Genomic DNA, 144179 nt, shown 5'->3' on the forward strand with positions numbered 1-144179 from the left:
GCAGAGATTTCCATGATTAAGATGGAAGGGCCCTGGGTCCTCCAATTGCCAAGCTGAGGAATGCACCCTGCTTGCCAGAACATCCACACTGAATTGTTGGGAGAGCAAGAAACTCTCATGTGTTGTCAGTGAAATGTAAGGATTCAATTTTTATAGCACCTAATTGTTACTCCAACAAGGTGGTGTTGGAGGAGGTCATCAAGAAGACATGACCTCTTGACCGGCAAGCCCACCCCAGACAATCAGGGGTGCTTCACTCCCCTCACCTGTCCCTACAGTGTACAGGTGCCTCCCGTTCCCGTGCTAGCAGCTGTTTCAAGGTCGTGGCCGCAACTGTGAGAGAGTGAGGTGCTGTCGAGCTTGTTGGACTCAATATCTAACTGAACCCAGTTAAGGCTTCTACATAAACTTTTAAGATTCTGATGAGTCAATGCGAACATTCACTCATCTCACGGTCGCCTTAGACAAGCCTCAGATGTTGCCTTGCCTTTTATTAAACCAATCTGGAGTGGTCCGCCTCATTCTCCAGTCTCCTTGCCCTCCGTGTTCAGGTTTAGTTTCAGATCTCACCCAGGGAGCTCCCAAGGCTGCAAGCCAGCAAATGGACATGGTAACATCTGTCCCCACTTGCCTAGAAGACACAAAAGGGAAATGCTTCTCCAAGAACCACTTGAGGTCAAGCTGAGCAGGTCACATGCCCTCCCGCAGCACCACTGATGCACCCAGTGGTATGGGGCCATGTCCACATCCTTCACAAGCCCAGTCCTCACATAGTTGGGCCTGAGAGAAGGAAATGATGACTAATGCAGCTCCTCTATATCACTGGTGTTTGCCTCCTCCCAAAATAGCCACTTGCTGAACATCTTCAAGCCCAGGGGACTGTACTTATGAGGAAGAAATTGCTTTACACTTCTTATATGAAAGAAAGAAGAAAGTGAAGTTGCTCAGTCATGTCCAACTCTCTGTGACCCCGTGGACTGTAGTCTGCCAGGTTCTTCTGTCCATGGGGATTCTCCAGGCAAGAATACTGGAGTGGGTTGCCTTGCCCTCCTCCAGGGATCTTCCAAACTCAGGGATCAAACCCAGGTCTCCCACACTACAGGCGGATTCTTTACCATCTGAGCCACCAGGGAAGCCCTAGTACATGGGGGCTTTCGGAGCTTTAATCATGCGTGTCTGTAGCTTGTCAGGCACTCAGAGCATTTGTTACACAAGGAAAAGCATCCTCCACTTGTAAAACACTCTTCAACTGACAGAGAATTAGATATTGTTGCATTGAAAAAGGAAAAATATAAGGGTGTGAGGAAGAGAATCAACAATAGGCAGGGATTTCAGTGCCTTTTAATAGCTTTTTTTTTTTTTTTTTGTATTGTGAATTGCACTCATTTCACATGCTAGCAAAGTAATACTTGAAATTCTCCAACTTAGGTTTCAGCAGTACATGAACTAAGAACTTCCAGATGTTCAAGCTGGATTTAGAAAAGGCAGAGGAACCAGAGAGGAAATTGCCAACATCCACTGGATCATAGAAAAAGCAAGAGAGTTCCAGAAAAACATCTACTTCTGCTTTATTGATCATACCCAAAGCCTTTGACTGTGTAGATCACAACAAACTGTGGAAAATTCTTAAAGAGATGGGAATACCAGACCACTTTACCTGCCTCCTGCAAAACCTGTATGCAGGTCAAGAAGCAACAGTTAGAACTGGACATGGAACAACAGACTGGTTCCAAATTAGGAAAGGAGTACATCAAGGCTGTATATTGTCACCCTGCTTATTTAACTTATATGCAGAGTACATCATGAGAAATACTGGTCTGGATAAAGCACAAGCTGGAATCAAGATTGCTGGGAGAAATATCAATAATCTCAGATATGCAGATGACACCACTCTGATGGCAGAAAACTAAGAGAAACTAAAGAACCTCTTGATGAAGGTGAAAGAAGAGAGTGAAAAAGCTGGCTTAAAACTCAACATTCAGAAAACTAAGATCATGGCATCTGATCCCATCACTTCATGGCAAATAGATGGGGAAACAATGGAGGCAGTGAAGGACTTTACTTTCTTGGCCTCCAAAATCACTGCAGATGTTGACAGCTGCCAGGAAATTAAAAGATGCTTGCTCCTTGGAAGAAAAGCTATGACAAACCTAGACAGCATGTTAAAAAGCAGAGACATTACTTTGCCAACACAGGTCCGTCTAGTCAAAGCTATGGTTTTTCCAGTATTCATGTATGGATGGATGTGAGAGTTGGACCATAAAGAAGGCTGAGTGCCAAAGAACTGATGCTTTTGAACTGTGGTATTGGAGAAGGCTCTTAAGAGTCCTTGAACTGCAAGGAGATCAAACCAGTCAACCCTAAAGGAAATCAATCCTAAATACTTGTTGGAAGGACTGATGCTGAAGCCGGAGCTTCAATACTTTGACCACCTGATGCTAGGAAAGATTGAGGGCAGGAGGAGAAGGGGACAACAGAGGATGAGATGGTTGGATGGCATCACTGACTCAATGGACAGGAGTTTGAGCAAGCTCTAGGAGATGGTGAAGGAAGCTGCAGTCCATGGAATCACAAGGAGTTGGACACCACTGAGCGACTGAACAACAGCAGTAGTTGGTGTATATTATATTGTAAAGATCTTTAAAGATTATATTCCACTTCCTATAAAACATTGGCTATATGCCCCATGTTGTACACTATATCCTTATAGCTTATTTTAGACTTAATGTTTTGTACCTCTTAATCCCCTGCCCCTATATTGCCCCTCCCTGCTTCCCTCTCTCCCACTGGGAACCACTAGTTTGTTCTCGGTATCTTTGGGTCAGCTTCTTTTTTGTTATATTCACTACCATGTGACCCAGCAATCACATCCCTGGGTATATATCTGAAAGAAACAAAAACACTAATTTGAAATGCTACATGCACCCCAGTGTTCATAGCAACAGTATTTATAGTAGCCAAGATATGGAGACAACCTAAAGGTTAATAAACAGATGAAAGGAGGAAGAAGATGTTTTATATGTGTGTGTATGTGTGTCTTTTGGGTCTTTGCGTGTGTGCTTGGTCTTGTCTGACTCTTTGCCACCCCGTGGACGGTAGCCCTCTAGGCTCCTCTGTCCATGGGCTTTTCCTGGCAAAAACACTGGAGTGGGATGCCATTTCCTACTCCAGGGGATCTTCCCAACTCAGGGATGGAACCTAGGTCTCCTGTGCCTCCTGCATTGGCAGGCAGATCCTTTACCACTAGCGTCACCTGGGAGGTCCGTGTACATATATGTACACACACTATAGAGTACTATGCATCCATTAAAAAGAATGTAATTTTGCCAATTGCAGCAACATGGATGGGCTTGGAGGGTATTATGCTCAGTGAAATCAGCAGGACTAAGACAGATACTGTATGATGTCACTTATCTGTGGAGTCTAAAAAATACAGCAAGCTAGGGAATATAACAAAAAAGAAGCAGACTAGTGGTTACAGCTTTCATTTTATTCTTTTACTTCCAGATGATCACATAGCACTCTAAAGGATTTCTCCTGCTGGTACCTGACAGCAGTCTGATTTTCCCCCTTTTTATCCTTCTCCTCTGTCCTTCTTCCATATTCAGATACTTAGTAGTGACTTTATTAGGAGGAAGAAAAGTGAAAAAGATGATCATTGTTTGGAAGCCCATTATCGCACTTCTTAATTTTTTCCCCATTTCAATTTGAGGAAGGGAGAAAATGAAGCAGAAAAGGAACCAAAGAAGGAAGGAGAGGAGGGGAAATGAAGGCTCCAGGAAAGACTCTAGTCCTCTGGGGTCTTCAGTTCAGTTCAGAAATTAGAAGTCAGGGAGGAATTCCCAGCTCACTTTTCTGAGAAGCAGAATCCGAGAGGATGTCCAGGGGCAAGCTGTGGGGACAGTTTTCCGAGCAGGAAAGTAAGTGGTGGTGGGGGGAGGGGCGCAGGCCCCTGGGAACACTCAGGCGCCCGCACAGCTGTTGGGACTGGTAGGACCTCGTCAAGGAGGGAACCTGCCCAGAACAGTAGCTGGTGGGAGGGGCCCGGGCCAGATAAGACGATGTGAAAACTCAGAATTTAAACAAGAGGTGGAAGAGCAGCAATCTTTTTTCCCCAAGGACAAGTTAATGGTTGCTCAGAACTGGAAGGGTGTTTAAAAAGGCCCATGCAAAGTCCCCATCGCCAACTCCTGGACCTGCCCGCTTCTCTCTCCTTTCCTCCTCTGCCTTCTCTATCTTTGACTCCTAAATCTACCCTCTCCCTGTCCACCTTCCTTCCTTCCCATCTTTCTTCCCCCTTTCTTTCAGTCCTTACTTCCTAAATGAACTTATTACGGAGCAGAAGGGTATTTATTATATGTTATACTTTCAGAGGACTTCCCTGGTGGCTCAACAGTAAGGAATCTGCCTCCAGTGCAGAAGCCATGGGTTCGATCCCTGGGTCGGGAAGATCCCCTGGAGAAGGAAATGGCAACCCACTCCAGTATTCTTGCCTTGGAAGTTCCCTGGACAGAGGAGCCTGGAGTGTTGCAGTCCATGGGGTCGCAAAGAGTTGGACTCAACTTAGTGACTAAACAGCAACAATAATACTTTTAGAATAGAATTTCCTGTTCTTTGTTCTCTGTTTAAAACACTGAGATGGTTGTTTGTTTAAAAATAAAATAAAACCTCCGTTTTAACTTCACTGTGTTTAACTTCCGTGACCTTCAATAGATTTTTCTTTCCCATTCTCTGACCCTTGATAAGAAGAAAGTTTTCATGTCCCTATTTTGAACGGTAGTGGTTGGATTTAGTCCTTGGCTACAAAAGAGCATGTGTGTGTGCATGCGAAGCTGCTTCACTTGTGTCCGACTCTTTGTGACCCTCTGGACTAAAGCCCATCAGGCTCCTCTGTCCATGGGATTCTCCAGGCAAGAATACTGGAGCGGGTTGCCATGTCCTCCTCCAGGGGATCTTCCTGACCCAAGGATCAAACCTGCATCTCTTGCATCTCCTGCATTGGCAGCTGGGTTCCTTACCATTAGCACCACCAGAGAAACCCTATAAAATAGTATACTTATCGGTAAATTCTCCCTTGATGAGAGGGCCATTTTTTTGTAAGTCCAAGGTTTCCAATTGAAAATAAGCATGACCTGTCCAATCTGAACTAAATTAAAAATTTCTGCATATGACCTGGGGATTAAGGATTCCTTCCAATATGAAGTCAGTACAAAGAGGACATGTTAAACTGGTTTTAGTAATCTATATTGCAAATATTATGCTACATCACGACAAAGGACAATAAACGTTTTATTGGCAGCTGTTGGGGGGGCCGGCAGGTGGGTGAGGAAAGGATGATAAGCAACAACAGACTTTGCAAAAAAAAAAAAAAAAGGCCTAACTCTCAAAGCCTAAAATTAAACCTTTCACCTAATTCTGATACAATTTTAGATGCCTGAGTAGGCCCTCCAGCTGCTGCCTGCTGAGGTGTGATCTTGTCACTGCCATGCTCACGGAGGACTTGTCGCAGCTGCGCCTTGACGAAAAGAACTCTCAGAGGTACTTGACTGTCGCTGGATTGTGCTCCAACCGCCACAGCGAGGAGGCGTCTCACCCGTCCCCACACCAGGCAAGGCCAAAACATCCCCTCAAGTCAGCAGACATGCAGGCACACCCAGTGCCCCACCATGAAGACACTTAGATAGTTCACCGTGCTCAAGTTCACATTAATCAGTGAGGGTTTTGTAAACTCCCCAGGAAACAGACAGACAATATAAACCTGTCTTCATGTCCAAACAGAAGCGTGTAGAGGCGGCCAGCCCACCATCTGACAAGACCAGCCATCTATCCAGGTGGCTCCTTCCAAGGAACTGTTTTCAGAAAAATGCATTCTCACACGTTCATCTCAGAAGCTCAGAACAAGTGTGTAAGGCCTAAGGTTTTCTTTTGTAAATTCTCATAGCTGTAGGAAATTGAGTCTGTTCCCTATCAGCGAGGACCACCACTCTTATCTGGGCTTGGAGAGGAGACAAAGGAATAAGAAAACAGAAAGCAAAGAGGAAAGAGAGGGGGGGGGAATAAAACAGGAAGGGAAGCCAGAAGTTTGCTTTAGAATTTTGTGTGTGCGTAGTCATGTCTGACTCTTTGCAACTGCATGGACTATAGCCCACCAGACTCCTCTGTTCATGGGATTGTCCAGGCAAGAATATGGAATGGGCTGCCATTTCCTTCTCCAGGGGATCTTCCCGACGCAGGGACAAACCCTTGTCTCTTGAGTCTCCTGCACTGGCAGACAGATTCTTCACCACTGCACCACCTGGAACAGAATTAAAGTTACCCCAAACCCAGGAGCACTAGTTTCTAAGGAACTCAAATTTTGACCAAACCTAGAATAAATGCGCTGGAAAAAAATGTTGAGATGATCCTTCCAAACCCTTCAAATTCTAGTGAGGAAACTGATGGCTAGAGTCTCTGACAAGTTAGAGGAAGAGATGGGACTAGAAGCTGGCTTGCTGACCCCAGTCCAGACCTTGGCACACCACCCTGGCCTTGCATGAGGAGTGTTGTTTTACATTTTTAGTTATGTATATACGGTATATATGTTTGCAGCATTACAGGTTTGTTTTCTCTGTGTTTGATTATTCTATGCAATATATTTTCAAATTAAGTTAATATGTTTCCTACTAAATCACACTCTAACGTTGACTGGGTATTTAAATTTACATGACCAAATGGCTTAACCTCATTCAAAATGAAGTGTATTTAAATAAAGGAGACAAAGAAAGTGAATATTGCAATTTATTTACATTTCCCAAAAGCATGATTTAAGGATTACCTACTCTTGAGCACAGCATTATCATGCTTACAAGCTTTCTATATTCAACCTCATGAGATTGAATATGGAAATGAGATTCAATCTCATTTTCAAGACATATGGATAAAAGGTGTGGCATCTATAACAGTTTAGACTCCTCCCTGAGACTAGGATGAATTCTGGGCAATGGCAACACACTGGCAAAGATGACTGACACTCATCTCTCCAAGCAAACCTGACCTGAGTCCCCAGCCTTCCTCCCAGTCCACCAGCCCCTCTCCTTCAGGAGCAAAAGTATAAACATTTAAACAAAGGGACAATAGTAGAAACTTAATGTTTAGCACATGCAGGATGTTTCTTTATTAATGAGGACTATTCAGATCACTAAACTGTGTCAAACCAAAAAAAACCAGTGCTGAAAACAACTGTATGTTAATCAAGTAGACAAGGAAATATGATTTCTTAGGTTTTGTCCTCAGCTAGGGTTAAGTTACCTGGTTTCTCAAGGATGGCTCCTACATGACTTATTTTGCAACCTCTGTGGCATGTTTAAAGTGAAAGTGTAAGTCTTTCAGTCATGTCCAACTCTTTGCGACCCCACGGACTGCAGCCTGCCAGGCTCCTCTGTCCATGGAATTCTCCAGGCAAGAATACTGGAGTGGGTTGCCATTTCCTTCTCCAGAGGATCTTCCTCACCCAGGGATTGAACCTGGGTCTCCTGCATTGCAGGCGGATTCTTTACCATCTGAGCCACCACAGAAGCATGTTTAAACTAGTGTCTATTTATATTAAGACAATAAGACCCTCTGCATTTCTAGAATAGGTTTTCTTTCCCCATTCATGGCCCACATAGCTATGGGAAAGTAATTGGGAATTTCTGTAATGTTCTTCCCTCACTTCTGTTTATTTCTCTTTCTTCTCAACCAAACAACTACCAACCAACCAATAAATAATTAAGCAATCCTTTTATCTCCACAAAACAACCATAGCTAACTAACTCCCTCAAAACCAGTCCCCGGGACTTCCCTGGTGGTCCAGTCGTTGAGAATCCCCTTGCCAGTGCAAGAGATACAGATTCAATCCCTGGTCCTGGAAGATCCCCGATCCTTGGGGCAAATGAGCCCCATGGACCACAACTACTGAGCCCCGCTCTGGGACCCAAGGGCTGCAGTAACTGAGTCTGCGTGCCCTATAGACTGTCCTCGCAACAAGAGAAGCCACCTCAATGAGTAGCCTGCACACCAGAACTAGAGAAAGCCCATGTGCAGCAATAAAGATTCAGTGCAGCCAAAATCAAGTAATAAATAATTTTTTTAAAACCCACCCACCCCCATTCTTAAGAAATGACTATAATTCCATCATCCATTTTCTTCACTCTATTTTTTCAGGGGAGGTCTCTTTTTATTTCTTGGTGACTCAAATACCCTCACATTCTCTCAATCAAAATCTACTCTCAAGAAAAAAGTACACTACAGTAAAATTGAAATGACTACCAGCAGCTTCAAAAAGATACATCTCCCTGGAAAGGATTTGCCTTTTAGCAAAGTTCTGTGGAGATGTATGCCCGGTGCCTATTCAGTTCCCAGGACCTAACAGACTCTCTAACTTTGTATTTAACTGAATTGACAGTTCAGTGGGCAAAATTAAAGACTGCAAAATCAAACTGTTTTCACTCTTTGCAGAGTGACAACTGTTTCTACTGGTAAGTTATGGTTATCAGTATAACAATATATTGGTTCATATAGAAGAGTGCTAGCATTCAGGTACCATTTGGAAAAATCTTTGACTGATATATTGTTATTTTAGTCCAGGCAAACCAAATAACTCTTGTAACATAGTTTTCATGGATAGCTTGTCTCACCAACTAGTTAATAAACTTGAATTCAAAGAAGACATAGATATGGTATCTTATTTTACACGGCTCTTAACATATGCCTCACCTGTAATCAGAGCTCAGCAGTGTTGGCTGAATAAATGTGAGGACAAATGAATAAAAATGGGATAGAAAAATGGAAGCATGGAAGGGTGGATGATTGGATGGATAAAAGAAAAGAGAGTATCAGTGCGCTAAAAGGGAAGTCACGGGTTAAATGCCACAATTCACTTTCACTCAAGACAAAATTTTGAGTTTCAATTAGAAGGGAATCTATATACATTAGAGACAGTAAAAGGGAAGAAAAGGAAGAACAAAGGATCAGTGTAAGAAACAGCCTGGGCAGTAAGAAAGTGGTGATGATAAGAAAACCTTAACATACCAGAGTGTCAGAAAATTATCTAAAACTTGGAAAGAGGCAAAATAAGATAACTGGGAACGCTTTCACTGCAGTGCTGGGCTTGGCTTTTTATTGTCTGGGCCAGTTTACAACTCTACAGAACAGAGGTTAACTTAGAGATGTTTGTTTGGTGGAAGAGATAACCAGAGAGGTTACGGTTTATGACTCAGTTGGAATATTAACCAGTTTTTTATCTATCCCCTCACTCTTTTCTTAGTATTGCCTGTAAAGGCATAGGGGTGCCTCAAATGTTCTTTAAACCAGTTTTTTAACATCTTAGTGGTTTCCTCATTAAATTAATGATTTAAATAAAATATTTGATAAATGTTCATTTCACATTTGTGTGAAGGTCATGATTTTCCTTTTATAAAAATTATCAAAGATCTTCATGACACATCATTAGGGAAAGATTGGGTGATTTAGGAGCTAGAACATCTAGCCTGGTTCTCAGGCTCCACCACACAACCAGCCACTTGGCTGGTCCTTTGATGTCTGGTTTCGCATCTGTGAGAGTCTTATTTTCATCCAGTGATACCAAAGGAATGATAGTATAAATATAACTTCATAAACTTGGATGACAAAAGTAAATATTCATAAATTCATTCCACAATAATGTTCCTATATTACAGAGTCTCTGTACTAGGAAATATGGAGGAATGTCCTGGACTGATGCTGAAGCTGAAGCTCTAATACTTTGGCCACCTGATGTGAAGAACTAACTCATTAGAAAAGACCCTGATGCTGGGAAAGATTGAAGGCAGGAGAAGAAGGGGACAACAGAGGATGAGATGGCTGGATGGCATCACCAACTGATGGACATGAGTTTGAGCAAGCTCTAGGAGTTGGTGACAGGGAGAGGAGCCTGGCGTGCTGCAGTCCATGGGGTCACAAAGAGTCAGACACAACTGAGCAGGTGAACTGATTATTTTGAAATTATAGGGCCATGGAAAACCATTTTACAGTTTTTTACCAATTTTGAAAAAAGAAATTTAATGGTTCTCTTTCTGTTTGAAGGGAATTCTATACCCACACTAGAAATACAGATTCAAAGGCCAAATGCTTTACTTAGATAAAAGAGGTAAATAATTTCAATATCAAAGCTAATTACTAGTATTTGAAATTGTCAAGAAAACAGGGCAATGAAAATTTTGACAAATCTTAGACAAACTTATCTAGCTGTAGTAATTAGATTGAAGTCTACACAAAGCATGTATTCTCCCTCATCCATTTCATAGTGACAGTGAGCTGGGATAACCACTCTAGATGGTTGGTTTGGTTAGAATGCTGTGTTAAAGAGATCATGGTGGTAGGTCCACTTCCTAGGTGAGCTAGTTAGGTCCATTCAATTCTACAGCTGAAAACTGTCCCATATCTCCAGTTAGCCATAGGAACATGAAAGTGAGAGAAAGTATTAGTTGCTTGGTTGTGTCCAACACATTGCAACCCCATGGACTTGTAGCCCACCAGGCTCCTCTGTCGATGGAATTCTCTAGGCAAGAATACTGGAGTGGATAGCCATTCCCTCCTCCAGGGGATCTTCCCAACCTAGAGATCAAGCCCAGGTCTCCTGCATTGCAGACAGATTTTTTACCATCTGACCCACAACAGAAGCCCATGAGGTTGTGTGAATTAAAGAGGCTACTAGAAGTCAGAGGACTGAGTTTTAATCTAGATTCTACCACTAAAGGGCAAGATGACCTTAGGTGAGTCACAGTCCACCCTGATCCTCAGGATCATCCTCAAGATGAGGTCTCTTGGACTTCCCTGGTGTTCCAGTAGATGAATCCTCCCACCAATGCAGGGGACACAGGTTCAATCTCTGGTCCAGGAAGATTCTACATGCCATGGAGCCACCAAACCCATGAGCCACAAATCCTGATGCCCATGTGACTAGAACCTATGCTTTGCCACAAGAGAAGTCACCGTGATGAGAAGCCTGTGCACCGCAACTAGAGAGGAATCCCCACTGTCCGCAACTAGAGAAAGCGTGCACACAGCAACAAAGACCCAGTATAGCCAAAAAATAAATAAATAAAAACAAAAAATAAGATGAGATCTCTTATAAAGTCATATGCTGTCATTATGATTTACTTAAAGTTTGCTGATAAAATGAGAGATCAGAAAGTAACTGGCTAAAAAGTAGCAATAAGATAAATTGTTAAATGTTTTTAGAAGTGATGGCATAATACAATTTTGGGGTGACTGGTGGAGATGTCAAAAGCAACAGGGTCATCAAAATGAATGTATGTAACTTCAGCTCAGAAGAGTGAAAAGTGTGCCCTAAATAAAGATAACCAGGACTTATTTAAACAAAAATATTCTTAAGCTGGAAAAAACTCACACAGCAATTAACGTTAACCTAAATCAAATATCATTTTAGCAACACTCTATTTCCTGCTCTAATTCTGTGCTCACCAACACACTCTCAGCAAGAGCTGTCATACCATCCAAGAACATACTCATCCAACTGTCCTGGGCACGTGGGTGAACTGGGATTCCTATTTGTTAATAAAGCACCCCGTGGGACTTCCCTGGTGGTCCAGTGGTTAAGAATCTGCTTGCCAGTACAGGGGACAGGAGTTCGATCCCTAGTCAGAGAAAATTCTACCTGCCATGGGGCAGCTTAGCCTGTTGCCACAACTACTGAGCCCCCGTACCCTAGGGCCTGTTCTCCTCAACAAGAGAAGGACCACAGTGAGAGGCCCACTCACAAATAGAGAGTAGCCCCCACCGGCCAAAACTAGAGAAAAGCCCATGCAGCAATGAAGATACAACACAGCCAAAAATAAATAAATAGATGGTGGATAGATAAATAGACATTTTTTTAAATAAAGCATCTTATGAATTCAGCTTGATTTCATCAACCACAAGACACATTAAATAGCTTCCTGAAGTGACAGATTCAATGTCGTAACTTTTTAAAAATGAGGATCTCACCCTGAACTCAAGTAATATAACTCTAAAACTGCAACCCATGAGGTCCTACCTGAAAAGATCAGTAGCCATATTTTCATCTGCAAAAAGAGTGCATGAGTGGGACTTGAAGCAGCATTTAGCTATAAACAGGGAAACATTATTAGCAAACTCATTAATGAGGCTTCATTTTAATCATAACTTCATTGTGGCACAGCTCCCAACAACAGATAGATTTCAAGAAAAGGGAGGATTTTTCTACACAGCAAAAGGCATTGAACCAATGCCCCAGCCTTCATAAGTCACAGGACTTTGGGAGAGCAGCCTAGGGGTATAGATGTTTAAGACATTAGCAAGGGAACTTCACTACAGGAGTGAAAATAACTGTTACATTTCATTATAGAGAGCTGTTCAAGAGAGGCTGTAGAGCACTTGCATTTCACGTCAGTGAGTATTTTCAGAAGGCATATTGTACCCAAGATCTGTGCATTTCAGTCGCCACCCCTGTCAGTAGGTTCCAATCACTAACCAGCCAAATGGCAAAGGCTCCTTAAGGGAGTAACTGTTAAGCCCACTTGAATGTCTTAATATGACATACTCCTCCGTGTTTTAGATGAAAGAGACTTAAACTGAGACAGTGGATATTTTAGGGACTTGACAAGTCTCTGTGAAGTCACTTTTTTTCCCTTATACGCCTTCAGGACAGATTCTGGCTGTGATCTCTAGGTCATCTGCTTTGAAACCATAGAAGAGCTTATTAAGAATGCAGATTTGGGTCCACAGATTTACAAAACCACTGCTTCTGGAATGTAGCCTAGGACTATGCATTCTTACATTTGTTGTTGCTATTGTTCAGTTGCTAAGTCATATCTGACTCTGTGACCCCATGGACTATAGCCCAACAGGCTCCTCTGTCTTCCACAGTCTTCCCAGAGTCTGCTAAAATTCATGTCCATTGAGTTGGTGATCTATCTAACCATCTCATCCTCTGCCACTCCCTTGTTCTTTTGCCTTCAATCTTTCCTATCATCAGGGTCTTTTCCAGTGAGTCAGCTCTTTGTATCAGGTGGCCAAAGTATTGGAGAAATGGTATTTTTATATAATCCCCAGGAGATTTCCCATCATACTCAAGTTTGAAAGACAGTATCTTAAGAGATGTTGGATTAACAGGAATATAACGATCAAACCCAAATGGAAAACATATGGCTCACTACAGAGCCTTTCTGACCCAAATCTACTTAGCCTCTCTCCCTTTCTCTCTAGGTTAGTTTATATCACATGTAAATTCAAGGATGTTGTCATTCAGCTTTCTGTGATCATCTCCTCTCTCTATCCTCAACTTCACCCCACCCCCACAAGACCTTAAAACTACATAAAATGTTAGGTCCTAGCCTAGAATCACTCACACACACACACACACACACACACACACACGCACACACAAGCTTCCCTTGGTTTTTGTAGGGTTGCCTCCATTGTTGTTCAGTCACTCACTTGTGTCTGACTCTTTGTAACCCCATGGACTGCAGCATGCCAGGCTTTCCTGTCCTTCACTATCTCCCGGAGTTTGCTCAAACTCACGTGCACTGAATCAGTGATGGCATCCAACCATCTCATCCTGTTTCATCCCCTTCTCCTCCTGCCTTCAATCTTTCCCAGCATGAGGGTCCTTTCTAATGAGTCAGTTCTTCACAGCAGGTGGCCAAAGTGTTGGCGCTTCACCTTCGGCATCAGTCCTTCCAATGAATATCCAGGGTTGATTTCCTTTAGAATTGACTGATTTGATCGCCTTGCAGTCCAAGGGACTCTCAAGAGTCTTCTCCAACACCACAGTTCAAAAGCATCAATTCTTCAGCACTCAGCCTTCTTTTTGATTCTACCTTCACATCCATACATGAATACAGGAAAAAACATAGCTTTGACTAGACGGAACTTAGTCTCAAAGTAATGTCTCTGCTTTTTAATACACAGAGATATCACTTTTCCTTTAGAAAGAGGAGCTAAATGGTAAACAATAAATAAAATAAACAGGGTAGAAGTGCTAAATATAACAGAAAAAAACGGAAAAGTAAAGGCAGTGTAAGTGGGATCAGGATAGGATAGGTGGGCCCACAGGTCATGGCAGGCTTCTTTGACAAAGTGAGATTTGAGCTGATTTGATGGTAGGGGAGAAAGGAAGGGAGCTGGGGGAAGAATGTTCCAGGCAGGGAACAGCTGGTGCAAAGGCCCTAAGACGTTAACTTGTGAGCCTCTGTGAGGACTTCAGCTTCTCCTCTGGGTGAAATGGAGAGTGGCCACAGGGTTTTGGACAGAGGGTAACACAAGCATCATGACTCCTTACTTATCCTGAGTGATGATGCGCTTCAGTCATACATCCTAAGATATAAATCCAAAACATATTAACATATGAGTCCCTTTAGAAGAATAGATTGTGGGGATTTCCCTGGTGGTCCAATGGTTAAGAATCTGCCTTGCAATGCAGGTGACATGGGTTGAATCCCTGGTCAGGGAACGAAGATCCCACACACAGTGGAGCAACTAAGCCTGAGCGTCACAACTACTGGGCCTGAGTGCCGCAACTACTGACGTCCATGTGCTCTGGAGCCCATGCAACAACTACTGACCCTGCATGTCACAACTGGAGTCTGTGCGCCCCAGTGAAAGACCCCAAATGAAGCAACGAGGATCCTACGTGCGGCAGCTAAGACCCAACACAACCAAGTAAATAAATAAACAAACAAAAAGAGGAATAGATTCTACTTGGGCTTACAGTGACTCTTCTTTGCAACAGAGCTATAAAATAGAACTAAATTTACCAAACTTCTCTCCTGCATTTGCTTGATCAATTGTAGACATGATGTCTCTGGAGAGTAATGTGTGTGTGAGAGAGAGAGAGTTGTGTATGTATACAAGTGTGTGAATGGGTGCATATGCATTCCCTAAATGTCTCTGCCAAGTCTACCTGGATCTCAGGCCAAATCCTATCCTACTCTGGTATTGAGGTGCAAGCCTGCGTTCCTGGATATGGAGCAAGGTCTGGGGAGGAAGTGCTAGCTAGTCGTGGGCCATTACACTGGTGCAAGAGACCAAAGTTAAACCCTAAATACACACAGCTCAGGCCCCTTGACACCTAGTGAAAGGTTTTATGAATAATGCACTTGCTCAACTCTGCATAGTTAAATGAGAGATGGTGCAGTGTTACATCTGTGCTAGAAGGAAGTGGACAAGCATTTAGGAGGTACCACACCGCCTTCATAGGTGTGGAAACAGCTGGCAAGGACAAAAGGGTACACTTCCCCATTTTATTTTTCCCCAAAAGTGCTCTCATGGAGCGTCATGTAGTTCAAAGAAATTCTACTGCAAGAACTTTGGGGTACATTTTAGGGATCTCAGCAGCAGCAGTATGAACTTTATGTTTTACTTCACTCCTGATATCTTTATTGAAAGTTAATTTTTCTTTACAGGCCATTATACTTGTTAATAGCACCCGAATAAAGTGTAACGGCGCCATAAGGTAAAATGTGTCCCATGGAATGAATAAGCGCCAGACAGTTGAATGGGAACTTTGAGCTCTTCACTTTTTGCTTGCTATTCCATGACAACTGTATGATGAATTTCCTGGATGTTTTTCCTATTAAAACTTCATATCCAAGAGGGACAACACTGCACTGCATTAACATGTTTATCTAATAAGAGATGAGTTCAACCAATTATTACCCTGTGTTAATTTCCTTTCTTTGAGTCATCTGGAAAATCGAATTAAGCCAGGTCAAATCTTCTGACTGAACATACAAGCTAATAAACTTCCTTCTCAGTCTCCCTTCTAATCGTAATGTAATCTAAACCCTGTCACTCGCTATTGTCAAATTATTTTCTAAGGGTGTTTGCATCCATATTCAAATTGAATGGAAATCCTTTGAGATGGAAAACAAGGAAGTTTAAATGTATTCTTTTGCCAATACACTCATTAAGGGCAAGACTCTGGAGTCAACGTGCCTGGATCTGAAAACCAGCTCTGTACCCACTAGCTATATGATGAAGGGCAAATTATCTAACTTCTATGACTCAGTTTCATTGTCAGTTAAGTGGGACTAGCAACAAGGCTGTTAAGAGGATGAAATGAATTAATAAATGAAAGCATTTAGAGCAGTTCCTGACATATTATGATATGCTAAAAAAAAAAACAGAAAAATATTAAAAATCAAATTACTCTTTATGACCTACTCTAAAGGAAAGAAAGTTATGACCAACCTAGATAGCATATTAAAAAGCAGAGACAAAAAAAAAAGCAGAGACATTACTTTGCCAACAAAGATCCGTCTGGTCAAGGCTATGGCTTTTCCAGTGGTCATGTATGGATGTGAGAGTTGGACTGTGAAGAAAGCTGAGCGCAGAAAAATTGATGCTTTTGAACTGTGGTGTTGGAGAAGACCCTTGAGAGTCTCTTGGACTGCAAGGAGATCCAACCAGTCCATCCTAAAGGAGATCAGTCCTGGGTGTTCATTGGAAGGACTGATGCTGAAGCTGAAACTCCAGTACTTTGGCCACCTCATGCAAAGAGTTGACTCATTGGAAAAAAACCCTGATGCTGGGAGGGATTGGGGGTGGGAGGAGAAGGGGACGACAGAGGATGAGATGGCTGGATGGCATCACTGACTCGATGGGCATGAGTTTGAGTAAACTCCGGGAGCTGGTGATGGACAGGGAGGCCTGGTGTGCTGCGATTCAAGGGGTCACAAAGAGTCAGACACAACTGAGCGACTGAACTGAACTGAACTGAAAGGAAAGAAAATATTGTTAGGGGGACAATAAAATCACTACCTCAAGCATTATTTTATTAAAGATTTGGGAATACCAGACCACATTACCTGCCTCCTGAGAAATTTGTATGCAGGTCAAGAAGCAACAGTGAGAACTAGACATGGAACAACGGACTGATTCAAAATTGAGGAAAGAGCACGTCAAAACTGTATATTGTGCTCGTTTAACTTACATGCAGAGTATAGGATGGGAAATGTGAGGCTGGATAAATCACAAGCTGGAATCAAGATGGCCAGGAGAAATATCAACAACTTCAGATGTGCAAATGATACCACTCTAATGGCAGAAAATGAAGAGGAACTAAAGAGTCCCTTGATGAGGGTGAAAGAGGAGAGTGAAGAAAGCTGGCTTAAAACTCAACATTCAGAAAACTAAGATCATGGCATCTGGTCCCATCGCTTCATGGAAAATAGAAGGGGAAAACATGGAAGCAGTGACAGATTTCTTTTTTTGAGCTCCAAAATCACCATGGACTGTGACTACAGCCTTGAAATTAAAAGACTCTTGCTCCTTGGAAGAAAAGCTATGACAAACCTAGACAGCATATTAAAAAGCAGAGACATCACTTGGCTAACAGAGGTCCATTTAGTCAAAGCTATGGTTTTTCCAATAGCCTTGATGGGCTTCCCTGGTGGCTCAGATGGTAAAGAATCTTCCTGCAATGCAGGAGACCAAGGTTCTCGCCCTGAGTCAGGAAGATCCCCTGAGAGGTAAATGGCAACCCACTCCAGTATCCTTGCCTGGGGAATTCCAGGAGCAGAGTAACCTGACATGCTACAGTTCATGGGGTCACAAAGAGTCAGACATGACTGAGTGACTAACACTTTACTACTTTCATGAATGGATGTGAGAGTTGGACCATAAAGAAGGCTAAGCACCAAAGAATTGATGCTTTTGAACTGTAGTGCTGGAGAAGACTCTTGAGAGACCCTTGGACTGTAAGAAGATCAAACCAATCCATTCTAAAGGAAATCAACCCTGAATATTCATTGGAAGGACTGATACTGAAGCTAAAGCTCCAATACTTTGGCCACCTGATGTGAAGAGCCAGCTCATTAGAAAAGACCCTGATGCTGGGCAAGATTGAGGGCAGGGGGAGAAGGGTGCGACAGATGATGAGATGGTTGGATGGCATCACCAACTCGATGGACGTGAGTTTGAGTAAACTCCAGGAGTTGGTGATGGACAGGGAAGCCTAGTATGCTGCAGTCCATGGGGTCACAAAAAGTTGGACACGACTGAGCAACTGAACTGAACTGAACTGAACCATCCCCAGGCAAAGGCAGCATCTGTACAGGGAGTCTGGGCATGAGGCCAAAACTCTCATCTCTTCTTTTGCTTTTTGACATTCTCTTTGATTATGCGGGAAGAATACCTCAGGCTTGCCTCTGTGAGAGGAAACTTAATACAATCCTTCTGAGTGTTATCTGTGGTATGTATGGGAGTTACAGGGCTTCCCAGATGGCTCAGTGGTAAAGAATCTTCCTGCAGTGCAGGAGACGGGTTCAATCCCTGGGTTGGGAAGATCCCCTGGAGAAGAAAATGACAACCTGCTCCAGTGTTCTTGCCTGGGAAATCCCATGGACAGAGGAGCCTGGCAGGCAACAGTCCATGGGATCACAAAAAACTGGACATGACTGAGTAACTAAACAATAACACCAATGGGAGCTACAGGTAAACCCTCAGGGCATGCAAAATAGAATCCAGGCTCAAGAGGGAGGGGATATATATGTATACTTATGGTTGATTCATGTTGTTGTAAGGCAGAAACCAGTACAACATTGCAAAGCAATTATCTTCCAATTAAAAATAAATTTAAAAAATAGAATCCGAAAGTGGTTTCCCAGCTGCACAGCTTTCTGGCACCCTGGTGAAATGCTGATCTTCCCAGGGATGGGGGTCAGTGATGAAGTGAACCAAAGTTAGAGTGATGTACACTTGTACACACATGTGCCTGCAAACACACACACAGTGGCCACTCACCCCAAATGGCTTGTCCTTCCACCCTTTCCCCCCTGGAGGTGCTGCACATATTCCCTTTGCCTGACGCAGTCTGGTCCAATTCACAAGTTCCCTCCTCAGAAAGAGTTTTTGTGATCAAACTAATGCCCAGAACAGTGGCTGGCACATGATAGACACCTAAAACATACAAAGAGGAAAGAATGATCTGTTTCTTCACAAGCCAAAAAGACAGACTTGATCATCTTTTCTTGAGGGGAGGTAACATGTCTACATGGTTCAAAATTCAAGTAATACAAAAGGATTTACAGGGAAAATTTTTTGCATCCTTAACCCCCTTTTGTCCTATTCTCCTCCCAGAAGCAACCGTTGTTCTTAATTTCCTGTCTATTCTACAGATATATATTTGCATTTGCTGACCAGTATGTGTATATATATATAGTCTGTCCTCCCTGCCTCATTTGTGAACATTTTTAATATTTTCTTTTTATTTATTTGTTCATATTTGACCAAGCCACACAGGATGTGGGATCTTAGTTCCCCAACCAGGGATCAAACCCATGCCCCCTACACTGGAAGCACAGAGTCTTAACCACTGGACCACCAGGGAAGTCCCTCATTTGTGACCATTTTAAACAATCTTCTGTTGTCTTGCCCTGTTTTCTCAGAGCTCTTATAACTTTGCTTTGTGTTTTGCCTATTTTTAAAACCTAGTTTATAGATGTACCTAGTTGGACGGACAGAATTTCCACATCAAAGAATAATTGAGTTCTTTTAAATTGAAAGCTCCTCTGATGTTTCTTAAAAAAAATGTTTTTGCTTATAAGAATTTATTTAGCAACTCATTTTTCAGAAAAGTCTTTGTTGTACAAAGCAAATAAATGTAAAATGTACAGATAAGTTTATGAACACATAACCTTTCTAAGGTCTAGGATATTTTAAGGAAAGGCTCAGAAATACACCAATGCTGAGCGGAGGGGTATTTTCATATTTAACATCAACATGAAAGTGAATTTTAAGCACAGAGGGCTTCTTGTAACAATTACCCACTTTAAACCTTTGATTGTTTTCTGGAACTATTGATATGGGTTAAAAATCTCAGTGTCATAAGTAATTCAGATGTAATTATGCTGTTGTAATGCCAACAATCTTTTATTCTCTACCTACTCATTGACAGGAAGCCCTGACTTCTCCCTCTCCTCCTTCCCAGAACACTTTCTTTTACTTGTCCAATTCTCTGCCCAGCGGGATACCAATCTCTACCCTGTTTCTTTATCACCATTTTCAGATTTCCAGTTCTTATAACATTTCTTTGAGGCTCACCCATGCTTAAAAGTGATGAACCACAGAACAGGTTAAGACCAGCGCTGTGTCTTAGAAATAGAAATCACTTCTAAATTAATTGACTTAAAGTCAATACTTTCCCACCATGAACTCTATTATAGAAATGAATAAAACTAGAGAAACGAATTGAAAGATAATTTTGCATTTTACACCATTTGCCATATTTGACTCACAAATTTCACATTTAAGTTAAAGAAGTTGGGGTTGAAATAGAAAACCATTACACAAGGAAAAAAGAAGAGTACTTAATAGGAATTTGATTATCAAGGGCAGGTATATTTCTCTTGAAAGGAAAATAATTTAACTTTTGACAAGTGTTCAAACAAGTGACTTAAGACAATATTAGTTATGCATTAAAATATCAATGGGGTTTTTCTGCTCAATTAGTAAATTCCCTTGGAAAAATTGGGTTTTCCCCAACCTATGGCCAACGAACTGAATGGTTTCCTTTGTACTTTGTCTCTTACTACAAGGAGCCTGTGTTTTTGATAATCTGGATAGAAGAATCAGAAAGTATAACTGTATAATTTTAAAATTTTTATTCAATATTATATACAATTATAGAAACTGTATATATTATTCAAATATAAATATATGTGCATGTGTATATTTTTATAATAGAAACTACAGAAAGCCAACCAATGCTTGACAACATTTCCTTGGCTGGAAGAAATATGCAGAATAAACGGTGATTCTCAAATAGAGATTCACTCTTAGGGGGGTGTTCAAACTTCAGGAAAAAAAGGTGGGGGGAGAGGAAGATGTAAATTTAATCAACAGTAGACAAGAATTTTAAAGAGTTGCTTAACATTGATGTAAGGGGGATATACTGAAAGTAAGTAAGCATCAGACCTGTTTGGACTAAAGAAGGGACCTGTCTCCGGGCTCTCATCCTGAGCTCACGATTGTGACAGTAACATTTTGACCATCACTCTGTGCCAGGCCCTGGACTAAGCTTTGACACCACCTCATTTAACCCTCAATGTGCATACTACTAATACTTCATTTTACAGATGAAGGAATGGATGCTTCAAGGGCTCGAATAACTTACCCAAGATCATGCAGAGAGGAAACTCAAAGCCAAGATTTGAAAAAAAGATATCCATGCTCTTAATCATCATACTCTATGCTATTCTACTGGAAAGGGAATAGCCTCTCATTAAAACATTCCCATTAATATCATTTCTATATTTAACCAGAATTACCTTATATAGTCTCTTCTCTTGAACCATATCATTTCTTAGGAGCTATGTTCCAGGATTATTTGGATATTCAGCATAAACTGGTAGTCATGGATTATATTAATTGCTCAGTCATGTCTGACTCTTTGCAACCCCATGGACTGTAGTCCACCAGCCTCCTCTGTCAATGGGATTTTCCCAGCAAGAATACTAGAGTAGGTTGCCATTTCCTTTTCCAAGGGCTCTTCCTGACCCAGGGATCGAACCCAGGTCTCCTGCATTGCAAGCAGATTCTTTACCATCTGAGCCATCAGGGATGCTCTATGGGTTATATTAGGATCCACATTGTCAAATTACTGGCTCGCTACAAATCTGTTCTGTGGGAGGTGTATAATGAAAGCTCTTTCACCTAATATGAAAATAATACAAACTAATCGTTATGGAGTATGATGTGCTATATATTGTTCTAAGAACTTTAAGTTTATTAATTGAAATTGATTTAATCTTCATAACTACTCTATAAGGCAGTTGCTAATGTTATATCCAACTTATGGAGAAGAAAACTGAATATGTGCTCTTTGAAGACCTATGAAAATGCATCATCCCTTAAAATATATGAATAAAATTTTACAAAATAAAAACAAATGCTAAATAAAATGTCTAGAATATATAGCCTCATATGAAGAAACTGAAAGTGACAGTGAAGTCGCCCAGTTGTGTCCGACTCTTTGCGACCCCGTGGACTGCAGCCCACCAGGCTCCTCTGTCCATGGGATTCTCCAGGCAAGAACACTGGGGTGGGTTGCCGTTTCCTTCTCCAGGGGATCTTCCCAAACCAGGGATTGAACCCAGGTCTCCCACATTGCAGGCAGACGCTTTAACCTCTGAGCCACCAGGGAATCCCATATAGCCTTATATAAGTCCTATTAATTATTGAATCTAATATATTGGATTAGCCAAAAAGCTCACTGGGGATAACATGCAGAACCCAAAGGAATTTTTGGCCAGCCAATACTTAAAATCTTTGTTATATCTGAAAACAACTTGCAGGATAGATTTTTTCTCACTTGCAGGAATCCCTGAGTATATTCACTGTGCTTGCTAAGACACCACTGCCAGCTTTTAAATTACTGAGTTACTCATAGCCAAATAACTCAAAAACAAAATTATAAAAATCTCGCGAAATTCTCACAGAAAAAAAAAAAAGAAAAAGAAAAAATGAGAAAGATATTGGGGTATTTTCCAAAGAAAAGGAAAGGCCTATGAAGGGGCTAAAACTACCATAATTGGTGATGTGATGAATTAAGGAACCTGGAAGAGTTAAGGACTTCACATTCACCTTGTTCAAGTTCACTGTAAGTTTAAGATCCACCAAAGAACCATGAAATAAGATTTGAAAATTCATGAACCTGCTATGCTCCCTGCTGGCTGTGTAACCCGAAGCAAAGCCCTTGGCAACCCTGTCCTCATCAGACAGGGCTGATGTAAAATTTAAACAAGATGGGGTGTTGGAAAGTGGTTTGTCAACTATACTTTTCTGAAGATGTTCCAGTACAGCCATTAAGTCCAGCAATACCATTTTTCTTTTACTGAGGGAAAGACAGTAAAAATTCCAAGATACTTTTGGAAGAAATTTTGTTTTCTTATCATTTCATAAATGCAATAATCCAACAAAATGCTCTCAAGTATATATCTCCCCTTGAGAGTCTATCTATAAGTGGCAAAAATAATGAGCCTATTGACCTTCCATAAATGAGCATTTCCTTGATGCCAGAGCAGTTTATCTGTTTAAGTAATTTCAGTATACTCACTGAGGTATTATTTGCACCTGCCAGGTCTCATCAAGGTGTTTTGGACAGTGTGATATCCACCAGACATGGGGAAGGTGCTGTTGAAGACCTGAAGACAATTGTCTGCTCTGTTTTTCTCAAAAGCCCAGGGTCAGGAGCTGCCTGTTGGGTGGCCCTGGACTGTGTGAATCTTAGAGATGCTACACAGGACCCATCACTCAAGGCTTGGGCCTGAGCAGAAGAGACACAGATCTTCCTTCTGCAGGTCTAGTGAGGAGATGGCACCAGCCGGAGACTTTCCCTGATTTCCCTCAGCCTCGAAAACTTAAGGGGACCAGGCGACTTCCCTGATGGTCCAGTGGTTAAAAATCTACCCTGCACCATTCGTAGACGACCTGCTTCTGGGTCGGGGTTTCGCACGTAGCAGAGCAGCTCCCTCGCTGCGATCTATTGAAAGTCAGCCCTGGACACAAGGGTTTGTCGCTCCGGCCGGCCGGCCGCCCGCCGGCGGGCCGGGGGGCGTTGTGGTGGTCCGTGCCACCCTCGCTCTTTTCCCTCCGCGGGCTCTGCCTCTCCCCCGGGGCGGTCGAGGGGCCGCCGTCCTCCACGGAGCTGGGGGATGGGGGGTAGCGGGTCGAGGAGAGGGAGAAGAGGGGGGCGCCCCTGACGGCGCCTCCCGGCCTCGGGGTGCTGCGCCCTCCTCCGCTTCCCCGCCGTGGGCCCTGGCCCCGCGGGCTGGGACGGGGGACGGGGAGAGAGGCGTGGCGCGGACGAGAGTCTGGGGGCACCGCAGGGCGGCCCCGTCGTCCCCTTTCCCAGGGGGGGCGAGCGGGGCCGGGGGGCTGGTGGCGCGCGCCTGTGGCAGCTGTCACCTCCCTGCGCGCACGTGTCCCTTCCCTCTGGCCCTGGGGGGCAGGGAGAGGGAAGATGACGGCACGTGGGTACTCGCGGGGCCCTTGCGCTCTTTCCTTCCCACTGAAAAAAAAAAAAAAAATCTACCCTGCAATGCAGAGGACATGGGTTTGATCCCTGATCAGGAAACGAAGATCCCACATGCCATGGGCAACTAGGCCTGTGTGCCACAACTACAGAGCCTGCTCACCACCACTAGAGAGTCCGTGCACTGCAATGAAAGATCCTGCATGATACAATGAAGATTCCAAGTGCTGCAATTAAGATTCAATGCAGCCAAATAAATAATTTTTTAAATTTAATTTAAGGGTATCAAAGCAAGGGGTGCCTGCAGGCCCATTCTAACCCAGAGGTCACAAGAGATAAAATAAGGAGAAGCAGGGAGAAAGATGGAGAAGGGAATGGCAATCCACTCCAGTATTCTTGCTTGGAGAATCCTAAAGACAGAGAAGCCTGGAGGGCTACATTTCATGGGGTCGCAAAGAGTCGGACACGACTGAACACTAGAGAGAGAGGAGGATGGAATCCAAAGGTTCTCCATCTGTGTGCCTATTAATTTGGCCATATTCTAACCTGGCCGATTGGAGCCTCCAACACTGAGTGTAGCCAAACTTCAACTCTCCCTTCTCTGAGTTTAAACCATCTACCCACCCCAACACCTGTTTCTGCCATTCGTATGCATTAGGCTTAACATTTACATTTTCTACCTGGGAGAGACTGGAGATGCTGAGAGGTGAGGAGGATTAAGAAGAGAAAAGGAGCAAAGGGTAAAATATCTGTTCTGTCTCTGCCTCCTACTCTTCCTCCCAGTGCTAGAAGGGAGAAAAGGCCAGAACCTGGCAGAAGAGTTCTAGAGAGAGCTGGTGCTACTCCAGACCAGCAGAGCAACTACCTGGCTCAAGATACAGAGCTGTGGGGGCCATTCTCCCGATCCCTTTAAGACAGCAGAAACTCCTAAAGCCCAGAAGCAATGGAACGATATGAGAGATGGAATAGAAATGAGCCAAATGGAAGGTGTAGAGACCACCACCGTCCAGCTAGTCCGAAGACATGTCTAAAACCGCAGAAATAACACGTGACCTAGAGAGACCACCACAGTCAGGCAGGTGGGGGCTCCAGCTACCATAGCTATCCTTTAATGACGAACTTGGCCTGAGACATCTTGGTGACCTTGATGACATTCTACCTCTCACAAATCAATCTCTGTGCCCTACAGTCCTGACCCACATCACAGCTCCCTTCCTCTCATGGACCTGAGGGAGGAAGCCTCCAGCTCCCACTGGAGACTCATTTGTGGCTCCACAAAACCCTTCCTGTATGTGATACAGAACTCAGTGCAACTAGGTTCCTGGCTCTTCATCAGAAATTCAAAACAGACGAATGCATTAATAAAGGTTTTTATCTTTCCAATGAGAGAAAAAGAAGGTAGAAATTAGCACAAAAACTAACTCACCTCATCCAACTCCTGGCTTCGTAACAAGGACTCTGCATTGCCATCTAACACACCTTTGTATAGACAAGCATAGGTCGAGAGACTCACCGATGAACCTAATTAGCTACCCTAGCGATCTTCTCAAGCTTGAAACATCTCATTCCTTCTTTCCAGGGCTGAAATTGTTATGAATCACTATTTATATATTTAAATGTTTTGTTTTCTTATGATATGAAAACATAAACATTACTGCTTTTAGCTTCTCACAGATTTAGAAAAGCAAGGATAAATACCTAAAATTTGTGACTATATTACATAGTAATACAATATCCTTTCACAAAATCTTGGCTATCAAATTACTTGCAAAAAAATTCATTTTTCCAGTTTTATGGCAGAGAGAGGGAGGAAATAGCACTTGGTAAGAAAATGTCAACTTTTAACAGAACAAAAACTGGAAATGGAGAGACTATCACTCAAGTAAAAGAAGATAATATTGTCCACATGTTGCCTCAATGATTTTCACTGTTTCCTCTTTCTGGTCTTTTTTTTTTAATGAGAAGAAATGAAAAAAAAAAATTCAACTTAGGCCAAAGAAAAGACTCCTATCATACTCTGATTCCTATCTACCTCTGTCCAGGACCCAAACTATTCTAGGGGAAACTGTTCTACGTGATAACAGAAAGAGGTGAAAGGGGGGAAATGGAGAAGATGCATAAAACCATCCTCCAAGAATCTCAGAAGGAAAAGGATTCAGACCCTCAGATGAAGGGGCAGGATAGAATCCCATGTTTCTGACCCAACTCCGACTATTACGCTCAGTCGTATTAATATAAGATATTATTTAATGGGCCTTTGTTGGCCACTTGAAATCCTCCAGGCAGAGTTGCTCTCTCTGGTTTTACAAATTTCAAATAATGCTTTCACCTTTATTCCTCAAATGAGGCAACTTCAAAAGGAGTGGTATCTAAAACCTCAAAAATAATAGAACTGTTACTCTGATTAGTCGTTTAATCTAAATTCTACACTTGGTTCATTTGGTTCAGTTACAGAGTTGTAACCAATAGCAGCAACCTGATGGTTTAGTGTGTGTTAAGTGTAGGTTATTTCATAGAACAAAGAAGGTGACTGTTTCCAGCTATTTTACCTTAGAAGTGGCATCTAAGAACCACTCCAAGAGACCTTGCTTCCTTCTTGCATGTATTGGGGGAATCTAGAATGCTGTCTTGATTCATAGGACAACTCCCAGCTACATATGCAAAGGACTCAAGGGCTAGAATTCCACATCCTTGAGGTTGTTATCATCTGTCTTCTTTTTTGAACTGTAGAGCAGAGGATTGAGTTAATTGTACCCCGTAGTTGATAGCACAGTTTTCCTTGGCTTGAGGAAAGGTCTCTCTTTTATTTTACTTCTGAATTTAGTTCCTGTCCCCTATCCGTGTTTCTATCTTCCTCTCCCACCACTGGCTGTGTCTCTAATGCGTTTGATGTCTATTTCTCTCATTGGACCACTTCCAATCTGTACCCCTGCCTCCCCCCAGTCTTGGCACTCAGTCCGCAGGGTGTTCCCCCTATCCTCATGTTTGGTCACATCTTGAGGTCAGCGTTCGCCCCCCAGCTTACCTGCCGCTCTGCCTCCTCACTCACCCATTGCCTTGCCTTCACCCCTTACTGATTGATGTCGCCATGACTGACTGATAAGTAATTTACCTCCTAGGCTCAGGGCTGGAGTTCTCCTACAAGGACAACACAGGCAGGAATGGCCTGAACCTTCCAGGGAGGACTTTGGCCTCCCGGAGTATGCTGTCAGGGGATCTCCATAGAACATTAATCCAAAGAGTACCTCTTTTTAGAACTCCAATGATGTGTCAGACAGACACACTCCTACTTAGGGGATAAAAATACCTTCATCGATGATGTCGGGCTTTACTGGAGGAGAGCTTGGAAGTGCCACAGGAAGGAGACACCTGTTTGTGCCTACTCTTTATCCAAGGCGGTGTGAGCTTAGGGATGTACTAGGTAACCATAACATTCACGTATTGATTAGCTCCCCAGGATGCAGACAGTGCATACCCTCGACTCTTAAGAAAAACAGTGGAGAAAATATTACTGCATTTATAACCCCAAAAAGGGATTGAGAATGAGCCACTGTCTAACAAACTCAATGTTCAGATTTGAGCTGCCCTTGGGGGCCTGTTGCTGCTCTGGGACCACAGTCGTCACTACCGTCGACTGAAGGCGTCCTTACGTGTCTAGGGCACCTCTGCTCACCCACTGAACACACTTCTTTTGGTAGGGTCTTCCATGGCAGGTGTGTCATAGAGGTGGCTTGGCAAAATAGTAATAATTGTGTCCTTTCTGAAAAAGACTTCAAAGTATGCAATACCATGAAAATTCTTTGGAACTCATTTTAGATCTTCAATCTGGCAGTGTCAAGCAGACAAAATGTGGAGCAGCATATGTTTTTAAGCATCTCACAGCTGTCGTCTTAAGAGCTGTAGACGGCTTTCCTTCAGCCAACATACTCATTTCTTGCAAATAAAGGGTTGAGCAAACAAATACCCTTATCTCTACATTCAAAATGCATGTGCTTGAGTATTAGTCTTTACTTAAATATGCCTTTTTATTTGCCAAGGGCTTCAGTTTTTATTGGCATGGGGCTTGGCAAGCTCCCCGGCTACTCACTCCACATGGCAATCCCATGAATTACCTTTGCTAAATTGACAGAAAAGAGAACTAAAACACTGCTATCCTGTCACAGGCTGAGGGCTGGCACCTCCTGGATCCTGCAACTTCAGGCCTTAGGACAAGGAGACAGTGAAAAATGGGAGCTGTGGTCAGAGACCTGTGAATCACCACTTCGTGTCCTATGTGGATGTTCCCAGGGAGGCCTGTTAGATGGAGAAATCTCTCCTAGTTGAAAGTGGGAAAGTAACGCTGGCCTACATTTTATGATTCTTTTCTCGTAAGACACTTGATGCACTTTTCAGATAATAACTCACAAATTACCCTAACATCTCTCCGATATGTGTCTGTGGCAGAGATTATCCCCATTTTAGCAATGAGGAGGAAATTGAAGCATAGAATCACAGAACAACTTGAAGCCTCCCTTTGATCCCAGCAGGTTGATTTAGCAAAAGACCAGGCATGGACTAGTAAGTTCCACAAAGAGCATTTTGACAGAAAAGACTTCAAACACACTTCCTTACTAGCAACAAAACTAAGACATAAGCATGTGTTAAATCCAAAACCAAAGTATTTGCATTGATGAGTCTCAATAAATATCAAATGACCATAGAAGTGATAAGAATCTGATTGTTCTCTGCTTAGGAACCACTCTCAAACCCATTTGGTCACTTAAATTTCTTTTCAAGGCCAATTAGTTCTTATGGAGGTAGTTTGTTCACCTCTATTCAGAAAATAGAAGCCCCTTTCGATTCTCTGACAAAAACACAACCAAAAAAAAAACTTACAAAAGAAACAGAAAAAACATGGAGTATGTCTGGTTCCTGTGACGCATAATTAACCAAGTACCTCTTCGCTCCTGCGCACATTTATTCATTTGATGTTCCAGCTCTCTCAGGGATCCTAATGTAAAATAGAGCACTTGGGAACAACTCACAGAATTTACAAGGCCCTCTAGGGGACCCAAGTCTATCAACGAACACGTTAGCCTCATCCATAGATGGGGTACGAAGCACTTTTACTGCCACAATATAGACATAGTGTTTCTAATCCAGAAATAATTTGGTATCGCTAACCAATATAACACTGGCACTGAAACGTCCTTAATTTTCCTTAACTGCTTCCAACCCATGGAAAACTAAATTCAATTGAGTGTAAATGGCTTTTCAAGGAGCTGTGTCTGCACTGGAAACGTGCAGTGAGGGATGGAGAATCCAGCTCATCAACTCAGGCCCAAGATAGAGCACTTCCCATTTGAAAACATGACCAAAAGTCCATAAGGTGACTTCCTGTGTTGAATGTACATGATTTCAATAGAATGATGTACTGAATATGGTTTTACAAGCCAATAAGCAGGGGTGCAAAAAATACAGCCTTTATGTTTCCGGTGATTAAATTTAACTTCAGTCTCAAGCTCTCAATGTTCTCTGTAGCAGAAAAGTTCATCTCCTTAATTCAAATTAGTGATTCCTCAATCATTTCGTGGATAAAACCAGACAACTTCAGGGTTTCCCACTTTCCCTTCCATTCTCTTGAGATGGCAGTGAAGGTCTGTGGGTTTGCATGGGTCACGGCACTGGAGAGTAAGGCGGCTTCTCCACTGGAACCCAATGAGGGCCCCTCCACCTGCTGGTCTCTACCTCCACAGCATCCCTCGGCTTTTCCGTGCTGCTGGTGTTGACAGTAAACTCTCACCATATCTTCTCTCAGTTATGTCCACAGTCTTCTGAGGGACAATAAAAATTCATATGGGCTCTCTTCTGGGCTTCAGGAGACTCAAAGCTGTCAGATCCATTCTTGCCTAGGCTGGCCTAGCCGCCATATCTGCTTTGCTGCTGTTCCAGTGTATCCATGAGGTTTTCTGCACATTCAGGCTTCACCCTGGAAGCAAGGCACAGGTCTTCCCTGCTCTTAGAAACTTCCAAACCAAGCTGAGCTTTCTATCATCCTCACCCAGGCCTTGGCCACTGCTAAACAAGGACTCTAGATCCATCCTTGTGCTATGCTAAGTCGCTTCAGCCATGTCTGACTCTTTGCAACCCCATGGACTGTAGCCCACCAGGCTTCTCTGTCCATGGGATTCTCCAGGCAAGAATACTGGAGTGGGTCACCATGCCCTCCTTCAGGGGATCTTCAAAACCCAGGGATCAAACCCTTGTCTCCTGTGACTCCTGCATTGCAGGTGGATTCTCCACTGCTGAGCCACCAGTGAAGCCTTTAGATCCACACTGCATGTGTGCAAACATTGGCCGTCCTAATTACTAGCTGTGTGACTTTGGGCCCATCACTTGCCCCTCTGTGACTGTTTCCTCATCTGCAAAATGAGATCTGATAAGGTTGTTGAGAGGAGTCAATGAATCAAAGTATGTAATACACTCGGAATAATGCTGGGCACATAGGAAGTACTACATGTGTTGGGTAGTGTTATTGCTACTAGTCCATGATGGAGCCTGGGATGGGGCATCTCTTAACCCAGAATCATGTTAACATCTTCCACTCAGCCTTTAAGAAGAACTAGCTCTTCCTCTCACACTGTCTTTTTAAAACTATTGTCTAATGTATGAACTATGTGCTCTTAATCCTTCCATCTCTTAGCCTTCTGGAACTCAAAATACCTTTTCTCTTTCAAAAACTTGGATTTCTGCAGTTTACTTAAGTCATTGACTTTTCTATCAGCATTAAGAAATTATTGAACTATTGGAAGCAAAAAGTCAAGAATTTGTTTTCAGCACCTGTTTCTCCCCTAAGGTAAAAATCCTGAGCCCTCCTCCAGGGGATCCTCCCAACGCAGGGCTTGAACCCATGTCTCCTGTGGCTCCAGCATCGCAGGCGGATTCTTTACCGCTGAGCCACTGGGAAAGCCCTTAGATCCACACTGCATGTGTGGATTTACTTCCTGTGATCAGGTATATATAATGGAAAAATTGTGAGTTGAAAAGTTAGCATTCCTCTCAATTGACCTGCTAGTCTGAGGATTTTGTGAGGAGAAGAGTAACAAGGTGGCTTGGCTGGCCATACCTGTCCCATGCCTTGAATATTTCCAGGAGTCATGAGAGCAGTTAAATACTATCCAAGACAATAGCTTGCTAAACTAATTACTTGTGGCAAGTCATGGAAAAAATGCAGAAACACCTTAAAGAGGTGTGTCATAGTCATCTGCAACAACACAAAAACAGCTCATACCACCAGGACTTGACTGCTATCACTACTATTAGAACAAAGATGTTAATTCCTTTTCTGAAAAGTTAAAATGAGTAATAATTTGTTCCCACACGAGCATGTTCTGAGCACAAATGGCATCAACACCTGGGGAGGTGACAGCTGATTTGAGGAAGATACTCCAGAAATGTATTTAAATCATGAATTTCCCATTGGGATTTTTATTTTAAGCTCTAAATATGTTTTTGGTTACTGAACTAGATCCTCTGGCATTAAAGTACATCCCCTGTGCATACTCAGAGATATATTGCCTCTTTCAGGCCACTAGAGCAATATCTGATGAGTTATGACCCCGGTTATAGGAGGACATTATTCACACCGAGTCCCTGAAAGCATCAGTTGGCTCCACAAGACCTAAAGTTGGAGCTTAAAGTAAAGTCCTCAAAAGCCTTCTTAAGATACAGCTAAATGACACCACTAGGCATTTTAAATCAACCCACATCCATTTGAACTTCAAGTGGTCAAACTTCGTGTGAGAAAAGGTAATACTATTTTCTCAATGGTTCTACTCTACCTCGCTACAATATCCTTCCATCCTCTAAATATCTTCAGGCAAGTATTTTATGTGTCAACTTTTTAGGCACTAGCGAATCCACAGATTCAACACAGTGGGTACAGCTGAGTTCATTATGATTGATGAGGGGCAGGATCCTTGCAAATACCCCAGGTAGGAAGCTTTCAAAACCTCGGATTCATCTGTGTATGTAAATAGAGCCTGTTCCACATTTCTGTAAAAACACAAAACTATTGATCACTTTTATTGGCATCACTTCCATTCTAATTGTCTCAGGTTGATCTTAAATGTATAATTAAATGACTGCCCAGTTGTTTGGTCTCAGTAACAGCTCACACTTACTGAGGGTTCATTATGGCCCACTCATCATGCTAAGCTATTTATGAAGCTAAGTTGTTTCAGTCATGTCTGACTCTGAGATCCCATGGACTATAGCCCACTAGGCTCCTCTGTCCATGGGATTCTCTAGGCAAGAATACTGGAGAGAGTAGCCATTTCTTCCTCCAGGGCATCTTCCCAACCAAGGGATTGAACCAGAGTCTCTTGTCTCCTGCATTGGCAAGTGGGTTCTTTACCACTAGCTATTTATGAGTATTATCCAATTTGGTGCTACAAACATTGCCATTTCACATAAACTTGATGAAGGTTTGAAGTTTGTCTGAGGTCCCACAACCCAGGACTCAACTCAGGTCTGCTTGATCTCATAGCCTCAGTTCACCCCCTCCAGGCCACAACACCACATGCACTACAACTCAGAGGTCCCCAGCTTCAGGCCACAGGCCAGTACCTCCGCTCAGATCAGTGGCAACATTAGATAAAGGTGGGAGCGGGGTTCAGAATGGGGAATACATGTACAGTCGTGGTGGATTCAAGTCAATGTATGGCAAAACCAATACAATGTTGTAAAGTAAAATAAATTAATTAATTAATTAAAAAAAAAAAGAAATACAGCATATGATAAATGCAATGTTCCTGAATCATCCAGAAACCATCTCCCCAACCCCGCTCCATGGAAAATTTGTCTTCCATGAAATTTCTCCCTGGTGCCCAAAAGGTTGGAGATTATAGAATCTAATCAAAATGAGATTGCATTCTCTACTTTCAGACCTCAGTCATGTCCAACTCTTTGTGACCCCAAGGACTGAAGCACGCCAGGCTTCCCTGTTCTTCGCCATCTCCCGGAGTTTGCTCAAACTCATGTCCATTTAGTTGGTGATGCCATCCAACCATCTCATCCTCTGTAGCCCCCTTCTCTTCCTGCCCTCAATCCTTCCCAGCATCAGGGTCTTTCCCAACGGGTCAGCTCTTCACATCAGGTGGACCTGACAGAACCAAAAATGAATTTGACCCTGAATAGATGTTAAACTTACCTCCTTGAAATATTGTTCCTTCTTTTACTCCTTTCCCTCATAAAATATCTCTTTGTCTCTGTTCACCTTACAAAACCTCTGACTCCTTTAAATGCCAAGGGTCTCAAGCTCTCCCTTCACACAACACCTGTACAATAATATAACATATTCATTACAGTCTATAAGGCACTTGAAAAACTAAAGCAAGTATTTACAAAATATGAAAATTCTTATAGAGAAAGAATTTGTTACTGTGATCTTTTCCACAGTATCTTAAAAAAAAGTTAAGTGAGGCTTTAATAAATGAACAATGAAAAATTAAAAGCAATTAAATTGACCAAAACATTTTATCATAAAAACTTGTAAATTTGTACTGATATTTGCTTCTTAATAGGCCATGCTTGAAATAATCTAATTTAAAGTTCTCGAAAACTTAATTTGGACTGGGTGATTTTTCATTGTACATTGTACTTAGATTAATTGTTGACTCACTGTCACTTTCATCCATTTTTCACTCGTTCATAATATTATGCTTGAGTAGTTGTTCATTTTATGCCATTAAAATGTAGAAATACTCTAAATCAGTATAGAAGGTTGCATATAATATTGTTAAAACTTTCACAGCTTAAGTCTAGTGAGACACATAATAATTTCATCAGGAGGCAACTCTTAATATTCTTTAAATTACAGGAATACTTCTAAATGATAGGGTTGTATTGGGGATCTATTGTGAAAGCAGAGGATGGACAGTACATGATGTAAGTGCAAAATAAGGTTTTGGGGGAAACAGTGGTGGTACTGTGCTCAGTCGTGTCCGACTCTTTTGCAACCCCATGGACTGTAGCCTGCCAGCCTCCTCTGTCCAGAGAATTTTCCAGGCAGCAATACTTGAGTGGGTTGCTATTTCCTTCTCCAGGGGATCTTCCTGACCCAGGGGTTGAACCTCTGTCTCTTGTGTCTCCTGCATTGGCAGGTAGATTCTTTACCACTGTGCCACTTGGGAAGGCCTTTGGGGGAAAATTCACAGGCAAATAAGCAGCCGAGGTCATAAGCTCATTCTCTTGCTATCCTGCAAGGAGACCGTCGTGGGCCATTCAGAGCCAGACATACCATGGAAAGCGTACCAAATAATGACCCTGTGTCTCTGCCTTTACCTAGATGGAGAAGCATTGAGAGGGACCAAAAAAGTTCTAGACACCTATATAACCATGGAAACTGTTTGGCACATGAGACAGTCTTGTTAGAAAGGGTCCAGAGGTCAGTTTCTGGGGTGGCCTGCTCTCTGTGGAGCTGTCTTGGATCCAAGGAGCCTGCTGCTTTCTAAGCTATTAAAAAAGGACAGGAAAGAGCCTCCAGAAATCTCCAGATTTATATCTTTACAGGATCTGAGCAAATATTTTTAGCATGCTCTTTTTTTTCAAATAGGAACAACTTCAAATGTGTTAAAAGGACAGAGTAGCCAACTGGAAAGGGCTCCCAGTGGTCAGATCTGAGACAACTGGATCAAGAACAACAACAACAAAAAGATAGAAATGGATTATAACCATGGAGTAAAATAGAATCCAGGAGTTCATAGTGGCATAAACAAACTGAGTGAATGACTAAAGAGAAATCTCTTCATTACAGTAGATTTCCAACAAATAAATGTTGGATGAAGTCTATTTGGTAGATACCACAGTAATAATTGTTTCAGATAAGAATCATCGATAAATCTGTGGCTGAAAAATCTGATGAGATTGACTCCCCTGATGGTCCAGTGGTTAAGAATATACCTACAGGTTTGATCCCTGGCCCAGAAAGATTCCACATGCCACAGGGCAACTAAACCCCATGCACCACAACTACTAAGTCTGTGCCCTAGAGCCCAAGAGCCACAACTACTGAGCCTGTGCACTCTAGAGTCTGTGGTCCACAACAAGAGAAGCCACCATAATGAGAAGCCAGCGGAATGCAACGAACAGTAGTTGTTGCTGCAACCACCCTCCCCCACCACAGCTAGAGAAAGCCCATGCACAGCAACAAAGACCCAGCATAGCCAAAAATAAATAAATTAATTAATTATTAAAAATCTGATGAGAGACAGGATCATTACAATCAGCCCCCCATATCCTTGGGTTCTACACGTGTGGATTCAACCAACCACAGATGGAAAATATTTGAAAAAAAAATAAAATTCCAGAAAGCAAAACTTGGACTTGCTGCACACTGGCAACTATTTACATTGTAAATTGTAAATATGGAAGGATGTGCATTGATTATATGCAAATACTACACCATTCTTCATAAAGGACCTGAGTATCCTCGAAATTAGGTGTCTGCAGGAGTCCTGTAACCAATCAATACCCAGGGATGCCAAGGAATGTCTGAACAGAGTCCCAGAGTATCTCTCCATAAGATAACAAATAGTTTACTTGCTAATATGAAGGAAAGAACAGAAGACAGGTAAATACTCCATTTCAAATTAAACATGAAAAAAAAGTTAAAACGTGCCTTCCAAGTTCTCAGCTCAATACTGTATTCTTTTTTTTTTTTTTTATATATATATATTTTTTTTTTTATCAATACTGTATTCTAACTTTAAGAAAAGTTTAACCACACTCTCTAATTGTTATTTGGGTAGAGAATGGAGAGTGATAAGAAGATTGAAGATGTTTCTGTCCAGAACATTACAAATTCAGAGTCAATTGATTCCATAATTCTACTACCAAGCAGATGGACAGGAAGGGTAAGAACCATGGGTTCTTTCTGAGTTTTTATTTCCTGTTGTGGAGGCAGCTACAGAGGGAAGCCTCTGTGTTACGGGGCTTTGCTAGTCAAGCGTCAGAGGATGGAGTGGGGGAAAATGTGGAGAAACATGTGAGGGGACTTGGCCCTGCTTTAGGTCTTCACGCTTATAAAACCTAAGAGCAGACGTTCTTTCCTTCTGTTGCAAGAAAAAAGCATGAATAGTAATGTGCTAAAATTACTTCCCATCCATGTGTTCAAGACGGACTATAGCCATATGCTGTTATTTAAATTAAGCAACAGGCAATGCAAGTATTTCGCATTTTTTAATGAAATGGTTTATTATGGATACCCTATTGCTCTGTGGAACACTGTGTAGGGATTGGCCTTCTTGTCAGAAAATAAGACTTTCACTCCCTAACATATACTTTAAGAAGCATGTTAGTCACTCAGTGCACTAAACATGCAATTTTCAGTTTTAAAAATAGCTTTTAGGAGTTTCCCTGGTGGCTCAGTGGTAAAGTATTTGCCTCTCAATGCAGAAGACACAGGTTCTATCCCTGGTCTGAGAAGATCCCACATGCAGTAGAACAGCTAAGCCCATGGGCCACAACCACTGAGCCTGCACTCTTGAGTGCTGTGGTTAGGAATCCATGCTTCCACCTGGGGACCTGGGTTTGATCCCTGGTCAGGGAACTAAGATCCTGAAAGCTGCGTGATGTGGCCAAGAAAAAAAGATAGAAATGTCCTAACATTTTGCTTGCTCTCTTTACTAAAGTTTGCATTATATTGCTGGACAATATTCCAGACCATGATTGCCTCTTGAAAACAAAATAACTAACTGAATGAATGAAATGATGAATGAACAAATAAATTAAATTTACAGATCATGCATCAAAAAACTAACAATTTACCATTTGCTTTAACAAATATCTCTGGAGGCACTGCCCCCTACAACTGCCTATGTTAAAAGATATTAACAAGTTCATTTATATAGATAGCACATAAAAGTGATCAAAGGTTACTTACTTTTTGATAATATTAATATCAAATGATAATTAATTATCAATCTATTTTAAAAGATATTATCAAAGAAAATAATAAACAAGATATCATCAGAGTTTCTTTATGTGGATAGCATTTGTTCTCTGAGCAATCTAAGTGTGTATCCTTTATGATGTAATATTTCAGACCCAATCATTTGCTGGTGATAAAAATGGACAGGAATGAAAGGTTAGTAGAGGGGGATTAACAAATGCTTCCCTGAAGAAACAGTGAAAGTGACAAATAGATTCAAGGGATTAAATCTGATAGACAAAGTGCCTGAAGAACTATGGATGGAGGTTCGTGACATTGTACAAGAGGCAGTGATCAAGACCATCCCCAAGAAAAAGAAATGCAAAAAGGTAAAATGGTTATCTGAGGAGGCCTTACAAATAGCTGTGAAAAGAAGAGAAACAAAAGGCAAAAGAGAAAAGGAACGATAAACCCATTTGAATGCAGTGTTCCCAAGAATAGCAAGGAGAGATAAGAAAGCCTTTATCAATAATCAATGCAAAGAAATAGAGGAAACAATTGAATGGGAAAGACTAGAGATCTCTTCAAGAAAATTAGAGATACCAAGGGAAATTTTCAAGCAAAGATGGGCACAATAATGGACAGAAGTGGTATGGACCTAACAGAAGCAGAAGATATTAAGAAGAGGTGGCAAGAATACACAGAAGAACTGTACAAAAAAGATCTTCATGACCCAGATAACCATGATGATGTGATCACTCACCTAGAGCCAGACATCCTGGAGTGCAAAGTCAAGTGGGCCTTAGGAAGCATCACTACAAAGATAGTGGAGGTGATGAAATTCCAGTTGAGCTATTTCAAACCCTAAAACATGATGCTGTGAAAGTACTGCACTCAATAGGCCTGCAAATTTGCAAAACTCAGCAGTGGCCACGGGACTAGAAAAGATCAGTTTTCATTCCAATCCCAAAGAAAGGCAATGCCAAAGAATGTTCAAACTACCACACAATTGCACTCATCTCATACGCTAGCAAAGTAATGCTCAAAATTCTCCAAGCCAGGCTTCGACTCTGTATGAACTGAGAACTTTCAGATGTTCAAACTGGATTTAGAAAAGGCAGAGGAACCAGAGATCAAATTGTCAACATCCGTTGGATCATAGAAAAAGCATGAGAATTCCAGGGAAACATCTACTTCTGCTTTATTGATTACGCCAAAGCCTTAGACTATGTGGATCACAACAAACTCTGGAAAATTCTTCAAGAGATGGGAATACCAGACTACCTGACTTGCCTTCTGAAAAATCTGTTCGCAGGTCAAGAAGCAACAGTTAGAACTGGACATGGAACAACAGACTGGTTCCAAATAGGGAAAGGAGTATGTCAAGCCTGTATATTGTCATCCTGTTTATTTAACTTATATGCAGAGTGCATCATTCGAAATGTCAGGCTGGAATCAATTTGCCCGGAGAAATATTAATAACCTGAGATATGCAAATGACACCACCCTTATAGCATAAAGCGAAGAGGAACTAAAGAGCTTCTTGATAAAAGTGAAAGAGGAGAGTGAAAAAGCTGACTTAAAACTCAACATTCAAAAAACTAAGATCATGGCATCTGGTCCCACCACTTCATGGCAAATAGATGGGGAAACAATGAAAACAGTGGAAGACTTTATTTTCTTGGGCTCCAAAATCACTGCAGATGGTGACTGCAGCCACCAAAGATTCTTGCTCCTTGGAAGATAAGCCATGACCAACCTAGACAGCATATTAGAAAGCAGAAACATTGCTTTGCATGTTTCTGTCCATGTTAGGTGGACAAACATCCACCTAATCAAAGCTATAGTTTTTACAGTAGTCATGTATGGATGAGAGAGTTGGACTATAAAGAAAGCTGAGCTCCAAAGAATTGATGCTTTTGAACTGGAGTTGAAGAAGATTCTTGAAAGTCCGTTGTACTGCAGGCAGATCCAACCAGGCAATCCTAAAGGAAATCAATCCTGAATATTTGTTAAAAGGACTGATGCTGAAGCTGAAATTCCAATACTTTGGCCACCTGATGTGAAGAACTGACTCATTGGAAAAGACCCTAATGCTGGGAAAGATTGAAGGCAGGAGGAGAAGAGGACAACAGAGGATGAGATGGTTGGATGGCATCACCGATCAATGGACATGAGTTGAGTAAACTCCAGCAGTTGGTGATGGACAGGGAAGCCTGCATGCTGCAGTCGCGAAGAGTCATACACGACTGAGCGACTGAACTAAATGAAGTAACTAAAAATGTTAAAACGTACTGTTCTGTAACAGGTATTGTGTAATAGGTACTATTATATAATAAGTATTATTGAAGGAAGTCTAGCTATTAATATAGAAATATAAGTGGCCTAATTAAAAACCAAACCCAAAAAGACGTGTTACTAGATTTCTTGGGTGAAGTTTCTAGAAGATCCCTTAGACCTGTTTGGTGTGACAGTTTGCTGTAAATGGAGGCTAGATTAGTATTTAAAAGATAAGAGTTCTTGAGAAGGTCTAGGAGGATGAGCAGGCAATACCACTAATGTTGTTGTTGTTGTTTAGTCGCTCAGGTATGTCCAACTCTTTGGAAGCCCATGGACTGTAGACTGTCAGACTCCCCCATCCATGGGATTTCCCAGGCAAGAATACTAGAGTGGGTTGCCATTTCCTTCTCCAGGGGATCTTCCCCACCCAGGGATTGAACCTGGGTCTCCTGCATTGGTAGATGGATTCTTTACCTCTGAGCCACCTGGAAGCCCAATACCACTGACAGAAAGAACACAGCTAACCTGAATTTTGTGAACCAAGTAGAAATGGGGAAACTAATGTTTTTCCAAAATTGTTCGAAAAGTATCACTATGCACTGGAATCTGGAATGAGGTTGGCCCATTTGGGTCATTCAAGGCCACATAAATAGTGAAATGATCACAGGCTTTGGAAGCAGACAATCCTGGATTCAAACCCTACTTGCTGACTGTGTTCCCTTGGGCCAGTCGTGTAAGTTCCCAGAGCCTCATTTTCCTAACCTATAAAATGTAATAATAATATAGCCTTAAAAACTGTTGGGCATAATGACAGCTTAGTGAACATGATCTCTAAAGAAGACAATTAAGCTTCAGGACAAAGGACCAGTTTTGATCACTCAAGAGCTCTTGGGTAGCAGTTTTATTACAGTGAAAAGGGGACAGAGAAAGCTTCTGACATAGACATCAGAAGGGAATGGAGAGTGCCCCAATCACTAGTCTTAGCAAGTGAGCTATATACTTTTTCAATTGGTTATTATAGTAAATCAAAAGAGTGTCTCAAGGTTGTAAAGGTTTCACCAGACCCACTCCCACAGTTTACATTTTAAGATGACAGGATTAGAACTAACAATAGAAAGATCTTACCAGAATGTGTAGTCACTCAGTCGTGTCCAACTCTTTGTGACCCCATGGACTGTAGCCTATCAGGTTCCTCCATCCATGGGATTTTCCAGGCAAGAATACTGGAGTGGGTTGCCATTTCCTTCTCCAGGGGATCTTCCTCTCCTGAGCAGGGATTGAACCCGGGTCTCCCTCATTGTAGGCAGTCACTTTACTGTCTGAGCCACCAGGGAAGCTAGGAAGATCTTACCAGACCCACTCCTAAACTCTAAGATGAGAGGATTATTCAAAAGATTCTTAAGAAGTAGAAACATAATCCTTAGTACAGAGTTCTAGATGAGTTGTTTTGTTGTATAAACATCAGCTCTGGGCTTAAAGAAAAAAATCGTTTTATGTGACTAAGACTAAGGAATGTAGGGGGAAAAAAAAGAAAATTTGTCCTTTTCTCCTTCTTGAGAACTCCAGACCCATATCTCCTCCTTGGGAGCCCCAAACTTCTTATCAACCTACCTAAGAATTGACTTTCTCAATAACAAATGAAAAAACAAATATGAGCAGAGAAGCTCACACATACTAGGCCCTCGATGCATATGGTTCTCTTCCCTTGTCTCCTTTCCATGGAAATAGCTCCAGTTACCAGAATAATAAAATTAGGCCCACCTGAGGGCATCTCACCAGAAAGGGACTCCACTGACATGAACTCAGAGGACAGCAATATATGGAAGTTGTACTTGCGAAGATTCATTACACACTTGGCATTCTTAAATAAGACAGAAGAGATTAACCTTGACCTTCTTCTAACTATACCTTTTAAGTCTTATTATTGTTTGTATCCATAGATTATAGAAGTAAAAATTGTGAAAAAAAAATCATTAAATATTACAGGCTTCCCTTGTGGCTCAGCTGGTAAAGAATCCTCCTGCAATGTAGGAGATGTGGGTTGGATCCCTGGGTTGCGAAGATCCCCTGGAGAAAGGAAAGGCTACCCACTCCAGTATTCTGGGCTAGAGAATTCCATGGACTCTATAGTCCATGGGGTCACAAAGAGTCAGACACAACTGAGCAACTTTCACTTCACTTTCAAAATATTACAGATTTTCTGTTGTTTTGATTTTTTAAAAATCTTACCTTCCTAAAAAGGCTGTTAATTAATGGCCATGCAGCAATCCTTAGTGGCGGTATAGCAGGATTGTTGTAGTTCTCAGGGATTATTGGTAATAATGAAGCTCTCAGACTTCACTCGGAGAAGGCAATGGCACTCCACTCCAGTACTCTTGCCTGGAAAATCCCATGGACGGAGGAGCTCGGTAGGCTGCAGTCCATGGGGTTAGGAAGAGTTGGACACGTCTGAGCGACTTTACTTTCACTTTTCACTTTCATGCATTGGAGAAGGAAATGGCAGCCCACTCCAGTGTTCTTGCCTGGAGAATCCCAGGGATGGGGGAGCCTGGTGGGCTGCCGTCTATGGGGTCGCACAGAGTCGGACACAACTGAAGCGACTTAGCAGCAGCAGCAGATTTCACTTCCCTCCCAGGCTGGCACAGAGGTGGTAGGGCCAGAAAGTACAGCTCAGCTGTGCACACTGGTGGTTCCATAGGAACAAAGCAGAAAGAAAAGGTAAAGGAAGCCAGATCATGCTTTTCACAAACCTAGGTGGCAAGCTGATCAACATAGGAGCTGGGATGCTTTTGCAGAGGTCTTGTAGAAAGGTGATTATGGCTTGTCTTAACATAATCCAGGGAAAGAAACTTCTGGCAATGTGGTTTGTGAAAGGCAAGGAGGTCAAAGATCACAAGCAGCCTGCTGCCTGTTCTATCCTGTGTGCACATTTAAGGCGTCCCTCAGTGAGCGTCTGAGGCGGTAACAAGCTCCGTCTGTTTTCTGCTCACAGCGGCTCCTCCCTGTGTCCCTCACTGCTCATCCCCGTGCTGAGAAAGAGCCAGCATCTATGGCCTCGTCTGCCACGTGGGGCTGTTTTCCAGAAGCCCGTCGTCATGTGTCAAGGCCTGACGGGTGTAAACAGAACTTGAACTGATGGGGTCATTGTGGTGGTCCTCAATTCTTGGTCCAAACTTGCCCTGCTTTGAATGAACTCTGGTAAGACATAGCATGAAAGACCCCTCCTGCCGCCCTACCAGCCAATGGCACCTTGCCTTTATTACTGGTCAGTGTCCCGCTCCCAGCCTTGTTAGCTCAAGTGTGGAGAATGGATTCTTTCTGGCTTCTTTTTTATAAATTTATTTTATTGAAATATGCTTGATTTACAATGTTGTGTTAATTCCTGTTGTAAAGCAAAGTGATTTAGTTATACATAAGTATATACATATATATATACTTTATCATATTCTTTTCCATTATAGTTTATCACAGGATATTGAATAGTTTCCTGTGCTATACTGTAGGACCTTGCTGTTTATCTAAGAAAGAGTTCTTTAATCTATCTCCTCTGGGCCTCATCTTTTCATCACCAAGAATGTTTTCTCTTTATATCCATCATTAATTCCAGCATGAACAGTTTTCAATTCCAAATTAGAACCTTGAAAGCTCTGACTTTTCATTTTAAGAACCAGGTATTTGTGAGAGAAGATGTTTAGAGGGAAAGGGTTGATGGAGGTAGATTTCAAGACTTTACCTTGAATACTAAGAGCTCGGTTTTTAATAAGCTTTAAAACCTGAATGTCCATCAACATAAGAATGGATAAAGAAAATGTGGTACATACCATGGATGGACCTAGGGATTATCATACTACGTGAAGTAAGACAAAGACAAATATCACATGATACCACTTATATGTGTAATCTACAAAAGATGATACAAATGAACATATTTAAACAACAGAAATAGACTCACAGACAAACAGACTTATGGTTACCAAGGGAGAAGGGTCAGGGACAGAGCGAGGTGGGGATAAATTCGGAGTTTAGGATTAACATACATATACTGCTATATGAAAAATATATAATCAATAAGGACCTACTGTACAGTAGCACAGGGAACTCTACTCAATATTCTCTAGTAACCTACATGGAAAAAGAATCTGAAAATGAATGGATATATGTGCATGAAAACTGAAACACTTTGCTATACATCTGAAACTAACACAATGTGCATCAACTATACCCCAATAAAAAATAAAAATTAAATTAAAAAAAAACTCTCTGAAATTAGGGATTGTCTTACATTCCCTACTATCTGCATAATGGGCAGGAGATAAACAACAAATAAATGATTACTGACTTAACTGATGTACACAAAATGACCTGAGACTTAGAAATGAGCCCAAGGGAAAGAGTTGTCTTGCAGCCAGCTTGGTACCAGATGCATGGCTGCCTCTTGTGGCAGCTGAAGGAATCCTGCCCTTTTTTGGGATGCAATGTAAGGTTTTATATTAGGGTTTGTCACCCAAGTTATAACAAGTGTACATTTGTAGACTTCTACCTTCTGTGCCCATATTTCCCACAACTTCCTTGAAGAGATAGCAGATTGCTTCAAGACAAAGATTATAGATATCATGGACTTCTGATCAAATATTGGTATCTTATTTTCACTGGGGCTTCCCCAGTGGTACAATAGTAAAGAATCTGCCTGCCAATGCAGGAGGTGGAGGAGATGTGGGTTCGATCCCTGGGTCAGGAAAACCCCCTGGAGGAGGGCACGGCAACCCACTCTAGTATTCTTTGCTGGAGAATCCTATGGACAGAGGAGCCTGGCAGGCTATAGTCCATGGGGTCGCAGAGTCAGACACAACTGAGCACACACATGCTTGCACTATTTTCACTCATTATTCTAGGTCCCTATCTTTCTGGGAAAATTTTTACATTATAAATCTAATTCATCTTTTGGGTTGAAATTTGTACTCTCTAGCTTCTAAAAGTTATAGTTGCATGTTTCTAATTAGTATACAATATTGGATAACTAAAAGCAGTTCATGTCTTATGCTGGAATTATTTTTAATTGCATTTACCTAACTAGATTAATCCTGTCAATTTTTTTTTTAAGTAAAAGGCAAAGAGATCTGAAGAGCTGAGGGTGATGGGTACTTGCCTGTATTTCCGTGGATTGATCCCAGTGGCAACAGACATTTTTCAGAAACAGCCTGAGGTGATGGTTTAGCTTTCAATATCTAACTAACAATATCTCTGATAGTTCCATTGATCTGCACACACCATCCTAAGACTATTCTTTACTTCTTAATAATAGCTCTTTTTCTTCTTTCTTAGGAAGAATTGACTTTTTGGTTTAGCCGTTATGATTCAGAGAAGAAACAATATGAAGATTTGTGCCTTTAGAAGATGAAAGATTAGAAAGAGAATGTAGCATTAAAATGGATCCTTATTTTTCCTATGATATCCTTTCTGAAAATCAATATGATTAAGAAATAAAAGGGCACACCCCTAAAGTTACTGCAAATATATCTAGAAAATCTAAATCAGAGAGAAAATATTTAAGCTAACTTTAAGTTGAAGAGAAATAACAATAGAATTCTAAGAGAGAAAAAGAAATGTGAAGGCTTTGGAGGACTTTTACAGCTAAATATATCTGTGGTAGCTTCCAGCCCACGCTGGTGGTGGAAAAGGAGGAGGGGCAGGAGGGGAAGTAGTAACAGTATTTGCAATAGTTACTAACAGTAGTAGCTAACACTGGACTGCTTGCTATGAGCCAACGCCTGTGCAGGGTCTGTACATACTTAATTTAATTTAATCCTTAAGGAAGTCCCTAAGGGATAAGTAACTGTTGTTATTATTACTCCCATTTTGCAGATTAAAAAAACTAAAGTTGCCCCCAAATGTAAGCAACTTGCTGTGTTGTGTGTGCTCAGTCTCTCTCTGTGACCCCATGGGCTGTAGCCTGCCAGGCTCCTTTGTCCAGGGAATTTTCCAGGCAGGAATACTGGAGTAGGTTGCCATTTCCTACCCCAGGGTATCTTCCCCACCCAGGAATTGAACCCACATCTCTGGCATATCGTGCATGGGCAGGTAGATTCTTTTTTACTGAGCCACCTGGGAATCCCCAAGTAACTTGCCTAAGATCACACAATTAGTAAGTGGTAAGGCAGGATTTGAGCCCAGTCATTGATTGAAATGCTTGGACTGAGAATTTTAGAACTGAAGCAATCCCTGCACAGTGTCTAATCCAATCTCTCATTCTATATTATAGATTAAGGGGCTGAGTCATTAATTCAGAGTTGTATGGCCAGTGTTAGAGGGAGAAAAATCAGGGCGAGAAGTCAGGTCACCTCCTTTCCAGATCTGTGTTCTTTATACTATACAAAGCCAGTATAACAGCCCAGCCCATAACCCTTGTGAGATTAACCTCATATTCCAATTCCTAGAGTAAAAACAGAGATGCCACCATGGATAAAAGTATCAAGTACTCACATACATTCATTGAGAAGCAGCGCTAAACAGACTAAGCCAGCAGGGCATACCGGCTTCTCCCCTCCACCTGCCCTCGTAGGCAATATCTGTGGGCAGGGAAGGCAGAAGCACCCAGGAAGGGCAGCTCTGGGAGAAGTCAGCAGACTCAAGGAGACACAGATGAGATCGGCTGAGGATAGGAATATGAGCGATCCAAAGAGCTGCCCTCAGTTCCTGAGAAGCTAAACCATCCAGAGCATTCACATGCCCCACAGGGCACAGGAGTTACCAAAACTCAAACCTCAAAAGCAGAAAACTGGGAGCGGAATAGAACTTTATGGGAAGAAGGAAAACGGAAGAGTAGCAGGCCTAACTGGGGGCCAGATGCCCTGCTCTGCCAATTCCGGGAAAAGGATGTACAATAAACAGGAAGCATTTTCCTGTCATTTTATTACAAGACTTTCCAAACATACAGAAAAGGTAAAATGTACCTCAGTATACTCTCACCTAAATTTGACAATTAATGTTTTACTGCACTTTTATCATGACATAGATATTCATCTCTTCATCTTTCCATACCAGCCATCAATCTATCTTATTTCTGATGCATTTCAAAGTTGCAGACGTGAGCACACTTCACTCCTAAGCACATCAGCATGCATATTGTCACCTAGAGTTCAAACCTTATAATTCTTCTCTCTTTTGGACATAAAGTTAACATTCAGTGACATGCACACATTTTAATTCATTTATTGTATGTTGACAAATACACACACCTGTCTAACCCAAACACTTATCAAGGTGCAGGGCACTACCATCATCCCAGAAAGTTGTCTCAGGCTCTTCTCCAATCAAAACCCATTCCCTGCACTAGAGGCAACCACTGTTCTAATTTTTTTTTCACCATAGATCAGTTTTGCCTGTTCTAAAAACTTTTTAAAGATGGAATCATACTTTATGTGTTCTTCTACTCATTAGAGTGTCTTTGAGATTTGTGCATGCTTTTGTGAGTACCAGAAGTTCATTCCTTTATGTGTATCTTGTATGTTAGTTACTTCAGTTGTGTCCAACTCTTTGCAACCCCACGAACTGTAATCCACCAGGCTCCTCAGTCCATAGGACTTCCCAGGCAAGAATAATGGAGTGGGCAGCCATTTCCTTCTCCAGGGGATCTTCCAGACCTTCCAGAGATTGAACCTGGGTCTCCTGCTTTGCAGGCAGATTCTTTACCATCTGAGCCATGGTTGATTTAAGCAGCCACATTCCTTTATATTGCTGAGTAGTATTCTATTGTTTGTTATAGACCACAGTTTGACCACTCTCCTCTTAGAGAACACCTTAGATGTTTCCAGCATTCAGCTATTATGCATAAAGCTGTTATGAAGATTCTTGAGCAAGATACATGTCTTTGGATAGATATATTCATTCCCCTTAGGTAAATACCTAGAAATGACATTTCTGGGTCACTGGGTAGATGTATGTTTAATTTTATAAGAAACTGCTAGATTTTTTTCCAAAGTAACTGAACCACTTCACACTCCCAGCAACAATGAACTTAAGAGATTTCTTGTTGCTTGATATGCTCACTGACCTTTGGTATTGCAGGTTTTATGGTTTTAGCCATTCTGGTGATCAAACTTAATTTACATGGTTTTCCATCCACTTTCCTCTCCTATAAGGAAGGGAAACAGTAATTTCTCTGTCTTTAACATCACAATAGCACTATTCACTGGACATCTATTAGGTGCCAGATGCTGTGCTAAGCTCATGATCCCATAGTATAGGAATTACTTTATCATTATCATTTTATACATGAAACAACTGAGACAGACAGACATTCCATCAAGGCCACACACTGTCATTGGTACGCCCATACTTGCCTGACTCTGACACCTGGTTTGTTTTTTTTTTCACTTTTCTTTTTTTTTGTGTGTGTGTGCCCATGGTTTTAACTGCTCTGCTGTACCACGTCCCAAGGCTGGCTGTGGGATGGAAAAAGATTTCACATTAGGAGTTACTGCCTCTCCTTCTTCTGCTTAACTAAGTCTCCTCCCATGAGATGCACAAGTCCTCTTAGGTTAGCATGTGAAATAACTGGAGCAAATTCAAAGCTTAATAGGAATCCCCAGAGTCCCAGGGAACCCACCTGAGTGCCCGGTGAAAAGCGCATCCAATTCTGAAGGCCACTGCACCATTCATTCTTCCAGTCAGTCAACAGCCTCTCACTGGGTGCCTGATACTGTGTGAGACTCGGGATTCCAGAAAAATGAGTGCATTTCTCAGAACCTAAGGTGCCACTCTTATATGTATTACTAAGAAGGAAATGGTAACCCACTCCAATAATCTTTTCTGGGAAACCTCATGGACAGAGGAGCCTGGCGGGCTACTCTACAGCGTCACAAAGAGTTGGACATGACTTAGCAACTCAGCAACAAGAAATAAATAATGCTGCTTTCTTATCATTTGAATTTGTAATCTTACACTTACTAAAAGAATTATTTTTACACTTAGAGGCAGGTGTCAAGTAAGCTGTGGTCACTGGATCTTGATATTTTATAGCAGGTTTGCTTTGACAGTATAATTTTGAGATGGATCAAAGAACACCTGCATTTTATTAGCATTTCCACTTTGACTAAACTAGTAGTTTAATTATTCTCACTTGACAAAAATCACATGTTGCTGGAAGTTAAGGCGTTTCAGTTCAAAGATAGGAAGAAGTTTCTGATAAACACATGTTTGATGCCTTAATGATAGGACTGTACCAGGCATGACTGACCCCACCAGCTTCACTTGTTGCTTTCAAATTCTATCACTCATCTGAAACAATGTGACTCTTCTGCCTTCAGGGGTTTTGCTTGGCCTGCAGTACACAGTCCTTCAGCAGGTATCTGAGGAAGAAAGATACTATAGCTTCATCTGCTTAGTCCCCTCCTAAGGGACTTCCTCTCTTAGGTACCCTAGAGCACTAGATTTTGCTTTGCAAGAAGATACAGAATTGCAGTTATTCCTCCAACAATGAATACCTGATTGACTGATATCAAACATACGTCCTATTGCTCTGAGTCTGTGCCTTTCTCTGTACATAGTGACTTTTCAATGCTAAATCATAGAGTAACATTTTTTTTTTCTTGATCAAAAAATGTTTCGTCTTAACCAAAAAAATTTCATGGGGAATTGAGTGTGTACTGTTCCATTTGGTTCTATTCCTGAGTCCCAAGGAAGCTGAGCAACCTTATCTCGCTTCTAGACGAGACAGATTTTAGGACAATCCTACCTTTTCTTTCAAACTCTAAGTTTCTTTGTTACAGGCTGAATTCTCTGTGTAGTAACATGAGCTTTCCAAAATACCTCTTCCATCAAGTCTGGGAGTTTCATTTTTCTTTAACTATTGAAATAATTATTTCTTATAAGCATCCAACCCATACAATGTTGATCATGTGCCTCTACGAGGAATTTATTGCTTTCTGAATTGTAAGCAAGAAATCATTTGGTACCTGTGAGAGACAGAATATCCCCTCCCCCAATCCTCAGCTTCCTTGGAGCCCCAAAAACTATGTTCCCAAAGGAGTCTGGCAAGGTCCACATGTGAAGGGCACGTGAAGGCAGCAGGCTGACCATGGGTGCTCTCCTCTCCTCTCCACTTTCCAGTCCTCTCCACTCACCTGCGCTTCACTGGGCCTTCACAGAGCTTGTCCATGCCAATGAACTCTGCTCTAGTGTGACTTGAAAGCCAGCCTTCATGAGCACAGAAGTTTGTCAGCAGATATTGCACAGACTACTATATCCTCTCTGATTCAGATGTAAGCAGTCTGGCAGAGTAAGCCTCTGACAAAAACACCTATGGCATGCTGCATTTGGGTGAAGCATACTTGTGTTTATCCTGGACTCCCAAGGGCTCCAATCATGGAAATCATACTTTTCCCCTCCTCTTCTTTCTAAATTTCATGTTGTATCTCTTGACAACTGTCATAAGCCTAACCTTCTACCTTCATGGCTTGTTATAGACCTGATGGCTTTGCAATGCTATAGAGGACAAGGTTTTTGAAGATAATTTTAACCATTTTTTTTGTTTAAGTTAAACTCAACAAGTAGTACCAACAAAGCACATCGCATGATTGATGAGGGGAGTGTATGAAAAGCAGTGATCATGTGTGTGCTGCAAAGTCAAGGACACTACATCACTACAGCCACCAATGCCACGGTGTAACATGTAACATAAAAGCAGAACATGCATTTAGAAAGGAATGAACTACGGAAGAAACGGTGCTGATTTCAGGAAGTATCAGGGATCATCTCCACTGAGTCTACATACTCTCTGAAAAGAGCAGACTCAGCTGTCATATCAAGGGTCATTTTTACACATAAGTGAAAATTATCTTTAAAATGTTCTTTCCTGTTATACAACTAAAATGGGGATAAATTTAATGTAAGTTGAAGCTTAAAGACTAATTTACATTGATATTAATTAAATTTCTGGAATTACAGTGGGCCTTAATAGAGTTATATTTATTCTTCTAATGAGAAAGAGAATTCTTTTAAATTTAAGGAACAATTTAAAATGTGGTTTCTGGTGGCAGCCTAGAAAAGTATTAATGATGTGCATTTCTGCAATAAAAAAGATATAAAATACAAATCTACTGGTAGATATTTAGATATGTTAGCAAGCAATTTTAGAAAAAATATTACCTAAAACAAACGAAAGAGTAGTCTTGAAAATAGAAATATAAACCTGATTAATTCAAGGTTTCATTTTGTTTTTCCCAATTGTTAACATCAGCCTTCCTTCCATCTTCAACCATAATATATTTTGTAGTTGGACTTTCTATGTCTCATTATGTTAATGAGGGTTTCTCTTTTATTAACTTATACTTTCCAAGAACAATGAGTTAAATGAGTTCCATGGATTCCACTTTATTCACAACCAAGAAGTCAGAATTAACAGATAAAATTAGTGTCAGTAGCCAACAACTATTAGGCATCCAATCCATTTCCCCGTCTTTTGCTTATCCCATTAAACCACACTCTGTTTCCATTTGTACTTCAGTTCTTTTCATTCATTTATGTTAACTTATTCAGTCAAAATGAACTGACTTTCTTTGATGGAGGCCCTGGAACAGTGATGGCTCAAAAGCAAACCATTTCTCTTTTTTGAGTTCATTTATCATCTTTTCAACTTACATGAGAACCCAGAGGACTAAAAGAAAAAATTTTAAAGAAAGCATGACATTTTTTTTTTAAGTTTGACTATGCTAAACCATTCTTTTCTGCCATAAAATCAGTCCTTTCATCATGGATTTTCTCAGGTTACATATCTTTCATTCTTCATTCATCTTCTTTGATATTATGTATATGATATGGTGCTGGTGTGGGCAACTACTGGGAATAGTTACATTCAAGAGGATGATCACCCAATTACTTAAGAGATATTTCCAGGGCAATTAATCAAGAGAAATAATTTTTGGCATTCCATGGGATTTAATGTACCATCTTACATTTTAATTAGTCTGCAAATATCTATGTTATAAAGGATAAATAGGAACGTTTGAGGGCTGTGAACTTTAAGTCTTGCCTTCACTGTCCTTTCTTTCTGAACCTCAGTCTACCTTCATTAAATAACAGAGCTCCTACTGATGAAAAAAACAGAACCATATAATAACTGAAGTACTTTCAGAAGATTAGCATTAGGCCAAGGTGTTTGATTTATTATGCACAATGATAAACAATCACACACCACAGAATATGGAAAAGCCAAGTAAGTTAAACAATGGCAGGCTGCTCTCGTGTTGTTTTATCCTAAGAAACTTGGGTTTGCATATATCATTTTCAGATTTCTGCTAACACTATAAGCAAAAGCCTACAAAGGAGGATTAATGATACTATTTGCATGAAATCTAATTTCTACAAAGCACTTTAGAGTATTTGGATGAAAGAAAAGTGTCAGAGAAAATTATCAAAGCAATCAAATAAATTAAATTGCTAATTGCACAGCCCTTTTAGTTAGAAATAATTCACTCTGTTAAAGAATGGCATAGAAGTAACATTATGAAATTTAAGGTTTGTAATTTGGGGAATGTTTTTCATTCAGCTCAAAATGGATAAACTGATCATAAAGCACTACCATTCAAGTTGAGGCTTTAGTCCTTTTCTTCCCTCCACAAACAAGCAATAAAGATGCTTAAAAGGGAACGATGCCAAGCACTTAAGCACCATGCTGTTTTAAAAATGAAACTGAAATCTGACTTATGACAAGTCAAAGTAGAGGGACTTGAAAGAGAGCACCCAGTTATTATGTGTCTCTTCAGGTTTCAGGCCACAGTGAGCTGGTGCCTGACTTGCTTGCTTTAGTTTCTCGTAGTGTTATAACAAACCATCACAAACTTAGTGGCTTAAGACAGCACAACTTGGGACTTCCCTGGTGGTTCAGTGATTAAGGATGCGCCTTGCGATGCAGGGGAATGGGTTTGATCCCTGGTCAGACCTGTGCCGTAGCTACGATCCTGTAGACACCACTAGAGAGTCCAAGCACCACTAGGAAAGACACAGTGAAGATTCAGCGTGCCACCACTGAGACCCGATGCAGCCAAATAAATACTATTTAAAAACAAAATAAAAAGTAAATAAAATAGCACCAATTCATTGTCTTACCGTCCTGGAGGGATGTGGTCTCAACAGGCTAAAATCAAGTTGTCGGCAGGACTGTGTTCCTTCTGCAGATGCTAAAGGAGAACCAACTTCCTTGCCTGTTCCAGCTTCTAAAGGCTTCCCATGTTCTTTGGTGCATCACTCCAACCTCTGTCTGTCATCCCACCTACTTGGCACTCCTGTCTCCTCTTTTACTTATAAGGACCCCTCTGATGACATTGGGCCCACCTGGAGAATGTAAAATAATCTTCCCATGAGAAGATCCTTAATTTAATCATCCCCCACTTTGACACAGTCCTTTTTGCCACATAAAGCAATTATACTCATAAGTTCTGGGGATCAGGTATGGATATCTTGTAGGGGGTGGGGATGGAGGGCTCTCAATTCTGTCGACCCCACCTGGGGAGTGCCTGTGGGCTAGCGGCTGGGAGGTGAGTAGGCAGAGGCAGCCCCGGTAGGCAATCTGTGCTCCAAGACCAAGTCAGAGCAGGTGATGCCTTGTGTCTTTCATTGGCCAGATGACATTGGCAACGTGAGTGAGAGAGAATATTCAGGTGGTGTGAGGGGAGGAGGCCTCGGAAAAAAGAAACCAAATGTCACATTTCCAGGGCACAAAGGAAGGGGCAAGCAATGAGCTAGATCAGTGCTCTCCAGTCTGAGGACTGGTGCTGGCTCCCAGTCTGTAATGTTGAAAAAGGACAGAAATTGAAAGTAAGCTTTAAGGAAAATTTTGTAGCAGTTTGACAGAGTAATTTTGTGTTGCAGAATGTGATTATTTAAAATGCAGCTTTATATTTTGCATTTGTTTTAAATTTTACTAGCAATTCATGTTTATCATATATTTCAAAACTATTGGGTCAATAACAGACAGGAAATAATTAAAAATTACTGTTCCTGTTCTCTTTCTCTTTCTTTCACACACACACACACACACACACACATACATACATACACACACACACACATAATCCTAGTTCTTCACCATAGATTTTTCAAAAAGCCCTGCCTAGAGGAAAGTGCATGACTTACAGAGGGGAATTCCAAGTGAGAGGGACCCTGGAAATCTCCAAGGAGCTAGAATCAGCTGTAAACACTTGCCAGGCACTCCAGTGAGCTCCACACCAGTTCATCGCACTATCAGTTCACTAAGAACTGTCTCAGTCCTGTCCCCGTTTCTCTACCCCATATTCCAACCCCAAGGCTATACAAGCTTTGGGGTGGGGGTGGGGGTAGGACCACTAACAGGAAAGAAGCCTGCCACACCCTCGTCCTTTTAAATCAAGCTTGAAGTTTTGATTATTACAAGGGACTAGACATTCTAATTACTGAATTTAGAATATACTCTGTGGTTTAAAATGAATAAAAGACATTTTTCATTGTATGCCAGTGACCAGAAAATTCATGAGATGGGCCCAAGTTTTCATCCAAGGCCAGGGCCAGGACAAGCCCCGTGGAAGCATTTTAAAGTAAGAGTTGACAAGAATAGAAGTCACTTTATGGTTTCATCCCTCAAGTCATGATTGTTCAATCTAATAATTATGTAACTCAGAGATAGGGCAAGACTTAATATAGAGTCACTCATGTCATGGTTTAAGGCAGGGTTTCTCAGCCCTGGCTACACTGCCTATTGAGCTGGGCAATTTTTTGTTTTAGGGTGTGCATTTTAGCAGCATTTCTACCTCATCTCTAATCCCTAGCACTTCCACCCCAAGTTGTGCCAGCAAAAACATCTCCAGACACAGCCAAATAAATGTCTGCTGAAAGGGCAAAATTGCCCCTCGTTGAGAACCACTGAGGTAAGAGAAGTCAGGAAATTCTTTTTCCTTTTCCCACCCAGTAAATACCTCCCTGCCAAGATCCAAAGCATCTGAAGTCCATCATTCCACATTCATTGCCATTTCAGAGTATTCTTCTTTTTTTTTTTAATGTATTGGCCATAGTTGATTAACAGTGTTGTGCTAGTTTCACATGTACAGCAAACTGATTCAGTTACACACATATATATTCATTCTTTTTCAGATTTTGTTTTTCCCCACACTGAACAGTTTGCAGGATCTCAGTTCCCTGACCAGGGATTGAACTTGGGCCATAGCAGTAAAAGTGCCAGATCCTAACCACTAGACCACCAGGGAACTCATACACATTCTTTTAAATTCAAAGTCCTCGAGAAGCGATACCCAGCTGTTATCAGTCATTGACACATTACTGTAATTGAGTCATCAGATTCCTTCCTTCCACAGATTGGCCCATTTTTAATATACTGGTGGTCTGAAGCGAAAGTGAGAGTAAGGCACAAAGATCTGGGAAAACCAGTTGGTTCCTTCTATGTCCAAAACATCCCTTGATCTTCCCCCCACCCCCACTACAAATTCTATCTTTCAGGAGCTCTACTTCTCACCTGTATTATGGCAACAAATTTTTACCACATCCCCCTGCACCAGTTTCATGACTCTCAAACTTATCCTCTCCATCGTCCTTGGACTGATCTTTCTAATTATGCCAGTCAACTCATAAGTCTTTAAAGACTTGACATCATCCAGAGGAAAACATTCAAGCTCTTAATAAGGCATGCACCCTAATTCCATCCATATGAATGTTTCCTAATCCCATGTCTTTGCCCTTGCTGTTCCCTTTCTCTTTCTTTCACTTCCCTTTGTTTACTGGGAAAGCTTCCAAACTTTCAGTTGCAACTCAAACATTCACAGCCTTGAAAAATCCTTCTCTGATTCACTCAGCAATAATTAAGATGCTCCTTTTCCCAGGATGCCAGATAACAGTGAGCATATCTTTAGTGTAGCAGTTACCTCTTTTTAAGTAAGCTTCCCTGGTGGCTCAGATGATAAAATAATCCTCCTGCAACGCGGGAGACTTGGGTTCAATCCCTGGATCAGGACGATCCCCTGGAGAAGGGAATGGCAACCCACTCAGTATTCTTGCCTGAAGAATCCCATAGACTGAAGAACCTGGTGGGCTACAGTCCATGGGGTTGCAAAGATTTGGACACCACTAAGCGATGAACACTTTCACACTACCTCTTTGTTTTTAATTATTGTTTTACTAGACTTTTTTCTCCACTAGACCTTGAGTTCATTGAAGGTAGGAACCATGGTCTGCTGTTTTCCTGAAGTTCACAGCATGGTTTAGAGAGCCCTGTGTGATCAGGCCTCGGGATTCCTCTCCTGTCTTTTCTGTTCACAGTGTCCTTCTTGCTTTCAACTCCCACACCACGCAGACCTTTATTCAATTCTAATTCACTGTGTCCTCTTCAACTTCCAACCTCCCCATACAGCCTTCCATCCTGTTTGCAATGACCTTTTCCCTCCTCCATTGAATGCTGTCCCTGAAAACTCTGCTCACTGTCCATCACTCAGCTAAATGTTACTTCTTTCAAGAACTTAATCCTAACTTCCAGACCAAAGGAGGTCCCTCTTTTACACTTCCAAGACAGTCCACGCTTCTTTCTGTACCATTTTGCACATACTGCGGTAGTATGACTCACACCACCACATTCAGGGATAAGAGATGGTACTATTACTTTAATTTTCTAAGTAAAATTCAATCTGATTCTGAACTTTTCACTCACTAGTGTGGGGGAAAAAAAAATCTGTCATATTTTTGCAAGGCTGTTAAGAGTACAGAATTCTGGAGGCCTCTGGAAAGCCTAGGACTTAGACTCTAGTCTTTAACCCACTGTGACCTATGACCACTGCTGAGACACTCATCATCTAATTTGTATTTCATTCAAATACAGAAGGCTCTGTTGCTTCATGCTAAACTTTCAGGCTCCATAAGGCCCTAGTGAAAAGTGAAACTCGTTCAGTTGTGTCCAACTCTTTGCCATCCCATGGACTGTAGTCCACCAGACTCTTCTGTCCATGGGATTTCCCAGGCAAGAATACTGGAGTGGGCTGCCATTCCCTTCTCCAAGGGATCTTTCCAACCCAGCGATCAAACCCGGGTCTCTTGCCACAGAGTCAGATTCTTTATCATCTGAGCCACCAGGGAAGCCGGGTTTTACCTATCTATCAACCTTACTATCTATCTACCTATCTATCATCTAACTATATATATATCATATATATATACACACATATATATATAAAATGCTTGCATCTATCTATATATGTATAGATATAGATATATCTAGATATATATGTATATCTATCTATCTATCTATATCTATCTATATATATATATATATATCCTACCTCCCTGGGTTCTATCACCAAGTGTCACCCTGCTGCCACTTTCCTCTGAGGCCCCAAGACTTTCCAAGTGCCACTTCCCCCAGGATTGTAACTTTTGCTTCTAGCCATCTGAGCACCAATCTCACCCCTAATATTTACAGGGCCAAGACAAGAGAAAAGTAGAAGTAACCTACATCCAAATATTTTCAAAGTTACAAACCAAGCCAACAAACTATTAAATGACTTCTATTGCTCTATGCTCACTTATATGCCCTCATAATTTCCTGGAAGGCTACATTCAAGTTAAGAATCCTTGGATTCCTCAGTGTCCCATAATGGAACATGGTAGCCTAATCATAACTGGCCCTTATACCATACCCCAGCTGCATCCCACACTGCGAGGGGCCCCACATACACTGATGTGGACTCCCGTCTGCAGAACCAAGCTGTCACACCCTTCAAATAGCCACCCTTTCACCATCCTTTAGGCCTAAGAGAACTCAAGTGGCATGATAGGATGGACTAGACGAGGCTCCAGAAGGTGAGGCTGTTTGGATTGAGAATCCTGGGTCCCAGGCACCCAGAATGCAGTCTAAAGAAGAGTGTTCAGGGTCCAGGTGGGCATATTCCCTTAGATCCACAGACTCTTCAAAAGTGACTGAAAGAGGGCCAGAGCAGGGCCATATAAAGAGTGGGTCCCAAAGCAAGGGTCTCTCTTACCCGGGTCTGATGGTAATTTTGAAATCAAATTGTTAGGTATTGCTGGAACTAACTTCTCAGCACACAAGAAGAGGCTCCAGAAAAGAAACTTATTCAATATGCTAAATCAGTATTAATTCAACTGATGAGTGGAACCCAAGAGAAAGGGCCATCAAGCTGCTGCTAAGCTAATAAACAAAATCAGTGCTTCCTAAAGTTTTATTTTAAGAAGTTACCAGTTCTACTAGGAAAAAGTACAGTATTCTGTAATGAAATGTTTGAAATGCATATTTTTAAAGCAGGTTTTTAATGCATAACTTCTCAGAAGCTTTAATATAAGAACGTGGTCTGTGAATCCAAAATAAACCAAGTAAACTTACATGGGTGTGTGTGTGCTTAGGTGTGTGTGCATTTGTGTGCACACTTGTACACACATGCATATTTCTTGGCACTAGAATTCTGAAAATGCTATGAATCGAATAAAAGAAAATCACTATATCAGTCAGAATTCCTGAGTGCCAATGACAGAAATTAAAGAATTAAATGGAAGATTATTAGGCGACTCTTTTAAGAACCAGGGTTAGAAAGCAAGTAGTCTGGACAGTAGAAACCACAGCAAGAAGAGCCCAATCCTTATGTTACTAATACTGAAATAAATTAATTCCTAACCATTTCCACTTCTTTATAGCATTGGGAAATGCTAACAAATAATAACTAAAAAAACAAAACCAGGATGCAAAAGAATATGAGCCCAATTCTGTCCAAAGGAAGAAAGAATGAAAGAGGATATACAGAAACAATCCTAGAAGAAAATATAACAAAATGTTAACAGTGTTTTACTGAGTGACAGAGTTATAGGTGATCTTTATTTTATTTGATGTATATGAATTACATGTGTAAGTATAAAAATAAATATTTTTAAAACCAATCTTTTCCAAATCTAAAAGAAAACTTGTTCCAATGCCAAAATCTTCAAACTCCTTGTTTACAATTCTCAAATCCCCCTGATTTCATAAACTTTGATAATGAGTTTTTCTAATTTTTAGATGATCTTTTAAGTTTCATATTACCTGAGGATTTTTGAGGTGATAAACATTATTAAAGCTCTTTTTTGCCTTTTACATGAATGAATATGATACTATATATAAATCATAGTTCCAGTAAATTATTGACTATAATGGCATACCAAATCCCTGTTGTCAGTAGCCAGTATAGTCACCATTAGTCAGTGCAATTAGTAGGATCTCATAACAAAGAACTCTAGATAATGCTTGCATATAACTTGAGATAACTTCAAGGATAATTTCACTTTTTTCAAACAAAATTGCCTCTTTATTGAATTAGCAACATAAATATTAATAAATTTATTTTTTATTAAAAAAAAATCAGGGTTAACAATAACAAAACCTCACAACACTATCCTAAATAACACCAGTCAAAACAAAATGAAAACAGCAATCATAATCTATTTTTTTTAAATAGCAACAAATAAGAACTATATACCAAAACCTTTAAGATGCAGTCACTGTTCAGAGGTAAATGTATAGCCTTATGTGTCCTATTATTAAATAAGAAAGAAATAAAAATCAATGAATTAAGTCATTAATTAAAAAGAAATATTCTGAAAACAACAAAATAAACTTAAGAACAAGGAAGGAATTTTTAAAAATTAAAAGTTATATTAACGATGTAGAAAATAGAAAAAATAATTAAATGTTGGTTTCTCTAGAAGACCACCAAGTCTAATAAAAGAAAGAAAATGTAACTAAAAAGATTAGAAATGAGAAAAGAGCTATAACTATAAATATACAGAAAAATATTTTCAATTATAAGATTATATGTAGAAGACTGGTAAACTGTTAAATAAAAAGGCATGATTTGCTTTAAAGTTGCTACTATTTAAAATTTATACTCAAGAAATAGTAGTTAACCTGTCTAAGCCAAAACCATAGAAGAAAACTTAAATTTTTTTAGAGAGTTATCTTCCACTCACTTACCCTGAAAAAAGCTTGGGCCCTAAACAGTGTGGTGGGTAAGTTCCTCCAAACCTTCAAAGAATTGACAATTCCTACACTCTATACTAATCTAGGACACGGAACAAGATTTTTTTGAAGCTATTTAAGACAGAATTTAAAAATGCAAAGCTATAGTCCAAACATAGTCATGAATATAAATGCAGTTATTCTAATTAAAATGTAAGGAGCTGAATTCAAAGTATTATGCTGAAAGAGGAAAACAAACCCACTATGATGAAACAGGATACATCTCATACAGAAATAATCCAATATTAAGAAAATCTATTAATGTAATTTATTATAACAATAGGCCATATGATCATCTCTTCTTGCCCAGAATACATTTAATATAATTCAGCAACAACTTCCAATAAAATGTTTAGGATGCTTGAACCAGGAAACCACTTCTTTGGCCTGATAAAGATTTATTTCAATCAAACAGCTAACATTCAAAGCTAGTGAAATATTACTGGTATTCCTAAAAAGTCAGGAATAAGAACAAAATTAAGATTAATACCATCATATAACATGTGAGGTATTAATATTGTAAAGAAAGAAAATCACTATTAAGTATATTTCAAGTGATTGTCTACTTAGAAGAGAATCAACTAGAAAAATTAATGAAAGAGTACAGAAAAGTTACCAATTACAGAAATCAATAGCCTGACCCAACAAGGAGCAACCAGTTATAAAACATGAAAGGAATGTGATCCCAACAAAGACACAAAATATCTAATAATACAATTAACAAGAAACACACACCACCTACAAAATTGCTGAAAAATATATAGGAAGCTTTCAATAATCCTGACATGTGACAAGTTCCTGAATGGCAAAATAACTAGTACAACAATGGGCATTTTCCCCTAATTAATCTATGAGGTTAAAGCAATTCTAAATAAAATGCCAGTTTCTTTTGGAAACTGAGCAAACTATAACTAAAGTTTATCTGGAAGAATAAAAGCACAAATATAGCTGAAAATATTTTGAATAAGAAGAGTAATGCTTACCCCATTAAAAAGTTAATCACACAATAAAGCAGATTACAAAATGACAATAATTAAAACATGGTTCAGGAATATAGAAGGATGCCCCTCCCCCAAAAAACAAGCAAATAAATAATAAATCCAGAAACCACTCAAATATATTTAAGAATTTAATTTTTGATAAGTGTAGAATTTTCAAAACAGTGGAAGAGGGAGTTTTCAGTAAGTGATGATGCAACAACAAAATAAATATTTAGAGCCTTAATCATATCTATATCAAAAAATAAATTCCATTTGGAATAAAGATTTAAATCTAAAAAAATTAAAGGAAAAAATAGACAAATATTTATATAACATTGAGCTGGAAGAAGACTTTTTCAAACACATCACCAAAAGCAGAAATCTTGAAAGGACAAATAGATTTACCTAAATAAAAAATGTAACATTTCTGTATATCAAAGATACTACAAATTAAATTGGTACATATAAGACAAGGGGCAAAGTATTGGCAACATATTGAATAAACAAATGGTTAGTGATTTAAATATATAAAGAGTTCTTACAAATCAATAAAAAATGAACTCCCAACAGAAAAATTAGCAAATGTGTTCATTTATTCCTTTAACAGATATTTATTGTTCACCTAATATGTGCCAGGTATTGTGCTTCAGGCTGGAAACACAATGTTGAAGAATCTAGACATCCAGACACAGTCTCTTTCATTCATTCCAGTATGGGAAACATAGACACAAAAAGTAAATAAACAAATAATTGTACAAATCAAGATAAGGAATTTAAAGAAACAAAGAAGTGAGAAAACAAATGAGAGGAGAGAGGTGAGCACTATCTGCAAACAATGCTCTGGGCAGGGCTTTTTAAAGATGCTATATTTAAGCAGTTATCTAAGGATTGTTGTTGGGGAGAGGCTAACCAAGGAGAGCAGCTTGGCAGAGATAACAGCATTTACTGAGCCCCTGGGGCTTCCCTTGTGGCTCAGCTGGTAAAGAAGCCACCTGCAACTCAGGAGACCTGGGTTTGATCCCTGGGTTGGGACGATCCCCTGGAGAAGGGAAAGGCTACCCACTCCAGTACTCTGGCCTGGAGAATTCCATGGACTCTATAGTCCATGGGATCACAAAGAGTCAGACACAACAGAGCGACTTTCACTTTCGCTAAGCCCCTGCGGGGCAGAAAAGCATGTTGGAGGAACCAGCGTGGCTACATCATAGTGGGCAATAAGAGAGGAGCATAGATAGGGTTGGAGAGATAGGTAGGGGTCAGATTGTGCAGGACTCTGTGAGTCATGATAAAGGGTTTAGATTTCATCTTACAATTTACTCAATTCAATTGAGGAGTAAGGTCATTGTCATCACTCTATGAAGAATGTATTTAAGTGGGTCAAGGGTCATGAGTGAAAGTAGAGACAACAGGTAGGCTGGCTGTCACAATAATCAGGTGAGAACATGATTAGAATTAAGTGATGGCATTGAAAATGAAAAGAAGACATTAAAGATACATTTGGGGGACCAAATGGCTATATTATGCTGGTCTACTTGATGTATGGGAGAGATGAAAAGAATCAAGCACGATATATAGGTTTCTGGCTTGAGAAATTGGTTGTATGGTGGCACTTTTTACTGTAACAGGGGAAACAGGTTTGGGGTGAGAATGTGGAATTAGATTTTGGACATGTTAAGTTTGGAGGATCTGAGTCAATCAAAGGAAGATATTAATTAAGCAAGCAACTAGATATGTGAGTCTAAAACTTAGAGGAAAGATCAAAGTAGGAATCATAAATTTGTAACTTATTAGCATAAAGCCAGGACTTAAATCCATGGCAATTGATAAGATCCTCCTGGGAAAGAACATGGAAAGAAAAAAGGGACCCAGTGGAGGTTTTAACAAAACAAAAACCGTCAACTTTTCAAAGTTAGGCAGGAGATAGAGCATAACATTAGGAGCAAACACTAAAGCAGGAAGAAAACCTGGACAGAATAGTCTTGAATATGAAAAGAGAACCTTTAAAGAAGCAGGGAGTGGTCAAGGTGAAGACAGGAAAATATCCTTTTGGATAGGATAGGGTAATATGGAAACTCCGGGAGATGGTGAAGGACAGGGAAGCCTGGCTGTTGCAGTCCATAGGGTCACAAAGAGTCAGACATGACTTAACGACTGAACAACAATATGGAAGTGAGTGGAGGCTTTAAATAGGGCACTTTCAGGAGTGGGGGTGGGGGTGTCACACTGTGAAAGTGAACGTAAGGTCAGAAAATGAAGACAATCTATAGGATAATTCCTTAAAGAAGTTTGGTCATGAAAGAGAGCTGAGAAATGGCTAATAGATGAAAAAGATGTGCCTGAGGGAAGGTTTGGTTAAGAGTACTGGAGTGTGTTTGCAGGCTCATGAGAATGATTTATTCAAGACAGAAATTGACATCGCAGAAGAAAAGGGAAAGCCTAAAGAAAAAAGTCCTTGTAGAGGCAGGAAAGGTTGAGATCCAAAGGTTGAGAGGAGGAGCTGGCCTTTGAAACTTCCTCCAGTCACTAAAAGGAAGTTGGTGGTTACCAAGGCAGCTGGGTTGGGAGTGGAGGGTCTTGTGCTGGGAAGATAAAGTTTGTATGTAACATGTATTTTTCAAGGGAAATTTAAAGTAAACAGGGAGGAGGAGATTGGAAAATTTTGAGGAGAGATGAAAAGGTATAAACAGAAGTGGGAAACTGAGACTATAGTAGGAACAATAGCACCAATTTGAGGTTTGAGATAAAGGATTCAAAGTAAAACTGTGATTTTCTTAAAGAAAATGTCCAGCTGTCCCAGTCAGGCCAATGGAAGGCAGACAGTAAAGTTCATTCAGAGTTGAGATTTTACCAGGAAAGTAAATTGAAAAAAATTGAAGTTCAAGACCACTGAGGGGACTATATTTCAAGGAGGATGATAATAGTGATGGATCACAGGATCTAGGCTAGACAAGAAAGTGACAAGGGCTGATAGTGGGGAAAATTAAGTTAATGAATTGTCAGTGAACAAGGGATCCAAGCTGATAGGAAGATGGTGATCACAGTGGAATGACTGATAAGGTGTTAGTTCAGGTCCTCCTAGAAGCTGGGAAAGATTGGGGGCAGGAGGAGAAGGGTGACAGAGGATGAGATGGTTGGATGGCATCACAGACTCAGTGGACATGAATTTGAGCAAATTCTGGGAGATAGTGAAGGACACGGAAGCCTGACATGCTGCAGTCCCTGGGGTCACAAAGAGTCAGACATGACCTGGTGCCTGAATAACAACCACCACTCCTAGAAGCAGACACGGAGGCAGGGTTTAACTTAGAAGACTTTTATTGAGGGGACATCTGTGAAGGAAAGAGGGAAAGAATCAGGAGCAGGGCGTGGTCTTCATACCATAATGCAAGTCTGACACCTAGAAAAGGAGAGGGAGGTTGGGCAAGAAGAGCCTTAGGCTCATGTAGCACGGTTCTAAGAAAGTTTCAGTCAGGCTGCTGAGGAGTACGCAGGCCGAAGTTGCTCGTTGGAGGAGTATGGCGTCTCACTAAATACCCCGACTCTGCTCAGTCACAGACCAAGCAGCCCAGGAGACGCACCAACCTCGGTGCAAACCCAGTAGAGGATGCCCCGGGATGGCAGATTAGAACCTGGGAGCAAGGGCTGATTCGGAGAGGAACAAATGGTCACTGGGTATGAAGTTACACGGAGGGGACTGGAGGCTGGAATTCAAGTTTACCCACAGTTATTGGTCACACGACTCCGGACAGCGCGTGTCACCAGCCTGTGATGATGGGATTTGAGGTGAAGAAGATTAAAATGGGAGCTAGTCTTTGAAGAACTAATAATGAAGGGAAATGACAAGTAACTCGACAAATTAGGAGGAGGAAAGAGGATGGTACTCTCCAGTGGCAAGATTCTCAAAGAAGCCGGGATTGTGGCAGACGGGATGAGGAAGTACTGCTCTCCGAGTAACGACTAGCAGGGAGGCTGTCCTCGCACCCGCCGGCCCTAAGGCACACGGTCCTCCTGAGGGGCTGCGTGGGACAGAGGTCGGTAAAGCGCGGGGTGACGGCAGGGCGGCGGTAGCTGAGGCCCCCGGGGAGATCGCCGACGCCAGAGTGGACTTGAGAGCTCCGGCGGGTGCGGCGGGAGGAGAGGCGCGACGGGCGAGGCCTGAGGTACTGGGCGGCGCGGAGCGCGGCGGCGTCCGGGCGCGGCCGGGCGGCGCCGCTCACGGGGCCGCGGGTTTCCCGAGGCCGCGGGCGGCGTGCTGGCGCTCCCGGGCGGCGCCGCCGCGGAGCTTGGCGCGGCAGCTGGCGGCGGCCTGGCGCGTGGTGACGGCGCCCGCGGGCGGGCAGCGGCTCCCGGGGACGGCCGGGCGCAGGGCGGCGGCGCTGCGGGGCGACGGCTTCCCGAGGCTTCGGCCCGCACGGACGGCAGCGATCCCCAGGGAGAGAGACAAAGACACGCCGGTTAGAAACAGGCCGAACGCGCCGGCGCCTCCCCGCTAATTCAAGGAGCCGCCAACCCCAACTCAGCGCGATGCCATTTCTGCCCAACAGGTTGTTTGTCGTAGCCACAGGAGATAAACCTGTGTTCATCAGGGGAAGACAGCATCCAACTGAAGTGTCATTAAACATGTTCTTAGCCATTTAGGAAAAGGTATCAAAACCCTTAAATTCTTTTGACCCAGAAGTTCTAGTTTGCGAGTTTTCCCTTAAGGAATAATTATGAATACCTGCAAAATTTTCATACGGGGTATTCACTGCAATATCTATAACAGCAAAAATACAACAGGCAAAATGAAACAGCAATTTAAAGAAAAACTGGGACTATCCTGTAGCCAACAATGAGATAAAAGTCTTAAGAGTTGATACTAACCTGTTATTAAAAGAATACCGGGATATAGTATCTATTCATATGGAAAGGTATACTAGATAGGATAAAAAAAAATTGCTTAATCCTCATTTGTAGTGTATGGGAATGGGTGTATATATATGTGTGTACATGTGGATACATAACACTACACACCATACATGTATAAAATAATGGAAACACTCCAAACTGTTAGGTGGTTATCTTCAGGCGATGAGGCTACAGGTCAATCTTTACAATTTCCCAAATTGTATTCAATAAGTGTATCTTTATAATAAAAAATTCAAGCAACTTAATAATAGGCATTTAGTCCATTCTTACATACCCATTCTTTCTACCAATTCAAAATTATGTTTTACGTTGTGTAGCAAAGTGATGGACATCAAAAGATTCTAAGAATGAATGAATGACTTCCACAGAAGTAATTTATCCTCCTCAAAAGTTCTGAGTAAATCACAATATTTCAGAGCCGTTTATGTCTTAAACATTATGCACTGAATCAAAACCACTGTCTTCTGTTAAGTTATACCTTTACTCAATTAAGTATTCCTACTTCAGGTGAAAAAGACTTTCTGAGTTTCTAATGAACCTAATTTGATTTGTAATCTCCACAGACTTGGGAACACAAAGTTTGCTGGGAAAAAAAAAGTTACCACACTTTTGGAACAAATGTTTTAGGTAATACCAATGTTTTAACAATGTATTCAATAATTTGCTCTTCAACTTGAAAGAACTTAGTGGGAGCAAAACTAAAGTATTACAATAAACTAGTCAAAACCTTTTATCTTGGTATTCCAGTCATAACAAATTTAAGTTTTTAGCACTTAACACCAAGGGAATCTTTTGGGTGATACTAAAATTTTATACCACCATAACAAATGGAAGGAATTATAAGGCTTTGTTATTAAACTGATAGAAGATCCATTAATACATAAATTCCAGATCTCAGAACTGTGAGATTTTCCTTAACTTTTCCATAATTTTGGATTTTCATAAATCCAAGCTTAGATGTTTATTGGAATGTTGCTTAAACAGAGGATGAGGTACTGATCAACCACACCACCCTGCAAGTTTCCTTCCCTCTGTAGGTAGGCATGGGATAAAACAATCATGTCTAGACATTCATTTTTGTAAAAATTTTTAAAAAATCATCAGAAATAAAACATACAGAAAGAAAAAATACTAACTGGCCAAAAATTTGTATTAACCAACTGCTGGAACAAAAAGGGTATGTGAACTTTTTATAAAGCAGTGTCTCTCCAAAATCCTTATTTTACACCAAATGATTTAACATAGCAGGATTAAATGCAGATAAGACAGAAGTACATTTATTTTTGATGCTATCATCCAACTTTCATTTGGTGTGTTGTACAGCAATTTCAATTCAACATTTTTGAGTGTTATGTTTCAAGCACTGTGCTCAGACCAAAAAAAAAAAAAAAGATAACTTGAGATTTCTCCCTTTGAAAAGCTCTATCTAGAAAATTACCTTCAGATTATTCAGATAACTCCAACCCTAAGGCTAACCTGAATCCCTAAATCACCCTTCAGCCCTGCCAAAGCTTTTCATCTCATTATTCTACAGACGAGCTTTCTAATTTCCTGTCATTCCTTTGCTCAGATTCATCCAGAGCGTCCCACTGTTTCCACACTAGCGAAGTTATTAGTTCTTATAACCTTTCAGGGGAGTCAAAGACTAGTGAGATTCTGACTAGACATGGACTTTGTCTTCCAGAAGCATGCACAGAAATGCATACATACACCATATACTTCACTGCACTAGAAACTGATTTCCTGAACATAAGCAATATACAAAAAGCAGCATTTACAAAGAAAGGAATCCCTCCTTCATCCTTTCTTGCAGGAAAACTAGTGACTTCCTGAAAGAAATTTAAAAATTTTAATGGCTCAGCAGTAAATCTCAGTAAAAACCTGGCTTGATTTGAAATTCTAATATGGTCTTTGACATAATAACACATAGATAACCTTCAATAATCAATTGTAACTTTATTCTCCATGGCCGTTAAGTATTGAATTCCTTGACTCAAAAAGGTACACAGAACCAAAGCCGAATTCCATAGAATGCTTTGTCAGTGTGTACTAGAACACTGAATTCCTCCCAGAGTTTCAAGCCAAAGTCAAGTCCCATTATTTCCTCTGCCTTCAATTTCAATTAAGACCTCTGGAAAGGCAGCAAATTTCTGTCTAGTAGAGAAAAACATCATATTCTGTTCCCGTCTCTTGGCAATACCTCTTGGAAAGGTGGTAACAGCTGCTGACATGGAAACAAATGAGGCACAATGACATGTGGCTATCCCTTCCTCATCAGAGAAGGAAAACCATGATGCATGCCTGACGTCACAGGTGCACATCTGACCTCAGAGTGCTATCAAACTTTTTCTACCATTTGAGTAATTATCAGACAGTAAGGGGAGAGAGATTATTTTGAAGATGTTGACAGCCTTTCCAATTTCCAAAGAGTCCGAAAATGAAATTGGTGATGACATGATAGAGCACATGAAAATGGGAAGCCTGATGTACCAAGAGGCATCAATAGTTTTATCCAGTTACATGATGAATGGAAATGGCATGGGGCTCATTTTTTTCCAACTATGGAGTAAATGATATCATTTGACAAGCAGTGCCTCAATTCTCTTTCATGGACCTCATTTAAGAAACTTCACATCAAACCACTTGACTCTCCACTCCCCTAACATACAATGTTCTCTCCCTTCTCTCATGTATTCAAATACTCAAGACCCTCAGCCATTCTAATAAGCTTTCCCTGATTAACTGCAGTCTTAAAATGACCTATCCATTTTTTTTTTATGAATTCCCGCAATGTTTTCTATTTATGACTGTCCTAAAGTGTGTATTATCATGATACCAGCAGCTTCAAAAATGCACTATAATCTGTATTTTTACAAACATCAGAAAGAGCTGTGGCAATTTCTCCAGTTTCCCTAAACCTATTTTGCCATTTTTAAAAGAATAACTTATCCCCAGAATGATGGAGAGGAGAAAGCTGACAATTGTTGCTGGAGTGACAGATCAACTGACCTCAATTATTCCTCTCTGTACTCATTTTGATACACAAAATTTGATTTTTCAAGTGTATATTTGCCAGATCCGTAACGTCATTGTTGACTGTTGAGTTTACCACCATTGTACTTCTACCCCTAGATTGTCCAACCATGCCTCCCAACTCCCATGGTCATCCTACTATTCTAAGAATTCAGACCACTTTCAAAATAACTTTATGAGAAAGAATTTAAGCAGATCTGAAATGAAGATAAACTGATTAGATGGAAAGGCCTACAATTAACATCATCTATTCAAAGAAGATATAAAATTATCTACATCCTAGAGCTGAGCAATAACTTGAAGATTATCTCTTTCAATAGATTCACATTATAGATGGAAGAACTGTGGAGAATGGGGTATTTTGGAATAAGAAACTTAAATTTTAAAAGTATCAATATTTCAACAACAAAAGGATAGCAGAATCATGTAAAGCCAAAAGGGATTGGCCTAATCCATTAGCTCATGGATTCAACACTAATAATAAATGCAATTAAGGAGTTAAAAGAAAAAGAAATTAAACAATGAAAGTAACTCAAAATGTGAAAGATGAGATTGATTAGTAAGCCAAAGAAATGGCCCAAAAGATCGTCTTTGACATTAAAATACATCAAGGTAACCCGAACTTAACAACAGTTACACTTATTATCATTTATTGTATGCCAGGCATTGGGCTGTTTGAATTACATTAGTGCAGTTTTATTAAACTCTAATGCAGAAAAACTTTGCTAAAGGAGAAAGAAATCAAGAAAGCAAAAGCTGGCCATCTGTCTGCATTCTGGTCTACTAGAAAGGATGCTCTGAAAATTGATGAATATCTGGTCTGAGTGGCAAGTATATTCCTATGGGAACACTGAACGTATCATACTACCAGAGCTTGCAGATAATGGTCACTAAGAGCTGATTCAATGTTCATCAAGAAACCTTCAGATTATAGTTAGTTTTCCATGTATGTTTGTCTACTGGGGGAGATTACACTGAACCATAAACAGAAGTCAGTGTCCCTGATATATCTCATGACAAACTTAAAAACTAGTATTTTGGGCGTCCCAGGAGACAAAGGTTCATATAGTCAAAGTGACGGTTTTTCCAGTAGTCATAAAAGGATGTGAGAGCTGGACCATAAAGAAGGCTGAGCTCTAAAGGATTGATGCTTTTGAACTGTGGTGCTGGAGAAGACTCTTGAGAGTCCCTTGGAGAGCAAGAAGATCAAAGCAGTCAATGCTAAAGGAAATAAATCCTGAATATTCACTGGAAGGACTGATGCTGAAGCTGAAGCTCCAATACTTTGGCCACCTGATGCGAAGGGCTAACACATTGGAAAAGACACTGATACTGGGAAAGAGGGCAAGAGGAGAAGGGGGCGACAGGATGAGACAGTTGGATGGCGCCAATGAACAGGAGTTTGAGCAAACCCTGAAAGTCAGTGAAGGACAAGGAAGCCTGGCCTGCTACAAACCATGGAGTTGCAAAGAGTCAGACACGACTGAGCAACTGAACCATAAAGGTGGCTCAGTGGTAAAGAACCCACCAGCCAACAGGGAGATAACAGTTTGATCCCTGGGGCAGGGAGATCTCCTGGAGAAGCAAACAGCAACCTACTCCAGTATTCTTGCCTGGGAAATGCCATGGACAGAGGAGCCTGGCAGGCTACTGTATAGGCAGTTGCTAAGATATGACTTAGCAACTAAACAACATCATTGTGGCATTTATACTTAAATATTTATCTATGAGACTGGCTAGAATGACACAGTCCTCAAGCACCCAGTCATCTTGCTAGCTGAATCAATAGTGGCCCTAGATGAACCAATAGGACCAGCTTTAGAAAGCAGTGACCATGTCAAAGTTAAGTGTGAGGTCTAGCAGGGAGGCTAGCCTGCCCTCTCTGTCTTGCTGTTCACCATCTTTAAATTACGATGCCATGTGATTTTCAAACACATGCATACAAAAACAATTTAATTCAAAATGGGAATAATGGAATAAGGAGGAACAAACTACAGCATTGTTTCTCCATGTTCCAGTGCACTAACTTGTGAATTTAGAGTTTAGTTTCTACAGCAGAGAAGGCTGAAGATTTATTTTTGTTTTTCTGGCACCAATAAGTAACTGTTTCATCTATTAAAAGAATTAGTCACCTAAGCAAAAAGTAAATGTTCAAGAACTGGACATATAAACTTTTACTGAACAATAAATACCAAAACGTTTCTCATGTCCACAAATATATGCAATATGCAGTTACTTAACAGGTTTTGTTTTTGTTTGGGGTGTTTTGTCAGTTTTTGTTTTCTAACGACATCTCCAGAGGCGCAAGATCTAGTAATAAATACAGCCAGGTCCTAACATGACTTATCACAATTCTTGACAAGATGTTCACAGCATCACATCAAGAATTCCAAAGTCAGAATGCAGTTAGGACCCTGTGTCCATGGTCAGAGAGAACACACATAGAAGCTGTACCAATGCTATGAACCTCATGGATACAATTTTATTTATACTACTACTGAATTTTAACTACTGTGGTATCAGTATGAAAATACACTTTTAGTCTGGTTAACTTTTTTCCAATCAATAATGGAGTTATAATTAATACTATTTTCAAACAGAATTAGTAAATGATATGTGGAGAAGTACTGCCATCTTTAGGGAGAATGCAGGATTACTAGTAATCAAATATAAACATTCAGCCTCTATGAATCCTATCATGGACACTTGGTACGGTACACTTTTTTTTCAATGGATTTGTCTTCTGTGATACAGTTTGGTCCAAAAGATCTAAAATCAAGCAGTTTTAACAGGCCCCATTAATGTATGAAAAATAAAGCAATAATTTCACTGACAGATAAGCTAGCCAAACTAAACCGTGAATGATCGAAATTAAGGATATATGTTTATACAGATGACATGAGTCATCCCAAAAAGATTAAACATGAGTCATCTCAAAAATAAAAGTTATAAACCATTTTAAGAAACAAATGAAAAACTATATTTCTGTGATTAGCATATGAAGTTGGAGATTTTTAAATTTAGAAAATAAATATTTGTGGTTTAATATTTATAGCACCACTGCTTATCACTGGCACTGAGATATAAAGCTGTTTGGAACATACCATACAGGTTTTTACACAAGTTTAAAAGTAAATGATTTCCTTGAAAATTTCACCTACCATTTCTCATATGGAAAAGAAAATATCCCAATAAGCTATTTTTGGTAACTAGCAGTAATAATTATTATGCACATTTCACTAATTTTTTAACTTTAATATTTATCATAAGTAAATCAATGGCCATGATCTCTCTGAAAGAAACATGAAATACCACACTATGTTGCACATGAGGTCCTCAATCTGATACGCTAAAAGGAAAGAGTAACACTTTGTTCGCATTAACAAAAGTTAGTTGTCTGATAGGATATATAGTAAAACGGAAAGTTCATGGACCAAGGCATAAAAATATATGAGTTCTACAATTTTCAGACTTAATGCTAAAAAGTGAAAGAAAAACAAAAAACCCACCAGGAACAGAAAAGTGTGTATAAAGGTGAATATATACATTTATATGATTATATACACATAAAACATCACGAAAGCCCAAGAAAACTGGAAACTAACTTCTTAACTCAGGGAAGGAGAATAAGAGAACCAAGAGATAGGGTAGGAAAAAAACTTACCTTTCACAGTACATCTCTTTGTATTGCTTAACTTTGTTAACATGTATACGTTGTTATCTACTAAAATCATCTTTAAGAGATAGCTGGTCTCTATTCCTGACTTCTTCATTGACTTCATGCAATCACTTACCTCAGTTTTCTCCACTTAAAATGAGGTTAAACTACATCTCTAGAGTTCCCATCTACAATTCAACAGAATTCTGGCTCAAAAGAAGGTATATACAGAATGTATATACCAGATGGCTAAATAAAATAACTATGAGCCTTACTTTGCAGCCTGCTCTGTTCCCATTAGGCTACAAAAGCAGCATAGTAAGCAAAAGAGTCTGGAAAGAAAATTTATGTTTGTGAACTTGATAAAAGTTTGTCTTCTTTCTTTTTATTCTGTTCCAAAAGTAAAAATATGGCTAGTCCTGGGAGTTCCTTGATGGCCTAGTGGTTAGGATTCTGGATTTTTCACTGCTGTTGGCTTGGTTCAATCCCTGGTGGGGGAAATGAGATGCCACAAACTACACCCAACAAATACATCAATAATCTGGCTAGTCCTCCTTTTATACACATACACACACACACACACACAATTGCTTCTAAGGTACAGATTCTCAAAACATTTTGATACATGAGTAAATATTAAAAATAATTATAAAGAGGTAGAATCTTTGTGGAGGCTTTTAAATGGATTCTGAGGCAGGAAAAAGCTGAAAAATCACCCCTGTATTCCCCTAAAATTGGCCCAAGAACCTCCTAAAAATCCTTCATAATCTTCATAAATACAAGATACCAGCAGACCCAGGGTAGCCAAGGGTAGAGCAATAGAAGCTTTAGACCAGTAAAAACAGGACATGAAGAGAGGACACGGACATCTGAAGAATAGAAAATGGGGACTGATGATCCATTCATTCATGACCTTACATGCTGCAGAGCAAAACTGTCAGTCTTGAGTCTCAGTGGGCTTAGAGTATAATCATGGGGACCCTGTAGTTAAATAATGATGCACTAATAACAAAGGATGAAGAGGGGGGAAAAAAAGAAAAGTGTTCCAAGTTCATCAGAGGAAGAGGTCACCATGGGCTGGAGCTACAAAGAACAGATTCACAGAAGAAGCAGAACTTAAAATCTGTGTGATAAGCAAAATGATGATGGAAACATGAACAAAATTAAGTCAGTTTAATTTTAGTCATAGTTTGATTTTAAATAGTAACTTGGCAAAAAAAAAAAAGAATTATGTTGCCACATTTTCTTGACAGAATACAGGAGTGATGACATACTGAAGATTTATCAAACGTGACAAACAGGCTCAAATATAAGATTAATATGCATCTAGATACAATTTTTAACAGGGCAGGGTTCTAAAGTATGAGAAAACCATACCTATTCCAGAACATTTGGCCATCCTCTTCCAGTATTTTCTTGCAAGTTACTGGCATTATTTCCTATCACAACCTTCACACTCGAGTTAGCTCCACCCAAAATGTACAAAATGAGGAAGTCAAGAGGTGCCAGTTCTACTTTTCCATTGATTACAATTGTGAGTTGGGTCTGGGTAATTCAAAGAGTTATGTGTGCTTTACTACATGAAAAAATGTCAAAACAAAACAAAACTATCCTCTCAAGAGATTCTGTAACCATATGAACTACGGAAATAATACAGAACCACATAATCACTTTAGGAAAAATATATAAATTCAAGGTGTTATTTATGAATACAGTGTTATGTGGCTTCTGCTTGATTTCCTCAACATAAATCTTACCCTTATCCTGGCTCCAGTTTAGTCTCCTCAATGCTATCAGAGGCTCCTGGTTTTTAAAATCCTTCAACAGCTACCCCAAATTTTAAAAGTATGATTCAAACTACTCACTTGGTATATAAGATCTTTCTTGATTTGGCTGTAATTCCTTTTCTTGGTTTATATGGGGTCTCATGTCCTCTGTACCTACCTGGAAAGTTTGCCTAACTAACTCTTTCAAAACTCAACTTAAAAATGAATGGATGAATTATGAAAAGCCTTCGCCAATCCCAGTGTGCCTTACAATTCCACTTCTGTGTATCCTTATAATGTGTTCTTCTTTCACAGTACTTGAAAAAAGGAACTGCACTTCTTTCTGTAATCCTAGCACCTAACTCAGTGCCTCGCACAAGCAGGAGCTCAAAATGTCTACAAAATGGATACAGTCAGCCTAAGACAGTGAAATCTGAAGAATATTCATGAAATTCTTTGACTTTTGAAACCTGAACAGGCTCCATGGGGAAGGGGAGTTTAATTTGCTTATTGTGTCTATATTTTTTTTTATTGTGTCTATATTTTAAAATAATTTTTTCATTTTCCATTCAATAGAAGTTTGCTAAATTAAGATCTTTAATCTTTAAAAGGCAAATAAATACCTCATGTAAAACACAACTAGTCCTTCGAGTAATAAATACTTTAATTAACATGTGGTGCAAAGGCCTGAATCACTCAAGAGGCTAAAAAAGAATCTGGGTTAACTCAACTTAGCAAATACCTGTTTGCCTGCATGGCTAGGGCACCACCTATGCATTTATAACAGGTAAACAAACCTTAGGGGCCACCACCCTACAGCCCCCAAATCAACTACAGTCACATCAGCATTAGCGTGAGTGTGGGGTAATGCAACTGTTGACTCATATCCTTAGGGAAATAAACGCAAATGGCAGAAGGGAGAAGCCCATTATTACTTCAGAAAGGCCAGAACTATAGACCAAGGTCCGGGAAAATGTAGGAAGCTTCTAAAGCTTTTCTGCCTTTGCTATCTCCTGTTTTCATATACTGATAAGCTATCTATTATTCATCCACTCATTCAACAAAGATTTTTTTAATGTCCCAAGCATTGTGCTAGGCACAGGCTCTATACAACTCTCCCAGTCTCTTACATAAATCTCTCCAGTGGGAAGACACATGCTAAACAAATTAATGCACAAATATAAACATAACTAAAAATTATATTAACTGACAATGTGGGAAGGAACATGAAACAGAACTATAAGGGAGATAATTTTAGACTGTCTTTATTTAGAAGTGAAATTTAAGCTGAGACCTGACAATGAGTAACTTAGTTGAGCAGTGAACACACAGTAACAACAGATCTGTCTGTGTTTTAGGAAGATGGTTCTGACAGCAGCATGGAAGACAGATTAGAGGTCAGTTAAGAGATTACTGCAGCAGTGTAGGTAAGAGATAGGAGTCCTAACTAAACTATTAATACCAAAGGTGGAGATGGCAAGGAGAAGCCAAATGTGAGACACATCCAAAGGCAGGATGGACGGGCACTGACCACTGATCGATCAGGTAAACTATGTAAGAGAGAGAAAGAAGTCAAAGTAGTTCCTAGGATTCTAATTAGCCCAGGTAACCAGGAAGGTAGGAGTGTAAATAACTAAACAGGGAACACACAGAGGAGAAACAAGCTTAAAAAGAAGCTAAGTTGGGTTTACTGAGTTTCTGTTGCTTTTAAGTAAGATATGGAGAAATATCCAGGTGGAGATGCTTGACACATAACTTTGAAAACAAATGGTCTAATAATCAGAATCACTAGACTAGAAAATAGGTCTGGGGTCGTCTTCACAGAAGTAATAAATGATGCTTTAGGAGAGAGGAATCAGCGAAGGAGTATTAAAAAAGAAAAAGGAATCTATAGGACATTTCACCCCAAAACAATCAACTTCACCTTTTTCTCAAGTGCACACGGAACCTTCTCCAGAATAGATCACATCCTGGGCCATAAATCTGGTCTTGGAAAATTCAAAAAAATTGAAATCATTCCAGTCATCTTTTCTGACCACAGTGCAGTAAGATTAGATCTCAATTACAGGAAAAAAATTGTTAAAAATTCAAACACATGGAGGCTAAATAACACACTTCTGAATAACCAACAAATCATAGAAGAAATCAAAAAAGAAATCAAAATATGTATAGAAATGAATGAAAATGAAAACACAACAACCCAAAACCTATGGGACACTGTAAAAGCAGTGCTAAGGGGAAAGTTCATAGCATTACAGGCTTACATCAAGAAACAAGAAAAAAGCCAAATAAATAACCTAACTCTACACCTAAAGCAATTAGAGAAGGAAGAAATGAAGAACCCCAGGGTTAGCAGAAGGAAAGAAATCTTAAAAATCAGGGCAGAAATAAATGCAAAAGAAACTAAAGAGACCATAGCAAAAATCAACAAAGCTAAAAGCTGGTTTTTTGAAAAAATAAACAAAATTGACAAACCATTAGCAAGACTCATTAAGAAGCAAAGAGAGAAGAACCAAATTAACAAAATTAGAAATGAAAATGGAGAGATCACAACAGACAACACTGAAATACAAAGGATCATAAGAGACTACTACTAGCAGCTCTATGCCAATAAAATGGACAACTTGGATGAAATGGACAAATTCTTAGAAAAGTATAACTTTCCAAAACTGAACCAGGAAGAAATAGAAGATCTTAACAGACCCATCACAAGCAAGGAAATCGAAACTGTAATCAAAAATCTTCCAGCAAACAAAAGCCCAGGACCAGATGGCTTCACAGCTGAATTCTACCAAAAATTTAGAGAAGAGCTAACACCTACCTTACTCAAACTCTTCCAGAAAATTGCAGAAGAAGGTAAACTTCCAAACTCATTCTATGAGGCCACCATCACCCTAATTCCAAAACCAGACAAAGATGCCACAAAAAAAGAAAACTACAGGCCAATATCACTGATGAACATAGATGCAAAAATCCTTAACAAAATTCTAGCAAACAGAATCCAACAACATATTAAAAAAATCATACACCACGACCAAGTGGGCTTTATCCCAGGAATGCAAGGATTCTTCAATATCCGCAAATCAATCAACGTAATACACCACATTAACAAATTGAAAGATAAAAACCATATGATTATCTCAATAGATGCAGAGAAAGCCTTTGACAAAATTCAACACTCATTTATGATTAAAACTCTCCAAAAAGCAGGAATAGAAGGAACATACCTCAACATTATAAAAGCCATATATGACAAACCCACAGCAAGCATCACCCTCAATGGTGAAAAATTGAAAGCATTCCCCCTGAAATCAGGAACAAGACAAGGGTGCCCACTGTCACCACTACTGTTCAACATAGTGTTGGAAGTTTTGGCCACAGCAATCAGAGCAGAAAAAGAAGTAAAAAGAATCCAGATAGGAAAAGAAGAAGTGAAACTCTCACTGTTTGCAGATGACATGATCCTCTACATAGAAAACCCTAAAGACTCTACCAGAAAATTACTAGAACTAATCAATGAATATAGTAAAGTTGCAGGATATAAAATTAACACACAGAAATCCCTTGCATTCCTATATACTAACAATGAAAAAACAGAAAGAGAAATTAAGGAAACAATACCATTCACCATTGCAACAAAAAGAATAAAATACTTAGGAGTATATCTACCTAAAGAAACAAAAGACCTATACATAGAAAACTATAAAACACTGATGAAAGAAATCAAAGAGGACACAAACAGATGGAGAAACATACCGTGTTCATGGATTGGAAGAATCAATATTGTCAAAATGGCTATTCTACCCAAAGCAATCTATAGATTCAATGCAATCCCTATCAAGCTACCAACGGTATTTTTCACAGAACTAGACCAAAGAATTTCACAATTTGTATGGAAATACAAAAAACCTCGAATAGCCAAAGTAATCTTGAGAAAGAAGAATGGAACTGGAGGAATCAACCTGCCTGACTTCAGACTCTACTACAAAGCCACAGTCATCAAGACAGTATGGTACTGGCACAAAGACAGAAATATAGATCAATGGAACAGAATAGAAAGCCCAGAGATAAATCCACGAACCTATGGACACCTTATCTTTGACAAAGGAGGCAAGGATATACAATGGAAAAAAGACAACCTCTTTAACAAGTGGTGCTGGGAAAACTGGTCAACCACTTGTAAAAGAATGAAACTAGAACACTTTCTAACACCATACACAAAAATAAACTCAAAATGGATTAAAGATCTAAATGTAAGACCAGAAACTATAAAACTCCTAGAGGAGAACATAGGCAAAACACTCTCTGACATAAATCACAGCAAGATCCTCTATGACCCACCTCCCAGAATATTGGAAATAAAAGCAAAACTAAACAAATGGGATCTAATGAAACTTAAAAGCTTTTGCACTACAAAGGAAACTATAAGTAAGGTGAAAAGACAGCCGTCAGATTGGGAGAAAATAATAGCAAATGAAGAAACAGACAAAGGATTAATCTCAAAAATATACAAGCAACTCCTGAAGCTCAATTCCAGAAAAATAAATGACCCAATCAAAAAATGGGCCAAAGAACTAAACAGACATTTCTCCAAAGAAGACATACAGATGGCTAACAAACACATGAAAAGGTGCTCAACATCACTCATTATTAGAGAAATGCAAATCAAAACCACAATGAGGTACCATTACACGCCAGTCAGGATGGCTGCTATCCAAAAGACTACAAGCAATAAATGCTGGAGAGGGTGTGGAGAAAAGGGAACCCTCTTACACTGTTGGTGGGAATGCAAACTAGTACAGCCACTATGGAAAACAGTGTGGAGATTCCTTAAAAAACTGGAAATAGAACTGCCATATGACCCAGCAATCCCACTTTTGGGCATACACACTGAGGAAACCAGATCTGAAAGAGACACGTGCACCCCAATGTTCATTGCAGCACTGTTTATAATAGCCAGGACATGGAAGCAACCTAGATGCCCATCAGCAGATGAATGGATAAGGAAGCTGTGGTACATATACACCATGGAATATTACTCAGCTGTCAAAAAGAATTCATTTGAATCAGTCCTAATGAGATGGATGAAACTGGAGCCCATTATACAGAGTGAAGTAAGCCAGAAAGATAAAGAACATTACAGCATACTAACACATATATATGGAATTTATAAAGATGGTAATGATAACCCTATATGCAAAACAGAAAAAGAGACACAGAAATACAGAACAGACTTTTGAACTCTGTGGGAGAATGTGAGGGTGGGATGTTTCAAAAGAACAGCATGTATACTATCTATGGTGAAACAGATCACCAGCCCAGGTGGGATGCATGAGACAAGTGCTCGGGCCTGGTGCACTGGGAAGACCCAGAGGAGTCGGGTGAAGAGGGAGGTGGGAGGGGGGATCGGGATGGGGAATAAGTGTAAATCTATGGCTGATTCATATCAATGTATGACAAAACCCACTGAAATGTTGTGAAGTAATTAGCCTCCAACTAATAAAAAAATTAAAAGTCTGATCATGTTTAAAGGCCTAGAAACAAAACAAAAAGTCAGTGCCAAGAGAGGAAGAATCAGAACTCACAGAAGTGTTAGTTCAATAAATATTTATCAGCATCCACCACGTTCCAGGGCTTCCCTGATGGCTCAGATGGTGAAGAGTCTGCCTGCAATGCAAGAGACTCAGATTCGATTCCTGGGTCAGGAAGATACCTTGGAGAAGGGAATGGTTACTCACTCTAGTATTCTTGCCTGGAGAATTCCATGGACAGAGGAGTCTACAGTCCACGAGGTTGCACAGTCAGACACAAATGAGTGACTAACACACACACACATACACGTTCCAGAGTCCTTAAGATGCTTAAAGACACAAATAGATAACTTCAATTTAGTTGTATATAGGGCACTATAGGAACACACAAAAGGGAAACCCAGCCAAACCCAGATCAGGATACACTCAATGAAAAAAACAGTGTCTGAGCTAAAGTTTTAAAATTAAGTGAAATCATGCAAAGAAAACCGGTAAGGACAAAAAAAATGAAATCAAGAGAATGCCTCTAGATTTCTGAAATGCTCAGCAGGATAAAAGGTTATACAAAAGAGCTGGAAGAAGCTGAGAGGCTAAAGTGAGTAAACTGGTAAGTGATTTAAATTGGTAAGAACAGAGTCATTCTTAGAAAAAAGAAGAGAACCAGATGATGAAAAAAGTGGACAAGAGATTTTGGTAGGGGAATTCCCTGGTGGTTCAGTGAATAGGAATCTACCTGCTAATGCAGGGGACATGGTTCGATCCCTAGTCCTGGAAGATTCCACAAGACATCTAGCAACTAAAGCGTGGGCACCACAACTATTGAGCCCGAGTGCTACAACCACTGAAGCCCATGCACCCAGGGCCTGTGCTCCACAATGAGAGAAGCCACTGTGATGAGAAGTCCGAGCGCTGCAATGAAGACCCAGTGCAAGCAAAAATAAATAAGTAAATAAATAATTTCTAAAAAGAGATTATACTTATATTTTTTTAAAAGGTTTTGGTAGGAAGTTTACAGAAGATTTTGGGGGAAATGTTACAGAAGGGAAGGTTGAGTGAAGCTGCCAAGCTGTGTGAGGATTTGGGAAGAGATGGGTAAAGAAAACTTAAATGAAGTTTGCTGAGCTTAATGTAATTGTACCTTTCTATCTTCTTAGAAGATTTCTGTAAAACTGTAAAAGGTTCATTTTCCAAAGCTTTGGAAGTCTGTCTGTTTCTTTTGGATGCAATACCATGCTGAGACCAGCCCAAAGTGATCCAGTCATAAGTGACCATGAAAATGTTGGAAATGTAAATTTCTGTAAGCATTAATGGTCATAGGGGCTTCCCTTGTGGCTCAACTGGTAAAGAATCTGTCTGCAATGCGGGAGACCAGGGTTTGATCCCTGGGTTGGAAAGATCCCCTGGAGAGGAGAAAGGCTCCCCACTCCAGTATTCTGGCCTGGAGAATTCCATGGACTGTACAGTCCATGGGGTCACAAAGAGTCGGATACTACTGAGCAACTTTCACTTTTCACAATGGTCACAGAGAGGTCAAGTACAATGAAAGCAAGAAGGCATTAGGTTTAGCATTTATGTGGTCACTGATGCCCTTCAAGTGAACTTTCAACAGAAATGTAGGGGAAAGAAAAAACTACAGATGATTCACACGTGAAGGGTATAGGCATGGCTCAATATTGTCCTTCATTCAATAAATATTTACTGAATGCCTACTATGTACCAGGAACTACCCTAGGCGCTGGAGAATCAATGATGACCAAGGCACAGGTCTCCTGAGAGTCTGATGGAGAGGGGAGACAACAAAATAGGCAACTACAGTAGTGAAAATAGTGCTCAAGTAAAGTACTGTGAGAGCCTAATGGAAATTTAGAAAGCCAATGCCTAAAGAAAGGCAATGCCAAAGAATGTTGAAACTACCGCACAACTGCACTCATCTCACACGCTAGTAAAGTAATGCTCAAAATTCTCCAAGTCAGGCTTCAACAGTACGTGAACTGTGAACTTCTAGATGTTCAAGCTGGATTTAGAAAAGGCAGAGGAACCAGAGAGCAAATTGCCAACATCCACTAAATCATCGAAAAAGCAAGAGAGTTCCAGAAAAACATCTGCTTTACTGACTATGCCAAAGCCTTTGACTGTGTGGATCACAACAAACTGTGGAAAATTCTTCAAGAGATGGGAATAACAGACCACCTGACCTGCTTCTTGAGAAATCTGTATGCAGGTCAAGAAGCAACAGTTAGAACTGGACATGGAACAACAGACTGGTTCCAAATTGGGAAAGGAGTACATCAAGGCTGTATATGGTCACCCTGCTTATTTAAGTTATATGCAGAGTACATCATGCGAAACACCAGGCTGGATGAAACACAAGCTGGAATCAAGATTGCTGGGAGAAATATCAATAACTTTAGATACACAGATGACACCACCCTTATGGCAGAAAATGAATCAGAATTAAAGAGCCTCTTGATGAAAGTAAAAGAGGAGAGTGAAAAATTTGCCTTAAAACTCAACATTCAGAAAATTAAGATCATGGCATCCAGTCCCATCACTTCATGGAAAATAGATGGGGAAACAATGGAAACAGTGAGAAACTTTATTTTTTTGGCCTCCAAAATCACTGCAGATGGTGACTGCAGCCATGAAATTAAGACACTTGTTCCTTGGAAGAAAATCTAAGACCAACCTAGATAGCATATTAAAAAGAAGAGACATTGCTTTGCTGACAAAGGTCCATCTAATCAAAGCTATGGTTTTTCCAGTAGTCACATATGGATGAGTGTTGGACTCTAAAGAAAGCTGAATGCCGAAGAATTGATGCTTAACTGTGGTGTTGGAGAAGACTCTTGAGAGTCCCTTGGACTGGAAGGAGATCCAACCAGGCAATCCTACAGGAAATCAGTCCTGAATATTCATTGGAAGGACTGATGCTGAAACTGAAACTCCAATACTTTGGCCGCCTGATGTGAAGAACTGACTCATTTGGAAAGACACTGATGCTGGGAAAGATTGAAGGCAGGAGAAGGGGATGACAGAGGATGAGATGGTTGGATAGCATCACTGACTCTATGGACATGAGTTTGAGTAAGCTCCAGCAGTTGGTGATGGACAGGGAAGCTTGGTGTGCTGCAGTCCATGGGGCTGCAAAGAGTCGGACATGACTGAGCGACTGAACTGAGCTGAATGGAAGTTTGACAGTGAAAGTAAAGAGGAAAGGATGGCAGTAACTAGACTGAAGATAGTCTGGAAGGGAAGTTCACTTATTGATTGAAAGGAATTTGGGCATGTTTGTAGGTCGAGGGAGAGAAGTTTGGGGAAAGGAAGATAGAAATGGGGAGGAAGACAGAGAGAAGGGTTGCTGGAGGAAGGTTTAAGGAAGACTGGCAAGGGTAGAAGTGCTAAGTTTGGAAAAGAAGAACATGTCTTCCTTCAAAGAACCAAAGACAGAAGACAAAAAAATAACTGTGATGCCAAAGGGGAGTGTAAAGAAATGTTTCCTACTTTTGCCATGATATAGGCAAGGCTGCCTCTTATTAAGGAAGCAAAATAGGGCTGAAGGCTTTAAGAGCAAGGTAAAAGTTCTGAAGAAGTGATGTGAGAATCAGATAACTGAAATAACTAATTCTAATTCCTAAGATAACATAAATAACAGGAGAGGCAATCAACAACTCTATACTTTGTTTACATTTGGGAGTGGAATATAAAAGTGAAATGTGAACTGCATTTCACAGAATTCCACAGACATGAATTAAACAAGGGCAAATCTTAAAAAAAATTATCAAAAAGTCACTAAATGTATACCCATACAGTGCAGAATTGACTACAGACTATTTATCAGGGTACACAGTCAACACAGCACTCCCATGAAACTGAACCTGTCACCATTACTTAGTAGCAACAGCAGAAGTTAGGAGGGTCAAATAAAAAAGTCAGGAAAGAGAAGCCATCAGTAACAGAAACAAAGAGAAATACACAGGCAGAGAAGCTATATAGATTAGAAGATGAGGTAATAGGAAAATAAACTTAAAAGCAAAGACATATTATGGACTAAAATAAGCCTGAAAATAACTGATGCAATGTTCCTGCTTTCCTTCTCTCCTTCTTCAACATTCTCTTAGCACCAATTATATGCCAGGTACACTGGGAGGCATCAGGGATACAAAGACAAGATGTAATTCTTACTTGTAAACTCAGAATATGTTCTTGTACCCATAGCCTAATGTTTACAATAAACAATAAAACTGAAAGCTGTTCTGAATTTTGCTACTAAAAATTACACTTTGTTCTATATTAATCGCAAAGAAGCAAAATTATATCAAAAAGTTTAACAATTTCTTGAACAATTAGCAAAAGGTGCTGCCAAAAATAAGCCACCCATAAAATAATATGCTCTAACTTAATAAACTGCTGTCCATCTTGACTTTATCACAGTTGTTACATCTGACTTTTTCTTAAACGGTTGGATCAATACCAACAAAAAGGCAACAAATATCAAATGGCAAAGCAAGATAACAGAAACTGCTTGCCAAGTGCTGGAAAGTATTTTGGCAGCAAACTCACAGCAATTGTAGTGATCACTGTAACCGAATTAACATATATTTTTTGAGCTCATGAGCCAGGCATTGTGCTAAGTATACTATATATATCATTAAACTTTTATAAATTCCCACAACAAACCTACATATACCATAGTTTCTAATACTGTCATTTTACAGGCAAGAAAACTGAAGCTTAGGAAAACTAAGTAATTTGCCCAAACTACAGTTAGTAAGCAAAGGAGACATGGCTTGAACTCCAGTTTGCCTGATTCTTGAAAACCCATGCTTTAACCACGGTGCGATTCTGTTTTCCCAGAAGGGAATGGTGCCAGACACATGATGACACTCAGTAGTGCCTGTCGTTGAAGGAATGAATGAGACGATATAAAGCAGCTATTGCAGAGTATGCCCAAATGTGGAAAACACAAGAAGAGCAGAAGCAGTACTTTAAGGATTCACTAAATCACCAACTCAAATTGTGCAGCATAATTGTGGGTGTCTGGAAAATCGCAGCAACTGACAGAACGGCCTAATATGCTGTTACAGGAAATGGAATGGCTCTTTTTGAGTGGAAACTCCAGGCTGTCTCCGAATCTACAAAGCCAAAGATGGAAACAGCACCAGGCGGTTCAGGAAAGGACCTGCAGGTGCTGATCAGAGAACTCTTCTCACATTTTTCTCAGCAGGGAAAGGACTGTTGATGCTATACTAACAAACAGTCAAGCCCATAGGTTACCTTTAATTCTATCACCTTTAAAGTGGAAGAAAATCACGTAGACTGGAAAGGTTATGATATTCTGAAAGTGAAATACCGATCCCTCTTTTAGAAGTCTGGCACCAAAAACTCCCTTTTACTGGGTCCAGGGCCATGTTTTACAGCACTGACTCTGCTATCATGATCACCAACAGCAGGACCAACGTTCCCAGGAACAGCCAAAGTATGGCCAGCAACCCACAAAGAGGCCTGGTATGGGAGATTTGCCCAACAAGAATGCAGCCAATGGAACCAATCAGATGTCTCCTGTAGCAGTCTAAATTCAAGCTATATGGAGAGGGAAAGTAGCCGAAAGACACTGAGAAGGCAAGCAGCAGAAGTAATGAGGCAATTTCGTACCGCACTAAGATAGCAAATGAGGTAAAAGGTTTTTTTTCCTTTTTTTTTAAAGGTAAAAGCAGAGTCTGAGAAGGGCTAATAGCAGTCGAGAAGCCATACTCCCACTGCTAAGAGAGTAACACCCAGTCACTAGAGTTGCATTACTTTTTCCTGGTTTCTCTAGTACTTAGTTGAACTCTACATGGTGAAGCCAGTCTGTATGATTATTCCTAGACTCTCTTAATGCCGAGCCATTTCTCTCTTATTTCCCCACAATGCTCTCAAACAAACCTCTCTTTACCAGCTATGGATCAATTTTAAAACTCTGTGCTTGCAAGAATAAAGAGAGTAGCATGATGCTTTATAAAGGGTGCACATGGATTCACACATGTGCAATCAGATGACCCGGCAACTTGAGTGGTGGCGAGGTCTCACTTCCATCTTGCAGAATCTGTGGTTTGAAGACACTGTGTTCTTTAGTTTCAGTTAACTGTCTCAGAAAGAAACGACCTTCAAAGAAGTATCTTAAACCTCACAAATTAACAATTCATATCATTACAATTATACACTTAGAAACTGAAAAGAGATCCAGGGCAGATAAAGGCAACAAAACCATCTCCTTTAAAAGTTTCTTCCTCTGGTATGTTTTTGTATGTATCCAAATTTCAAGGCAAATAAGTGATTTTGTCCACTTGCAATCATAAGGAACAACAGGTGGCTAGTCAGGACAGCCAAAGAAAGGATAAATTGGAAAATCATGAAAACGTGGTGAGGAAAGTTTAACTTGGGGATATAAATATCAAAGATGACTCACAAATTTCACTAAGTGTGTTCATGCCTAACTCTATGACAATCCCATTTAGCCCATCTTATGTCTTCAAAGCCTGCCCATTCAAAGGAAACGAGAATGAAGCTCAGAAAGTCTCAAACATCTACAACTGTCCAAATGTTGGGTTCCAAGGAACTCAATAAATAATCTAATGGGCAAAAGGCATGAAAATGGCATGGCCACTCTCCTACAGAAGCTTATATAGAACAATTCTAACAATTTATATGTCAAAAACCCAAGAACATTACAAAAAACTCTTCTCCCCTGAAAGTTATTTTTTTCATATAATTCAATCACTTGTGCACACAATGTTCCTAGTATTTGGCTATTTTTTTTTCCTTAGAAGTATTCCTCACTTTTTCTTCTCATCCAAAATAAAAACTACCAGACACAACCAGGTACTTTGGAATTTAGGTCTATCAAAGCATCGATGTAGCCAAGAAGAGTCTCAACTTTTTAAAAATATTATTTTTGCACAGCTTAGAAAGAAACTCTAAAAGCCACAGTTCCATTTTTCAGAGCTAATTTCTTTTCAAGATAATTCCACAGATAGAAGGAATTAACTAATATTCAAAACCTGAGTTGTAAAAAGAGTTCTATGCATTTAGGCTTCACCCTGGTATAATAATTTCTCCTCTTCTAATAACATTAGTACACACTCTTACACTGAAAGTGTTACTAGATTACACAGAGCAGGACACCCAGATAGGCTGCAAGTTACTCAAGCATTCAAAGTGGGGTTATTTGTTTGTTTGGGTTTGGGTATTTTTTTCAACCACATCATTCTATTGCTTAAACCTTACAATGTTTTGCATACCAGGAATATGCTCAGATACCTGACGTAAGAATTTGACTGTCAAGAGTCATGAAGCCACACAACCCAGGAGTGGTAACCCTAGCACTTGATCTGTAGTTCAAGATAAAAGAGTTTATCCAAACTGAGGGACAAAGGTTCTCTGATGTTGCGATTATCCCCATAAACCCAAATTTCTAAAATTGTCATCTTATGGTTAAAAAAAACATGATCAATAACAGACAGGTATGCCACTGAAATCTCTCAGCAGATAATTTAACAGTGCTTGGGCCTCAGCTGAAATGTGGAACACTGCCACTAATGAACTACCACTGGCACAACCTGTGAAAAGTACCGTTACTTATCTCTTCATGACACATTCACCAAAGCAGTTCCTGACTCAGCGGAAATCATGCTCTCCTGAAGAATCCACTCTTTCTACAACTAAATACTTGCTTTCAAATAATTAGCTCACCGTGTTTCAACTATGTTACTCAAAATTTGCTCCATGTCAATATTTTACACATGCCCAAAACCAAAATATTGTGTGATATAACAGACACTAATGAGAATTTTAAGACAGATGAGCTGTTTTAAGGAGTAATGATAAAAGCAAGCCTAACTTACAATGAATGAGTTTAAAACTACCAATACCTTTTTCAAGATAAATGAAAAACACAGGAGTAGGAATGATAAGCCAGTAACATCAGATTAGAAGAAAACTGGTAGCAAGTAATAATATAGTTGGTTGTCATTTCCCAATTAAACACAAAAGCAGCAGCTAAAATCTAATATATAGCAATGAACTCTCTTCTAAGGAAATGTTTTCATTTAAACTTAACTTTACGAGGTAATAAAAGAAATCCCACATTTATACTTTGAAATCCCACATTTATACTATGATTACTTACAGCAATCATATCTAACAATTACTGTAACATGACAAAGACCACCCTAAGTGTTTTACACGTATCTTTGGTTTTCTTCTAAGAACAACTCTATCAGGTAAGAAATATTATTGTAATTTTATAAATGAGGCTAACTAGAATGTAGAATGTTTAAATAACTTAGTTTGCACAAGGTCACGTAAGAAATAATTTGTGGATCCAAAAATTTCACCAATCTAACTACAGACCATAACACCAAGCTGCCAACAAGTAATGCAGTCAATACTTTGCAAACAATAAAATCTGCAAATATAAGGTACACTGATTAAGGCAACCCCGTCTGTAGTCAGACTTAGAGTCAAGTCTCAATTCTGTTTACTAGCTATGTGAACTTGAATACACCTAAACCACTGAACTTCTCTAAGCTTCTATTTTCTATTCTGTAAAGTGGGGATAAGTGGGGATAACGAAGGAACAGTTCTTACTTCATAGCGCTGTTGGTGGATTATAGGCATCAGGCATGTAAAAGACTAGCAAAGTGCTTGGTATATAGTAAGCACTCCATGAATGCTAATTACTATTGGCTAACACTAAGAAATTCTCTTTATTACTATAAACTCTCATTTTAGTACTGGTGGTACTTTCTAAAATAAATTAAATCTATCAATACTGAGATAACAAAAGTTTAGGAGATTAAGACCCAAACATCTCAAAGTATATGTATAACAGCACAACTTAGATGGAAAAGGCTACTACTTACTGTAACATCAAACATGTACTTATAGTGCCTGGGTATATATGAAACATACAAGACACTGAACAAAATTATCAAGGTGTAGTTAAAAATACACGATCAAGCAAATTAATTCTGCTGAGTGTGCACAGGCAGTAAAACCTCCAACTCTGAACCAGATGCACCTTCAGCATTCAATAAATTCCCCTCGGTTTGTGGCATGACAGTGGTGAATATATGCAGAGAAACAAGCTTGAAAAATAATATATCTGACAAATTGAGTACAGACTGATATTCCGGAAGAAATGAGCTCTCTTTCCACCCTCTTACCTTCTTAAAAAAATGTTTTAGTGATCTTGGTACTAATGATCTGTTAATTAACCAGAAGAGGAAAAAAAAAAAAAAGAGCTGGAAGCTCAGCTCAGTCTATGCCCTGACGAGTAATGCTGAAGAAGCTGAACAGTCCTATGAAGACCTACAAGACCTTCTAGAACTAACACCCAAAAAAGATGCCCTTCTCATTACAGGGGACTAGAAAGCAAAAGTAGGAAGTCAAGGAATACCTGTAGTAACAAGCAAATTTAGCCCTGGAGTACAGAATGAAGCAGGGCAAAGGCTAATAGAGTTTTGCCAAGAGAACGCACTGGTCATAGCAAACACCCTCTTCCAACAACGTAAGAGAGGACTCTACACATGGACATCACCAGATGGTCAATACTGAAATCAGATTGATTATATTCTTTGCAGCCAAAGATGGAGAAGTTCTATATAGTCAGCAAAAACAAGATCAGGAGCAGACTGTGGCTTAGATCATGAACTCCTTATTGCCAAATTCAGATTTAAATCGAAGAAAGTAGGGAAAACCACTAGATCATTCAGGTATGACGTAAATCCAATCCCTTACAATAACACAGTGTAAGTGACAAACAGATTCAAGGGATTAGATCTGATAGACCGAGTGCCTGAAGAACTACGGACAGAGGTTCGTACATAGCACAGGAAGCAGTGATCAAGACCATCCCCAAGAAAAAGAAATGTAAAAAGGCAAAATGGTTGTCTGAGGAGGCCTTACAAATAGCTAAGAAAAGAAGACAAGTGACAGGCAAAGGAGAAAAGGAGAGATACACCCATTTGAATGCAAAGTTCCAAATAGCAAGGAGAGGAAAGAAAGCCTTCCTCAGCGATCAATGCAAAGAAACAGAGGAAAACAATAGAATGGGGAAGACTAGAGATTTCTTCAAGAATATTAGAGATACCAAGGGAACATTCCATGCAAAGATGGGCTCAATAAAGGACAGAAATGGCATGGACCTCACAGAAGCAGAAGATAATAAGAGGTGTCAAGAATACACAGAAGAAGTATACAAAAAATATCTTCATGACCCAGATAGCCATGATCGTGTGATCATTCAAGTAGAGCCAGACATCCTGGAATGCGAAGCCAAGTGGGCCTTAGGAAGCATCACTATGAACAAAGCTAGTGGAGGTGATGGAATTCCAGTTGAGCTATTTCAAATCCTAAAAGACGATGCTGTGCAAGTGCTTTACTCAATATGCAAGCAAATTTGGAAAACTCAGTAGTGGCCACAGGACTAGAAAAGGTCAGTTTTCATTCCAGTCCCTAAGAACAGCGATGCCAGAGAATGCTCAAACTACCACACAATTGCACTCATCTCACACACTAGCAAAGTAATGCTCAAAATTCTCCAAGCCAGGCTTCAACAGTATGTGAACCGTGAACTTCCAGGTGTTCAAGCTAGATTTAGAAACGGCAGAGGAACCAGAGATCAAATTGCCAACATCTAATGGATCATTGAAAAAGCAAGAGTTCCAGAAAACCATCTACTACTGCTTTATTGACTATGCCAAGGCCTTGAACTGTGTGGATCACAACAAACTGTGGAAAATTCTTCAAGAGATGGGAATAACAGACCACCTGACCTGCCTCCTGAGAAATCTGTATGCAGGTCAAGAAGCAACAGTTAGAACTGGACATGGAACAACAGACTGGTTCCAAATCGGGAAAGGAGTACGTTAAGGCTGTATTTTGTCACCCTGCTTATTTAACTTATATGCAGAGTACATCATGTGAAATGCCAGGCTGGATGAAGCACAAGCTGGAATCAAGATTGCCAGGAGAAATATCAATAACTTTAGATATGCAGACAACACCACCCTTATGTCAGAAAGTGAAGAGGAACTAAAAAGCCTCTTGATGAAAGTGAAGGAGGAGAGTGAAAAATTTGCTTTAAAACTCAACATTCAGAAAACTAAGATCATGGCATCTGGTCCCATCACTTCACGGAAAATAATGGGGAAACAATGGAAACAGAAACTATTTTGGGGGGCTCCAAAATCACTGCAGATGGTGACTGCAGCCATGAAATTAAAAGATGTTTGCTCCTTGGAAGAAAAGTCATGACCAACCTAGACAGCATTAAGAAGCAGAGACATTACTTTGCCAACAAAGGTCCGTCTAGTCAAAGCTATGGTTTTTCGTTTTTCCAATAGTCATGTATGGATGTGAGACTTGGACTCTCAAGAAAACTGAGCACTGAAGAATTGATGCTTTTGAACTGTGGTGTTGAAGACTCTTCAAAGTCCCTTGGAATGCAAGGAGATCCAACCAGTCCATCCTAAAGGAGATTAACCCTGAATATTCATTGAAGGACTGATGTTGAAGCTGAAACTCCCATACTTTGGCCACCTGGTGCGAAGAACTGACCCATTTGAAAAGACCCTGATGCTAGGAAAGATCGAAGGCGGGAGGAGAAGGGGACGACAGAGGATGAGATGGTTGTACGGTCTCACCAATGTGATGGACATGAGTTTGAGTAGGTTCTGGGAGTTGGTGATGGACAGAGAAGCCTGGCATGCTGCAGTCCATGGGGGTGCAAAGAGTTGGACACAACTGGGCAACTGAACTGAACTGAGAAGCTCACAACAGAGGTGAAAGGAAAAGAGTGCAGAAACAAATTATAAGGGAGAAGAGTAAAGAATTTGGAAAGTTAGAAAAGCCAAAGTAATTGTTCTTGTTTAGTTGCTAAGTTGTGTCCAACTCTTTGTGACTCCGAGGACTGTAGCCCACCAGGTCTCTGTCCATGGATTTCTCAGGCAAGAATTCTGCTGGGTTTGTAATTTCCTCCTCCAAGGGATCTTCCTGACCAAGGGATCAAAAAGCATCTCTGGCACTGGCAGGCAGATACTTTACTGTTGAGACACTAGGGAAGCCCAGTTTAAATGAAACACATTTTATTCTAGAATTCTGTCATGGGCCAAATGCCTTAGAAACCAAACAACTAATAGCCAATCTTAAGACTGCTGACACTTACTCCTCTTCTATCTTGAGGTTTCCATTAGCTTTCAAAGTCAGAGAAGAGAGAAAGAATACCACAGAATAGAAAAGGATTTTGCCCAACAGCACAGCCAACTTCACACTGCCCATATTTTACAGCTCAGCCAGAGGTCAACTATGAGACCCTGTCTGAATCATAATCCTGGTAATCTAAAGATTCCACTAGAAAAGTAAATTCTAAAACTCCTAAGGATCTAGATTATTTCCTTAGGCCACTACAGGAAACCTGGAGACCTAGTTTCTACAGTTTCAGAAGCATTTCAAATCTTTCTCAGTGGTCATGCCATTTGAAGACATTTTTTGTAACTTCATAGCAGGAAATGATACTTACTTGGGCCTCTATCTCCATATCTACTTGCCGTAACAACTACTGGGAAAGCTCTCTCTATATACCTACAAGCTCAAACCATAGCAAAACCATAAACTTCCCACTACTGCGTCCATAGGCTCTCTAAAGCACACTGAGTAGAACAGCCTACTGACCATAAAGCATGTAATAAACACACATTCTTAAAGTGAAGGTACTTTTCAACAACAGAGGCAAGGTGTCAACTGCAAATTTGGTGTGTATTGTGTGTGCATATATACATGAGCCAAATTTTATATATATGGGGGTGTATATATATATATATGAGCCAAAATTTATATGTGTGTGTGTGTGTATATATATATATATATATAAAATATTAGCAAAATCCTATCTTTATGCATGTTTATATAAAAATAAATAAAACCAGGCTAAAAATTAAGGATGGATAATTTATTATTCTTTAAGAATGTACACAGTCTTTTAAAAGGTTTTGTTCTTGAAGCAGGGAGAAAGCAAGGGGAAAGGGACATGAACCCCAAAAATGGTTACTGTGCATTCAAACTGTATCTGCAATGTTAAACAGTCAGCACCTGCTTAGGGAACTCCCCAGCAGTCTAATGGTTAGGACTCGACACTCTCACTGCTAAGGGCCCAGGTTTGAAACCTGGTCAGGGAACTAACATCCCACAAGCAGCATAGCAAGGTCAAATAAAAAAATAAACAACAAAAAAAAAACACCTGCTTGGTGTCAGCCATACTAGTCCAGTTCTCACTTGCACTATACAAACTTAAAAAGTTGAAGTGCAAGCCATACCTTTTATTGTTTTTCCTCTTCCACCAATATAATTTAGGAGTAAAAGATATCTTCAGGAAAGAAGGTAAGTTGAATTCTATAGAAAAACTGTTGATCAAACAGCAGCAAAGGTAGATATAATTTGTACCTAGAGACAGATCTTAAAGTAAGGTGTTCTTGATAGTTCTTTACCTGATTAACCACTGCCCCTCCTCACTCCACAACAAAAAGTGCTACAAATACTTGCTTATACAGCCTACATGCAAAAAGTGTCTGGCACAAATTTCTTAGGCCTTTTCTCAAAAGCCTCAAGCCTGATCCTCTTGAGATGACAAAGTCCAAGAGTCAAAATAAAACCAAAAAGTTAAGGATGAAGACCAGAAAGGAATAGGAAGAACAAAGAATTTCCAATCACTTCTTACATGTTCATTCTACTCTTCTTAATTGGTCTGAGTTCTCAAACTCCTATGTCTCCCATGATCCATTAATTTAGCTGTTATGATAAAATATTCTTAATCTCTCCAGGCCCTTCTCATTTAGACAAGTCCTGACATAGTAGCATTTTTTTTTTAAACTCTATGACCCAGATGAAATCTTTTTATAGTCCTTGGAACCCTTGATGCTCCATCCTAAATTCCTGCTCTGTGGCCCTAATGTTATGACAGAGGAGACAAACTATGTGAATGGTCCTGTGAAAACAAGTGAGTGGAGGAAGGGAATTGCAGCAATTGGGCTCCACGAGCATCAGGCTATTTCTCTTTCTTCCCTACAGGATTTAACAAGTAAAGCAGAAAGGAAAAGGCTGGCATACACATGGGAGGCCACAGCAAAGAGCTACCCCAAGGCTTTTAGGAATCCTCATTATCTTTCCACTTGTTATAGGCAGTTAAGTCTGGAAAAATATCTTTGGAATATGTCTTGTGTGTAGGAATGCATAAAAGATAACACCTTGCAAAAGTCAAACATACAGGTTTAATAATGTGCCACTAATGAAGATGGTTTATAAATGAAATAACACCTACAACATTTAGTTCCCTAAATATATTATGCTATTAATCATTAAAGTTAGACCTATAAGTACAAGTTTTCCATATGTGGAAAAGTAAATCTGTTTTTAAATTAAAGAGAAATTATCACTCTAACTCTTAAAAATAAAACGATCAGGATAAATTTCAAGTGTAGCCGCTCAGTCACTGAATAAATTTAAATTTGATAATAAAACATCTAAGTTTCAACCAATGCACCTTCGCTGAAGCACATTTAGCTGAAATAACTTCGAGTCTGGTTTATTTCCATCACATATAGTACATTTTTCCAACAAGAGCACGTACATTCAATATAGAACATTTCCAGCAAGTTACAGTCTTTCTACTTTCCTTTCACAGTATATTTTAGTGCAAAGCACTGGGAAGGTAAATGCTTTTCTAGCTATAAAATCATTTTATTATGACCTTGTGGATCTTCAACATTTTAAAATTTTATACAAAAAGTATAGATGGACAGGGTCCCTCCTAAGTCCACATGTGAACCTATATAAAAACATGGTATATTCTCCTGCTGTACCTTTTAAAATTATAATTTGACAAAAATTACTAAAAATTATTAAAAAATAAAGTAATTCCTAAAAAGTACAAAGTATTGATACACAAAAACCTGCCCAATATTTCATTAAAGATAGATGTACTTCTGTTTTCCCTAAAATCTTGATTACAAAAATGGACAAAAATTCATTATTTTTTAAATTTTACAGTAGGAATCAAATATTATCTAAAGTGGTCATCTAAGATTTTACTTGGGAGAGGGGGAAAAAGCAGGGTTTACACCCCAATCTTCCTTTTTTAGCAATATTTAAAGAAATAAACTAATATTGTAAGAAGTGGTTGTGCAGGGATTGTCTGCATCCATAAAATTTCAGTAAGCTATTTACTGCCTTCATATTAACACCAGTAAATGTGCGGTCTTTAAAAAAAAAACTGAAAATTTAAGTTGCATCTATCATTAAAGTGCTTTGAATGAAATTTAAAGAAATATAGGGGAATGTTTAATTTTCATAAAAACCTCAGATGTTTACAAATGAACAATATGATGATCCATGGGTGAAAATGAACTGCAACTTTCCTGTAGTATAAATTTTGAAATGAAACTTTCAAACATTTAAGTGCTGTAGAACAAGTTAGAAATAAATGAATGTAAAAATAATTACAAATACTTAGCAGGCTAAATATTTATAATGTGCTGATATTAAATTATCTTTTGGTCCTAACATACACTCAAGGAAATTATGTATCTGTACAATCCAGATAAAAATTCTGCCAAATGAAGGGGAACAAAACTAAAATTGCTAAGATAAAGTCTTTGTTAATTAAAAATCACCAGTGGTGATATTTTCTTCAGGTTGTTGATCATTAAATTAATCAACAAACTGTTGGAAAACAAAATTTGCACCATTTGTGTAGAAAATGTAGACCAAATGCACAAGGGTGGTTAGTTGATGGATTGTGATGACAGTACTTAATGTCACAGCTACTTGAAAGTGCTGGAAGAGGCAGTGCCTTAGAAACAAGTGGTTAGATGGTTATTATTTTAGTCAGAAAACAGCAGTTACAGTCATATATTTATCCAAATTTTTTCTTTTTTTCCTCATAGTACCATTTGAAGATGTTTAGTGGTTCTAACACCAATTTAAAGTCTTTCCACAAAAATGAACTCCAAACCTTTTCGTACATCACTTGAAGTTATCTGAGGAGAAATGGGAATAAATGAACACTTTTGAGTTTACCAATAAAACCTTATTTTTAGAACTATACAATAATTCTTCTAAAGGATGATTTCATCTCAAGTTTTCCACACCAAAAAAATGTGCGATAGTCAAACCACAACATTTAACCTACTCAGCACTCAAAACTAAGTATACTGCTTTAGAACCTGAACCCAAAACTAATTTAATACTAATTAAATATATTAAATGCCTTAATACGAGGGACACAGGTACTGAAGGTAAACTTTAAAAATACAGGGAGATTTGCAAAAACAAGTAAAGGGAGTCTATGCTTTATTTTATATTGCATTTTAAAAATCTAATTTGTTCCAAAACCCTCTAAAAAAGTAATATTATTTTCTTTCTTCCTAATAGGGATTTTACTTTTCAACACACAACCATAAAAAAAAAAGAAAAAAACCTACTTAATAATATTAACTATGTTGAAATGATCACCAAAAGTTTATTTAAACAAAAAGGTAAAAATAAAGAGGATCTGGGACCTAAACAATCACTTTCCATAGATCAAAACTAAAACACAGTAACTAACACATACTTCCAAGGAAAAGGAAAAATAATCCAAACTTTTGTTTATCGAGTTTTCTCCTTTGCCTGGAAGCACTATGTTAAACGTAAATAATAAATGCTAACTGTTCTAAATTCAATTTGGGGGTTGTATTTTTTCTGAGTGCAGCACTTTATTTAGCCGTCACATTAATTTTTACAATAATTACAGTGCCTCAAAAGACGTTTTTCCTATAATTATCGTCTTCACAAATTCATTCTAATATACTTAACTTTCCCACAATGTATTAATTAGTAGACTAAGTCACTGAATCAAATTAAACCTGTGCAAAGTTAGTTAAACAGAAGACTTCTATTGTAAACATAAGCCAATATTAATGTATATATTTTACAACATTGAGAGGAAATCACTGACCCTGTGCCATCTATCTATAACTATATTGCATTGTCCTGTAGAAGATTAAGTTCTGAAGTTAACTTTTGTTCCCAAGCCATTGGAATAAAGGTCACTGAAGAGGTAAATGCAATATGCACATTACTCTTGCAGTTCCCACTGCCATAAGATATATGGAAGCAAATGTGTTAAAATGGAACCAGCTATAAATTATGGTCAAATGATTTTTTTAGTTCGATGGGGGGAAATAAAGCAAAACTCTGTAACTGTTCCTCACCAGACAAGAGCCTTAGATCTTGTACTTCGGCCTTTGGTTTTGTTTCCTTCAGGTGAATTGGAAGCATTTGCCTTATGAGTTTTCTTATGATGTTCAAGATAAGTCTTTTTGGCAAATGCCTTTCCACATTTATTGCATCTGTGAAGAGAAAAGTTTTTTGTGACTTTTACTTCAATACCAACATCAGCTACTTCATACTTTTTACTAGGAGAGTTAGAAGTGCCATCATGTTTTGAATCACTATGTTTTGCTTCGTCTCTCGAAGGGCCTCTTTTTGTCACTTTATTTAGAACAAAATCAATGGGCTTTTTTATAGCTCTGATCTCTAAACTGGCTGTTATTTTCCCAAGATAACGGGATGACTTTTTATGAACCACAGTTATATGTCGTATCACATCACGCTTCCGACGGGTTTCATAAGTGCAAAGAGGACACTTGTAGAATTTAACATAAATGTTATTCCCATCTGTGTGCAATTCAATGTGTTTAGTCAAGTTCTGTTTCGAAGTAAACTGACGTTTACAAAGTTTACAGTAAAGTTGCTTAAAATCAAAGCCAGCTGAAAGTTTTGGTTTCCTGGTTTTTTGCTGGCCACCTGCAGCAGACAGACTAGTTGATTTAGGGCTTTCAGAGTCTTGTTTAACTTTATTTTTCTGTGCTGCCGGTGTGTTCTTTTTTTCATTTGAATGATTTGTTCCCTTTAATTCATTCTGTGGAGAATGGGTAATGGAAGGGGGTGAAGATTCTACAGAATCTGCTGGTTCAACTTTAACTTTTATTTCTGAACTGCTGGCAGTATTATTGGGGCCTTTCTCTCTTTTAGAGTTTGTTCCAGAAAGAGTTATCTTGTGGACAATTTGCATATGTCTTTTAAGCATTATTTGTGAACTATATTTCCTCTTGCAAAGAAGGCATTTGCATGCAGTTAAATTGTATTCAGCCTTTGAAGACGACTTTTGTTTTCGAGTCTTAAAAGATTTTTTAGGAGAAACAGAATCCAGGAACAAAGGTTGCCCAGGCTTTGTTGCTATATCAGGAGTAATTGAATCCCTCCTTAGTCCTCTATGAACTTCATCAAAATGCCTCCTTACATTCGCTTTTGTAGCAAATGATTTACAACATACTGGACAACTCCTACTTAATGGAACTAGAACATTCTTACTGCGTCCTTTAGAGGACTGGTTTGGATTCTTTCGTGTTTCAATGTACTTTTTTAGTTCTTCCATCTTTTTCTTGTGTACTTTTCGAATGTGACGACGAACACCTCGTCTGGAATTGAAATCTTTTCTACAAAGACAACATATCAACTGGTGACCAAAATCAGAATTGTCAGAAGTTTCCAAGTCAGCCTGTGATTCCTGCGGTTGTTCATCAGATGGAGGTGCAACATCATCTGCAACAATTTCAACAGGAGGGGGCTCTACAGTTTCCACCTCTGTGTCTGTAACTGGAACTGTTTTAGACTGTTCAGTGCTAGTTTCCTGTATTTGAACTTCAGGCTGTTCAGGAGTACTGCTTGACTCTGTGACTTCAGTGGGATTATCAGTCCTTGAAATATATTGAAACACTGCATTTTGATTAGTTTCTATAGGTTCTAGCTTAATAATGTATTCTCGCTTGTCCACACTTGGATATATGGCTTCTAGGAGGTCGTTTATGGCTTGGCTTTGTTTATCATTTACATCAGGAAGGTCTGTTAAGGAAAAAACAACATTTTAATCTGAAATAATTAGCCTGCTCTAGTCCTCTAATATTTTTAAATGTATTATTAACCTGTCTTAAAGTTTATTATTAATTTGTATTTATTTTTACAAGAGTATTATCTACTTCTCAGTATTTTATGAGGCTGAAAAACTAGTACTGATTAAATTAAAATTTGCTTTAATTTAAAATCTCATCATGGTACACAAATGTTAAGGAATAGATACAACCTGAAGAGCTACTTCTAATATAAGGGCCCTTAATATAAAATATTTAAGCAGATGGGTATCCCAAGCAATAAAAATAATACTTCATATTTTTAGGCTAGCAAAGGAAAGTCAAAAGTTCTCATAACCCAAGATGGATAAAATACCATGAAGTATGTTAGTATAAAAATCATTTTTTTAAAGAAAACATAACAGCATTCCTATTAACTTAATCCATAATAATCTAATCTAATTGTATGGGGACATTTGAACATCTTATGGAGAAAGAAAAAGAAAAAGATTTTATAGAAAAACACAGAAACACAAATAATGATGTATAGAAGTGTCTGCTAAATTCAGTCTTAACATGGCACAACTCTATTAAACCAATGATTAAAAACTACAAATTAATTCCAAAAACAGAGCTAGTTTTACTTTCTTATGCAATATAATTACTCTGGTCTGTAGGCAACCTAACAGTCATATTGTAACAGAGTTGATTAACACTGGTTATGTTCCTACATACAATGCTAAAATCTAGCTACAAATACAACATCAAATCTGATAACCACTTAGAAATCAAGAAATGACTTATCATAGCTCTTCTAGTCTACTAATCTTTCTTTTTAAAATGGATAAAGTAGAGTCTGTAAGAAGAATACTTTCACACAAGTATTTCTAGAGTAAGTATTACAGAAGAGTATACAGTAATCCAGCAAATCCATTTATCTATTTCCCTCTAAAATTCAACTAACTTTAGTTCACACCAAAAACTAACACAGAATAACTACCAGAAAGTTAATTAAATTCCTACTAGTTCCTTAATTGCAAGGTTAGATTTGAAACTAATTTCTAGACTGCCTTTTCATTCACATCTCAAGGATAAAAGAAGTATAGTAAGATATAACACGGGAAGGAAAATTTTCGAGATAAATATGAAATTTTTGTTTCATCTATCTCCTATCATATACTTTAAATCACTTCACGCTAATAATTAAAGTGGTACTTTTGCTATTTGGAGTTTTGCACTCTATTCCCATCCACAAAAGATTAAGTTGAAAAATGCACAAAATCCACAATACAACTGAAATATCAAACTGATAAAAATAACTTCTACATTTTGTTAAGTCCACAAGAGTTAAATCCCTGAACAAAAAACAATGAAAGTAATCTATGACTTAATAAAATATTTTAAAGAATTTATGTTAGGTCTTTAAAGCAAGAAAATATCATTACATACACTGCAACTTAATCATATACAGACAATATACTTAACTCAACAAACATTTGGTTACACAAAAACTTCATTAGCTTACTACCTGCCTTTATTACATAAAGCTATTTCAGATTAGCTTTCAACATAATCCAATTTCTGGTAAAATGACATATCAAGTAAATTTCACTGAGAATAAAACTGATCTTCAAATCAAGACCCAGGAAACATTAGAAGGATTATCAAATATTTTTTAATGCTCTCCACAATTCCCCAAAAATCAATTTATTTACTCATTCTTTGTTCTATATTCAACCTTCTCATTTACTTAAGGAGAATCTAAGTAAACAATGAGTCATATCTGGTAACAAGCTGCTAAGAAGTAAAAATACAAACACCCCCATCAAGTATCAATATTTTAATTTACAAAAATCCTGAATATGAACTATATAGTCCACATAAACATTCAAAAACAATATCCAATATTTTAATACAAATAAACATGGTAAAAATCTAACTTCATTTATCTTTAGCAAAATCCAAATGACAGATATTAAAAACCAGACATTAAATTACCTCTTTAAGAAATCAAATACATAACATTGAGTTAAGTATTTTATTTTGTTCTCCATCACTAAGTCATCTGCAACTAGATACTGATACCATTCTAATGTGAACGTGCAGCTATAGCATAAGAACACACAGTAAATGTGTAAATGAGCATATGAATAAAACTTACTGTCATCCATCTGCAGACTTGGTGGGCAGTAGAATTTTTTATGGGTAATTAAATTTGGCAATCCTCTGAAGAGACTGCGACATAATTTACATTCAAAAATAGTGTCCACATCTTTTAATAAAATATGCTTAAGTTGTTTAGTTCCTGAGGGAAAAAAGAAAACACAAAGGTAACTTTAACATACTTTTAAACTGGAAAATCACTGCTGACAATCCAGAAGTGTGGTTTTACTCTTTAAAAACAAAATGCAGGCACTGCCAGTATCTACCACACTATACTCAAAAATAAGTTATAAACTACGTTCTAAGCAAAATTTTCTCACTTGGATGTTGCTGCTGCTGCTGCTAAGTTGCTTCAGTCGTGTCCGACTCTGTGTGTCCCCATAGACAACAGCCCACCAGGCTCCCCCATCCCTGGGATTCTCCAGGCAAGAACACTGAAGCAGGCTGCCATTTCCTTCTCCAATGAATGAAAGTGAAAAGGGAAAGTGAAGTCGCTCAGTCATGTCTGACTCTTAGCGACCCCATGGACTGCAGTCTACCAGGCTCCTCCGTCCATGGGATTTTCCAGGCAAGAGTACTGGAGAGGGTTGCCATTGCCTTCTCCCACTTGGATGTTAGGACACCTGAAACTGATGGTCTTTTTCTAATTCAGCAGCCAATCAACTCCTGGGATATCTTGGCAATGGTTCTAGTATCTGCTTGATCATCACAATGACCTGGTAATAAAAATGTACATGACCCACTCCTGGAGATTCTGATGCAACAAGACCTGGAGTGGTACAGAAGAATTAAATGCCACCTCAACCCAAGTTTTTGGCTGGTTCTTCCAGCTCTCTTTGTACTACAAAGTAAACATGAAGTAACACATTTCCCCCTGATTACTTAAAGAAGGTCAAAACTGTCTCACAAGATTATCTGTGCCTTTCTTTTTAAATTCAGCTCAAACTACTTGCAGTTCTGGGCCAACATGGGATTATGATCATTTAGTGGACAGTAAAGAATCCTTGGTCCCTGTTTTTGAATTTTGCTTAGGTCTCTTAATACTACTAGAAATTTATTCAAAGCCTTTCTCCCTAAAATACTCACCCTAATTGCAATTAATTAAATATTGACAGAACTACTAGTTTAAAGCCTGTCTTCCACTAGACTATAAATTCCAAAGTGGCCAAGACCAAGCCTGTCTTATTTACAAAGTTCTCAGCTCTAACAGGAGAAGGCAATGGCACCCCACTCCAGTACTCTTGCCTGGAAAATCCTGTGGATGGAGGAGCCTGGTAGGTTGCAGTCCGTGGGGTCGCTAACAGTCGGACACAACTAAGCGACTTCTTTCACTTTTCACTCTAACTCATTGGAGAAGGAAATGGCAACCCACTCCGGTGTTCTTGCCGGGAGAATCCCAGGGACGGCAGAGCCTGGTGTGACATCTATGTGGTCGCACAGAGTCGGACACGACTGAAGGGACTTAGCAGCAGCAGCTCTAATAACACTGAATAAATATTCATTGAAGAAAAGCCACCTATCTACAGAATATAAGCATTATGATGGAAGGTCAAAAGGGAGGCAGAAAATAAACAGCAACAAACACTCCTGAAGTATTTAAAATAAAACACAAATAGAACCTCTTTTGTCACTACTTCCTACTGGTCTCTGACACAGGTAAATGGACAAAATTGATCTGTGTTCACTAATTAGTGAGCCTTCAGTTTCTTAAAAATAATAATAATAATAATATTGAATTAAATAAGAAAAAAACAAAAGTGTCCTGAAAAAAACCATGAAGTCTATCCAGGGGCACAGTGACTATTAGGCTTTGGGACTACTAAGAGAATAAACACAATCTCAGTAGGATAACTAATACTGTAGGATCCACAGAAGTTAAGCATTTCTGATTTAATCTTTTGTGATTTATTTACCTTTAATTTTTCATGTTCATCATGTTGCATTTTATCATCATTTTGAAGACATTAGCCTTCAAATTTCTATTGCAAAAAGATTACCACATTATCATAATTTTACTAAGTCTTTAGAGATTCCAATTCTGATATCATCTAGCTGTGTGGCCTTAAAGAGTTATATAACCTTTGCACTTTGGTTTATTCATCTTATAAAACAAACCAAACCTATCTCGGAGAATATGAAAGAAAATATGAACCTAAATTCCAGAAGACTTAAATTATAAATCCAGATTTCTACTGAGAAAAAAATATATATATAATGAAATAATTTCTACCACTTCCCAAATCCAATTCAAAGTTTATTCCACAGGATCATACTACCACAAAACATTTATTTTAAAAGATTCAGAGGATAACTTGGGTATTATCCATTGTGTAAAAGTAAGTTCACACACACACACACACTTCTCTAGTCTATTTCACATTACAAAATATATTGGCAATAAATTGCTAATGTATTTAGTTCATAGTTAACCTCATAAGTGATTGACAAACTATGAAAGGTAGGCTGATGATAAAGAACACTTTAGATAAACTTCTGTAATTGATCTACATATAATTCTTAGTAAGTATAGGTGGATGTATTACAGACAGAAGAAAACATGGGAAAATTTTGCATATTTTAATCCTAAATTAAAAAACCAGCTAGACCCATACTACAAATTCAATTCTGCCTTTAAAGATACTAAACTGTTTAAAAGGATTGAAGGAAACAGAAATAATCTGAACTAGGTTTAGCTATGACTAGAAAGTACAACATGAAGTTATACATAAAAAACGTTATTTGTAAAAACTTAAGACTGCATCCCTAAATCAGATATCATCTACCAGGTTATCTCAACCAACCATAACAACAAAAAAAAGTATTTGATTCTAACCTTGACTAATTAATCTTAATTATCAAATCACAAAAAATACTCTACGACCCTCACACCACTTATGCACATACAAACACAGTTGTGTTGAACCAAGCAAACCGAATTTCTTTCAGGTCCTTCAATTCACCAAATTCTCTCACTTTTCAGACCTTCTCCTATGTTTCTTTCTCTCTGCCTGTAACATTCTCCCCATTTCCCTGGTCTGGCCCACTTCTAATAATCCTTCAGATTCCAGGTTAGATGTCATTTCCTCCAGGAAGCCTTCTCAGACCCCTCCTGTTCCCTGTTAAGAATTCTTCCTCTATATTCCCAGAGTACCCTGTACACCTATACTATATTATCTCACTGTTTTGTGATTACTTTTATCTCCATTAAACTGGAAACTCGAAGAGGACAGAGACGATATCTTTTATGTTCACCACTGTATTCACAGCTTTCAGGACCATGCCTGATGGGCATTTGTTAGACATACTGGTGAGTTCTCTCTATGTTTAAGAAAATCTTCCCTATAAATTTTTTTAAAAATCCATATAAAGTTAACCAGAAAGTAAAAAATGGGACCTGAGTGATTTTCCAATTCTGCTTATATGTATTGCAAATGAGAAGAATAAGATGTGCCCTCACTCCATAAACACAGGCAAAAGTTATTCCTTAAGTTGGTTTCAGTTACCATTTAAGGTTTTGTTGGTTTCCCACAGGGACATAATGGCTTTATTCTAATCAGCTACCATTTTCTGATTGCTTTGCTCACTAACAGTTTGACACAGCCAACCAACTGTGCCTCTGCCAATAGTTAAAACCTACTCTAACCTGAAAAAAGAGACAAGACAGCAACAAAAGTTCACCCAAACAGCAACAAAAATTCCTCCACAACTCTTAATCCTGAGAGAAAGAGAGCCGTGCAGCCTTACTCCTAATTATTCCTTCTCCTATAAATAACTCTCTTTCTCACCTTAGATTTTTAAATCATCTTAGAAGTCACTACATACTACTTACACCGTTTACATAGATCATCAATTCAGTATCTTTCGAAAAACCAGCCCTCCAAAGAGAAGGCTTTTGATGCCTGTAACTAATTAATGAACATTTCAGATCCTCACACATAATGGGCGCTCAATAAAATTTAGTTAAACCTCATTGAAGGTTTAATCCTGTGCTATCAATTAAAGTAAAATACACTGTATATACTGATATAAAGTTTAAAAAATTTTTTTTTCAAAACAGATCAGTATTCAATTTCACATTAGGTTGCATGTCAGATGCTTGACATAAGATAATATTAATTCTAACTCTTCTGTGCTAAGAGACAATCTGAAGACACTGCAGGATAGTTTACCTTCAAAAATAGTGTCTACATCTTTTAATAAAATATGCTTAAGTTGTTTAGTTAGGACAAAGTGAAAGTGAAGTCACTAAGTCCAGTCTAACTCTTTGTGACCCCATGGACTATAGCCTACCAGGTTCCTCTGTCCATGGGAATTTCCAGGCAAGTGCACCGGAGTGGGTTGCCGTTTCCTTCTCCAAGTTATCTTCCCAACCCAGGGATTGAACCCGGGTGTCCCACACTGCAGGCAGATGTTTTCCCATCAGAGAAGCCCAAACAAATAGAAGCTTTCCTTTTCTCCCTTAATATACTGATATGTTGGTCAATGACCCTTTTAAGTTGCAGCAATAACGGTTTTTAAATAGTACACTGTATGCTTTATTGTTGATTCACACATGAACTCAGTTTATTTAGGATGACTGTTGAACCACAATATCATTCCCAACATTGCAAGCAAATCTATAATTCCTGTCACACCCGCTGAATTCCAAGACCAGTATGAAGGGAATTTCTAACTGATCATCCATCCTTAATATAAGAAAACTTCAAAATTGTTCCTTTAAAACCACTACCTACAAGGGTTGGTTAAAAAAAATTACTAAATTAATTATGAATACTTCTACATGCTACAATAAATTTATAAGCAGAATGAAATTGTTTTAGTGCCTATCTGGTGAAACATTTGTTTAGTCTAACACACATTTACTGAACATCTATTAAATACCAGGTATAATGTTATTCACTGAAGACATGAAAGTGAAGGATATGATCTATGTCCTTGAGAAATTCCCAAACCAACATGAATGGCTGCTCTCCTAGGAACACAGCCTCAGGTGAGATGCTTTGAAGATGAATGTAGTAACAAATAAAATAAAGCTACATTTTTCTTATCTATCCCCAAAATATGCAATCTGATTTTAAATTTCCTACAACTGCTTTGTATCAACTAAAAGGAAAAAAAAAAAAAATCCATCATATGATACAGCAGTTATGTACCTCTAATAAGTCATACTTTTGTCCCAAGCTTTTGCTTACAGAATCAGGACTAAGGCATCACCATCCAGTCACAGTTTACATTAACTGAAAGAAATGTCACTTTAGCAATAAAAAACAAACAAAATCTCTAAGAAACTAAAGACCAAACTTAAATTTAGTTAGATAATGACAATAGCAAACATCACACAAAGCCAATTCTCACTTTTCACTGCAATTTATTCCTCCCTAAGATTCAAAAAGTCACTGTTCCTTGCACATCGTAATAGTGTATTCTATAGGTAGTAGATTTTTCTATAATACAGTTGACCTTTGAAGGAATGCAGGATTTAGGGATGCCAACTCTCCATGCAGTCAAAAATTCACACATAACTTACAGTCCTCCTTATACTCCCTTTCTTCATATCCTCAGTTCTGCATCCTGGGATTCAATCCAATCAACCAAGGATCATCTGGTACTATTTACTACCAAAAAAAATCCACAAAAAGTGGACCTATGCAGTTCACACCCATGCTGTTCAAGTCAACTGTATAATATTGTAAAAAGAGATATATTTCCAAAACTCAAAAAAAAGATGCCAACTTCACATTAAGGGCCAGTTCTGAATACTGGACAAAATGATTATCCTCCCCTTTTCCCATTTTTCTGTCTCTAACCTTAGGGCATACCACAGCTTCTTTGCCTCTACCAGAAGACTATGAGACTAAGAATATTAATCTCAATTAAATCAACTTTTATATAGGTCACGGAAATACATCTTTTTGTTATTTAAAATTTTGTTTCAGTTTGGGCGGAAAGGATGGGAAAAAAAGGAAGCTAAAATAAAAGTTAACAGAGGGAGGAATGGCTTTGGAGTCTGGGACTAGCAGATACAAACTATTATATATAGAATGGATAAACAAGATCCTATTGTATAGCACAGGGAATTATATTCAATATCCTATAATAAATCAAACTGGAAAGGAATATGATAAAGAATGAATATATATATACACATATATATAACTGAATCACTTTGCTGTATACCAGAAACTAACACAACAATGTAAATCAACTATATTTCAACTTCAATTTTTTCTAAACAAATTTAATAGAAAGGAGGGAAACTTGGAAGACAAAAAGTCACCGACATGATCCTAGAAGGACTGACAGAACTACAGAAAAGTTCAAGCAAAGGGCAGGGCACAGTTTAGGTAGTACCTGAAGCCAGGATTCAGAGCAAACAGCCTGTCTCAAGTCACCCAAGCATCAGAGATTTCAGAGAGAAAAGCTCTAGGTAGGTGTAAAACAGGCAGCCTTCTAAAAAATATGAGATATTTATATATGGACAGATGTCAAACAACAGTAGAATCTACTCTTTAAAGCCAAAGATACCTAAATACCCAGTCAGCTACCATTTGTATCAGGAAGAAAGTTAAGGGATATATGCTCATATATGGGTAGAGGGTCTCTGGAAGAAGATACAAACCATGTATTAGTACTATCTGAGCAAAGACACTTATTTCTGTATTTCTGTATATCCTTTTATACCTCTGTATTATTATTATTTTTAAGCCACAGGTATATATTACGTAGGATTTCCCAGGTGGCTCTGTTGGTAGAGTCTGCCTGCAGTGCAGGAAAGACTGATTCGATTCCTGGGTGGGAAGATCCCCTGAAAAAGGAAATGGCAACCCATTCCAGTATTCTTGCCTGGGAAATTCTACGCACAGAGCCTGGGGGGGGCTCTAGTCCATAGGGATGCAAAGAGTTGGACATGACTGAAGCCACTTAGCACGCACACATACATATATTTCCTATTCCAAAAAGAAAAGTCTATTCAGATTAATTTTTAAGTCAAGCAGATAAAAATAGAGATTAGAAGTCATGAAGTATTTGTAATTTAAAGCCAGGGAAATAGTCCAAAGCAAAAGTTGAAGTAGGAAGCAAAGAAAATGAGTCAAAACTGGTCAAGCAGTCAGTACAGCACACACGAGCCTAGTGGACCTAAAAAAGTTAAGTCAACTCCTTCCTCAGCCTTTTATGAACTTCCAGCTTAGGTAGGAATTAAAACCAGGTCATAGAGAGCCCGGTATAGGCCATAAACCCCTTAAACAGAGCTGATACAGGAGTTGAAGACAACTATCTGAGCTTGAAGATAAAGAGATATCCTAACACATCATTACTGCACAACCTGGCTGAGCTTCTGAATGTTAACAAGAGCAAAGTATGACTTCAAAGTTCTATCTTCAAATAACTGTCAGATATAAAACACCACTATAGCTCTTTAAATGAAATGTGTGTGACCAAGCCATAATGGAAACAGCTTAGAAAGAGATTAGTCACTGAGGGACTGCTTGGGAGAAACTTACAAGTCTCAGAATGAGAAGGTATCTTAGACCCTGTCATGTGGCCCAAACTTCCATCTCATCCTCCCAAGGTTTCAGTCAGCAGAGGCTTAAATACCTCTGTGCTAAAGAAGAGCTACCTTAGGAGACTTGAGATTATCCAGATATGTAAGAGATTACTATCCTCAGGAAATCAGAATTACTTAGCTATGAGATACACTAGTGAAGTAAAACAGTTCTTTTTTAATTCAAAATTAGTTTCTTTGTATCATTTAGCGTATTTCTAAACCATCTCTAATTTAAATGACTGAGTACTTAGAATTTATAGTATTTTCAAAATTTGTTAAAAAAAAAAAAAAGCTCAGAAAGCAAATCTGCCAGAGACATTTTAGAAAGAGCACATAATCCATTTCACAGTCCCTTCCTTAATCTTAGTAAAGAAATGGCAAACACAGAAAACCAATACAACCACAGTGCAGTAAGAAAACAAATAATTTCGTTTTTAAATATTCACCTTTCAAGGTAAAAAATATATATAGATTTTGGTATAGGATCTTGTTGAAAAAGAATTTTTTTCCAAGATAAAGCACAAATAAATGAAACAATTCTAACTTCTTAATCAAATAACATTGTAATAAACTGAAATAGTAAAATTTCAAATTACAAATTTTTAAAAAAGAAACCTAAGGCAAAGAATATAACTGTGAAGTTATTATCTTCATTTCCATGATATGAGAAAGAACAAAAAGAATTATCTCTGAAAAAAAAAAAAAAAGAATTATCTCTGTACTAAAAGCAGCTAACAGAAACTCTTACTGCAATTAAGAACTAACCATTAATGGCACTGAAACATGTAAATTATCATGTGAAACGAATCGCCAGTCCAGGTTCGATGCATGATACAGGATGCTCGGGGCTGGTGCACTGGGATGACCCAGAGGGATGGGATGTGGAGGAAGGTGGGAGAGGGGTTCAGGATGGGGAATACATGTACATCCATGGCAGATTCAAGTCAATGTATGGCAAAACCAATGCAATGTGGTAAAGTAAAATAAATTAATTAAAAAAAAAAACCTAACCATTTTTCTGTTATGCCAGAAACATACTTAAATGTTGCCTCTAATTAGTAAAATTTTCACTGTATTTACCACAGGAGAATTTGACCTATTAGTTATTTTTGTTAAACAAGGGCAATTATCAAAAGTAAAAAGCAATTAAAAAAAACACAATAAAACATGTTATACCACCATCCAGCATGAGCACAGGTATTTGCTATGGCAGACATGAAATGCTGATTTAAACACATAAAGCAACGCCATGAGGATTACAGATGAAAAGTGTTAAGAAATGAATCTCAGAGTCAGAAATTAACTTAAATGAACAATCTACTTTTTAGAATCCTAAAATAAATCAAATGTATACTATTTCCTTTTTAAATGATATAAAAACAAGCACCTTAAAAAATTTCTCATCAATACAAGTGGCTTCATATAAATTCTCTGAATCTCAGAATTTTTTCATTAAGATACAGTAACCTTTAAAATAATAACAAAAGGTATTCTAATCCTTAAACTTAGGATGTCCATCACTTAGGTGTCCATCAGCCATGTGCATTTGCTAGTTCATACTTGATTTAATACCCTACAATGTCAAAGAAGCCAAATCCACAAGTGGTGGACAAGCAGATAAAAGAATCACAACAACTTAAGACCTTACTGATAGGACTTCTAATAGTTCTCAACCACTTCTACTTAGTGAGCAATACCTATTTTAGAGTGCTGGATTGTAACTGCACAAATATACTTATTATATATCCATTATTATAGTAATATAATGGAAAGAAAAGCTAAACAAATATATCTGAAGATATCAGGGCTAGAATAAGTCTTTTTTCTATCAGGTGATCTACTAAAGATAGTGAAACTCCAGGGTTAGGTAGGAGATGGTGAGTCACATAAACAAAGATGATAAAGTAATTAAGCTAGAACAAGAGACATCTCAGACATTCCGAGTAAATAATCTACCCTGCCAAAGCTCATAAAGACCTTGTATAATTTAGTACTGTCTTCTGAGAGTTTATAAAGAACATGCCAAAAAATAACAATGAATCTTTAAGAGACACTTTACCAGCAAATATACCACATATTTCTTTAAATCATTCTAAACACTTTTTACATTAGTATATAATAATATAGTACTGAAAAAGAATTTCTAATCAAGCAATATTTACTTGTCCCCTTTTTTAAAAAGACAATTAAAAGTATATTATAAAGAATCAATGTATATATTTCATTTTTAAGAAATTATTTCTAAGGATTTCTAGGTAATTTTAAGGTACTACGTGAAGATTGAAAATACATCCTGAAACATTCATACCTGATCGAAAGCATTCAATTATTTGCTGAATACCAGATTTGGATGTCTGTAGTGGTTGCTGTAACAAAGGAGCATCTCCAGGTTCCAGGATATAAACTACATGGAAGACAAATACCCACCCCAATCCCCACAAAAAAGGGTTATTTAAATCATTTACTATTGAAGTAAAACAATGGTTTGCTATAATCACGTTAAATGACAATCACACTTTTTTGTATGTATTTCACCATTAGCTTTTTAAGGAAAAATAAAATAATGGTAAACATGTAACTGCAATTTTTCTCAATTCAAGGTAAAACTAAGGCTGCTGAGGCTATGCATTAAGTTCAACTGCAAAGATCTTACTATTTTGGTGTTATTTAGTACATATTAGTCATATTTGCCTTTTTATTCCCCTTGAAGAGGAACTACTACATTTAACCAAATTCTAGGGCAATAAATAGCCTAGCCACCCCTCATGAACCATTCCAAAACTCTCCAGACAATCTAGTATGGCTCTCTGGCAATTATGAGAGCAAAACTCAAAAACCACTGCCTAAGGAAAAAACTGGTCAAGTGCACAATGACAGATGTACAAGAATGTTCACTGCAGCACTCTGCAGCACTGTAAATAATTGAAAATTTCAAACAACTTAGAAGTCTCTCAAAAAGAACCAGACTAAATAAACTATGAAATATCCATACAACAGAATCTCTCACGGCTATTGCACAGCATGAGCTAGACCTACATGTACTGACAACAAAGGATGTCAATAATACATTGTTAAGCAACACAAGCAGGTTATAAAATACGATCTCAATTATACTAATATATATTTCAATAGCCACAGAAATAAATTTAATGCATATGTGTGTCTATGTATAAATGCTAATAAAAACACAAAAAGTCTGGTGAGACAGTGGGATACCAACAAAACTTAACAAAGGTTCTTTCTGTTGGGTCGGGTTTATAGAGGTGATTTTCACTTTCTGCCTCACACGTCACTAGCCCAGGCTTTTCGAAGTATGCATTTTAGAAAGAATGCATTTCTAACAGTAAGTAAAAACAATATTCCCATTGTAAATATACAGAGGTCTACGTCATCCCTGCTTGCCAAGACGTCCAGATTATTAGTATAAATATGTAATAAATAAGGTTACGGTAATAAGAAACAAGGTAACTGAAAAGGAAAACTGAGTTTTCCATTAGACACCAGGTAGAGAGAGTTGTGGTGGAGAAAAAGCAGTCATTTTAATCACCTCTCTTTTCAGTACGTTATAATGTTTTACCATCATCTGCTCAGTGAGAGAAGATAAGGAGGGCTACTTCAGGAATGGGCGCTACACTGCTTCAGGACCTGGGCCTGGAAAGCTCTGAACTGTCTGACAAGGGGGATAAAGCCTGCTGTCTATGTGTATAGACACAGCCTTAGACTCTCTTCTAGGCTTCAACTCTTAAGTTCAGTGTACACAAACAGGAAAAACTGTGTCTCAGGAACAAATCGTTCCATTAAGCAAAATTTTCCCAATTTTAAGAGACACTTTGGGGGTATTTTTAAAAACATACACACAAATACAACTCATTTTGAGAACATCTGACACTGGCACTAACTGCAGTGGTTAAGAAAAGATTCCAGACCTGGACTGACTGTGCTGAAATTCTTTTTTTGCCATTTACTAGATACAGCTAGGGCAAATTATACTCTCTTGATTTCCCTATTCTCAGCTCCAAAATGTGAATATTAAAAGTACCTAAATCATAGAGTTGTGTGAGGATTATATTAGCTAATGCAGGTTCCTGGTTAAATCAAAGCCTAGAATACAGTAAAGACTCGATAAATGTTCTACCACCATTATTATCATCTATAAGTCAACTGCTTTCCCAACACCAAAAACTGAAAAATCTTTTCCAAAATCTAAGTAGAATCCAACCCCTTAGAGAAACAGCAGCAAACGTTTGTAAATAGAGTGATGATATCATTTATTTGGATTAGATGGACCTCTTTCTAGTATTTGTACATTCTGACAACCAATAACTGATTACAAAAACTAATAAAAGATAGGGTGGAAATTATACAATTTTAACAAGTCCCAAGGTCTGACTCTCCAACTGGCAAGAATTCTGTAAAGCAAGAATGAAAAATGAGTAATAAATAAAGGAGAAATATGAGGAAAAAATGGAAACTTCTCTTCAGCACCCCCTTTCTTCATTTAGGTACATGCTCCAGAAACCTTCCACTAATTTCCACGTCCACATGACAACATCATTTTAAAGCTAGAGCAAAATTTTGTTACCCATCACCATCACTGGTACCACCAGAATACATACACATCCTGAGACACCATTCAAATAACCCCAGGGTTAGTTTTGTTATGAGTGGACATATCCATCTGGTATACACATCTGTGTAGGTCCCATTTCTTTCTTCATTTGAAAACATACTCAATCCTAAAAAACTGTGTATGTCAATATTTTATAAAATTTCTTCTTGCACATCCTATCATTCATCCCAAGATCAGGTCACATGACCTTTAAGGGAAAAAAAAGCACCTCCCTCCAGCCAAAAACCCCAAAGTCTCAGAAGTTAACATCTTTCTTTACATCCTTCCAAGAACACACTTCCCAGAATACCTACTTCTGTTAAGAATCTCTCCTCCATTAAAACAAGCCTCTTAGGATATTCTTCAACCTAAGATGTCTGAGATTTGCTTACAAATAATAGTGAGTGGGGGGCAGTTTGAGGATAGAGAAGGGAACTGTGGTGAGGGGAGAATATAGATCAAAAGCAACTGTCCACATACTCACATACTGATAACTGGCGGAGTTGTGTGTTGGTTACTTAAGGTTCCTATACGATCCTACCTTTGAATGTTTGAAAATTTCTCTAACAAAAAAACTTTCTTAAAGCATAACTAATATACTTTACATACACCGATAGGCTTATAACACCACCACTCACTACAAATTGATCCAGCCTATCAAGCCCTCCCCAGGAACACACTGCTCTCTCTCATTCAAGAACTCACCTACTATTCATAATTCAAAAGGACAGACCTCTCAGCAAAGTTCATTAAAGGAACTTCTCAAACATAACGTCATCTTCTTCCCTCCATCTGAGGGCAACCTCTTTTTAAAACTACCATTCCTATTCCTTTCAATACGGGAAACATCCTCTCACTTGGTCCATTGTCTTCCTGTGAAATAATGACAATTAACTACCTCATAAGTTACACTTCTACCTTTCCAATGAACTAAACCCTCAGAAAGTGTTTACTTCTAACTAAGAAAGCAAAGAAATACCAACTACTTTTGACCTAACAGTCTGAAAAATAAACTGCATCGGAAAAGTTTCTGGCAAAATAAAGTTGAATTTTTAAAATTAAAGCAACTTATCTGACTTTTTGTTAATGAGGGAGGAAAAGAAGCAGAAAAGTTTCAACACAAATTTAAAAGTTCATCTCTGGAAAATATCTTTAAAGTAGATAGAAAACTTTTATCAGAATACTCTAAATAAGGTATGGTCACAAATTATCTTATCTGTGTACTTATTTACATCCATCTCTTTCCACTCAAAGGTTCCATGAAGGAGTGAGCTTATCTGTTGTGTTCACCACTTATATCCCCATTGCCTTAACAGTGCCTAAGCACCTAACTGGTGCTCAAGTCAGCAACTAACTGGTGCTCAATAACGACTTGTCAAAGAAATAAATGAATGACAAAATACATTTCTTCCTAAGTGACAAGCTTTAATATGATTTAATTAACTAATTCAACTTAAATGACTTCTCAGAAAAAAATGGAATAAAAAAACAGTGGAAGAGAAGTGTAAGAAGTCATTCACAGTTTTCTACTTCAAAACTAGCAAATCCATTCAACAACTGGTACAACATAATGGATATATATTCACTTCAAATACACAAAAGGTCCAGCAGAAAGGATTATGAAAGGTAGGCAGATCAGGGAGTAAGTGAATAAACAATGGATTCCATTCTGGGATTGCCTGTTTTATTAGCAGAGGTTATTATTTTCAGCAAATTAGTGGGGATAGGGTCATAGTACAAATTTTATTCTAACGTGTACCAGAGTTTCCAGAGAATAGAAGTTCTTCCCTTTTAACACCACCATTTTTTTCCCCATCCATCAAAAAGTACTCTAAATGAACTCCACTGTGACAAAACCAAGTACACTGGGTGTGGTTAAAATACTCCAACAAGAAACAAGCAAAAGTACTAAAAAGTCCTGGAATTTTTACATCAAAAACAATGCTAAACATCTGCCTTTGAACTTAACAGAATAGCCTTTAGTCGGTTTAGTGACAGTGTGTATTCAAGGATTCTCTTTTAAGCTGTACCTCTAGTCGTTTTTAATAATGCACAAACTTCCAATAAGCAGAAAAACTATCAATAGTTTATATATCACGTTTTATTAAAGTGTTCTAATACTCCTTGTGAGACTCCAAAAAACACCTTTTTAGTTTCATAAAGTCAACTAAAAAATATCCCTCTGATCAATATCCTAAAAATATTTATCTTAAATAATCAGATTTTGCAATCCTGTGCTCTGTCCAAGATCTTTAAGAGGTCGCACTTAATACCTGCTTCTCCCAACGAGTTGACTTCGACAAACTTTCCTTAGCCCAAACTAAACTCATTCTTAGGTTTAAGCATTATTCTCTCTTTCAACACTAATTAAGCAGAAGAAATTTCTAGTTTTTAAAAGTTTAAATGAAACAGCTTTCATAAAAATAAATGCTAGTATTCTAATACTACCTATTTTTTCCTTTCTCTTCAATTTTAACCATTCACAGAGCATGAGGGTATACTACTAACTACAGGCTGCCTTGAAATGGAAGGAAAGGGGATTGAGTAATTGATCTTGTGGAAAAGATTTAAGGTGACACCTGCAGTACTTTTTTGAAGGGATCAAGCAAGGGAGACCTCTTGTTTGTACAAGCTTTTAGCTTCATAACTGGTTTTATGCTGGGGAAAATTATAGCCTGCTTAGTTAGGAATGACTTCTTGGGCAGGAAGAAAAGAAAACAGAGAGCAGAGTGGCTCTGATGGAGACCAAAGAAACTGGAGAAGAAAGGGGTATACCTGGTTCACAGCATCCGTGATGATGGTGGTCAGTCTGACAGTATTTGTCCCTTAAAGGCATTTTCAGTGGGCGCGACCTACTTTCCTTTCACTGTAAGAAGCTCTTCATTGCGGCTTGGCTGTTGAAAGAAGCACAAACCCGTCACTCACCCTGAACTTCCTGGGGGGGCTCTCGCTGCATTTTCCAGAAACGTTCCCTTCACCCACCCTCCGCTTCCCCTCCAGCGCCCTGTACCTTCCTCTCCAACCGAAAGATAAAAACGCACGAAGGCTTCACCAGCCCGAACTCCCGCACAGGTTCACCGCCCTACCCGGAAACGCAGCCCCGGGCGCGCAGCGCAGGGCGAGGGCCTGGCCGGCTGCGCGGGCGGCGGCGGCGGCGGCCTCGCCTTCCCGGGCGGGTGCGCGCGGAGATGGAGGCGCGGAGCGCAGCGGGCACGGCCAGCGCCGGGGCCCGCGGGGCGAGGGGCGCGGCGGCAGCCGAGGGGTAGCTCCCGCCGGCGGGCGGCCCACACCGGCCCTCCCGCTACGCACGTGCGCTGGGGTCTCCCAGGCAGAGCCCCGGTCCCCCCAACCAAGTGCGCCCAACTTACTGAACTCCTGGGGCGGGCCGGCGGGCGGGCGGAAGGAAGGAAAGCAGGCCGGGCGGCCGCGGGGACAGCCTGGCGTGGGAGGCGGCTTCGGGCCCCACCTGGCGCAGCCTCGGCGGACCGCGCGAAGGGACCGGGGTTCGGGCCCGACGCGCTCCCAAAGAGTCCCCGCCGGCGCTGACGCGGAAGCGCCACAGCTCACCACGTCCCTCCGCGGCCCGAGGCGACGCGGCGGCTCACGGCGTCCCTCCGCGCTGTGGAACTGGGCGGGCGGGCGGCGCGCGGGCGCAGGCAGTTGACAGGAGGAACCGCCCCGCAGCCGCTGCTGCCGCCACCGAAGAAGCTGGAACCGGAGCGGGCAGGACCTGGCGCCCCTCGCCCGGGCAACGGCTGCCGCCGGAGCCCGGCTCCCCCCAGCGTCGCTCCACCTGCAACGGTCCCTCAGGCTTTTGGAGAGGGGCGGGGAAGGATGGGGGTTTTCCCCCCACCTTGGGCCCTTTCTGGTAGTAGTTGTTGTTTCAGGAAACTTTATTAAGTCAGTCTCTCTCTTTCTCGGTCTCCCCCTCCCCGAAGAGCCTGAGCTACCGCCGCGGAGCGAGTAGGAAGGGGGAAGCAGAGACTCTCCGGCAGCGACAGGGAGCGAGTGACTGACCCCGGACGGAGATGGGGCGAGGGCAGGAAGTGACAAGCTCTCGGAGTGGGTGGGGGGAGTGTGGCCGGCACGCCCGGGAGCGTCGCGCGCATGCGCCCGGCCCGCGCCCCCGCCGGTGGGGAGACGCTGCGCGGCGGCTGGGCAGGGAGAGGGAAACCGAGAGGGTGGCGCGCGGCCGACAGTCGGGTGTCTTCGACCGGCGGCTCTCTCAAGCGTCCCCGGCGGACGGGGAGCCGAAGTCTTGGGCTTCGCGGGCCGAGAGGTGCAAGGCCACTGGTGCAGTGGTTGGGCCCGGGAGACGGGCTGCTGGGCAACCAAACTGTTGCTATCGCTTTTCTTCCTTCGGTGGAACCGAAATCGGGATGCTTGGAAAAGCACGGGAGAGAACTGTAGGAAGAGGCTTGGCAAATGCGTAAGCCGTAAATCGTGGTGATTCCGAAAAAGTTGTCAGCGCATTTATAAAGGGTACAAGTGGAACTTTTTTTTTTTCCCTAACCCAGCAATTTCCGAAGTGTGCCTCTTAGAGCTTTGTCAGGTCTTTGGGAGGAAAACAGTCTAGTCCGTGGAAGATCGGTATTGATCGCAGCTGCGCTCGGCGTCTGGCATCTGAAGGTGAAGTTGGGTCACGTGGGCAGTACGCACTTTTTCTTCGGCGCTCATCCTGCTTGGAAAACCCCCCAGGATCGCAATAGACTGTCAAATTCTGCAACCCCGTGTGCCGGTGCTCGAGGGTGGGCGAGCCGGCTCCCCCGCCTTCTCCCCGGCTCCAGAAGCAAAAATGAAAATTTTAAGAAAGAAAAAGTCCATTTAAAAAATCTCCACCCGCCCTCCCCCACGATCCGCTGAAAACCTTCATGGTTAAGTTACCGGTTTTCGGATCCGTGAAAACGTTTAGTAGACAGGCTCTGTATGTATTTTGGAAGAACAAACGAGTGACTGAAATCTGTTTTCAAAATTCAGAGTTTGTATTAGGTCCAGTAATAAATGTGTTACTGTAAATGCACTGAATGGAGCATTGGGATAGGTCTGAGTGATTTTAGCAGCTTAATTATAGGAGTAACAGGAAAATGATACAAAAATGATCTTTTTAAAAAGGAATTCCACCTGCTGTTCTGCACACTTGTCACCTTAGTATGTTTGATCATTTTTATCTGTCCCATTGTCAAGAAGCAACACAAAACAAACTAAAATGAAATGGATCTAGGTGGTGGTGGGGGCGGTCCAAGAGGGGATATGTGGGCATATATATATATATACACATACACACACAGCTGATTCACTTTGTTATATGGCAGAAGCTAACATTATAAAGCAGCTATTATCCCAATTAAAAATGAAATGCCATAATTTCTAAAAGTAAAATAAGCTGCATCCACATGATAGTGTTTGTCATACAACTAATAAAATATTTTTCTAATATTTTCATGCTAAGTCTCTTCAGTCCTATCCAATTCTTTGCAACCCAAGGGACTGTATCCCACAAAGCTCCTCTGTCCATGGGATTCTCTAGGCAAGAATACTGGAGTGGGTTGCCATGCCCTCCTCCAGGGGATCTTCCTGACCCAGGGAGGGAATCTGCATTTCCTGCAGCTCTGGCACTGCAGGTGATTCTTTACCACTGAGCCACAGAGGACTATGCTTACATAAAACAATAGAAAAAGGTTTTTAAATATGACCCTTAACAGTGGAATTTTGATTTTATTTAACACTAGAGATCTTTGGTAAAATTTAAGATGAAATATTTTAACTTAGGAGATCTTTAATAAGCAAATTTATCATGGTCTTAAAAATGAATATACAATTTAAAATTTTCAAAAACATGAGAAGGCGTTACTTCAGGTATGTGAAAGTTAGAAATGTTTGCTGACCAGATGTGAATTAAAGATGTTTATATTTCAAAGTGGTCATCACTAGAGAGTCCTCAAAATTGTTTGCTAATAGACTAAGTTTTAAATATTCTGAAATATTAGAATTATAGACAAAATTGGAATTTGCGTACGAGTAAAACATATTGAACACATTGAATCATAGAATTTTAAAGATGAAGCCATGGAAATTATCCTGGCTTTATAGATAGAAAACTGAAACCCAGAGAGGTTAACTGGTTTTCTGAAGGTCACATAGTAACAGAACTGAGTCTAGAACCTAGATCATTCCCTTTATAAAATAATATTATTATCTGACATGTTTTGAGTGATTAATGTTTTAGGCTCAGGCATGAAGTCATTTAATTATATCAACAATCCAATGACATTTTGTTATCCTGCATTCTTCAGGGGGAGAAACTGAGGCACAGAATGGTTCAGTTCAGTTGCTCAGTGATGTTGGACTCTTTTCGACTCCGTGGACTGCAGCATACCAGGCTTCCCTGTCCATGACCAACTCCCGGAGTTTACTCAAACTCATGTCCATCGAGTGGATGATGCTATCCAACCACCTCATCCTCTGTTGTCCGTTTCTCCTCCCACTTTCAATCTTGCGCAACATCAGGCTCTTTTCAAATGAGTCACTTCTTCACACTGAATCAGGTGGTCAAAGGATTGGAGTTTCAGCTTCAACATTAGTCCTTCCAATGAATATTATTCAGGACTGATTTCCTTTAGGATGGACTGGTTGGATCTCCTTGCAGTCCAAGGGACTCTCAAGAGTCTTCTCCAACACCACAGTTCAAAATCATCAATTCTTCAGCATTCAGCCTTCTTTGTGGTCCAACTCTCACATCCATACATGACCACTGGAAAAATCATAGCCTTGACTAGACGGACCTTTGTTGGCAAAGTAATGTCTCTGCTTTTTTTTTTTTTCATTTATTTTTATTAGTTGGAGGCTAATTACAATATTGTAGTGCTTTTGCCATACATTGACATGAATCAGCCATGGAGTTACATGTGTTCCCCATCCCAATCCCCCCTCCCACCTCCCTCTCCACCCGATCCCTCTGGGTCTTCCCAGTGCACCAGCCCTGAGCACTTGTCTCATGCATCCAACCTGGGCTGGAGATCTGTTTCACCCTTGATAGTATACTTGTTTCAATGCTATTCTCTCAGAACATCCCACCCTTGCCTTCTCCCACAGAGTCCCAAAGTATGTTCTGTACATCTGTGTCTCTTTTTCTGTTTTGCATATAGGGTTATTGTTATCATCTTTTAAAATTCCATATATATGTGTTAGTATACTGTATTGGTCTTTATCTTTCTGGCTTACTTCACTCTGTATAATGGTCTCCAGTTTCATCCATCTTATTAGAACTGATTCAAATGAATTCTTTTTAATGGCTGAGTAATATTCCATTGTGTATATGTACCATAGCTTCCTTATCCATTCGTCTGCTGATGGGGCATCTAGGTTGCTTCCATGTCCTGGCAATTGTAAATAGAGCTGAGATGAACATTGGGGTGCACATGACTCTTTCAGATCTAGTTTCCTCAGTGTGTATGCCCAGGTGTGGGATTGCTGGGTCATATGGCAGTTCTATTTCCAGTTTTTTTAAGGAATCTCCACACTGTTCTCCATAGTGGCTGTACTAGTTTGCATTCCCACCAACAGTGTAAGAGGGTTCCCTTTTCTCCACACCCTTTCCGGCATTTGTTGCTTGTAGACTTTTGGATAGCAGCCATCCTGACTGGCTTGTAATGGTACCTCATTGTGGTTTTGATTTGCTTGTCTCTGATTTTAATATGCTGTCTAGGTTGGTCATAGCTTTTCTTTTAAGGAGCAAGCATCTTTTAATTTCATGGCTACAGTCACCATCTGCAGTGATTTTGGAGCCCCCAAAAATTAAGTCTGTCACTGTTTGCATTGTTTCTCCATCTATTTGCCATGAAGTGATGGGACCGGATGCCATGATCTTAGTTTTCTGAATATTGAGCTTAAGCCAAGTTTTTCACTCTCCTCTTTCACTTTCATCAAGAGGCTCTTTAGTTCTCCTTCACTCTCTGCCATAAGGGTGGTATCATCTGTATATCTGAGGTTTTTTATATTTCTCCCAGCAATCTTGATTCCAGCTTGTACTTTATCCAGCCCAGCATTTCGCATGATGTACTCTGCATATAAGTTAAATAAGCAGGGTGACAATATACAGCCTTGATGTACTCCTGTCCCAATTTTGGAACCAGTCTGTTGTTCCATGTCCAGTTCTAACTATTGCTTCTTGACCTGCATACAGATTTCTCAGGAGGCAGGTCAGGTGGTCTGGTATTCCCATCTCTTTCAGGATTTTCCACAGTTTATTGTGATCCACACAGTCAAAGGCTTTTGCATAGTCAATAAAGCAGTAGTAGATGTTTTTCTGGAACTTTCTTGGTTTTCTCATGATCCAACAGATGTTGGCAATTTGATCCCTGGTTCCTCTACCTTCTCTAAATCCGGCTTGAACACCTGGAAGTTCACGGTTCACATACTGTTGAAGCCTGGCTTGGAGGATTTTGAGCATTACTTTGCTAGCATGTGAAGTGAGTGCAATTGTGCGGTAGTTTCAACATTCTTTAGCATTGCCTTTCTTTGGGACTGGAATGAAAACTTTTCCTTTTCCAGAATGGTTAGGTAACTCATCAGGGTTACAGCTGAAAGGCAGCTGAACCAGCATTCTAACCCAAAGGGTGTGGCTCTGAAACTTATGACCTTAGCCATTGTGTTCTATTGGCTATATTGTGTTGCCTACACTGTACTGTAGCTGTTTTGGATCACATCAAATGTGAAAGATGAGCGAGTAGATCCTGTCATTTGTGAGAGGTATTAAAATGCCATGTGTAAGCTCTTGAAGTGGGAATGGAATTGCTAGAATCACAAGAATTTAATTGAATTTCACAAAAAGACTTTGAACATCACCTAGAATTTCACCCTACCTAAAAACACTATGCACAAACCATCACAGAAAAATCATTTGTCTCACTTTCGTTGTTCACTGCAGCAACCTAGGTGACACATCATTACAGCTTTAAGGAACTTTTTGATAGTCAAAGTCTGGAAGTGCATATTTAGTGATTAACATATCACCCTCAAGGCTGGAGAATACACACACACATATATACATACACAAGGCTGGAGACTACACACACACACACACACACACACACACACACATCCCTATATACATACACAAGGCTGGAGAATATACACACACACGCACACACACACACACCTATATACATACACAAGGCTGGAGAATACACACACACACACATCCCTATATACATACACAAGGCTGGAGAATACACACACACACACGCACACACACATGCATGCATATACACATATATTATTGCAGCATAGCAAACCACCCTAGAATCAGTGCCCTAAAGTCATTTTAGTCTGGCCTTGTCTGGGATCATCACGTAGCTGCTACAGGCATCTGGCAGCTTGAATGGGTGCTCTCATGGCTGGCAGCTGGTGTTGACTATTGGCTGGACCTCTCTCTCCCCTTGTAGACTTTCCTCCTCAATATTATCCTGGGCTTTTTCATATCATGGCAGCATGCCAAGCAAATAGAGTGGGAACTGAAAGAATTTGACATCACTTCCACCACATTCTATTGGTAAAACAAAGTCAGAAGGACCAGCACATATTCAGAAATTGGGAAGATAAATTTCCCTTCTTTTTAAAAATTTTTAAATTGAAGTGTAGTTGACTTACAGTGTTGTGCCAATCTCTGCTGTACACCAAAGTGACTCAGTTTTATGTATGTATGTGTGTGTATATATATATATATATACACACACATATATATTCTTTAATATTCTCTTCCATTGTGTTTTATTCCAAGAGATTGGATATAGTTCCCTGTGCTATACTGTCGGATCTTGTTCATCCATTCTGAATGTAATGCTGTAGTTTGCATTTGCCAACCCCAGATTCCCAGTCCCTCTTCCTCCCTTCCTCTTTCTTGGTGACAAGTCTGATCACTGTGTCTGTGAGTTTGTTTCTATTTTGTGAATAGGTTCATTGGTGCCATATTTTAAATTTCTCTTCTTGATGGGAGGAGTAGCCAAGTCACATTTCAAAGGGATATGCATATAGGAATGGAAGGAATTATTGTGATGATCTTTGCATGAAGTCTATCACAATATATAATTATTTCAAGAATAATACTAACTAATTAAAGCTGTTGGGTTGCTTTCTTTTTTTTTAATGATTGGTAATGCCTTTAAGAACAGCAGAACAAGGAAATACTAGTCAGACAAATTCTTTAAACTGACTAAGTGGGTCAGTTTGCTGGCACTGTATAGATACGTTGGTGATCCCTTAACTTTTTTTCATAATTTTGTTTCTTTCTTTAAGATTTTCCCATCCGTTCTAAACAGATCTCTCTAAAACACAGTATGAACACCTAACAAGTAGAAGCAATTATAGGACATATATATTCAGGTCCAGATTTTGCTAGCTTTGATTATGATGTGGCATTTTACAACACAAATTCATAACTTTTTAAAATCAAATTATGGGCCAAAATAGAGGCTGAAAGTTTAGAAAGGGTCATAGAAAAATTGATTTTGAAGGACAAATATTAAACTGTTGACCTATTATCAATTACAGAACTTAACGCCTAAGGACTGTGCAAGCAACAGAATACAAAAATAAATAAATAAATAAAAATAAATAATGCTTTTCCTAAAATGTTTATTTTAAGGGACACTAGGTTGTAACCTGGGTTGCTGCCCTGGAGATATGTTGCCTGCTAGGACCCCTGACTTAGACTTAGAGTTTCCATTCCTGATGCCAAAGGCACACTTAGGTCTTGCTGGCCAGGTGGTACAGTGCATGCAGCATGCTGCCATGTGGGCACCATACCATGCCTTACAGGTCTTCCATTCAAATGCATTTCAGATAGCATTTAGATGAATTCCACTTTTAAAAAAATACTTGTTAAAAAAATAATTTTAAAAAATACTTGTTATAATGGAGTTTGTTCATAAATTAGTCTGTGCTATAAGAATAGCTGGGCTTTCCAGGTGACACTAGTGGTAAAGAACCCACCTGCCAATGCCAGAGACATAAGAGATGTGGATTTGATCCCTGGGTCAGGAAGATCCCCTGGAGGAGGGCATGGCAATCCACTCCAGTATTCTTGTCTGGAGAATCCCATGAACACAAGAACCTGGAGGGTTACAGTCTGACAAGCAGAGTCAGACATGACTGAAGCATATATTCATATAATAGCACGTATGCATATAATAATAGCTAAAGATGATTTTGTCACTTATTGAATTCAGAGAAAGTGCTAAGTGCTTTTGAGTTTTTTTTTCACTGAACCCTTACTAAGATCCTAGGTTAGATGTTATCCCATTTTACAAATTAAGAAGCAGATAATTTATGTTTAATCTTAGATTTGAACCTAGGACTGAGTCCATGTCCTATGCTTCAAGTTACATATATTCTGATTATTCCTAAAATTTTTATCTCCAGTTCAGTCCTGTCCCTGAAGCATCTAAGCTCTAACTACCCACGAAACCCACAATCTGAATTTCCCCAAACGTCTCAAAATTAGCAGGGCCCAAACTGAACTTCTCTTCTCACAAAACCTGTTCTTCCAAATTTTAATCAACAGTGTTGCTATCTATTCAGGCTATCAAGGCGGAGGCCTTGGAGCTAGAGAGGAACACATGCAAAGATGCAAAGTAATGCAGGTTACCTGTGTACAGGTTTCTCAGCTCTGTTAACCCCAACATGCAACCTGACACCATGGACAACTGGTTTACTTCAGAAAGGTTTAGGAAATAGTGACCTCTCTCCATGGGCACCATCAATCTTCAAGTCCAAACTCTCACCTCTGAGCCAGTGCAATAACTACCTCCATGGTCTCCCTACCACCATCTCTCCCTCTCTCCATTATTCCACACTATCAACAAAATTACAGTTTTAAAAATATTAATAATATTATTTCCTAATTTAAAATCTCTGTAGACTGCTCATTTTCTACATGAAGAAGCCAAATCTCAATGAAAAGTAGAAAAACCGTGTGTCAAGAGTTGGAAAAATTGGGTATACTAGCAGTTGAACTAGATAGGGAGGGAGTGTGGAACATGAGAGAATTTTAGAGAGAGATGATTAGAAGTGTATATATGGCAATATATCCATTAGCTAAAGCAACTATTAGGGACTTCCCTGGTGGCACAGTGGATAAGAGTCCTCCTGCCAATGCAGGGGACTCAGGTTTGATCCCTGGTCCAGGAGGATACTGCTGAGCAACTAAGTCCATGCATCACAACTACTGAAGCCCAAGCTCTAGAGACCACAAGCCACAACTACTGAGCCTGTATCCCACAACTACTGAAGCTTGCATATCCTGGAGCCTGCATGCCACAACCAGTGAAGCTTGCTTGCCTAGAGCCTGTGCTCCACGACAACAGAACCCACTGCAATGAGAAGCCCATGCACTGCAACAAAGAATAGCCCCTGCAACTAGAGAAAGCCCACACACAGCAGTGAAGACCCAAACAACCAAAAGTAAATAAATTTTAAATTGTAAATTTAAAAATTTTTTTTAGTAAAACAGTTATTAAATAATAGAATAGTGGTTTGCTGAGAGGGTTGGGAAGTGTACTGGGAGGGTGATGATTTTGGGGTTCCTGACCATTTTATCAATTTTTACCACATAATCATTACAAGGTATATTTGCTTTGTAATAATTCAGCAAGCTGATAGTTATGTTTTATGCACTTCTGTAAACAAGTATTATATTTCACTATAAAAAATATTTTTTAAAGCAGCTGACCTAGGTTTTAATGCTTCTGAATTATATCTGGTATCAATTAAAAATGAGTATTGAATTTAGAAAGATGGTAACAATAACCCTATATGCAAGACAGCAAAAGAGACACAGATATATAGAACAGTCTTTTGGACTCTGTGGGAGAAGGCCAGGGTGGGATGATTTGAGAGAATAGCATTGAAATATGTATATTATCATATGTGAAATGGATCGCCAGTCCAGGTTCCATGCACGAGACAGGGTGCTCTGGGCTGGTGCACTGGGATGACCCAGAGGGATGGGATGGCGGGGGGGGGGGTTCAGGATGGGGAACACATGTACACCCATGGAGGATTCAAGCCGATACAATATTGTAAAGTAATTAGCCTCCAATTAAAATAAATAAATTTATATTAAAAAATAAAATAAAATTTTTGGAAACACACACACAAAAAAAAGAGTATTGAACTTTTCAAGGCTTTGTTGCCTTTGCACGTGTTACTCCTCACACCTGGAAATAAATATCCTGTCCACCTGGAAAACTCCTACTCATCCTTTAAGACTCGCTTTAGATATCACTTCTGAGAAACTACTTCCCACAGACAAATGACAGCTCCATTTTCCTGCACCTGTAATAAGTCATTCTAATTAAATGACTGACTCTCCCATTAGTCTGAATCCACCAAGAAACACAGCAAAACATTCCTCATTGTTTTGCCATCACCTAGTCCACTTCCTGGCACATAATAGACAACCATTAAAAGTTACTAGATGGGCTTGAGTGAATGAATTCTGATTTCCATTGGGCTAAAGAAAAACAATGTTCAGTCTTTGCAATAAACATCATAAGAAAAAGTTTAGTGGGAAAAATCAATCTTAGTGGGTTGGGAAAAATTAGCTTTAGCCCTTGGCCTAATAGGACACTCATTTTCAACGTAGAGCACAACCATCTTGGTGGTGGAGGTTTAGTCGCTAAGTTGAATCCAACTCTTGTGACCCCATGGACTGTAGCCTACCAAGCTCCTCTGTCCATGGAATTTCCCAGGCAAGAATACTGCAGTGGGTTGCCATTTCCTTATCCAGCGGATCTTCCCAAACCCGGGATCAAACCTGGGTCTCTTGCATTGCAGGCAGATTCTTCACCAACCGAGCCACCAAGGAAGCCCAGAGAGCAACCATACAAGGACAATTAAAGGAACCCTATCGCATAGAATTAGTAATACTATAGAATATATGCCATAGTTGGACACTTGAAACTACTAACCATTCATCATGATTGTGGTTTTGTTTTTATGAGGGGTGATTATTTTTGTTTAGTTGGCTTTTTTTAACTTGCAAATATTGACAAATGGGATGCTTTTTAAAGCAATTTTTGCATTTTTAGAAGTCATTTTTTGTTTTTTTAACTTTTTATTTTGAAACATTTCAAATTTAAAAGCAAATGAAAGGACTTCCCTGATGGTCCAGTGGTTAAGACTCTGCACTTCCACTGCAGGAGGCAGGGGCCCCTGGTGGGGGAACTAAGATCTCACATGAAAGAACACAATTCCCATACTCCACCCAGATTAACGAATTTTTAATATTTTGTCCTATTTGTTTGCTCTCTCTCTCTGTCTAAATATATATGATTTTTTGAACCATCTGAGAGTAGATTGAAACATACATCCTTCTCCTTTATCCCTAATTACTTCAGTGTGTGTTTCTCAAAGCCAGGATTTTATTATCATACATGAGCACAATACAGTTATCATATTCAGGAAATTTAACATTAATACAACACTTTTATTTAGACTACAGTCTATATTGGAGCTTCTCAGGTGACTCAGTGGTAAAGAATCCAACTGCCAATGTAGGAGAAGCAAGATATTCAAGTTCCATCCTTGGGTCAGGAAGATTCCCTGGAATAGGAAATGGCAACCCACTCCGGTATTCTTGCCTGGAAAATCACAGGGACAGAGTATCTCGGCCGAGTGACAGACAGTCCTTGGGGTCGCACAGAGTCGGACACAACTGAGCACCACCACCCCCTGCCCCACAGCCTATGTTATAATTTTGTCAGTTATCATGATAATGCCTTTTATTGACTTTTTCCCTTCAATGTAAGAACCAATCCAGGATCAGTTCAGTTCAGTTCAGTCGCTCAGTCGTGTCTGATTCTTTGCAACCCCATGAACTGCAGCACGCCAGGCATCCCTGTCCATCACCAGCTGCCAGAGTCCACACAAACCCATGTCCATTGAGTTGGTGATGCCATCCAACCATCTCATCCTCATCATCCCCTTCTCCTCTTGCCCTCAATCTTTCCCAGCATCAGGATCTTTTCAAATGAGTCAGCTCTTCACATCAGGTGGCCAAAGTATTGGAGTTTCAGCTTCAACATCAGTCCTTCCAATGAACACCCAGGACTAATCTCCTTTAGGATGGACTGGTTGGATCTCCTTGCAGTCCAAGGGACTCTCGAGAGTCTTCTCCAGCACCGCAGCTCTTCAGCGCTCAGCCCTCTTTATGGTCCAACTCTCATCCCTATATGACTACTGGAAAAGCCATAGCTTTGACTAAGGTGGTCCTTTGTTGGTAAAGTGATGTCTCTGCTTTATAGTATGCTGCCTAGATTTGTCATAGCTTTCTTTTCAAGGTACAAGTGTATTTTAGTTTCAGGGCTGCAGGCACCATCCACAGTGATTTTGGAGCCTAAGAAACTAAAACTTGTCACTGTTTCCTCTAATCCTCTTTTTTTCCTGACCTGCATGACCTGCCCTAACTAACCATGAGGCCACTAGGGAACTCCCAGTAATTCTTTTTCTTTTTTTAATTGAGATATAACTGACATGTAACATTATGTTAGTTTTAGGTGTACAGCATAGTTATTCAAATATATTTGTATGTATTGCAAAATGATCCCCACAATAAGTTTAGTTAACATCTATCACCACAGAATTATGAACCTTTTTTTATGATAAGAATTTCTCAAGATCTACTTTCTTACCAACTTCCAAGTATACAAAACAGTATTATTAACTATAGTCACCACACTGTACATTACATCCCCAGGACTTATTTATTTTATAATGAAAAGTTTGTACTTTTGTATTTTTGTCCTCTTCACACATTTCACTCACCTCTTCTCCCACCTACCACCCCAGCATCCCTACCCCTGCCCTCAAACCCCATCCTACCCCCCCAACCCCATCTCCCGTCTCCCCCACCCACCCCTACTGCTGGAAACCACCCATCTGTTCTCTGTATCAATGAGCTCAATTTTGTTTTGGTTTGGTTTTTTTAGAGGCCGTATATGTTAGACTGTATCATATTTGTCTTTCTCTGTTTGACTTATTTCACTTAGCATAGTACCCTCTAGGTCCATCCATATTGTCCCAAATGGCAAGATTTCCTTCTATACATGGCTGGCTAATATTCCGCTGTGTATGTGTGTGTGTATGTATATATATATGCACACATATATACACACATATATATATACACAGAGAGAGAGAGAGGTTGATGATTTAGGTTGTTTCCATGTCTTGGTTATTGTAGATAATGCTGCAGTGAACATGGAGATACAGATATGTTTGATATTAATCTTGCTCACTGGTTTAAGAGGTTATTCAGCTTCTCCACTGTATAGTTACTCTTTTCCCTTTTATTATGAATAAGTAACTTGTGCATAGATAACAATGATTATATGACAGAGATTTCTTTTAACCAGTGATCTCAGTGGGCTTCCCTTGTGACTCAGTGGAAGAGAGTCCGCCTGCCAATGTAGGAAACACAGGAGATGTGGGTTCAACCCCTGGAGGAGGAAATGGGAATCCACCCCAGTATTCTTGCCTGGAGAATCTCACGAACAGAGGAGCCTTGCAAGCTACAGTCTATGGTGTCACAAAGAGTTGGACATGACTGAGTACACACAAACAGTGATTTTAGTAATCTTATTTAGGTTTTAGAAACTCTCAAAGCAAAATTAAAGAGAATAAAAGTTAATTGATGCTATAATATAATTAGAAACTGTGGTCAGTCATGTAAGTAGAAATTGTTTTTTGGTATACTCTTACATAATTAAAAGTTAGAAAAAAATGTATTTCCCTGGGTGTTAATTTATTATCAGTAAATCCATTCAATCAGCATTCACTGGGTATCCATTGTATTCCAAATGTCATGTCAAACTGAGAATACAATGATGAATATGACCAAGTGTCTTTCCTTTAGTCAACGAAAATTTCTTTGGTGCCAATGCACAGGTACTAGGAATACATCCAAAAACAATGTAGGAAGTTCTTGCCTTCTTGGAGTTTACAGTCTAATCATTGAGGAGCTTCCAATCTAATAATGGTGGCAGGTAAAAACTTGTATTGCTTTATGATAATCACATAAGACAGGCACATGAGAGATGATTGCAACCATGGATTTACAAGGTCTATACACAAAAGCAACAGGGAGGGAGAGGCGAGGGGGCATTTGCAGCATCAGTTTTTTAACTCACTTGAATTAGAAAGCTATAATAATTATGAATGATTGTTTTCACCAAGGAATTTAAAAATTTTACTAAGACCTATTTCTTTAGGAGAGCTGACCAATAAATCATCTATTATTATATATTAACAGAGTAATTTATCCTCAATCATACGTTGTAAATGCTCTGTGATTTAGTCATTGAAGAGTTTTGCATGTGATACTGTGTCATCATCAAAAAGGCATCCTGAGTTTTTCATTCATTTTCCCGACCGCTCCTCCTTATGGCCAAGATTTATTTGCAAGACTGAAAATAAGACTACAGTTCAGAACTGTGGAACAGAATTAAGTTAGTTCTTTTACATATAACTTCATTAGGATCTTGATCTAAAATACCAAGTAAAAAAATCTCTAGAAAAGTGAGATGATGCCTCATCTCTAACAACAAAGTATCAGAAGAAACATGCATTTTTGACTTATGAGAACTGAGTCAATACATATGTCTTAGGTCCTAATTCCAGTTGAATACATAAACTACCAGCCCATAAACTACAACAAAATACTGTATTAATGGAACATTTTAAGAAGCCAATTGGTATCTACACTTATTCTGTTGATCTGAGATTTTAAACAATTTCCAAAATAATTTCTACAAAATGATCACATTTTTCTCTTAAATTGACACTCATTTTTTCCCATTCAAAAGTTCTATTTTTTTCCTAATGAAAGATGAATATTTTGCATCTGAGAAATCTCTAGATTTAGAGCCTATGCTGGTTTAGAAGACATCTTTCAAAAAGTCAGGAAGCTTTCTTGGGTGTTTCTTATACTTTCAAGTGATCAGACTATTAAAGCAAATTTCTGTGTTACAAAGATCATTCATGGAGTAAGGGAAAAGTTAGGTTGGTAAGAATTTTGAAAAACAGCATCAGGACGTTTTCCACTTAGGCAGAAGAGTTTCTAGTTGGGAGAAAGCCCCATAGGACACAGTGTCAAGATCCTTGTTAAGACCTGTGTTGCTAGGCAGTACTAAGTTGCCTAGTGACCCCTGGATGCTAGAGTTAACATCATTGATTTCAATGCCATAGAATGACATTTACTTCTTAGTACTTTGTGGGGGAGTACCTAAGTCTGTATTGTCACTCTCTTTCATAAAACAAATGTCTTTATAAAAATGCTAGTCAAAATTCAGTGCGTTTCTAATCACCTTATTGCTAACGGAGATAGTGTGCCAGCTGTCAGGAATGGCAGTTTCATTTACGGGAACAAAGTTGCTTTACATTTCTCAGAATTTTACTTTTAAAGGAACAATTGCTGTTGTATATTCAAAAATTCCCCTATCAACGTTAGTTCTCTTTTCTTAATCACTTGTGAAACCGGGAACTATAATATATTAAACTGAGAGAATATCTAATTGAAACCCTTCTTTCAAAAATATTATTGAAGTATAGTTGATTTACAGTGTTGTGTTAATTTCTGCTGCATAGCAAAGTGATTCAGTTATACATATATATTCCTTTTCATTAAGGTTTATTACAGGATGTTGAATACAGTTCCCTGTGCTATACAGTAGGACCTTGCTGTTTATTCATTCCATATATACCAGTTTCATCTGCTAATCCCAAACTCCCAGTTCATTCCTCTTCCCACCCCCTCCCACTTGGCAACCACATGTCTGTTCTCTATGTCTGTGCGTATGTTTCTGTTTCTTAGATATATTCATTTGTGTCATATTTTAGACTCCACATATAAGTGACATCATATGGTATTTGTATTTTTCTTTCTGACACATTTTGGTCGATATGATAATTTCTAGGTCCATTCATGTTGCTGAAATGGCATTATTTCATTCTTTTTTATGACTGAGTAATAATATTCCTTGGACTGCAAGGAGATCCAACCAGTCCATCCTGAACAAGATAAGTCCTGGGTGTTCATTGGAAGGACTGATGCTGAAGCTGAAACTCCAATACTTTGGCCACCTCATGCGAAGAGTTGACTCATTGGAAAAGACCCTGATGCTTTGAGGGATTGGGGGCAGGAGGAGAAGGGGACGACAGAGGATGAGATGGCTGGATGGCATCACCGACTCGATGGGCATGAGTTTGAGTAAACTCTGGGAGTTTGTGATGGACAGGGAGGCCTGGCGTGCTGCGATTCATGGGGTCGCAGAGTCGGACACGACTGAGTGACTGAACTGAACTGAACTGAATAATATTCCATTGTATATATGTACCACATCTTTATCCATTCATCTGTTGGTGGACATTCAGGTCCTGACTATTGTAAATAGTGCTGCCATGAACATAGGAGTACATGTATCTTTTTGAATTACAGTTTTGTCTGGATATATGCCCAAGAGCAGAATTGCAGGGTCATATAGTAGGTCTATTTTCAGTTTTTTGAGGAACCTCCATACTGTTTTCCATAGTGACTGCACCAATTTACATTCTATCAACGGTACAGGAGTGTTCCCTTTTCTCCACACACCTTCCAGCATTTGTTATTTGCAGAATTTAATGATGGCTAACTGGTGTGAGGTGGTACTCCATTGTAGTTTTGATTTGCATTTCTCTAATAACTGAAACCTCTCATTTTTTAATTTTGTCTTTCTAGTCTTAGGAAGCTCATTTCTGTACAAAAAAACTCTGCCAGATGAATGAAGATGCAAAATAGTGCATAAGTCGACTATATGAATAAAATGAATGTGTAGATTGCTTAACTTAAGTGCTGTATTTTATTCTGAAAACATTTGGAACATTTCTATCTCATCTAACTGTCCCTTAGGATTTTACTTAAACAAAACAAAGCACTCATGTCTTCTGGGAATTAAAAAAAAAGAGACTATAGAAGATACTTTATAATCTTCTTGTTCATTTCTACATCATTGTTGTGTTAAAAGAGAAAGGGAAAAATCCAAGAAAAAATATAAAGAGGTAGAGAAGGGAAAGGAAATGTTAGCTAAGATTTGTTGAATCTGGATCAGACACCATACTAAGCACTTAAGATTGATTATCTCACTTACAAGCAGAGCAAAAGTAAGAAAAATAAAAATACTGGCCTTCTTACATTCCTTGATCATGGAGATGAAAGGAGACACATATTCTTTCCTATTTTTTTTTTTAGTTAATTTATTTATTTTAATTGGAGGCTAATTACTTTACAATATTTTGGTGACTTTTGCTGTACATTGACATGAATCAGCCATGTGTCCCCCATCCCGAACCCTCCTCCCACCTCCCTCCCTATCTCATCCCGCTGAGTTGTCCCAGTGCACCAGCTTTGAGTGTCCTGTTTCATGCATCGAACTTGGACTGGTGATCTGTTTCACATATGACAATATACATGTGTCAATGCTATTCTCTCTAATCATCCCACCCTCACCTTCTCCCACAGAGTCCAAAAGTCTGTTCTTTATATCTGAGTCTCTTTTGCTGTCTCACATAAAGGGTCATTGTTACCATCTTTCTAAATCCCATATATATGTGTTAATATACTGTACTGATGTTTTTCCTTCTGACTAACTTCACTCTCTATAATAGGCTCCAGTTTTATCCACCTCATTGGAACTGATTCAAATGTATTCTTTTTAATGGCTGAGTAATATTCCATTGTGTATATGTACCATAGCTTCCTTATCCATTCGTCTGCTGATGGGCATCTAGGTTGCTTCCATGTCCTGACTATTATAAACAGTGCTGCGATGAACACTGGGGTGCACGTGTCTCTTTCAGATCTGGTTTCCTCAGTGTGTATGCCCAGGAGTGGGATTGCTGGGTCATATGGCAGTTCTATTTCCAGTTTTTTAAGGAATCTCCACACTGTTCTCCATAGTGGCTGTACTAGTTTGCATTCCCACCTACATTGTAAGAGGGTTCCCTTTTCTTCACATCCTCTCCAGCATTTATTGTTTGTAGACATTTGGATAGCAGCCATTCTCACTGGCGTGTTACGGTACCTCATTGTGGTTTTGATTTGCATTTCTCTGATAATGAGTGATGTTGAGCATTTTTTCATGTGTTTGTTAGCCATCTGTATGTCTTCTTTGGAGAAATGTCTGTTTAGTTCTTTGGCCCATTTTTTGATTGGGTCATTTATTTTTCTGGTATTGACCTTCATGAGCTGTTTGTATATTTTTGAGATTCATTCTTTGTCAGTTTCCCATTGCTTTTTATGTGATCTAAGGGAAAAAATCACTTTGCCCAGTCTAAAATGCTGTAGCTCTGATGCTTACATATGGGAGACAGAAAGGTTATTGCAGATTCATAGAAATTGTCACTACAATCCCAGTAGAAAATTTCTAGGATACTCCTGGCTATCGACAAGTCCAATATTTGACAGGAGCATAGTTGCTGCACATAAACCACATTTAAAACATTGGGATTTGTCTGGACACTACACTTCAAAAGAGATCCAAACAAATAGAGGCACATTCAATGGGAGAATGACCAGGGAAGGGAAGAAATGTGAAATCATGTCCTATGTGGAGAATTCATATAAACTGGGGAAATTTTGCTTAGCCACCAAAGACTCCAGATATATACTAGGGTGGACTTCCCTAATGGTCCAGTGATTCAGAATCCACCTGCCAATGCTGGGGACATGGATTTGATCCCTAGTCTAAAAAGATTCCACTTGCCATGGGAAGCCTGTGCACCCCAACTACTGAGCTCACACACGGCAACTACTGAAGCCTGCCTGCCCGAGAGCCGGTGCTCTGCAACAAGAGCAGCCACCGCAATGAGAAGCCCGCACACCACAGGCAGAGAGTACTCCCCAGTCTCTGCAACTAGAGAAAGCCTTTGCGCAGCAACGAAGACCCAGCACGGTTAAAAACAAAATACATACCTAGATACCTAATACTAAGTCGCTTCAGTCAGGTCTGACTCTGCGACACTATGGACTGTAGCCCGCCAGGCTCCTCTGTCCCTGGGATTTTCCAGGCAAGAATACTGGAGCGGATTGCCATTTCTTTCTCCGTAAATTACATACATAAAATTTAAAAAACACATATGGGTCGTCAGATGGAAGAGGAAAAACAGGTGTCCTATACACCATCTTTGCTGGGTATGAGAAGTGCAGGAAAGACAATTTCAGTATGATAGAATAAAGAATTTTTTAAGCAAACTGTCCTTAACTGGAAGGAATTGTCTCAGGAAGTGTTAAATTCCCTATCACTTGGAAATGTTCAAAGTTTGGTGAGGCCCTTGGCAGAAATATTGTAAAGGAGATTCAAACTTTAGGGTTTAAAAAGATGATTCTACAGTGATTTCCAATCCAGACACTGTGCACAAATGACTGGTGATTGAACCAAACCTCATGCCTCAGAACTCAGAGTTCAAAATAGAGTAAATTGCAATAAACTTTTCCCACATGAACCATACAATAAGAAATCAGATTCTTCTCACCTTTAAGTCCAATTCCAAGTGAGAATATTCCACTAATTCCAAGTGAGACTATACAAGTGAAAATAATCCCAAGTAAGAATATATCATTCCTAATTCTAAGTGAGAATATATAATTTTACTAATTCCAAGCAAGAATATACAATTTTACTCACCAGTTTCTTTCATAAATGGAGACACAAGCCAACAACTTGACCTGTTAATGCCAACACTGTGGTCAGGCACCATTAGTTTATCCTCTAAAAATATCAAGGACAGAATTGGAGTATTTTGATTCATTCATGTAACAGCTATTTATTGAGCACCTGCCATATGCCAATAACAGTGTTAAGGTTTGGGGTGGGAGATATAATGATGAACAACAACAACAACAAACATGATCTCTGCTCTCATGACGTTTATACAGTCTAGTATAATCACTGTCTCCCTGCAGATCACATGAAGTCTATTGTTTCCATGCATAAGCTTGTATTAATTTACTTTCTGATTAAAAATGTCAAATTAATTGAAAGAGAAAAAATATTTCCTTCTATTAAACATTCAGCAGAAATATGATTATTAACTTAGAAGGACTTAATTTATTCAATACATAATTTGTGTGTGTGTGTGTTAGTCACTCAGTCTTTGCAACCCTATGGACTGTGACCTGCCAGTCTCCTCTGTCCATGGAATTTCCCAGGCAAGAATACTACTGGAGTGAATCGCCATTTCCTACTCCAGTGGATCTTCCAGACCCAGGGATTGAACCTTGGTCTCCTGCACTGGCAGGCAGATTCTTTACCATCTGAGCCACCAGGGAAGCCCTCATACGTAATTTGAGAAACCATATTTCTAACAAAGTACATGTGTATTTATGGAGTTAGTGCAAAGATGCATAATATGCAAGAATGTTCTTTGCTATGATTAATTATATGGAGAAATTAATTTGCATAAAATGTGACTCATTAAGAGAATACAATTACTTGAATAATCAAAATCACTTATGAAAATTAATTGGCTGATGTTTTGTAGTTTTCAGTTAGGTACTATGGTCTAGATAAGCATTAGAAAACTTTGTGGTTACTGTGTCTAGTTCTTACACAGCCCAGTAGCTTGATTTGCTACAATATTAAATTTATAGTTGAGCTGGAAGTTTATAATAAGATTTAGATAGGAGTTAAAAAAAAACTTACAAGGTTAAGTCATGTGATTTAGTTGAATGACATTACCAAGAATAACATCAAAATTCTGAAGGGAGAATCCAGGAAGCTTTATGTTGCTGCCATATACAAAGCTATGAAATTAAAAGATGCTTGCTCTTTGGAAGAAAAGCTATGACCAACCTAGACAGCATATTAAAAAGCAGAGACATTACTTTGCCGACAAAGTTCCGTGTTATCAAAGATATGATTTTTCTAGTAGTCATGTATGGGTGTGAGAGTTGGACCATAAAGAAAGCTGACTGCTAAAGAATTGATGCTTTTGAACGGTGGTATTGGAGGAGACTCTTGAGAGTTCCTTGGACTACAAGGAGATCAAATCAGTCCATCCTAAAGGAAATCAGTCTTGGACATTCATTGGAAGGACTAACGATGAAGCTGAAGCTCCAATACATTGGCCACCTGATGCGAGGAACTAACTCATTTGAAAAGACCCTGATGCTGGGAAAGATTGAAGGCGGGAGAAGTGTTCAACAGAGGATGAGATGGTTGGATGGCATCACCATCTCAATGGACATGAGTTGAGCAAGCTCCAGGAATTGGTGATGGACAGGGAAACCAGGCATGCTGCAGTCCATGGGGTTGCAAAGAGTCAGACATGACTGAGCAACTGAACTGAACTGATATACAAAGCCACAATGTGAGATGAATTCCTACATTCTTGCAGGCCTATTCAGAATTGTTTGCAGGTAAAATGACCCCTCCCTTTTTAACCATGGTTGATTAAACCAATTATCATTTCATGAGTCACAGGCATTATATGGTCTGGCACATAGTAGGCACCCAATGAACATTTTAGAATGAATGAATAAATGGGCAGAGGTGGTATAACAAGGATTAAATAAAGAGAACCTGACTCTCTCATTAACTCATTCAATAAGCATTTTCTCATCTAGCTAAACAGATCAGGCACTGTACATCAGATACTGTCCCAAGGTACATAGGTGTAAGCAAGACCAGACATGATCATACTATCCCTCAGGTAGAACAGTGTAACTGAAAAGACAGATATTAATCCAAAGGCCACCCATTCAAAAGGAAATATAATATGTATAATGTGACAAGCGACATGATAAGAGGTATGGTATTTTGAGAGGGTAGGCAGAAGGGTCTGACCTTGTCAGGGAAGTCAGGGAAGACTTGCTAAAGGATGTGACAAAGAACTGGGGCTTCCCAGATGACGCTAGTGGTAAAGAATCTGCCTTCCAATGCAGGAGATATTAGAGATGTGAGTTTGATCCCTGGATCAGGAAGATTCCCTGGAGGAGGGTATGGCAACCCACTCCAGTATTCTTGCCTGAAGAATCCCATGGACAGAGGAGCCTGGTGGGCTACAGTCCATGGGGATGCCAAGAGTTGGACATGACTGAGCACACACATACACAAAGAGTGACGAAGAATTACCCAGGACTTCCCTGGTGGTCCAGAGGTTGAGAATCTGTCCGCCAATGCAGGGGCCAAGGGTTCAATCCCTGATGCAAGAAGATGCCACATGCCTCAGAGCAGCTAAGCCCATGCACCACAACTACTGAAGCCCTGTGCCCTAGAACCTGTGTGTGCAAGAAGACAAGCCACTGTAATGAAAAGCCCACGTACAACAATTAGTGAGGAGCCCCCACTGGCCACACTAGAGAAAGTCTATGAGCAGCAATGAAGACCCAGAGTAGCCAAAAATAAATAAGCAAGCAAGTACAAGGCTTCTGTGCAGCCCTGATTAAAAAAAAAAAAAAAGAATTAGGTGAAGTGAGGCTAAAGGAGTACGGTCTGGCAGGTGCAAAGATCTCATGGAAGAATGAAGGCAGGGGCATGGTGTGAGGTGAGGCTAGAAAGACCCTTGAAGGCCATGAGTAATGGTCCTTTAGCCTTCAAAGCAAAGTAAAATATCTCAGTGTGTAGAGATTAGAGATTCAATCACTACACTCAAAACATGCACACAAAACATAATGTCATCCTGTTAAGTGTGTGTATACAATATGTATATATGTATATGTACACATACACATATATTTTTAATTGAGATATAGTTGACATATAACTGATATAATCATCCTGTTATAATGAACAATTCAGTGGGTTTTAGTATGTTTACAGAGATGTGCAGCCATCACCATCTAATTTCAGACCCTTATCATCATTCCAAAAAGAAGTCCCATACCCACTAGCAGTTATTCTCCATTCCCCTCTCCCCCAGCCTCTGGCAACCACAGACCTACTTTCTGTCTATGATGTTTTTGCTGTTCAGTCACTAAGTCATGTCCAGCTCTTTGCTCCTCTATGGACTGCAGCCTGCCAGGCTCCCTTATTCTTCACTGTCTCATGGAATTTGCTCAAATTCATATCCATTGAGTTGGGGATCTGTCTAACCATCTCATCTTCTGCCTCCCCTTTCTCCTTTTGCCTTCAATCTTTTCTAGCATCAGGGTCTTTTCCATTGAGTTGGGTCTTCACATCAGGTGGCCAAAGTATTGGAGCTTCAGCTTCACCATCAGTCCTTTCAATGAATATTCAAAGTTGCTTATGTATTTGCCTATCTGGACACTTCCTATAAATGGAATCATATGCTTATGTGTCTGGCTTCTTTCACTTAACATTATGTTTTCAAGATTCATCCATGTTGTAATGTGTACTTCCATTTCTTTCTATTGCCACATAATATTCCATTGTGTGAATGTACCACATTTTATTTACCCATTTTATCAGCTGACGGACATTTGGGTTGTTTCCATTTGAGGCTATTATAAATAGTGCTGCTAGAATATTTATATACAAGTTTTTGTGTTGATGTGTGTTTTCATTTCTCTTGGGTATATCCTTAGGAGTGTAACTGCTGGGTCACATGATAACTTTATGTGTAAGTTTTTGAGGAAATGCCAGGGGATTGTTTTGCAGAGTAGCTGCACCATTTTTCAATCCTACCAGGAAAGAATGAAGGTTCCAATTTCTCCATATTCTTACTAACATTTGCTATCGTTTGTTTTTAATTATTGTTATTATAAACATCCTAGTTGGCATGCAGTGGTATCTCATTGTGGGTATTTGTTGTTGTTGTTGTTTTGGGGGGGCCACACCACACAGCATGGTGGGATCTTATTTTCCCGACAAGGCATGGAACCTGTGTCCTCTGAATTGGAAGCTGGGAGTCTTAACCGTTGGGCTGCCAGGAAAGTTCCTTCATTGTCGTTTTGATTTGCATTACTCTGATAGCTAATGATGTTGAGCATCTTTTAATGGGTTCATTGGCCATTTGTATATCTTCTCTGGAGAAATACCATGCCCGCTTTTTTAATCTTCTACTAGACTTTCTTAAAGGTGAAAAAAATTGGTTATAATTATCTGAGCTTAGAATTTAGCTCCAGGTCACATATAATCATGAAATATTTTTGCATAATTTTAATATACTATGAATTCAAGGAATATGACTACCAGGTAAATTGAGTATCGATTGCAGCATGTTATGTTTGGAAGCTTAGCAAGATCTGTTCATCATTTCAAAGCACATTGTCAATGGCAGACCGCTTGTGGTATTTGAATTGCTGGTGCAACATGCCTTTCTATATCAGTCTGTGTTTGCTGCTGTGATACACAAACAAGTATTCGAGGCAATCTGAGACTCCTTTTAATACATTTAGAAATGCAAGGGTCTCAATGAATGTTAATAATAAGGGTTGTTTGTAAATATTCTATGTCATTTCTAAGTTAAATATTTTAGTATTGTGTAACACAGTGTTATCTATGCTGCAAAAACTAAATATTAAAATTACTTTATAATGGTCTGTTGTCTTTCAGTCTTATTTTATGTTCCCAGCAGCCTGTCAAACAACCCTCTTGGTAGTCTCTTCCAATATAGTATTATTTTCCAATCTGTTTTCTTCCTCTTTGTCTGTCCAAGGATATAATATCCAAGGCTTTTTAAATACCAAAGATTGCGTGCGCTGAGATTTTAAGACAGGAGACAAGCTTTGTGTGTGTGTATGCACATGTATGCGCACTATTTCATCACTATCTGTCTGATGTTATAATGAAGGGAATTATTCTACACTGTACTAACAAATAAGACCAAATTCATGTGCGTGAATATAATTCTTCCTCATTTTCTCCATTTTAACTGTAGTAAGTTGTCTTGGCTCTTACCTACACTTCAGTCACAGCTATTTCCCTCTTTCTCTCATCATATACAAATTAGTCTGATCCTGGTCTGTATTCTAGTTGATATTTTCGTTTCCACTTGGACTTTTGCTCTTTCATTTTCTGGTATTTCTTGTACAGAGGAATTTCTTACGTCTCTCAAATTCAAACTTTTTCATTATAATGAAACTCAAGCATCTGACCCCTCCAGGATATCCTTTAGTCTAGACATGCCCAGGCATTTACATATGGAAAGATATTATTTCATAATAAATTACTTCTCCTTGGTCTCCCCTTTATATTATACCTATGTTATTATATTGATTTTTTTGAATTCTATGTGGATATAATCTATATTACCTATGACTCCTAATTTAGGATAATAAAGGAGGCATTATGAAACATTAGCTGTGGAAACAGGACATTGGATTTGAAAGGGTTGAGACCCACTGCTCTGGATCATATCCTCATCCACCCTGGTCAGCAAGCCTCAAGGCCTGACTGTCTTCCCTACATCAGGCTCTATGCTCTCAAGTGAGTAGGCTTGGTCTGTGATATACTAAAGGAATTCAGATCATCATCTCTAGCCTAAGCCTGGTTTCAAGATTAAAGAAGTCAGTTAACTTCCCTTTCATCTCCTTGAGCCTTAGCCTCAAAATGAGGAAGATGATAAAACTCATGACTTAAGTGACAAATTTAAATGTTATTTTAATTATTGCTAACTATAAATATTTAAAGTGAGATAGGAGGTAACATGATCATGTTTGGTCTCTATAAACTGCAGATATTATGCAGATAATTGACTGTGAGAAGCTCATGTGTTGACTCAAGACAAATGCAGCAGGCTTTCTGGTTTTCTTTGAAATCTAGTGCAAATGTGGCCAGTGCCCCCCCAGGCTTCTCCATGGTGCCAGGTATCATTAAATTTATCTTTTATCACTAAAAGTCTTCTGGGACCTTGGGGGATTAACAGCATAATAGTATAATGTACAAAGACATCAAACATATAGTTGGGGAGTGGCTTAATATCTTAAGAATGTAATTCCTTTATACCCTAACTTTATGTGATTATTTCCAAGTAGCATGATTGCTCAACTGTGGTCTTGGTCCTTGCAACTTCTAGCTAATGAAGGCAGGTCTTAGAATGAGAACCCAATTGGGTTATATGAACTGGAAAACATAGAGGCTTGATGCATTCTTGCTTTCTGTCTCTGAATCCTTCCATTGTATTTCAATTTTAATATATGATTCAATGAAGTTAAATTATACCCAATATCAAGACATCTCTTATATTATCATGAGGCATTAATGGCAATGAGAGTTACATTGGTCCATGTGAACTGTTCAGTGAACATTGTATCATTGATCCAGTCACCAATATGACTATGACATTCCAGCCTGGAGAGAAAGGAGTCATCAACTGCCTCATATTATTTGAGGAGGCAGTAAATATAAATTATGTAGCATGGAATATGTTACTCAAGATGGCCAAAAGAAAGAGATTCCTGAGAAAGACTATAAAATATGGGACATAGTCAATAAGAAAAATACATGTCTGTTTCGATTGGAAATGGACAGAGAGAAGACAGGAACAAAGGCTTCTTTGTTTCTTTCAGACAGAGAATTTTGTGATTCATTAAGAATTATAATTAAAATAAAAGGTTTTAAAGTTTTGGGGGTCATTTGCTGGTTGACAACTTGATTAAAGGTGCCAGTTTGGAACTTCTGTGGCAGACTAGTGGTTAAGACTCCGCTTTTCCACTGCAGAGGGTGCGAGTTCAATTCCTGGTCATTGAACTAAGATCCCACAAGCTGTATTTCATGGCCAAAAAAAAAAAATAGAAAAAAAAAAAGAATAGAAGAAAAAAAGTTTTAATAAAATAACACTGCTGGTTTACTCAATGCACCTCAGTAATGCCTGCTTTCTGTTTCTCTTCTCTGTTCTGACCAGTCACATTAATAAAATGGAGTATCTTCATGGGCTTCCCTGTTGGCTCAGTGGTAAAGAATCCACCTAGACTGCAGGGGATATGGATTCAGTCCCTGGGTCAGGAGATCCCCTGGAGAAGGAAATGGCAACCCACTCCAGTAGTCTTGTCTGGGGATTCCCACGGACAGAGGAGCCTGGTGGGCTACAGTCCATGGGCTGCAAAGAGTCGGACTCTTCAGACTGAGAAACTAAAAAACAAGTGATATATGACTTCTGATGGTACAGATTCAGCAATTCTTTTGCTTACTGAGTTAGTTTTCTAGGGCTGCCATATAAATACAGCAAACTGAGTAGCTTAAACAATAGAACTATTGCCTCACGGTTCTGGAGGCTAGACGATCAAGGTGTCAGCAGGATCATACTCCCTCTGAAGAAAGTAGGGAGGGATCTGTTTCAGATCTTCCTCCTAGCTCCTGATAATTCTTTGGATCATAGAAGGAATCTCCACATGGTGTCTTCCCTGTAGTGCGTGCCTCTGTGTCCAAATTCCCCTTTTCATAAGAACACAAGTCATAATGGATTAGGGATCCACCCTGCTCCAGGAGGACCTCATCTTAACTGTTACTCTGCAAAACTCGATTTCTAAATAAGGTCACACGCTTATATAGAACAGACTTGTGGTTGCCAAGGGGGAGGGGGTTGGGGGAGAGATGGAGTGGGAGGTTAGGGTTAGCAGGTATAAGCTATTATAAATAGAATGGATGAACAAGGCCCTACAGTATGGTACAGGGAACTGTATTCAATATTCTGAGATAAACCATAACAGAAAATATAAGAAGGTATATATAACATATATATATTTAACTGAGTCATTGCTATAGAGCAGAAATTAATGCAACATTGCAAATCAGGCACATTTTTTTAGTTCAACAATTTTTAAAAACTCAATAAATGAATAAGGTCACATTCTGAGGTACTAGGGATTAGGACTTCAACATATAATTCTGGAGTGGTGGGGGAGGGATGTGGGTGGGCTGGTAGAGGGACCAGTTCAACTCATGACATTTACCTTTTTACTTAAAGCAATAACGCTTTGCCTGTGAAATCATGGCTGTGGGAAAGGAAGTTAAAGAGTGGTTTTGGTAAGTGGTTTGGCAACTGTGACTTCTAGTTTCAATTTCTAAGTCCTCCAGCTTATTTTCCTTCTTGATTTTGAGGAAGAAAAATACCACAGGTCTTGGACAACTGTAAGTATCTATAAGTCGTTTTGAGCATTTTTCATGAGACATGATATAATAGCACCAGAGATACAGCTACTTGTCATAGAAGAATATGCAAAATATCCAGCCAAACTTTACACTGTCAAGAAATTGTTACTTTTACTTAGAGCACAAACTTGTGATTGCCAGGTTGGACTATAGCCCACCAAGCTCCTCTGTCCATGGGGACTCTTGAGGCAAGAATACTGGAGTGGGTTGCCATGCCCTCCTCCAGGGGATCCTCCCAACCCAGGGATCAAACCCAGGTCTTCTGCAGTGCAGGCAGATTCCTTACTAGTTGAGCTACCAGGGAAGCCCAACAAGGACCTACTTTATAGCGAGAAAAATAAAATGCTGCTTTTAGATTTGTGCGTATAAGCATTGCTGACGTACCCTCAGCTTCCCACTGCCATTTTCCTCAAGATTAAGAATTTTCAAAGTAAAACCCAACCCAAGCAAAATTATGAAGTAAAGGAGAACTGCCTTTTGACTATTCCTTCTTCTTCTTCACCTAGTTTCCTGCCCTTGAAGCACCTGCCTCAGGCACTTCCATACCTTAACTGCTTTTTCTGACCAGGTTTCTCTGGGGTCCCGTAAACACTCTGCCAACCTTGCTGTGTGGCCCATCCCATCACAACCATTCAGGATATGTTATGAGGAATTCATCTGCAGAAATATGCCAGTTTTGAATTTTCTT

General features: G+C 39.4%; 2 protein-coding genes and 1 non-coding gene across 5 annotated transcripts in view; 1 reads left to right on the forward strand and 2 right to left on the reverse strand.

Annotated features, from left to right (window-relative positions):
• The window catches only part of LOC122674629, a 10380-nt gene extending 4603 nt beyond the window's left edge, over positions 1-5777 (forward strand). Inside the window, exon 2 of one of the 2 annotated variants that reach the window (XR_006335010.1) lies at positions 1429-1481. Coding sequence is in view for 1 of the 2 variants with exons in the window: in XM_043873141.1 (XP_043729076.1) it covers positions 5431-5680 (250 nt within the window). In the remaining variant the exon portion in view is untranslated. Of the gene's footprint in view, positions 1-1428; positions 1482-5430 lie in introns of those variants that run through there. The other variant, XM_043873141.1, reaches the window with a different exon arrangement.
• A 48587-nt stretch (positions 5778-54364) lies between these two features.
• TRNAK-UUU lies at positions 54365-54436 on the reverse strand. Its single transcript has one exon. It is a non-coding gene; the product is annotated as a tRNA-Lys (tRNA).
• Positions 54437-63509: 9073 nt separating this feature from the next.
• ZNF800 (zinc finger protein 800) lies at positions 63510-116424 on the reverse strand. 2 transcript variants are annotated; one of them, XM_043871928.1, is made up of 6 exons: positions 115778-116422; positions 115185-115303; positions 110109-110204; positions 100253-100396; positions 96394-98086; positions 63510-64612 (listed from the first exon to the last, which is right to left on the reverse strand). In XM_043871928.1, the coding sequence occupies exons 2-6, from the start codon at positions 115243-115245 to the stop codon at positions 64426-64428; spliced, it is 2181 nt and encodes a 726-aa protein (XP_043727863.1). In that variant the 5' UTR covers positions 115246-115303; positions 115778-116422; the 3' UTR covers positions 63510-64425. The 2 variants fall into 2 exon arrangements, with proteins under 2 accessions (XP_043727863.1, XP_043727864.1); XM_043871929.1 differs by lacking the exon at positions 63510-64612 and adding an exon at positions 93393-95178 and having other exon boundaries at positions 115778-116424.
• Positions 116425-144179: the final 27755 nt, after the last annotated feature.

The sequence above is a fragment of the Cervus elaphus genome, chromosome 18, assembly GCF_910594005.1.
Source record: "Cervus elaphus chromosome 18, mCerEla1.1, whole genome shotgun sequence".
NCBI classification, from domain to species: Eukaryota; Metazoa; Chordata; class Mammalia; order Artiodactyla; family Cervidae; genus Cervus; species Cervus elaphus.

Excerpts from the sequence above, each read along its gene's own strand:
- ZNF800 (XM_043871928.1), bottom strand. The coding sequence starts at position 115,245 with ATGCCTTTAAGGGACAAATACTGTCAGACTGACCACCATCATCACGGA. Across the intron at positions 98,087-100,252 it reads AAGTCTGCAGATGGATGACA|ACCTTCCTGATGTAAATGAT; the intron begins GTAAGTTTTATT and ends TTTCCTTAACAG. Across the intron at positions 64,613-96,393 it reads AGATCTAAGGCTCTTGTCTG|CCTCGGGAAGCCGTCGCCCC; the intron begins GTGAGGAACAGT and ends TGCGGGCCGAAG.